Source organism: Dendrobium catenatum, unplaced genomic scaffold (genome assembly GCF_001605985.2).
Source record: "Dendrobium catenatum unplaced genomic scaffold, ASM160598v2 fragScaff_scaffold_853, whole genome shotgun sequence".
Classification (NCBI taxonomy): domain Eukaryota; kingdom Viridiplantae; phylum Streptophyta; class Magnoliopsida; order Asparagales; family Orchidaceae; genus Dendrobium; species Dendrobium catenatum.
Genome location: NW_021319315.1, coordinates 6,065,244 through 6,186,312, shown reverse-complemented (window position 1 = coordinate 6,186,312; position 121,069 = coordinate 6,065,244). Strand labels below are relative to the sequence as shown.

At 33.6% G+C, this 121,069-nt stretch overlaps 3 protein-coding genes across 4 annotated transcripts; all 3 read right to left on the bottom strand.

Annotated features, from left to right (window-relative positions):
- Positions 1 to 30,026: 30,026 nt before the first annotated feature.
- On the bottom strand, positions 30,027 to 67,676 carry LOC110107402 (PX domain-containing protein EREL1). Of its 2 annotated transcripts, XM_020837658.2 has the most exons (11): positions 67,253 to 67,673; positions 63,059 to 63,184; positions 54,547 to 54,645; positions 52,922 to 53,014; positions 46,401 to 46,509; positions 46,016 to 46,192; positions 45,400 to 45,935; positions 45,053 to 45,208; positions 44,695 to 44,937; positions 32,125 to 32,343; positions 30,027 to 30,641 (listed from the first exon to the last, which is right to left on the bottom strand). In XM_020837658.2, the coding sequence occupies exons 1-11, from the start codon at positions 67,340 to 67,342 to the stop codon at positions 30,408 to 30,410; spliced, it is 2,082 nt and encodes a 693-aa protein (XP_020693317.1). In that variant the 5' UTR covers positions 67,343 to 67,673; the 3' UTR covers positions 30,027 to 30,407. The 2 variants fall into 2 exon arrangements, with proteins under 2 accessions (XP_020693317.1, XP_020693318.1); XM_020837659.2 differs by lacking the exon at positions 32,125 to 32,343 and having other exon boundaries at positions 67,253 to 67,676.
- Positions 67,677 to 71,685: 4,009 nt separating this feature from the next.
- Positions 71,686 to 73,396, bottom strand: LOC114580213 (protein FAR1-RELATED SEQUENCE 5-like). Its single transcript, XM_028697031.1, has 2 exons — positions 73,274 to 73,396; positions 71,686 to 73,044 (listed from the first exon to the last, which is right to left on the bottom strand). Exons 1-2 carry the CDS (start codon positions 73,394 to 73,396, stop codon positions 71,686 to 71,688), a joined length of 1,482 nt encoding a protein of 493 aa, XP_028552864.1.
- Positions 73,397 to 87,476: 14,080 nt separating this feature from the next.
- On the bottom strand, positions 87,477 to 90,929 carry LOC110107394. The gene is made up of 3 exons (XM_028697030.1): positions 88,524 to 90,929; positions 88,090 to 88,220; positions 87,477 to 87,978 (listed from the first exon to the last, which is right to left on the bottom strand). The coding sequence occupies exons 1-3, from the start codon at positions 90,927 to 90,929 to the stop codon at positions 87,477 to 87,479; spliced, it is 3,039 nt and encodes a 1,012-aa protein (XP_028552863.1).
- Positions 90,930 to 121,069: the final 30,140 nt, after the last annotated feature.

The window sequence follows — 121,069 nt, the reverse complement described above, 5'->3', positions numbered from 1 at the left end:
AAATTAACGGGCAACTTCTAAGGAAGTAGTAAGCCCCAACTCAAATTAAATTCAAACTAAAATCCACATCTCCACTTCAGTCTACTCGGGAACCCTGAGAGGAGGCAACCCATGCTGCTAATCAAATTCCCTAGACACTGCAGTCAATGATTGTTAGTGTTGGTAGACTGAAATTTATGGTATACCCGGGACGACGGAACCATGGGATCTTGATCGGGTTTTCTTCCATCTTCCCACTATTTGAGACTAAAAATTACCTAAAATATATTCATCCTTAATTGAGAGTTCTCTCTTACGTAGTAAGAGAGGTAATTAACTATGAGTGCTTACGCTCATAGGAAGTAAGAACCCCAGATCTATAAACCCTGACACAACCCTCAGGGGAAATCTAGTTAATTTCAATCTGACTTAAGGGAAATGAAATTCTACGGCTGCAAAGCGGGATTCGCGCACTCGTGCCATTTTTCTTGAGCCAACATTTGGATTTAAAAATAATTTATAATAATTATTTAAAGATTGTGATTTAAAAAGCATTCAAAAACTAAAACAAATTAATTAAAAAAGGATTTGGTGGCTCGGTGGACCAAGTGATGGTCCCTGATTGGCTTCGCTGTCTGCGGGTAATCATTGCTTGGCGATGCGATGATTGCGCCACCGGCAGTGATTGCTGCATGATTACAACAATCAAAATTGTGGAATCTAGTTCCACTTAACCATGTCAGCATGGTCTTGCAGCCTCCGAATCATCTGCGGTTTGAAAATATGGAGTAGAGGATCTTATTTTCTATATGAAATCTCATATCTTTCAAATATTCTTATCTTGCTTAATTTTCTTTTTAATAAAAGCTTCCTTCCGCTTTGTTTTGAAAGGAATGCTATTAGCTTTTTTTCTTCTTTAGTTTGTAATAGTTTTTTTTTCATTTAATGCAATTTGCATCTCTAAAAATAATGATCATCTATGGATACTAAGGGTTTTGATCAAACCAGATGAAGGTTCGATCCTACGGATGCCTATCCTTATTTGGATCAACTCTTAGAATGAAAGAATACCGATAGTTGATTATGAGATCAACTGTCAATATTCCATACACCTGGGGCTAGGGTGATACCGAAACCCTAAAATAAAAACCACCTCATTCTTACAAACAACACGACCAAACTCAATGAAATTTTAAACAGCGATAGTAACCATGAAGAGTATTCATGGGGATGTGTTTTCACGATCTAGAAAGCACGGTATGAAAATTTAATTGGCTCTAAGTGTAGTGACCTAGGGTAAGGGTTTTATAGCATTTTTATAATTAGATATTCAGGGTCTTTATACAGTTAGGCTTGTAGATTCTCCTCGTAATATTCCCTAGTTGAAATCATGATCAAATGAGCTATGGATCATTGGGAATTCTCCTTGGAACATTTGTGGTCTTGGTTCTCTGGAGATGTCATCGCCGGCAAGGGTTTGGTGGTGGATTTTACTTAGGAAAGTTGGGGAGGAGTTAGAAGAATGCACACAAGAAAATGCTCGGGCTTGGGGGCTCTAAGAAAGAATCGAATGCAAGATTATCCCTAAGGAGCTTTAATTTATCTAATAATACTCCTAACCCTATCATGGATGGCTAGAATTGAATATCTAGTTAATTCGGAGGGAGAGGAGGTGAATTGGCTAGGATTTGAACCAAGGGAACATTAGTAAGGTGTTAAAATGCATTTAATGTGTTTAATTTGACCAAAATAGGTCAAATTTGACCAAGGGAGACTTGGGTTGACTAATTCAAAGCTTGACTTAGTCAACTTGGTTAATTAGACCCAAGGGATGGGGGGTTTGAGCCTAGGAGGGTTTGAATTGAGTTTGAATTTAAATTTATCTCTCTTAGGCTAATTTGATTAACCTAGGTTGACCTCAACCAGATTGACCCAAGGCAAGGGTTTGGGCCCAACAGGTCATATTTGACCTACAGAACCTAAGGGAGATATGAGATTGAACCAAGCAAGGTTGGAATGGATTTGAAATCAAATGGAGAGTATTTGGGTCAATTGAGTCAACCTTGGTTGACTTTATCAACCAAGTTGACCCAGCACTTAGTTCTGGGGTCAACAGACTTAGTTTGACCCACTAAATTAAATAAGAGGGGTATTGGGGTCTATTTTGGTCAATTTGACCAAGTCAAACTCTTTGACCCAAGGTTGGTGGAAATTAAGGTCAGCACTTACATTTGTTGCAATCCATGACCCCTAGTCTAAAATTTGGATGATGATAAATAATGTCGATTAAGTTATTATTCATTGAATATTTTTTATTTCTACTCTTGTCTGTGAGTACTAACATTTCAGGGAGATCACAAGTTACTCATGATGAAGAGAAGACTCAAGATTGGATAGAGTAAGAGTTGGAGTTTATAACATTATAATTTTTTATTTATTTTTATTTTTATTTTCTTGAGTCTGGCCATAAACTATATATAAGACTGAGCAACCATGCACACACACAGGGGGAGAGGGTTTTTTAAATGAAGAAATTTTTTTCTGTTGATCATACTATACGATCTTCTCTGGCTCAAATGGTTATCTGTAAATAAGTCATACTGTATGATGGATATCATATTGTATGATGTGTTTCAAATCAAAAACCCTAACTGCCAGATTAATTTAAGTAAGTTCTTTCGTAAAATTTGAATTGATTGTATTGTATAATGATATCGTAATGTATGATATCTTTCAAATTATTACATAAATTAATCTTTTTATTAGTACATAAATCAAGGATTAACTTCTAATTTTTTTCATACTATATGACCCAGGTCATATTGTACGATCAACCGAGGCTATTTTCGATCATCCCGGACATCATACTAGACGATCTCTTAATTTTGTTCTAATCATACTATACGATGTAGTTAGTACCATACAATGTACAAAGATGAGTTTTCATCATCCCAGCAATCGTCCTATACAAACAGAAGAATTTTACATATCGTACTGGACGATGTTAAATCGTACGATACAATATTATTAAAAAAAATTGCATGTTCATATTCCTTCATATCAGGATGAAGGCTATGTTGTACTAATCGTACTGTACGATGTTGGATCGTACTGTATGAACATAATGGCTAAATTGAAATTTTTTAGGGTTTCTTGGAGCTTAATTTAAATATCTAAATTTTTATCTTTTGAAAAAATAAGTGAGAGAGGAACGTGATTAGAGGGGGATTCCTTTAGAGAGAGCTCTTAAGAAGATTTTGGGGTTTGTGAAAGGTAGGAGAAGGTGAGCTTTGTGAGGGAGAAGGAGTGTGAGGGAGATCACACGGTAGCTCCAAACTTGCTGCACTTTGCTCCTCTTGTGGCCTGAGAAGATCTTATGAGAGGATCTCTAAGGGGGAGATTCATCTACATCTGTGTCCTCTAAGGTACTCTGCCTTCTCCAAGAGGGAGAAAAATGAGAAGGTACATTGCCATCACTAGGAGGGTGACAAAGCGCTTGGAACTCCGCCACGCTGGGTTGATGAAAGTGAGGTTTGTAAAAGCTTCTCCGCCTTGCTGTGGGGATAAAAGGAGATTTACTATTTAGTAGTGAAATTTCCAAAGTAGAGGACTTTAGGGAGTGGACGTAGGTCAAGTGACCAACCACTATAAATTCTCTGGTGTGATTTTTCCCTTACTGCATTTTATTTATGTTTTAGCATTTTGTTAAAATTGCTTGGTGAAAATCGTTATTATGCAAGTTAATTTTTCACCACCTATCATTGCAGATTGTGCTTTAAGTGTTCGCCTTTGTATTAATTAATTTTCTTATTTAAAATTTAAAAATATAAAAATTAGAACTCCTATTTAGGATTGTCTTTTTATTGTGACAATTTACCAATTCACCCCCCCTGGCACATCTTATAACTTCAATTGGTATCAGAGCGAGGTTTCAAAAATAGTGTTTTAGAAAACCTTAAAAAAATTGACCATATCCCATTTTCAAAATCGTAATACTGCGGAGGGTTATTCAATAACCCATCCACCCCTTTTTAATAACATCCCGTTCGATTTTTGAAAAATTAGAATGTATGTGGATGTTAGTTAAAAAAGGATACATTGCACCGCTTAAACTTGTGAATGGCATAAAAAACTCAAGTACCTTTTAATGAATGGAGCAATGAGGATAGGGATTTGGCGCAATTAAATGCGAAGTACTTAAAATTTTTTTTGTGCATTAAAATCTGAGGACTACATGAGAGTATCTACCTGTGCTACTGGTAAGGAGATTTGGGATAGAGAGTGCATCATGCACAAAGAAACTAGTGAGGTTAAACAGTCTAAACTTAAACTTCTATTGCATGATTACAAACTCTTTCATATAAAACCTAGCAAAATAATATCTGACATGTACACTAGGCTCACCCAAATAGTGGCATCCTTTCATGCTTTAGGTAGAAAATTTCTAATTTCAAAAAAGTTAATAAGATTCTTATATGCTTACCGAGTTCCTATAATGCTAAAATTACTAGAATTATTGAATCCAAAGACTTAAATATTTATTCTATTGAAAATTTGCTTGGATCGCTCATTAAGTATGAGCAAGGAGTGAGTCAAAGGCAAAATGATGCAGTAAAATAGTAGGAGCAGACGGTGGCATTAAAAGCAAATAACTCGAAAAGTGAAAGTTCTACAATAGAAAAATAAGATGACATAGCCTTGATGACCCAACAGTTCAAGAAATTTCTGAAAAAAAAATAAAGGCATCATCAGAATAACTGGAACAAAGGTAAAAGCTCAAGAACTAATAAAGTTTCATCTGACATGATTTGTTTTGAGTGTAGGAAACCAAGTCACCTCTGAGCTGATTGCCCCAACTTAAAGATTCAACCAACTAAGGAAAAAGGTGAGCAAAAAGCAAAGTTTAAGAAAGGGAAGATGAAGACACAAAAGGCATTTTGGGCTGACTTTGCCTCAAAATTGTCAGAAGAAGCAGAGGAGGAGGTAACAAATTTGTGTCTAATGGCTAACAATAATCTTGATCAATCGGATCAATATGAGGTATGTCAACTTTCATATGAATATTTTTTGCTTATTTCTGAGAAAATCCATGACTCATATAGGAAGTTAAAGAAAATGCATGCTAGTCTTAATAGTGAGTTTAGTACTTTACAAACCGAGCATGCTAACTTGGTTAAAGAAAATTCTTATTTAGATAGAGATCACATGTCACTGCTTGATGAGTATGATGTACTAAATAAGAAGCATATTGAATTAACAGATGCACATGAATCCTTGAAAACAATGCATATTGAACTAGAAAAGGACTTTGATAAACTATACAAACTTGCATTGGAGTTAGATCACATAGCCCGCACGTGCATGATTCGCCGGTGTTAGGTGCTTCTCATGTGGCATGCTAGGTCACATAGCCCGCACGTGCATGATTCACCGTAGGACACATATACTATGGAGACCTAAATTGCATTCATCACAGTATAGCATGCATACAGTTCATTCATGCATGCATAAGGAGGAACCCAAACTCACTTGGGTTTCCAAATCTAACCCTTGAATGACTTTATAGGGGTGCTCTCATAAAAGACCTAGTGAGAACATGTGGTACCTGGACATTGATTGCTCGTAGCATATGATTGGAGATATAAAGAAGTTCATCCTACTGGAGATCAGGACCGAAGGCAAAGTAACATTAGGAGACAACACCACAAGGAAAGTGGTGGTTTTAAGTATTGTTGGAAATGCAAAAAAAATTTATTGAGAATGTTTTATTAGTTAATGGTTTAAAACATAATTTATTAAGCATTAGTCAATTGTGTGATAAAGGTTTTGACATAAAATTTCTTTCTGACAAATGCCTGATTAGTTTAAATGATAAACTTATTTTAGAAGGAAAATGTATGAACAATGTTTACATGTTAGATCTTGATTGCATTGAAAATTCAAATTCACTTTGTTTAAAAACAATTATAGATGACTCATGGCTATGACATAGGAGACTATGCCATGCTATTATGAAAACACTTAGAAAAACCTAGTTAGAGGTGTACCTAAGTTAGACTTCATTAAGGACCATCTATGCAATGACTGCCAACTAGGAAATAAATAAAATCATCTTTTCATTCAATCAAAGATGTGAACACATCTAGGCCACTAGAAATCTTTCACATGGACTTATTTGGACCCGTTAGCACAGCTAGCCTAGGTGGGAAGAATTATGGTTTTGTAATTATAGACAACTTCACTAGATTCACTTGGGTAAGATTCTTAGCACATAAGAATGAATCATTTGAGGAATTTAGGATATTCTCCACTTAGATTTAATGAAAATTAGGATGTGAAATCTCAAAAATCCATAGTGATCATGGTGGAGAGTTTCAAAATAAAAGATTTGAATCATTCTATCAAGAGATAGGAATAGAGCATAATTTCCCAGCCTCTAGAACTCCTCAGCAAAATGGAACAGCATAAAGAAAGAATAGAACCTTGGTAGAAGCTGCAAGGGAAATGTTAGCTGAGTATACCTTTTCTAGATATTTTTGGGTAGAAGCAGTTAACACGGTGTGTTACATCTTAAATAGGGTGAACATTAGGTCAAAGATGAATAAAACTCCTTCTTAACTCCTTAAGGGTCGGACACCAAATCTTTCACACTTATATATTTCTTGGTACAAGTGCTTTATCTTAATTAATGGAAAACTTCCCTTAGGAAAATTTAATTCCAACTCAGATGAGGGTGTCTTCTTAGGTTATTCATTTGTAGGTAAGGCCTATAAAATCTTCAATAAGAGAACCCTAGTAGTAGAAGAGCCCACCCATGTAGTGTTTGATCAATCGAATAAGCCCTTTGAATCTAAAATTGAAAAAGATGAAATAGAGGCAATTTAGGGAGTAGAAATAATGATTATAGGAGAAAGTGTAACCTCAGGGAGACTTGCCTAGAAAATGAAAATATTCTTTTAGTCATCCTAAAGAATTAATTTTAGGAGACCCGTCGGAAGGTGTGAGAACTAGGCATAGACTTAGGAAGGAGGTTAGTCATTCTACATTCATCTCTATGATAGATCCCATAAATATAGATCAAGCTTTAGGAGATGAATTCTGGAACCTAGCAATACAAGAAGAATTGAATCAATTCACCAGAAATGATGTTTGGGAACTAGTCAAGAAACGAAAAGAGTATAGTGTAGTTGGAATAAAATGGGTATTTAAAAATAAGGTGAATTACTCAGGAACCATAGTAAGAAATAAGGCCAGACTAGTAACTAAGGGGTATAACCATATTGAAGGCATAGACTCTGAAGAAACCTTTGCCCCATAGCTAGATTAGAAGCCATAAGGGTGCTCTTAGCCTTTGCTTGCTTTAAAAGTTTTAACTATATCAATTGGACGTAAAGAGTGTCTTTCTGAACGGGGTAATCAAAGAGGATGTTTACGTTGAGCAATCCCCCTGATTTGAAAGTTCATAATTTCTAAACTATGTATTCAAATTAAAAAAAAAAAAGAACTGTATGGGTTAAAGCAAGCACCTAGAGCCTGGTACAAAAGACTTAGCTCATTTTTACTGGATAGAGGATTTGTCAAGGATAGTGTGGACACCACACTCTTTTTATAAAAGGCTAATGAGGAAATCCTCATTGTTTAGATTTATGCAGATGACATTTTGTTTGGATCTTTAGATAAAAATTTATGTGATGAATTCTCAAAAATAATGAGCAATGAGTTTGAAATGAGCATGATGGGAGAGCTTAATTACTTTCTTGGATTTAGTGTAAAACAAATGGAAAATGGAACATTTCTTAGCCAAATAAAATATATCAAGGATATTCTAAAGAAATATAAAATGGATAGTGATAAGCCCAGGAACATTCCAATGAGCTCTACGATTCAACTAGATAAAGACCCAAATAAAAAATCAGTAGACCAGAAAAAATATAGAGGAATAATCGGATCTATGCTCTACTTAAATACTAGTATACTAGACATAATGTTTAGTGTATGCCTCAGTGCTCATTTTCAAGCTGATCCTAAAGAGTATCACTTACTGTGGCGAAAAAAATCTTTAGATATCTACTAAGCACCCCGAACTTAAGAATTTGGTATCCTAGGCACAACACTTCTTTTGAATCTTAGGGTACTCAGATTTAGATTTTGCAGGATATAGGGTAGATAGAAAAAGTACCTCTGGCACCTGCCAATTCATAGGACAATCTTTAGTATCTTTGTCCAGTAGGAATCAAAATTCAGTATCCCTATCCATGGCCAAGGCAGAATATATTATAGTAGGAAGTTGCGTTGCACAAGTACTATGGTTAAAACAATAACTTCTTGATCTTGGATTACCCATAGGAACCATCCTAATCATGTGCGATAACACAAGTGCAATCTACATTTCTAAAAATCTAATTCAACACTCTAGAGCATAACATATAGACATTAGACATTATTTCATAAGAAATCATGTAGCTAATGGAGATATAGAATTACATCACATAGCTACAGGAGATCAATTGGTAAACATTTTTACGAAACCACTAGCCTACGACACCTTTAGCACTTTGAAGACAAGACTTTGTGTCATAGACATTAATGCATAAAAAAATTATTTTATCTATGTTATTTCCTGATCATCACACACTCACCACACAAAATCCAAAAATTGACAAATTTTTTTATCGTACTGTACGATACACGTTCATACTGTATGATACATCAAAACTACATAAAACCATAACCCAGACTCAATTTCATCTCTATATATCGTATTATATGAGTCACATCGTATTGTACGCTAAATGTGGCAGTACATTCAAACCATTTGGTATGATATAATTGCAAATTATACGGTATGATATCTCCTCTTGGTATTGTACGATCCATGTCAATAAAATGGATTGGGATGAATTAAAGTCATTTGGTATAATATTATTTCAGTTCATACTATACGATAGATCCTTTTCATAGTGTACGATCCACATCAGCAAAATGGATGAGAATGAATTTAAGTGGGTTGGTATGATATAATTATTGTTCATACTGTATGAACACTTATTCATACTATATAATGCTTTTCGTCAAAGGAAGTACCGATGACCCTCAGGATGATAGAAATTCCTTCATATCGTACTGTACGATATGTATCGTACTGTAAGATTTCACCACCTTTTCCCAATCGTTTGTTTAGACAACATTATTGCACATCGTACTATATGAATCACAATCGTACTATATGATGTTAGCATATTTCTATAAATCAGAGGGCACATATAATTATCTCTCTTACTCCTTAGCCCATTTTTTCACTCTCACCTATCTTTGCTAAATGGCTAGCTCCAGCAAGCGTGGTCGTCTCGTCCTTGGAAGCTCATCTTCATCTTGACGTTCTAATGAACATTTCTTAACAACCAAAGATGAAGAGGCATAACATAAATTTAAGGCATGCAAAATCACCTCGTCATGAATGTTGAATCAAGCGGCCTTAAATTTTGAGGTAATGAGCCTATTCGCTTCCACCACTCTGCAATTCCTCCTTACCCTAGCCTTCCCATATAACTCTGAACTTCTATATGAATTCTTGGCTAACCTAACTATCAATGTTGACAGCCTAACCCTCAGCTCTTTTGTCTGTTGATAACGTGTCAAAATCACTAAGGCAGATCTCGCCCAAAATATTGGGCTGTCTACTGAAGGCCCTAGAGCTCATTCCTTCCTTTCAAATGATTTTGACTGGAGTGTCACTAATTCAATCCTTAACCTGAAATGCCCAAATTATTTAACACATCCTTCGCACTTCGATCATACTCAAAGCTGGCGATTGAATCTACATGACCCCAATCCTATCCATCGTTACCTGCCTTATAAAGTCAAAAATCAAATTTGATGAGGCAAATTTGATCATTGATTATATCCAGAACATGTCCTTAGTTCGCTCCCTACCACCCGTAGAAAACAAAATCTAACCCTTGGCCACCTCATACATTACATTCTTCAAAACAAATATCAATTAACCTATCCCGATGAATCCAATAATCTACTAATCTTCTATACGGATGCCTCTTTTCATATTTTATTTCATCGAGGGCAAGAGCTTGAAGAACCAAACTTTGATGAAGAAGAAGGAGAAGCTGCTCTAGTAGGAGCCCCTATTCCACAAAGACGGCGTGCACCACCCCGAGGACCTGAACCATCCTACCCTCATGATCACTTGGTCAAATGATTCAACCAACTCTAGAGCCGTCTTGACACTCACGTTCAAGAACAACATCAATAACACGAGGACGGCATTTGGTGGTTTCGGGAAAGCTTTTGCTCAATTGATCAACAATTCACGTCCTTCCACCACTACTTCCAACCACCTCCACCTTCACTTGATCAGGATCCTACTTTCTAACATGTATCTATTTTGTGATGTTAGTGTTGTTTGTTCCTCCTCTTTTTGGTGATGTCAAAAAGGGGGAGAAATCATATTGTGTGTTTTAGTTAGTGTGTCTTATCTTCAATTCAAATGAATTGCATTTTCTTTCGGATTACTCTTTTTGTTATTATTTAATTTTAATAATAATAATAATAATAATAATAATAATTTTGTGCAAATTGATTTAACAACAACATTGTTTAACATCATCAAATAGGGGAGATTGTTGCAATCCATGACCCCTAGTCTAAGATTTGGATGATGATAAATAATGTCGACTGAGTTATTATTCATTAAATATTTTTTATTTCTGCTCTTGCATGTGAGTACTAACATTTTAGGAAGATCACAAGTTACTTAGGAAAACAAGAAGACTGAACAACCATGCACACATACTAGGAGAGAGTTTTTTTAAAATGAATAAATTTTTTTTCTGTTGATCGTACTGTACGAGTTTTAATCATACTGTATGAGTTTTAATCATACTGTACGATCTGATCTGGCTCAAATGGCTATCTGTAAATAAGTCATATTGTACAATGTGTTTCAAATAAAAAACCCTAGCCACCAGATTAATTTAAGTAAGTTCTTAATTCATAAAATTTGAACTAATCGTACTGTATGATCCTATCATATTGTACGATATCTTTTGAATTCTTACTAAAATTAACCCCGTGATTAATGCGTAAATCAAGGATTAACTTTTGATTGGTTTTTATATTGTATGACCCAGGTCGTACTGTATGATCAACCGAGGCTATTTTTGGTTGTCCTGGACATCATATCAGACAATCTCTTGCTTTTGCTCTAATCATATTATACAACATAGTTCGTACCATATGATGTACAGAGATGAGTTTTCATCGTCCCAACAATCATCCTATATGAATTGAAGGATTTTACATATCGTACTAGATGATATTAAATCGTATTATATGATATTATTCAAAAATATTACCTGTTTGTATTCCTTCGTACCAGGATGAAGGCTGTGTTGTACTAATCATATTATATGATGTTGGATCGTACTGTATGAACATAAAGGCTAAATTGAAATTTTTTTAGGGTTTATTGGAGCCTGATTTAAATATCTAAATTTTTGCCTTTTGAAAAAATAAGTGAGAGAGGAATGTGATTAGAGGGGGATTTCATGGGAGAGAGCTCTTAAGAAGATTTTAGGGTTTATGAGAGGTAGGAGAAAGTGGGCTTTTTGAGGGAGAAGGAGTGTGAGAGAGATCACATGGTTGCTCCAAACTTGCCGCACTTTGCTCCTCCTGTGGCCCGAGAAGATCTTGTGAGAGGCACTCTGAGGGGGAAATTCTTCTATGTTTGTGTCCTTTAAGGTACTCTGCCTTCTCCAAGAGAGAGAAAAAATGAGAAGGTACACTGTCGTCACTAGGAGGATGACAAAGCGCTTGGCACTCCGTCATGTCGGGTTCCCCCCCTCCGGGTGCTTCTTTTTATTTCAACATTCATTTTTAATATCAATATTAGATGTTTTCAATAAATTATATTTCTTATTTAAACCATCAAATTCATCCAATAATGCCATGTAGTTGATATCTATTGATGCATGATCTTTTCTAAAGAATTTCATGCCCTTTTTATAAATTTAAAAATTTTATATTTAGTTTAGCATGCAGTTTCTTTAGTTTCCTACATGCAGTATATATTTTCTCAGAAACTTCAAATAACTCATTATAGAATAAATCGCATACCTCCTATTGATCTAATTGATCAAGTTTGTCTGCCATTATCCATAAGTTTATGACATACTCTTCTGCTTTTATTTATATGAAGTCTAAAGCTGAGTCAGTCTAGAAAGCTCTCTACAGTCTTTTCTTGCCCTTCCTAACATTGGTTTTCTCCTCAATTTTCTCCTTGCTAGGATTAGCTTTGAGATTCGGGAAATCATATTTAATATGTTCAAGCTTCCTACATTCATAACAAATTATGTCATTAGAAACTTTTGCATTCTTGTGGAACTTACCCTTATTTCACTGCTGACGTCTCTATTAATTTCTTCTTAGGAAACTTTTGAATTGACTCATCATGAGCTCAATATCATCTTCATCCTAAGGTTGTGATTGATCACTTTCTAAGTCACCCACTTTTAATGTGATATTTTTCTCCTTCTGCTTGTCACCTACATCAATATGTCTTTGTTCTACTCCTTGCTCGTAAGCAATTAGTGATCCAAGCAGATTGTCAATAGAATAATAAATAGTTAGGTCTTTTGACTCAGTTATGGCAATTATCTTTACATCATAAATAATAGGTAAACAATGTAGAATTTTATTAACTTTTTTAGAATTTGTTAGTTCCCTACCTAAAGTATGTAATGAGGTGACTATTTATATAGAATGAGAACATATGTTAGTGATTGATTCATTCGATTTTATGTGAAAAGTTCATAGTCATGTAACAGAATGTTCAATCTGGATTATTTCACCTCATTAGTTCCTTTATACGTTAAGCAAAGTCTATCTTTTTTTTTTCTAATTTTACAGGTTGAAACACACACATAATCCTCAGATTTAAGGGCACAAAAAAATTGCTTAAACATTTTATGTTTAACTGAGCTAATTATTTTTCCTCTAATGTCCAATCAGTAAATGGTGTTTTAGTACTAATACCATTAACAAGTCCAGTGGGTCTAGTGTAACCTTCATGTACTAAAATCCACATGTGATATTCAAGTGATTGCAAAAAAGTAAAAGAACAGAAGAACATTAAATTTTTAATGGTCCGGTCCAACTAGACCTACGTCCACTCTCTGAAGACTCCTTCACGTATTGCACTAAATCAAAAGTTACTCTCCTTTTTCTCTCACAATAAGGTAGAGAAGCCCTTACAAAACCTCTCTTCCACCAACCGGTGCTGTAGAGTACTGATGTTCTTTCTCACCCTCCTAGTGATGGTAGAGTACCAACATCCTTTCTCACACTCTTGGTGATGATAGAGTACCAATGTCCTTTCTAACCATCCTAGTGAAAACAAAGTACCATGATCTTCTTTAAAAATCTTATCTCAAAAGCCTTCAAAGAAGTAGGGAGAAACTAGAAGAACAAACAAGAGGTTCTTACCGTTGAACAATCTTGTGAATCTCCTAAAAAATTCCTTTCAAAATAAACCTTCACTTCTAAAACACACTCCTTTTCCACTCTTGAAATAAATTCATAGAAAGATCTATTAAAGATTGTTTTTTAAGGACACTTAAATAAGAAAGACTAGAAAAATCACCCAGAAAATTGAAAAATTCAACTTAAATGTACTCAAATTGTACAGTACAATCATACTTCATCTGTACGAACATTTTAAAATTCTATGTACGATCTTATACAAACCTAATTTTGCACTTTATCAATCATCTGTATGAACTGACATCATAATGTATGAACAGTTATTAAAAATAAACAAGTTTGTCTGATGCGATTACGTAAAAACCCATTTTGTGCACTGTGAATCATCTATATGAACCCCACTTTGTATAGTATGAACTGTTTAAATAAATCATGCCTCTTTGGTATGAATATGGACGACCCCATTTCATACTCTATGAGTCATCTATATAAACCCAGCATCGTACAATACTATCATATTAAAAATTTATGTGATCATTTTGGATGAACTGGTATGCACCCATTTTATACTCTTTGAGTTGTCTGTACGAACTCAGCATCGCACAATATGAACAGTTCAAAAATTGATGCGTTTGTTTGGGATGAATAGGTATATTCTCATTTCATACTCTGTGAGTTGTCTATATGAAATATTATCGTACAGTATGAACAGTACCAAAAATAAATCCTGAACATGATTTGAATAATAGGTGAAAGAGACTCTAGATATTCCACGGTATTAATAGGTGAAAGAGACTCTGGATAGGTGGAATAACATTATCGTACAGTATGAACAATACCACACTGAATAGGTGAAAGAGACTCTAGATATTCCACGGTGTCAAGGAGGTGAAAGGAATTTTGGCTACTCCACCACACTGAGGAGGTGAAAGAAATTTTGGCTACTCTATCGCACCAAGGAATTGAAAGGGGTTTGAGTCATTATGGGCTTCTCTGCCTAGCCATAGGAATAAAGGAGAGTCATTATTAATTAGTTTAATGCTTGAAAAGGACTTCGAGAACTTGATGTAGGTTGAGTTAACCAAAACACTATAAAAATTTAGTTTGCATTCTTTTTTTCTTTTTAACATTTACCTTTTATAGATTTTACTTTTCTTTCATATTTACTTTTGCAATTTAGTTTAAGTTTAATTATTATTGTGATATGAAAATCATTGTGGTTGATTAGAATTCATATTTATTTAAAAAAGAAATAAAAATTTAGAAAAATAAAAAGAATAAAAATTTTATTATTTATTTTTCTACGAAATCAAAAACACAAAAAATATTATCTATTTTTAGGATTGTTATTATGAATTGTGATTTCACTTCCATTTTAAATTATGAATTTAATTTTTAATCAATAAGATTTTTAAAGGTTTTTGAAACATAAATGCACCCCTCCCTCATAGTATTTCATTTCAGCATTAAATTGGTTTCATAGCTAGCTATTGAAGTTTTCAATTGGTATCAAAGTGCGTATTCTTATTTATTGGTTTTAACACCTAGAGTATAATCAAATGGCACACTTTCAAAATTGTGATACTGGTGAAGGATAGTCTGTTACCCGTTCACCTTTGTTTGATAATATTCTATTTGATTTCTAAAAAATATGTATGTCTACATTCTTGCAATCTATAGCATATGATTTAAGTATGATATACGTTATCATATTATATTGTTAATGGCATTACTGAAACGAAATATATAATGTTAGTAGAGATAGCTAGGTTAATGTTGTGAGAATATAGCCTACCTAAATATTTTTGGACAAATAAAGTGAATACTGCCTGTTATATGCTGAATCGGGTGAATATTAGACCAAAGCTAAATAAGATACCCTATGAACTACTAAAGGTAGGACACTAAATTTATCAAATATGCATGCTTTTTGTTGCAAATATTTTGTGCATGTTAATGATAAATTTTTCATTCAGGGAAGTTTGATTTTAAAGCTGATGAAGCTATTTTCTTAAGTTATTCCTCAGTAAGTAAAGACAATAAGGTTTTCAACAAAAAATTCTTAGTTATAGAGGAATAATTTGATGAGTTACATCTGTTGAGACTAGGAAAGATGATGTTGATGAGGCAGATATTACCCATAGAGTAGAAAGTATTAATGTTGGAAATAGAGAAGAGTCTTAGGATTGTTTGCCTAGAGAATGGTGGTACTCTTCTAGTCATCCTAGGGAGCTCGTCTTAAGAGAACTATCTATAGGAGTAAAGAGTAGGCAAGTTCTTAGGAAAGAGGTTAGCCATACTACATTCATTTCTATGATTGAACCCACCAATATATATTAAGCCTTAAGTAATGAATTATGGATAGTGTCCAACAAGACAAGCTTAATCAGTTTATTAGAAATAATGTATGGGAATTGGTTAAAATGAGTGCAGTTGGCACCAAATGGGTTTTTAAGTATAAGTTGAATGACTCTAAGATAGTGGCAAGAAAGAAAATTAAGGTAAATAGCAAAGGGGTATAATCAAGTAGAGGGTATTATTTTGAAGAAAATTTTTCCTAATAACTAAGTTAGAAGCCATAAGAGTTTTATTAGCATTTATATAATTAAGAGGCTTTAACTTGTATCAAATGGCTTTCAAAAGTGTATTTCTGAATAGAGTTATTAAAGACGATGTGTATATAGAATAACCCCCATTCTTTGAGAATTATACATTTCCAAATCATGTTTACAAACTTAAGAAATTATTATATGGATTAAAATAAGCACCTAGAATATGGCACAACGTTTTATTAGAAAACTCATTTGTTCAAGGTAGTGTAGACAATGCTTTATTTCTTAAGAAAGATAAAGATGACATACTAATAGTCCAAATTTATATGTCTAATAAACTATTTTGATGCATGAATGAAAATTTATGTAATGAATTTTTTGCCACAATGATTAAGAAATTTGAAATGAGCATAATGGGAAGGCTAACTTATTTTCTTGGGTTTAGTGTAAAACAAAGTGAAGATGATACATTTCTTAGACAAACAAAATATATTAAAAAATTTTTAAAGAAATTCAATATGAAAGGTTTTAAGAGTACAAATACACCGATGAGCTTGACCATCTAGTTAGATAAGGATATATATATGATAAATTTATTAACCAAAAAAATTATAAAGGAATTATAAGATCTCTACACTACTTGACTGCTAGTAGACTGAACATCATGCTAAGTGTTTATTTATGTGCTACATTTCAAGTTAATCTTAAGGAATTTCACATGACTATTGTTAATACCACAATTAGAAACTCACCTTTACCTCAACAATATCCCTTGGAGAGTTAATTGGTTTTCAATGGCCATGTCATTTAACATGTTCTCTTAAACAGTGTTATTCCTATAATTGGTGACAGCATAAATATTACTCCTTTATTGTCTTTGGTCACTTTATTATTATATAAATGGCATGCAATTCAATTCATGTGATATAAACATTTGATAAATTAAAAAACTCATATCTACTAAAAATCCACAAGACCATCAAAAGAAAAATTTAACCTTAGGACATTTCATTAGCTATATTTTAGAATCCAAATAGAATTTGACCTTCCCTATATCACTAGACCACTTGTTTAATGTCTTAATAAATAATTCATTTCATATCATGTATAGTGAGCATCATAGGGCCACTACAGGAGCAGTTGTATCAAATTCTTAGGATGAAGAAGAAGTAAAGTGAGCACCAACATAGCCTCCTCCTTATATTGAATACCACTATCCTTAGGATATATAGATAGAGCGCTTTGCTTAATTAGATTTGAAAGTAGACAGCCTTCCTCTCAATAGTGGGAGTAACTGCAACAATAGTACATGCATATTGTTACTTCAAACCACCATGACCACCACCTGATCAGGGTCCCACTTATGAGTAGCTTATGATATTTTATATTGTTTAATGTGCCTTTAATTATTCTATCAAGTTTTAGTCATTTCTTTTATTTTGTATTGTAGTATGTTTGTAGTTTCTCTTTTTTTGTGATTTCAAAAGGGGGAGTAGGTACTCTTGGTTATATTGCTTTATTTTCATTAGTATAGTTTATATTATTTGGTTTCAGTGCTTGTTATAAATATGATTTTTAATTTGCTCATTAAAATAAAAAATATAAAATATAAAATAAAGTTTCTCCCTATTTTTAAAAGGTATCACTTAATAAGGGGGAGAACTTAATAAGAAGTTAAAATAACTTGCAATTCTAATCAACAATATTTGTCATCATTAAAAAGAGGAAGATTGTTGAAATATTGGAGTTCGATCTTATATTTTGAAGATTACAAATATTATTGGATGTTTATTAATTTCTCCTACTTTATATATTATATATTTCTCTAAGTACATCATTAATATTTCAGGTTTAATATATATAAAGTATTGTCAAAGAATTAGAGCTCAAGAAAGTGTTGCATAGGTTAGACTTATTTTGACTGTAATTTTTTAAGTTAATGTCAGTAATAACATGTATGTTAGCTTTGCAACTATCCACACACACATAAGAGGGAATAAAAAATAAATATTTTAATTTTTTATGAAGTATATTATGTGATCCATATCATAATATATGATCTATATCATATTGTGTGATCCATTCAAATAGAATTAATTGAAATATTTATTTTAAAAGAGAAATAAATTTGAGTTATAACTAATCGTATTATAAGACCAGCACATCATACTAGATGATTAGTTATTTTCAAATACCCTATCATCGAATCCAACATACTTAAAATAGAGAAATTTAAATTTTAAAAATTGAAATATTTATACTGTATAATATTATTCATATTGTATGATTTTTAATTAATGTTACCATATTTAAGTCTAGGGATTAAAAAATTAAATTAGATCCACATTAATTACATATCATACAGTCCAATCATATATTGGATTGTACGAACCACCATACCATACTCTAGATGAACTTTAGTTTGTCATGTACTATTTAATGTTTGATTTGAGCTAATCAATTTATAATCATATAGGATGATCTATGACGGTATTGAACTAGTTGTATTGTATGATCCTAAGATTATATTATACAAATTGAGTCCGCAAACTGAATTATTATGGTTTTTTTATTCCCTTTATATAAATTATTGTTATGACTTTGAAGAAGTCTTTATGCAATCATAGATGTGTTTCTTCTGTGAAGGTGTTGAAGACAGAGCATTGAGTAAAGGAGAGAAATGGTGAGGTTATGTGAGTGAGAGAAGAACCTTATATGATTTAATGGATTATTAGAGCAATTTTCACATGGTTGCCCCGTCCAACTTGCACCTAAATTCCTTGAGGTGTACTAGTAAATATCTTGAGGGAAGCTTTGTAAATAATCCTTCGGTGTCAAAGGTTGTCGACTACTATGCCAAACTGAGGACATGAAAGGAATTTTGACTACTCCGACACGCCGAGGAGGTAAAAGTAATTTTGTCTACTCCATTGCACGTAGGAAGTGAAAGGGATTTTAATCTACAAGGGCTTCTCCGCCTAACCTTAAGGCTGAAGGAGAGTCAATATTAATTAGTGAAATACTCTAAGAGCAGGACTTTGGGGAATGGACATAATACAAGTTAACTGAACCACTATAGAAATTTGGCTTGTATTTTTTTTTTCTTTTTATATTTACTTTTTATAGGATTTTACTTTCCCGCGTATATATTTTTTTGCAATCTAATTTTAGTTTGATTATCATTATGATACAAAGACCATCATGGTTGACTAGAATTGATATTTGTTTCAAAAAAATATATAAAATATAAAAATAAAAAGAACAAAAAATAGGTTATTTATTTTTCTATAAAATTAAAAACATAAAAAGATTAATATTTATATTTTACATTAAGCTCATATGAGGTCTTCTTTAATTTGGCTTTAAATTTACTTATACTCTTAAGTAGTTGTATTTAGTACTTCAGCCCAAAAATACTTAAGTGGTTTGTATTCATTTAGCATCTCCATAACAGCCTCAATTAATGTTATTTTTTTTCTTCTATGCCATTTTATTAGGGTGTTCTAGGGGTTGAAAAGTTATATTCTATGCTTATTTTTTAACAAAATATTTCAAACTTTTTATTCTCAAACTTACCACTATAATCACTATGACAGCGGAGATGGTGCATTCTATTTTTTGTTGAATCCAAATTGACAATATCCTAAACTCATCAAATGATTAACTTTTATCTGCTAAAAATTTGAGCCATTTTAATATGATGTAATCATCTACAATTACAATCATATGATTTACGACCTAGACGTATAATGCTAATGGGTCCAAACAAGTCCATATGTAATATCACTAATGGTCTACTGGTGGTACTTCCTTAAATAAGTGAAATAAACATTTTACTTGTTTTCTAAATTGACATAAATCACATAGGCATTCTTTTATGAACTCTAACTTAGGTATTCCCTTGATAAGTTTTAAGTGCCTCATTTTTAAGATTCCTCATACTAGCTTGACATAGTCTCCTATGCCACAACTAAGACGCATCTAAGGTTGTTTTCAAATAGCACACTTCACTAGTTTTATCAATAAGATCTAATTCATTATGTAAACATTATTTACTCTAATCACTTTTAAAATAGTTTTAACATTTCTTAATAACAAGCACTTATCTTAATAAAATTTAACATCGAATCTTTTATCATATAGTTGATAATATTAAGAAAATTACATTTTAGTCCTTCTACTAATAATACTTTTTCAATTGTGAAGCCATTTACTTTACCTACTATACATATACTAATGATATTTTTGGCAGTGTTGTCCCTAAGGGTCACTCCCTCTGCATCTAGATTCGAATGAGATGAATTTATTGATGTCTCCAATAATGTGTCATGAATATCCACTATCTAGGTACCACATACCTTCATCAGATCTCTTATGAAAGCACATCTACAAAATATACTAAGTTGTGAATTTTGGAACCCAAATAAGCATGGGCCCCATAGTGTGATGAGATGATGATATGTCATGTTGTGCTCCTAAAACCTTAGGCCTCCAAATAAGATTTGAGCTATGGTGCATCCCATGTGGGAAGATTCATGCAATGTATCCTACCATGTGACAATATTAACACTTTATTTCTAAAAATGAATTAGTTAATCTATGTAATAAATGAATCCTCCTTTAATGAGAGGAGGATGTATGGGATGCCCTAATGGGTTTCTTATGATCAAGTGTAGTACTAAATGCAAAGTTCTTTGATATCCTTTCTTAGAAATTTGTTAGCACTTTTTAGTACTCCAAGTTTCACATGTGCTTGATGCTCCCTATCTTGCAAATGTAATACTTCTGCCTCTAATGTCTTATATATAGCATCTAATTCAATATGCATATTATTTCTTCATTCAAATAATTTTTTAAAATTTTAGATTCCTCAACTAAGCTTGAATGCTCATCTACTAATGCGGTGTGTTCATTTTTTTCAAATATGTAAACTTGTTAACTAAATATGAGTTATCATCTATCAAAGTAGTATGCTCATTTTTTCAAATTGAAATTTTTTCTTTTAAGATTTTTGTAACTAATATAAAAATATTTAGAAAATTAAAGTAACATGTCATAAGAAAATTCAAATTCAATATTATCTTTAATATCACCTCGATTGGCTTTTTCCCTTAAGCATAGGTTGGTGATTTATTCTTCAACTTATATCTTTGCTGAATTAGAGTTTGAGTTTTCCCAAAAAGCTTTTTAAGATTTTCTTTTATTTCTTTCATGTTTAGCATTTTCCTAAATTTTCTCTTTAAATAGTTGACTCTTCAAATTGGGGCACTCTGATTTTAGTTTACCTAGCTTTTTACATTCAAAATAAATTAGGCCAGTGGTAACTTTATTAAACTTTTTACCTTCATTCATTTACTTTTCATGGTGGCTCCTCTACATTTTTCTCAGTAAACTTTTGAATTGCCTGGTCATTATACCTATGTCACCGTCTCCACTTCCTTCAAAACTACTATGATCATAATTATAGACTTTTAGAACAATAGTCTTTTCCTTTCTCTTGTCACCTACATCTACCGATCTTTGGCTAACCTTCTGCTCATATGTTATTAAATAATCAAGCATGTTATCAAAATAATAAGCAATTAAATCATTATATTCAAAATCATCATCACATTAGCATCCTAAGATTTAGGAAAACATCTCAAAATTTTGTTTACCTTTTTTCATGTCCTTTTTCTTTTCCTAAAGCATTAAAATAGATAATATTTTTTATGAAATGAGTATACTTGCTAATTATCAACTCATTAGGTTGCATGTGAAAAAGTACATAGTCACATGCAATCTATCCAATTTGGCAAAATACTTATGCATGATTACTTAGCTTTGTTAGTACCTTCATAAGTAATACACAATCTATCCAAAATTTCTTTGCCACTTGTACATATAGAAACACACATGTAATCTTTATACTTCAAGGCCAAATAAAGCATTTTAAATATTTTGCATTCGGTTGTGCGCGCCTAATCCAATCATCAAAACTCTAATGATTAAAGGGAAGTTCAAATTTTATGTCATTTTCTATTCTATGTGGGGTGTATACCCTACTTAGACCATAATTCCTCATTAAATAATTAATAGATAATAATTAAGCTACAAATTTTTTAAAAAAATAAAATGGAATATTGTCAAACAATGGTGGTGGGGTAATCGAATATAATTCCAAGGTATTCCTATTTACAAATTGTGTTAGGTTCTACCGTTGGTGTTTAAACCTACCTAGTAAGCACCCACTCTAATACCAATTAAAACTTATATGATGATAACCTAAACCAAATGGCACAACCAATAGAAAGTGGATGAATTGGTGTTTATTAAAAATTTTAAACTTATCAGAAGCGTTTAGAACAACTCCAATATAAAATTTTCCCTTTAGTATTTCTCAAACCAACTAAAGTGCAATAGCCATTTTCAAACCAACTAAAGTAGGAACAATAGTCAAAAAATTTTGAAGAAAAAACTAATGAAGAAAGGAAAATACAGTTTCTTTTAATTTTCTTTATCAATAAAAAAGCAAGACATGATTATTGCAATTTTTTAATTTCAAACTAGATCTTCAATAATTTTTTGCAACAGTGCATATACTAGTAGATTATAAGAAATAAATTGCAAGAGAATAAAATTAAAATAAAAAATATAAATTAGATTTATAATGGTTCGATCACTTGACCTACATCAACTTCTTGAGCCTCTACTCAGTAATTTCACTACCACACTCATTTTGCTCCCAACAAGATTGAGAAGTTACTCTATATCATGGATAATGGAGGAAACCCTACAACCACTTCTTTCCTTGGAATTTTCTCTCCTTCATCGATCATGGAGACACCTAAACCTCTTTTCTCCTAAGAAGCCACAAAGTCTTGTCCAAGTCTCAACAACAAGACTTTCTTAAGCCTTCTCCAAGAGCTTTCACAACCAAAACTAGAGGATTTAAGGATTATATTTAGACTAGACAACCATAGTGAATCTCTCACCTCACACTTTTTGACCCTCCAAAAAGATCTCACTAGTCTCTCCTATCTTTCTCTCTCTCTCTCAAAATCCTTGGAACACCAAAGCTTAAAAATCTCTCAAAGAAACTCAAAAGGACCAACAGAGAAAAACTCCTTAAAATTTTTGAAGATATAATATTTATAAGAATGCTCCCAAATAAATCACAAAATATAATGTTTAATAATTTTGATGGATTGATCATATAGAATAGTCCATATATTATACATTATGATTAATATAATTCTCGATGGAACCCTAATTTAAGCTCTTTTGATCATATATCATGATATGAATTATATAGTATGATTAGATCAAATTCATCCAATCAATATAGAGTTCATTCAGACATGCTCTATATTTTCTTATACTATATTAATGGGATCATACAATATGAAATCAACTCTGATTCGCCTCCTTAATCTCAAGTTTAAAATTGGTAAATATTTAGAGTGATGTTTTAACATTGTATAATAAGAACTGGTTCATATAAATATATGATTAGTATAATTTTAATTTTTCCTATTTTTGGAAAGAGTAAATATGAGCTGCTTAATTTTAAATACTAGATTGTACAGGACAATGTAAATCATACGGTATGATCACTTATTTCAAAAAATAATAATTTTATTTGTTTTATTATTTAATATCGCTTGATTTTCTAAATTTAAAAAAAAAAAAAAAACATAATCTATCATATGGTATGATTTGGTAGAAATCAACTGCCTTTTTATGCTTAACAGTTATCCACTCTAGTGTGTGTGTGTGTGTGTTTGGTTGCTTAGCCAATACAATCCTATACACAAAAGAGGACTCAATAAAATAAAATTTATATTTTGGCACACTCATTTTACTTTCTAAGTTCTTAATCTTTAATGGTCTTTACATTTGTAATTTTGGGCTCAATCAGCTCCTTTTTTTCATTCTATCTCTTATGCAACAAATGTTTCTTTTGACCTGAAGCATTAGTCCAAATAGTTGTAAACTCAACTAAAATTTATATTAACATAACTAATAATTATCTAAAATAACTTTAAGTTTTTGAGTTTATTTGGCAAGTTCAAAAAGCCAAACCACTAAGGAAAGTGTGTTTATATTTTGGTCCTAAAGATACATGTTGGGTCATTTCATTTAATTGACCCCCTTAACGGGTCAAACTTGGTTGAGTTCATATAGAATTTCTTTCATAGAAAAACCTAATACCACTCTCAACAATTTTTATTGATTTTTTAGATTAAATATGCTAAACCCCCTCATAATATGTAGATCCCTATTTAGGCAACCTTGACTTTTTGACCAAACAAGGTCAAATCATTGATCGAATGGCATTGATTATGTTGGGTCTTGCTTAAAAAATTCTTAAGAACATTCATGTCCATTAGATGATATTAATTTGATATTTAATAATAGTTTGGCTCGTTTGACCTAATTAAACCCATATGGGTCAAATGGGCTCAATGGTTCTATTTTATGGGTCAACTTGGTTTCCAAAAACTTTTAATAACCTAAAGATATTGCTAGGGCTAAGATCATTTTTCTAGGAGTTTAGGGAATTTCTAGTTCATTTGGATCAAAGTGGGAAGGCTTAACTTGGTTTTTTTTTTCATTACGAAAAGGATTATGACTTGTTCAAATTAAGTCCTTATGCTCAATTATATTTGAAATGCTTAGAAAATATAGTTTTTTAATTTAGTCCAATTATTTTATTTAAATTGATCTAAAGTTTAAAATATATAGCATCTCCTTAGATGAAGTTTTCACTATATGGTTGTTCATTGGAATAGATTCCCATAATTAAATAAGGATATGATAAGTACTTAATCATTAAGTGTGTATACTGAGACCAATTAAAGAAAAATATATGGACAACATGATAGGAAAACTCATTAATCAATAGGTTTAATTAATGTTGACACTTGTGGATGCCAACCCTTCCATCTTAACTAAGCACTCAAATCGCTCCATACTTGCTAATTTTAGTGGAATGTTATAATTGAGCTACCCAAAATATCATGAATAAAAAAGCAATTAAAATTTTCTATTCATAAGAAATAAAGCTAAAATAGTTAACATAAGTAGTTTGAATTATGAAAATTTCTACTAGTTTAAGCTAAGAGAATAAATTAAATTTTTTATGCTTATGGAAAAATTAGTTATTAGAACCATAATTGTTTTAGTGAAACTCACAAACTCATTGAGATTTGATGCCAATGCCACTCAAGTGAATTCTAAGGAAGGTTAAGTTAAATGGCAAGACAAGTTTACAAAGTCAACTATTGGAGGAATGATGAGAATTTTAGAAAATTTCAATAGAAAAATTATACCTAGTTTCTAGTATAAAAATAAATGAAAATAAAAAAATGACATAAGAAAAGGAAATTACCCAACCCACTCCCCCACTTTTGACAATATAAAAAGAGGATTAAGTAAAAAATGAAAAAAAATGTATACAATATAAAAAATACAAAAAAATAAATAATAATAAAAACTAGTATCCAATGAGCCCCTGATCAGGAGGTGGTGGATGTGGCTAAAAATAATTGTAGTGAAAATTGCTCCTGGAACCACTCCCAATCCTCCTGGTGTTGGTGGTGTAGATCCTCCCATTCCTTAGTGCTCCACTCAATGTGCTGGTCCATTTTAAGCTCAAGGCAAGAAAAGTGGTATGTTCGAGCATCTTGTGGATATTGGTACTGATACGTTGGTGGAGGAGGTGGTTGGGACGGTGGTGCTCCTTCTTCTTCATCTTCCTGCTTTCCCCTAAGCATACATACTTTTGCCTATCACTATAGATCAGGTTGAATAAGTTGTTGGAGAAATAGGAAGGTATGTGATTAGGTTATGCAGGGTAAGTAAGATTGTATTTACACTACGAAATATAAGTAATGATATGTCCTAGTATATAAGATTTTGCTTTTGTCATACTCTAGGACTCCTAATTATGTTAAGATTTCCTATATACCAAATAATAATATTAGTTACATTAAATTCAACTCTAGTCATACAAACTAGGTAATAATAGATAGAAGAGGGTAATATTGATTCGATCACCAGCTTTGAGGATGATACTGTGTCGAAGTATGTGTTAAAAAATATGTGCATTCAACACTATTGTGCTAACTAAATCTTAGTGTTGGGATAAGGTTGAGTTCCTAAGGGTCATATTTATAGCTGGCGAATTATAGTACGGGTCCACTAAAATGTCATGGGGTTTAGTTTCAATAATGGAAATTGTGGGTGATCGTGCATGTCTTAGTCTGTAATGGCTACTTGACGTTGACATGATATAGACCCCATGAATGACCTATCACTAGTTATGTGCAGGATTGCAAAGAATTCCAAAAGAAGTTTCGTGTTATAAGGGATGGAATAGGAAATAACATACTAAAGAGTGCTGGAAGCAAATAAGTCAAGTACCTGAAAGCTTAATTTTTCTTGATCTAAAACTTTTGAGTCAATGATAGACGCCTCTTGATAATGTCTATAAACTTTAGCATCTTCATTCGTCACTTATAAGCCTAGCATCCCTTTAGGGTCTCTAGAGCTAAAGACCATTCTTCCTCTCTTGCTAGCAATTTAAAGTCCATGAGTGGTTGTAGTACTAAGAGTTGGAGGTTTGGAGTGATTTGAAATTAAAATGGCCTTCCCTCTTATAGGCTCAAATAGATCGTACGGTACAATAGGGGTTCATATAGTATATTAGCATAAGACAAATCATCCCATCAGCTACTATACAAAGACTAGTGAAAGCATACGATCTTCAAAATTAGATCCTCCTTTTATACAGGTGGTCGAATCTTTAACTAAGTCAAATTGTCAAGTACAATGAGGTTTTTGTATTATGCGAGTTGTAATAATGGATCATACCATAATAGTTAATATTATAATTATGACTGTTAAAACATTTGATTCCATTAGGTATCGTGTTATTTGAAGGGGGATAGTATAGTATGATCAGCAATGAATACATATCATATTCTATTAAATTTTTTATTTATACTTTGGGAATTGTGCTTATCTGTATATATTGTAAAGTACAAAGTTATGTCATAGAATATAAACCTAAGCTCTCTCTCATTTTCTAATCATTAGGGCCTTTGGTTACATTAAAAAAAAAAGATATTAATAACACTAATACAAGTAGCACTCATAATGACTACTACTATATAATATACACACATGTAAACAACAACAACAACAACAAATGAAACATAATAAACATACACAAAATCAATTATTCAAAGAATTTTGCATAGATTAATATCCATCAAAACCATCTAAGCACATAAATTTATAATTCCTAATCTTTTCCTAAGTTCATTAAATCTCTCAAAATGTAAGAGTTTGATCAAGATGTCAACCAGTTGATTTTTTAGTGTCAATGAATTGAATATCCATGTCAACATTTGAAACATGGTCTCAATTAAAATGATGTCTAATGCCTTTTTGTTTAGTACGTGAGTGTTGTATTAATTTCTAATTATTCATATAACACTTGTATTATCACATATTATGAGTATTGTATCCACTTTTAGTCCAAAATCAATAAGTTGTTCCTTCAGTCATAAGACATACGCAACACAACTTCTTTCTACAATATAGTATGCTTTTATAATTGATAGGGGAACTGAGTTTTTCTTACTACTTGACCAAGAGACTAAGGATTATCATATAAATTAGTAAGTTTCTGAATTACTCTTTCTATCTACCTTACATCCTGTGAAACATGAATTTAAGTATCCAACTAATTCAAATGCTAAATTATTTTTAGGATACAAGATGCATAAATTAGGCATGCCTGTAAGATATCATAGGATTCTCTTAAATGCGATCATATGGGATTCCCTAGGGTCAATATAGAACCTAGCACATAGGCAAACACTAAAACATACTACCATGCCTACTTATAGTCAAATAAAGACACTTTAACATCTTTTATTATTCCATTTAAAAATTCACCCTTAATATCCATCTGATATAATTTAAATTGTTTAAACAAGCAAATGTTGATCGTACCCAGATAACCTGTATCCTAACTATTGATGCAAAAGGTTTCCACAAAATCTATCCCCTCCATTTAATTATAGCCCTTTGAAACTAGCCTAGCATTATTTCTTACAACTTCTTTCCCATGTTCATACCTAGTCCTAACTCCTATAGATGGGTCTCATATGATAAGCTCTCTAAGACGACTATAAGCATATCTCTAGTCTCTAGGTATAAGTTTCTGAGTCTATGTTCTCAATTCCAATAATGATGACATCTCTTCTTCTTTTATCTCTACGTCTAGTATCCCTATATGTCTAATCAAGTACTACATGGGTTAACTCTTCTCCTACAATTGTTCTTTTATTAAAGACCCTATAATCTTTTCATACAACTAAGTATCCCAAAAATATAGTCGTATTAGACTTTGCATCAAACTTTCTCAAATTAGATTTTCCATTATTTAATACATAACATTTGCATCCAAATACATACAAGTCATTCAAATACATACAAGTGGGAAAGGTTTAGTGTTCTACTCTTTAGAAGCTCATAAGGGGTTTTATTCAATTTGGATCTCATATTTATCCTATTCATAACATGTGATATTTACGACGTCTACCCATAAGCATTTGGACAATCTATATACTCATTTAACATGGCTCTAGCAACCTCAACTAAAGTCATATTTTTCCTCTCCGCTATGCCATTATGTTGGGTTGTTCTAGGTGTAGCAAAATTATGTTCTATTCTTACTTCTTGGCAAAAGAATTCAAGCTTATTATTCTCAAATTCTCCTTCATGGTCACTATGTGCATAGTGGAAATGGTGCATCCTAATTTCCTTTGATTCTAAATAGAAAATATCTCGTCAAATGAATCATTTTATTTGCTTAAAACTTAACCTAAGTGAAACATGTATAGTCACAACCATAACAAACTCGTATAATTTTCATCCTAAGCATATGATTTTGATGGGTCCATATAGGTCCATATGCAAAATCTCAAGTGATCCGCTGATGCTAATATATTTAATTGAGTGAAAGGACTTAACATGTTTGCCTAAAAGACATGCACCACATTGGTACTCCTTAGTGATATCTAATTTTGATGCTCCTCTAACTAAATCTAAGTGAGTGATTTTTTTAAATGTCCTCATTCTTGTATGACATAATCTCTTATGCCATAACCAAGTCTCATCTATAGTGATTTTTAGACAATGCACTTTGCTAGACTCATTAAGACTCTCTAAGTCAATCATGTACACATTGTTTATTCTTAAACCATATAAAACAACCTTACCACCAAGTAAACTCAAGCATTTTGTCAGAAAAGATTTTCACATCAAACCCCTTATCACATGACTGGCTAAGGCTAAGTAAAGTATACCTTAAGTTTTCAACTAACAATACATTTTCAATAGTAAAGCCATTTGATTTAACTATAGTTCATGTTCCAGTCACTCTTCTTGTAGTATTGCCTCCTAGAGTCACTTTTCCTCCATTCCTACTCCAGCATGATGAATTTATTTATATCTCCTATCATATGGCACGAACATCTGCTTTCCCAGAACCTCTAGTTGTGTTTTTGGATCCATAACTTCAACTTATGTTTTCTTCTATTTGCCTTTAGTAAAATGTGTTGCATTAAAACTTGTTAACCGCTGCTTCTTCCAATTTATTTACCAAATTAGCAGTGTTATAATTCATCTCTGTTGTCTGGTGCGTAAAATCCTCCATGATGGGTAACAGACAACAATTAACCTCATTGTACATATAAGAATAAATGTGGCTGTAAACCCTTTAATTTGTGTTTTGACCCATGTTCAAACATGATTTTCTGTAGTTTTCCATCTAAATTGGACATCTGTAAGTGATAAAAGCTAGACCAGTTAGCAAGTCATATTTCACCATTGTATTATTCATTAATGTGATATTTAGCTTTTTCTTAAATACGAATAAAGTCTAACGAATCAATATTTTTGGAATGGAAAGTTATAGCATCAATCATGAGCTCACTCACAATATAAATTCTGCTGTAAAAATTTTTTAAAGATGCGTAGCAATCGATGCCTGTCTCTGCTCATATACAAGAGAAACTTTGGCAGAAACCAGCAATTCCAAGACCCTTGTAGTTTGACTCGTGCTTATTGATTCATGACCTGTTTACACAATGTAGGCCAGTAGAAATAAGTATGGTGACGTAAAGAACTAGGAATTTACATCGTCCATTACCCATCAAAAATTTAGGAGTTTAAACGTACAGGTTTGCAATTGATTTACAAATTGTGATAAAAAAGGGCTAACCATTAATAAACTCTCTGCACCATCCAATGATTTGGTCACGATACTATTACCTCCGCAGTAACCTGTTCAGGATACTTTTTTGGGATGGAACGTCATCCCCATCATCCTTTTCTAGTTCCATGTTGGCTTTTGAGAGCGCATCGGAATACAGAATTCAACTGCTTCCTTAGCTTTGCATTTTCTAGTAGCGAGCTTATAACCATCCTCCTAATCCCTTCATCTCCTGTAGCTGGATCATCATCACTGATGGAAATTACATCTTCAGAAGATCCGAGTGTCTTCATTTCTGTCAGGTCAAAGTTGGCATCGTCATCTTCTTGAGCAAGTAATTGTGCCTGTATCAGGAATCGCACCCATCAGATTTTTTTAAAAAATTGTTTAAAAAACCAAAAAATAAAAGTCATTCAAAAGAGAAAACAAGTATAATGAATAGATTAAGCATGAAATAAGTTATGTTTAGAAGATAAAAAAATCTGACGCAGTTGACCTGGTGGCCAAGTTAGAGTAGCTTAATCATCATCATCATCAGATTTATTCCAAAAATATAGGGTTAGTTTAATGAATCTGCCATTCATTCCTATTATATGAGTTAACTTCATTTGGGAAAATCTTTTTACAATATTTTTGTTATCTTAGATCCGCCCCTTATTTCATAGTCATTCAACATTTATTTTATTAACCTCTTAATGGAGCATCTTCTAATGGGCAAACCAACAAGTCAATTTTCCACTACATTAGCTACACACTGTGCCTTAAATATATAATCATTTCTCAGCCTAATCTTCATAATTTTACCACAGCTATCTCAATATGCTTATTTTGTTACTCATTGGACAACAATGACTGTTGCATCGCGCAATACACATATCCATACAGAATTGAAGTTTAATTGCAATTTTGTAGAATTTAAATTTTAAGTCAACGTGTAATTTTTTTATTCCATAGTACTATAAAAACACTTCTCTAACTTAACTCACTCAACCATTATATACTTATTTAGATTCTCACTCTTCTTATAACCCTGTTAGAATAGTAGATGTATCAAATCCTGTTAATATTAAGAAAGGTAGAGATAGGCCCAAAATGACTTGGTTAGAAGGTATTAAAATTAATCTTTTTTTAATAGATTTTTTTAATAGATTGAGAAGAAAACATGACTCTTAATAGGACAGAGAATAAAAAGTACTCATTTACCCAACACCACGTAGTGGGATAAACGCCTATTATTGTTGTTTTTGTACTCTACTTTATGATAGACCAAATATGTTTAAACCTACATAGCTAAGTATCACTTAATCTCTCAGTAATATTGACTGATATATTCTTAATTTCAAATTCTCAAATTTATATACTCGATCTTTATTCTACTATAATACAAAACTCATTATCTTTTAGAAGCTTTTATCAGTTGATTAACATTTATTATTATTTTAATAAAAGTTCCACCAATGATGATCTTCTGTAAAAATATCATTCTTGATGCAAAAGCTTTCATGAAAGAGTGCACGCAAATAGCACCTTGGAAGGAAAGAGTTAGTAGAACCAAAAGCTATTACTCAGCTCTAAAAAGGAATGAACGTTACGATTCCCAACTAAACCCTAGTAATTGCAAAGGATTGTTTGATGGCAATAAGAATAATGCATTCCATTGTTCTTGCAGTAGATCTGAAAAATACAAATAATTAAGCAATGATTTCAATTATGGCATTTAATAAAATAAATAAATATAAAAATCAGGATTCAACAACAAGAACCAGAATGCATTAAGAAGATTATAATGATATAGATTAGATAATTATGGAATTTCCAGAATATCACCTCCGCAATGAGGAGGCCTATACGGTTATCAGAAGTTGCCAGGAGTTCTAAAGCATCAGACAATGATGCTGGGTTGATATTAAAATGATCCTCCTCTGTAGAAAGAAAATTAATGCTGCATTCTTGAAGTTGATGCCAAAGAATTTCACATTCACGAAGCAACTTCTTCCCTGTAGATTTTGCACGTTTCCACCTTTGTTCCTTATTTTGAAGAACTCTCTGGGAATTTTAATAAAAAAGCATTTATTACACAGATTGGATCAACTATTAAAAAAGTCGGGAATACAAACGATTTATATAGTGCCCACATTTTAACCAGGAAGTTCAAAGAAATATTTTGTGCAATACTTAATGATATGAATAACTTAAACGAAAAATAAACAATGGGCATCATTATCATCACAGCAAGTCCTACTCCAAATTTTCGGAACAGCTTCATGAATCCTTTGCCATTCAGTCATTTTAAGTGTTGCACACACTGCAAAAAAAAAGTGTTGCACACACTGCTATGTAGATATTTTAGCACAACTTTTACTGGAGTGATATTCTAGGTCAATCATTTTCTGTCATATTACAATCACATTGATTCTATCTCGATGCCTTGTGCATTTTGCATATTATGCTCCCCCATAAAATGCCCAAATCACCTTATAAGTTACTATCTTTAAAAATGAGCTACTCCTGCACTGTTTTTAATATTTAACTAATTCACATTTACTCATTCTTAGCTAGCACACATCTCAATTCACAAGCAAACTTGATTATTTCAGATTGTTTTTTCACCCAACACTTGACCTCCAAAAAAATAGCCAAACTCATTGATGCTTTTTAAAATTCTTCTTTTAAGGAGTTGGTGATATTATAAAAATGACAGTGGATCTCAACATAGCTTTTTGCAACGGACCATATATTTTTAGTTTTTTGCAATGGAGTTTTGATTATGAAGCTTTCATCTACTTCAAAAGTAAATCTCACATAACAAAATCATATCATACTAAATAACATGAATGAAAATAACCCCTAAGTTTAATACATGCTATATCCTTACCCCTTAGCATCATAAAGAATCATTTATTTATTCTATGACAATTATAATACAATTCTTTGCTCCTTGATACGTGTTTTTAGTAACTTAAGATACCATTTATATATGCATTTTCTCCAGCTTGTCCATCCATCTATTCTAGTGATACAATATCATATTCATTTTCTATGTTAAGACTATAAATTCCCTCAACTATCTTTGATAGGATTTGGCTTTGATTTTCAAGATTGGTGACTACCAAACTCAAGATCCATTCATATTTGATTTTTCAACATTGGTAGCTACAAATTCTATATCCATCCACACTCAATTTTTATAGAAGAAGGCTGATTAATTTAAACTCTATTTACACTTAATTCTTCACACCTAGTACCTCTCGATATAATGATAAATGGTGAAGAAATCAATGTATTCATCATCTAATAACAAAAGAAACAAAAAAAAAGGAGAGGAAGAAAAAAAAAGAGTACATCTGAAAAATAAAGGGAGTCATTCAAGTTCTTAAAAAAGAAACAATTATTGCTATTTTTGGTTTTAGCGGAAGAAGAATCTCTTGGTACTAATGTGTATAGCTCTCATTCAGAATTTTGAAATACAAGGGAGGGATTAACCACAATATCTCCTCATGTCCAGCCCACACCTTCAAAATAGGTGACAGTTTATCTCAGCTAGATAAGGTTGTATTTTTGTTAATATCTCCAACTTTATAAGAAATATAATGTCTTCTAGTATCCTCTTTGAAGTCTAGTAGATTATTCGATCCATATGCAGTCATGGACAAAGGCTTCTTTAAGCCGAATCAAGTAAATCAGGTCATCTTTTGTAGCTCTTTTGATCTCTTTTATAGTTTTTTGTTCATTGTACTTGCTACTAGGTTGATGCAAATTCTTCTCTTAACATTTTTGACAATAATGAAAATCCTATGATTTTTTTTTTTTTTTCGTTCCAACCTTTTCCACAGTTGCCTAACATAAATTAGTCTTCATTCTTAGAAATACAGTAGGAAGGCTCAAATATGCAAACTATAAACAATTGTTGTTAGTGATTTGCATGCTCCCACATAAATCACAGTTATACATGCGTTCTGTTTACATATATTTACAATTCATGATACCCTAGAAATCTATGTGCTTACTGCGTGTTGACCCTCATGTTATACCCAAAGGAAACAAAAGGAGATGAAAGCAAAGTAGAAATCCAGCGTACATACCTTATGCTCGGCGGATCCACGAATTCTGCCGCAAATCCAGCTGAAATCGGCGCCGATTCTATCAAATCCCATAAATCTTGCGACTGCATCGATCTCACTCCAACTCTCGTCGTTAAAACCCAACCAAATGAGCTCTTCCTGCGCTCGTTCTCCACGCTCGACTCTCGTTCTCCACGCTCGATCTCCACTGCCCGAACTCTCCAGCACCGACATTCCCGCTAGTCGTCGAACCCAAGATCTCTTCCCGTCGATCCCTTCAAGCCCGAGAGAGAGAGAGAGAGAGAGAGAGAGAGAGTGCCGAGCTCACCTTCCCTGTACAATCTGCTCTACCCGACCTCCTCTTGCCGAGAACAAACCGACGCTAGAGCCCCTTGCCCGACTGCTCCTCTCCAAACTGAAGCCAATCTCCTTGCAACGCCGAACTCCCTCATTTCTCCATCCCGTCGAGCCCACCTGAAGAAGCCGAACATCTCCTAGCCTCCTCTTGTGAATCAAAAAGCAAACCTCACGATTTCCCATTCCTGAAGGGAACCCGATGCGACACCTATGACGAGGTAGGCGAGTGATCCCTCGATCCACGTGCTAACACCAACAACCCCGCGAAGGTACGAATTTTTCTAAAACTTAGAATCTCGCTCTCAATGTTCGTGGCGGACCGGAAAACCGCCCATGCATGCCTTTATTGCGCGTGGTGGGATGGGACTCCGGTGCGGCACCTACGGCGAAGCGGGGTCACTCATAAGTACCCCCGAGCGGGGGGAAAGCAAACTGCTTTTTCAAAAAAATACTTTTTAAAACCCCATGCACGCCTTTGTTGGCGTGGTGGATGAAAAATAAAAAATCACCGCCGCGGTATCTCACAAACACCAACCGTGCACGTCTTTGTTGACGTGGCGGGTAGGCGGCCTCTGGGTTTTTCCCCTAAACGGGGGAGGACGCCGAGAGGCTGCCGAATTTTTGTCTAAAATAAAAACAAGGACTTGGAACAATTTGGAATCTGGACTTGGTCAAACTCATGGAACTGATATTTGAGCTTGAACGAACTCAAAAGACAACAAGGGACATGCATTTGAACTAGAACTTTGACCTTGAACTTGAACAGTGAAATGGACTTGTATTTGGACAAAACGCAAATGATTAACAAATAATTGAATCTAAATGAAATAAGTTCATACTTGAACTTGATTGGAATACCGAGTATGACTTGAATCTTTTGGGATCTAACCTAAATGAACAAGGGACTTTTAGCAGTGACTGATGTACTACATGAGCCAAACATCATAACAAAGTGCAAGAAGAATGCCGAAAAATGCAAATTCCCACGAGCTGATATAGGAAATCTATTATACACTTAATATGCCGTCTACAAAAATGATGCAAGGAAACTACAATAGATAGTAACATCTACTGGCAAAAAGCAGGAGATTCGTTAGTGCACTACAATCCATCTGTAGAAATAAGTAGTGCACGACAATCTACCTGTATAAAGCAGCAAACAACTCAATCCAGAAGCTTCTACAACACGCCACCAGATCCACAACATTCATATTAGCGGACAGATGGCGTTTCGTAAATATTCCAAAAATACACCCGCACATGCACCGTCATTTGTATACACATAGGTACACAAAAAGGGGTATACTATCTAGAACCCCCATGGGCCCCGGCGAGCGTGTTATTAGTACACACGTGACGTCTAGGGATGTTGCGCGGGTCAATAAGTGAATTCATGTTCGAACCCGATCCTTCTATACAGGTCAATAGGAGTCGACAGGGTTTGAACCTTCAAACAAATACATGGTTGTGGCGACCAGTGTATTTGTTTTAATACATTCATATTAGGCCTTCAAGCCCTATAATCAATGGAATTCACTAAGGCATAAAGCCTACGAAACCCGATCCTCTGTCGACAACTCGACAGAGTTGAAAAGGTTCAAAGCATAAATATTTTTAAATGACCCCAAACACCCCGATGATGGCCGTGTTGAATGTTTATCTCAACCGGAGGGGTTCACAAATACTTTCAAGCTCCACCCAAATACCCACAAAATCCAAAACTCCATAAAGCCCAAAATCCAAAAAAAATCTAAAAATCCCAAAATTTTAGATATTTAAAATTAAAATAATCCATCGAACACTTAAAGCAAAATCCATCCACCCTCCGCAACAGTTTGCCGGGGTGGACAAATTAAAACTACTTCAGCTCACATAGAGCTAATGCCTGGTCAAAAATATCACTATGATTCATTCTGAAACAATCTCCTGCCAGTAAGGATGTGGTACGTGTCCTCTAACCGGCGGTTTTACCACCAAATGGAACCGCAGGATAAACGGTTATGACCCGGGGCCCTCTGAACTGAGTGATTTTGCCGCTAAATGGCACCACGAAATACCGGTTATGGCCAGAACTAATACGCTCCTTATTGGCATAAAATCTTTGAGATATGAATCAATAGGATATAATCGATAGGGCACAAAGCCCTTTGTTAGCTAAGGTGGATTCAAATTTGTCCCCTTAGACAAACATTCACCTCAGGTCTACAAGGTCCCCTTGGACGAAGCAACCCATGGCTGCCGACAATGATCCTTCTGTCAGGTTGGGTCGACTACCTCCTCTGACTAAGTAGACCAAGGACCACAATGGCCCGGGACGATAAAACAATGAGATCTTGATCGGGTCTATCATCCATTCCCCCACCATCCGCTTTAAGTGCAAGATGGTGAAATTTTTATTTTAAATATCAAATCTTCCGAACCCTTCAAATTTCAAATACCTAAACCTATGCTGCTACTATATGTCAAATAACATGTATTATCTACGTATCTGATTGACGACTAGCCTTAATCGAAAGTTCTCTCTCGTGATCGGGAGGGGTAGTTAACTATAAGGGCTTGCGCCTATAGGAAACCAGAACTCAGATCATAAAGTCCTCACAAAATGAGGACGAAATCTCTGGGTTGTGTCTTATCTATAAACCCATCTGCCTTCCCAAAATTTAACCTGGAACTTATTCCGTTAAAACTCCCTCGTTGAAGAAAAAGCACAAACGTAGTTGCGGGCGGAGGCCGGGGTTGAATTTTCGAAGCCCACACTGCGTGAGGATGAGTTAACATTACTTCTGTTGGACATTCCATCCACGTAGGATGCGTGTTCATGGCATAATCCAAGTCAATTCTATACTTGAAAATGCGATGAGATCTTAAATTACATGCTAATTTATAATCACTATCATCATTAGCATTCACTCCATTACTTGGGGTTGGCTTTATACGTTCTCATTCTCCATTCATTCACATTAACTGCTACTTGTTTTAAATTCATTTAATCTTTTTGCACAACTTTTATTCATATTTTGTTCTAATTTTTTACTTATTAATCCTACTTATTGACATATTCTCTATCCTTGCATATGCCCAATACACTTAAGTCTATTTGCCATTCTCTTATTTTTAGTAGTTGTTACCCCCAAAAATTTCTCTCATATAAAACCATTCCTTCTAATTTTACCACATAACCATCTTAAAATTCCCTTTCCCACAACACTAAAAAGTTTCATATCAGAGCCTTTATCAACCAACACTCCAACACATATATGTAAAACCTAGCCAAAATTTCATAAAATTTAATTGCTAAAGTTGAAAGACAACAGTAGAAAGATGTTTTGAAAGTATATATGAGAAGAAAACAACATTTTTTTTTTAATTTCAATGAGCAGAAAGTGTTAAAAATTAATAGGAGATACAAAGCGTTCTAGAATGAAAAGATGATTAGGTAAAGAAAAATTGTCATATCGAGCCACATAAATGAAGGAAAAACAAAAAAAAAAGCCTAATCAATTATAATAAAGTATGAAATGAATGAAGGAATTAAATCCATTCCCCATTAGCAAAGAAGGGTTGGCAGAGAGAGCAGCAGGAGCAGTTTTCAAGCAAAGGATCAGCAAACAGCAACAGGAGCAGGTTTCTAGTAGAGAGAAGGCCGGCAGATGTGAAAGTTCCATAATTCCATATGCTCTGATTCATTTGCATCCAAGAGGATTTTTCCTAGGAAGATACGAAAGTTCCTATTTATCATTTCTTTCAAGAGCCTAGATTTCTTCAAATATTGCAATTCTACATTTACTTATCTATAAGGCTTATTGTTAGTATTTGGAGTTTTCATACTACAATGATTTGAACGACCTCTTCGAAGAAATAGCAAGGGTTGTTGTCTAGCCTAGAATCGCTTCCCACATATGACATCAAACTATTGCAGGCCAAGATATTCACAAAAATAGGGTGAAAGTGTTTAATATCTTAGCTTTACACAAGATCCAATACACAAATAAAAAAAGAAGCGTAAGAAATATCAAAGTTACTGTGGAAAATCTAAAAAAAAGCTACGATGACTAGCCCAGTTGAAATAATTCCACTAGCTGATTTTAATGGTTACAAATAATGCCCTTCCCTAAGCCAAGTCCAGTTGAAATGATTCCACTAGCATATTTTAATAGTTACAAGTGATACCCTTGCACATAATTGGGGAAAGCATTGATATAGTATAGTCAAGCAATGGTGCTTCGAAGATCATAGTTGGGCAATGATGATCAGAGGGTCGTAAGGAGAATATGGTAGGAAGTCTGTAGATAGGAGAATATAGTAAAGCAATAGAGGTCATGAAATCATAATCGAGAGGAGGTCGAAGGATAGTATTCGAGCAAAGATAGTCGGAGGACAGTAGTTGGATGACGGTGGTATAAGATCATAGTGGGGTGATGTTGGTTAAAGGACCATAGTAGGGCAACATTGGTTGGGAGAGCATAGTCAGGCTGATTGAAGGAGCATTATCAAGCCACAATGTTTGGATGGCTATAATAGGGTAACAGTGGTCGAAAATCATAATCAGGTGATGGAGGTTAGATGACCATAGGCAAACAACAAAAATAGGAGGATCATAGTCATGTGATAAAGGTTGGATGATCCTAGTTCGGCAATAATGGCCAGGAGACTGTAGATGGGCAATAGTGGTGAAGAGACTGTAAAAGAGTGATGGTGGTTGAAGTACCATAATCAGGCGATGGTGGTCAAATGACCATAATCAAGAAATAGTGATCGAAAGACTATAATCGAGTGATGTTGGTTCAAGAATTATTACCGAGTGATAGTGGTGGAAGAATTGTAGCCAGGATACCATGGTAGAATGATTATAGTCAAGCGATAGTGGCTGAAGTACTATAGATGGGTGATGGTGGGAGGATCATAATCGTAAAGCACATGACAATGTTTGAAAGAGCGTAGTCGAGAGATGATGGTTGGTAGGTCATGGTCAGGCAATGATAGTCCAATGGCGATGGTCTTTCAGTGTTAGTTGAATGGCGGTGGTTTGACAACAGTCAAAGGATACATCAACCATAAATACACTTGATTAAGCATGAATCTTGATGCATATTGAGATTGAAAATTTTTAAAATTAAATTTTTTTAGCTCAAGAAAAATAGCACGAATGCATGAATCCCGCTTTGCAGCTGTAGGATTCCATTTCCCTTAAGTCAAATTACAATTAACCAGATTTCTCCTGAAGGTAGTGTCAGGGTTTAATTAGATCTGGGATCCTTACTTTCCACGAGCACAAGCAATCATAGTTAATTACCCCTCTTAACACATAAGAGAAAACTCTCAATTAAGGATGAATAAATTTTAGATGTTTTAGTCTCAATTATGGGGAAAATGGAGGTAAACCCGATCAAGATCCCATAGTTCCGTCATCCCGATTATACCGTAGGTCTCAATCTACCAACACTAATAATCATTTGACCATAGTGTCTAGGGAATCTGGTTAGCAGTCATGGGTCTTCTCCTCTCAGGGATCCCGGGTAAACTGAAGTGGTTAGATGTGGGTTTTAATTTTTTTGGATATTTTGGAATTTACATCTATTAGAATACCCAAAAATTGATTTAGTTTTGGATTTATGACTTCATTTAGAAGTAACCTAGGATTTTGAATTGGAGCGGGTCTTATGACTTCTTTAGGAAGTAACTCAGTTATTTAGATTTAGATTGGGACTTACGGCATGCGTAGAAAGTTACACTGTGATTTGATTTGGAATGGGACTTACTGTTCTATTTATGAATTAACCAAAAGATTGGTCTTACAACCTGACTCTACAGCAAGGCTGCCTGAAGGTTTTAATTGTTTAGGTAGGTCTTATGACTTCCCTTAGGAAATAGCCTAAAAAATGGACCTTATAATTTAATCCTTTTAGAGTAAAATGCCCATGAATTTGTATGTTTTGTAGAAGATCTTATGATAGTAATTCCACATGCTTTCGACAAGGGATTAGTATCATAATTAATATATTTTAAAGCATTATTTAAAGATAGAATTCTCTCTTGAGGCTTTTTTCCTTGATTTTTCAACAAGAGATACCTGTATGATTAAATTTGGGTAGGGACTTATGGCTTTCATTAGAAAATAGCCTAGTTAGTAGGACTTACAACCTCTACTAAAGGTAGCCCGAAGATTTCAGTTGGGTGGTCTTATTGCTTCCTTAGAAGTTTCCTAATGATGGGTCTTACGACCTAGCCCTGCAAGCTAAGTGGCCCAAGTGATTGGTCATACAACAAAGCTTTATAGACTAGGATGCCCAAGTGAGAAGGTCTAAGGTTGTATTATCACCTAAACATTTCCCTCAAAGGTCGGACTTATGACTACTATTATAAGTGGTCGGTGTTTTAATTGGGGGATAGAGGTTAGGTCAATTTTACCTAAAACTTTTTCATAAGATCGGACTTATTGTTTTCCTTTAAAAGTTGTCGGGTAGTAGATCTTATAACCAAGTTTTTATAAACAAGGCTGCCTGGGGATTTGAATTTCATTGTGTTTGTTGGGGAGATGTCAATTGTTTAGGATTTGTTACATGGAAAGTTTAAAAGGTTTGTGAGTTGGTTTGAATTTGTGATTTTGACACTTCAAAGTTTTAACATTAGCGTCAGTGTTTTAGTTTTTTTGTACTTGTAGCTTTTTATTATCGCAGTAGTTCACTACTCGACTCATTTTCTGACACTGTTACTTTACTAGTTTTTCAATACTTGACTTTTCTTGCTTTCAAGTACTTTTGTCTTACTCGTAATAGATTTACCATTCTCCAGCATTTTGATTTTTTTTTATTTGTGACATACTAACATTTATTTGTTTTGTTTGCAGGTACGTGGTACTTGCAACGATTCAGGGAGCTCACAGATAGCTAAAGGAGTCACTGTAGAGTGTTGAAAGTTTCAATTTGTGTTGTGTGTGTTGATTGAGTTGATTGTTGAGTTTGTTGCTTAGAGAGTCTTGTTTGAGAGTTTCTTGTTTGTATTGTTATAGTTGTTTGTCAAGAGCTTGTATATGTCTGATTAGTGAAAAACAATATTTCTCTTTCTGTATTTTTTCTTTCATAATTTAACTAATTAATTAACCAAAACAAATTTTCTAATTAATTTTATTAATCTCAATTTTAAAACTTTTGAATTTTTTAAAATTCTCGGATTTAAAGTTTTCATTTAAAATGCTCTATTTAAAACTGTATGATTTGAAATACTATTATATTTAAAGACTCTTGGATTTAAAATGCTATTCAATTTGTTTAAAATTAAATCTACATTGAGTGATCAAAAATCAACTCTAAGTTAATGGAGGAGATAGATGATTTATTGCAAGTCTTACTATTTCATTAGCTATAGAAAGAGTGGTGATGCTTTGATAGTCAGAGACTTCTAACATTTCAAAGGGAATAACATTTGAAATGCCACGACAATTTAAAGTCTTCCACTTAATGTTACATATGTTGGAATCTTTTAAAGAGAAGTCTCATTTGGAGACATTTGAGGCACTTTAATATAGTCTTTGGAATGAAATGATAACATCCAAGAAGCTCTCATTTATGTTATATAACATTTGAGAGAATGATGAGTAGGATAAAAGTAAATGGAAGAACATGCTCACCCCTTTGTTCTTATAGAAATTTCTTTGGTAATACGCTTTTAGTAGCTACTTAAATAAACTCAATTGCAATAACGTTTTGCAAAAGTCATTAGAGGATCTAGAGGATAAGTGTTTGTAACCTCTCTAGAATTTGTCCATACTAGGAGATGTGCTCAATTCATTGAGTTTGTTCAATTCATTGAGAAATCGGAACGACATTTATCGTAATTTCTTCCTACCCGAACCTAAGGTCGATGGCGTAGGGTCTTCGAATTAAAATCATCCCGGCCGGATCTATAAGATACGACGGTCCGGGATCTTCAAATTTAAAAAAATCATCTTCCCTGATTAAAAATCAATGGCATAGGTCTTCAAATCTTAAAACCATCCGCCCAGATCTAAGATCAATGGCGTGTGTCTTCAATTTCAAAACCATTCGCTCAAATCTAAGATCGATGGCGCGGGTCTTCGACACCTACTTGAAAGTCTCCTCTTTTTTTTTAGATATATAATATTATATAAATAAAAATAATAATATATTATGATATATATATATATATATTATATATATATATATATATATATTATCATATATTGTAATATACATAAAAAAAGGGTTTGAGTGGAGTTGGCTCGGGAGCTTGGGTTCGATCGGAGAAGGAGCACAGTCAAACAGTATCAAAGGAGTCGAAGGAGCCACTCGTGTAATCTCTATACCTCCTGTGATAGAGCCGAACAGCAACTAAGGGGCGGAAGAAGCAACGCATACAATCTCTACTTCCTGCGAAGCAACGAAGTTGAACAGCAACGAGGAGTCGAAGGAGCGACCGTGCGATCTCTGCCCTCCTGCGAAGCAACGACATCGGACAGCAACGAGGAGTTGAAGGACAGATTTGTGCGATCCCTCCCCTCCTGCGAACCGAAGCTGACCAGCAACGAAGGATCAGAAGAGATGCGTTGCTTGCTTCGTTTTCTTTTTTTTTTTCAAATTTCATTCTTATTTACTATTTTTTTTATTAGTCAACAAATTCAAAACCATTCAAAGTCCGATTTGACAAAATGTATAATAAAACTAAACCTCTAGACTAGATGAACCTAACAACACCAAAAATAATCAAACCTGACTCAAAATGATCCCAAATCAAGCGCTTAAAATATAATTGAAAACTTTATAATAATAATTGGATGACCAAATTACCATCAAATTGTGCAAGCTTATTATTAAATCAAGTATCTCAACGACACAAATTCAATGAGCCTAGTATCACTTGATTACAACATCATTAAGGCACATACATGCTAAAAAATAGTTTATGATCAAAGAATCAATACGGATCATCCAATTGAATATTTTGGATTCTAGCTATATTTACAAATAATAGATTCTTCTTTTTTTTGCATGAAAATTTTAACTGAAGAAAATTAAAAGTGGGCGGGGATTATATCAAATGTCATCACTAGCTGACACAAACAATCAAGCTATTTAAGTTAAAACAATTGGCGGAAAGAACAATAAATTAAAAAAAAAAAAAAAAAGTCATAAACATTTGCTTGTTTTGAATGTATAACTAAAATTGAGTAAAATTACATTTTCAGAATAATCAAGAGCAGTTTCCAACAGTTTTACTCATACAAGGCCATGATGGCTAAATTATAAAATAATCACAATTATGTGCAATGGTATAATAATACTTTATGGCAACGTAGGGGCCATTTGGGATCACTTCTTTTTTATTTTATTTTATTTTAATATAAAATTAGAATATATTTGATATCCTCAATAAATGTTATTTTTATTTTTATTGAATATATCATGAGATGGTGATTGCATGTGGCGATGCATCCAGGGGCAGTAATAACCAGTGGTCAGTTACAACAGTCAATGGTTGAGATGGTTTTCAATGAAAATTTTGAAGACACAAAAAAGATTTTCTGAGTATTTTTAGAAAAAAAACTTGATTTATTTTCGAAAGCAACAAAAATTATTACAGCAACAAAATAGATACCAAACATGCTCTATGAAAACAATAAGAAAAAAAAAAGTAATCATAAACAGCCCCTTAACTAATGCTATAGCTAAATTAAGAAATTCCACTGGTTCCTAACCAGTTCAAAAAAGAGTTGACTGCTCACCACGTCGAGTTTCTTTTCCATGTTGTATTTTTCCTTCATAATTACAAATGAAACTAAGCATATGATTGTTGCATTTGCATTATGGTTGAGCTTCATCTGACAGGTGAATATTTAGGCCGCTGAATTATGTTCAAAACAAATATAGTACTATTAAAGGTTCTAGGTGAGGTGGATGCCAGGAGCTAATTAAGCAGATGGTAAGCTAATTAATCTTTATCATGAAAAAGCAAAATTCTTTACCTCCAAGTCGCCCTTTTCTTTAGTAGATTGGTTTAGCATTTCCTTCAGCTCTTCTTGAGACTTTCTAAGAAACTTAACTTCTTTCACGAGAACTTTAACATCGGCTTTTGATTTCATCTCAAGCTGCTCTATATGCCTTTCTAGAATAGCAATATGTTCTTGTTTCGTAGACAGCTCTTGGTTTAAAATGTCTTTCTCGCAGCTTGCAGTTGTGTTTTCCGGCTCTAAACAAGTATGTTTGCTCTGGAATAAACACATTAACAACAATATTAACTAAACAAGAATGATCTATTATTAAACTATAATGACAATGAAAGTAAAAATGGAGAATGGAAAAAGATAAGCAAACATGTTCAACCTTGAATTTTGATTCCAACTCCAGGTACTTCCTTTGAAGTTCATCCATATCCCATTGAGTTTGAGTGAACCTTTCTCTTTCAAGTAAGATGGCTTGCTGAAGATTTTCTTTATTTCTCTGTTTAGTGTCTTCAAGCTCCACTTCTAAATCCTTCACCTAAATTCAAACCTTTCAATATCAGTGCTGGTCTTCTTGCTAAGATAATAAATATAGAACTAAGGAAGATTGTCACAAACACAAGTAAGCCAACGGAAAGTACACATGGCAACACTAGTTAAAAAAAAAAAGAAACTATCTAGCTAGAAAAAATGAGCCAAGATAATAAGAAGATCATGGACAGTGACAACCTTCGTTGTAAGATACTCTTTTACTGTCATTTCTTGGTTTAATCGTGCTATAATATCATCCATATCTGTTCTGGCTGTTGATAATCTTCGTTGCATGGTAAGGAGAACTCGATTCAATTTGTGCTGCTGATCAACAGGAAGAAGAATCTGCACATCATTTGCCAACTGTGTTTCTGCATTACTCGGAGCTTCCATGGTGCTTGGGATAACAACGCCATCAGAAAGAACAATAGAACCATCCCAAACTAAGCTAGTAACTCCAGGCATTGATAGGTCGTTAGCCCAAATAGAACTTGCATCACTGCCAATACTATCACTGGAAAGCCTCCTAGAATGACAAGAAATCTTGTCGTGATCCTGGTTTGCATTGGAATCAACAATGTCTTTCTGAAGGAACATCTGCTTGGAAGAATTTCTATATGATGAATCACCTCCTGAACAATTGCTGAATTTTCTTTGAGGTAAATTAGCGTTAAAGAAGTCCCCCGGTTTATCAGGCATAGCAGGCACCACCATGATACCATTACTGATTTCTCCTATTGAGCGCAGTTAAATTGTAAACCAAAACTCAAGTAAAAAAAAAACAAATCCATCAGAATTAATTTCAGAAGAGTACCAGCATCAAATTTATTGAATGTATTGTCATTAGAAACATTTGAGGCTATCGATTGAGGCATTAAAGCTATTGCTGAACACTCGGCAGAAGCACTTGAACTGGATCTCCTCGAAAGATTAGACGGAGCATCTTCTAAGGTGCTTGCTTCTAAAGTGAGCTCATTGGCATACTCAAAAGCTGGAAAGAATAATAATTAAACAACGTATGTATGTTTATTCCCTGAAAGTGTAAAATAAACTTAGCCTAAAAGTAAATATTAATCCAAGAATTGCTTTAAATAGCCACATAAAATAAGCTAGATGACACCGGTAAAAAATAATTTATCAACCGGAATTCAAGATATAGATGAACAAAGTTGTATTCAAATTCTATAAGTAACACATACATGACCTTGCAGCAGCTTCTAGCTCAAGAAAAGTAGCAATAGGAGCACTTCTTGACAAATCAATGTCAGAGAGTAGCTTTCCTATCCATTCCTCTAAAGCTCGCCTTCTCTGTGAGAAACTAACAATTTTGAGATGATTAATTACAAAATGCCCACCAAAGATAACAGAGGCATAAAAATTAACAATAAAATATAACCCCTAAATTCATTATTAGTAGGGTCGTAAATGTAACGAGTAGAGCTCATTCATTTATTTCCTTGTTCAAACTTATTTACTAGTTTTGTAATCAAATTCAAATCATAATCAAACATTAATCAAGCCTAACTAATTACATGCTTGATGTAATAATTTACATAAAAATGCTGATTACTAGACATAAATGGCTTTATGAAGGGAAGTTCAAAGATTTATAAAAAAAAAATTAAAATACATAATCAGCTATTTATTTGATATTTACGTCATATTTCTATACAAATTTTTAAAATGCATTAATAGATCATCAAATAAGTAATTGTTGACTCAATTTATTGAAATGAGTCAATTCAGTTTAAATTGAGTCTAGTCGGGCCCAAATCAGATTTCATTGGACTCAAATCAAGCCTCTAATAGTTCACCCAATTCAGCCTAACCCAATTTAATCTTTCAAAATCAGAAAAACCCAATTTAACGGTTTAAATTACCTTAAATTTGCAAACGACTCTAGTTGTACCCGTCAATTCCTAGGATTTTTGAGATTTACAACGGCTTAAAATCTTTCTCTGAGATGTCTAGAGGGTATAGGAGCAGGCATTCTTCTTTGGGTGAGCAAATCAAATAGATGAGAGATCAGTGTTGGGATTTGTTTCTTGCGGGTGATAGGGAGAGACACCGAACCGAGTTCATCCTGCGTGCGACCAAGGCGGAATTGAAGAGGAATTTTGCGTTCGCTTCTTCAATGGAGCATGAGCTCTTACATGCGACCTGGCAAAACCGAACTGCTCACCGTATTTTGTTTGTTCCTTTTCGAAGAGATGAGCAGCCTAGGGAGTTCAACTAGAATAGCCTTCCCCTACGTGCGACCCCGTTAGACCAAGCGGCTATAAGTGACAGGGACTGGGGCTTGCGGCTTCTTCCAAGGAAACGAAGCAAGAGCAGTATAGGATCCAAAATTTTGAGCTTTGGAGGCCGCGGACTCTCCTCATATATTCAAGTAGTTTTAATGAATTATATTTCAGGAGAAATTTTTAGAATGCAAATTAGATAAAGATAAGACACTAACTAAATATTTCACCCTCATATGCGAGGATTTTAAGATATGAGTTTAGATTTCCTATAGGCACAAGTACCTATAGTTAATTATCCCTCAAGATAATGAGAGAGCACTTTCGATTAAGGCTAGCCATTAAATAGATATTCAGTATGTAGTGTATAATAGCAGCATAATTAGATATTTAAAATTGAAAATTTTATCACCTTAAACTTAAAGCGAATGTGGGAGAAATAATGAACCCGATCAAGATGTTATGGTTTTGTCATCCTAATGAGTCATTATAGTCCCTAGTCTACTAAGTCAGAGAAAGTAGTCGACCCAACCTGACCAAAGGATCCTTGTCAGTAGTCATAGTTGATTCATACAAAGATACTTTAAAGACTTGGGATGAGTGTTTGTCTAAGGGACAAATTCAAATCAATCTTAGCTAACAGACGACTTTGTGCCATATTGATTATATCATATGATTCATTACTCGATGGAATTAGCCATAAAGGAACATACACTTTAGACATGACCATAACATAATGGAGTCCTTCAACCAAGCCATCAGATCAGATGGTCGCGGTCATAATCACTCACAACATGGAGTTATTAGGCTAAGCCATATATTTTTTGTGAAGCCATTGGGCCAAGCCAACAATAAGAGGACCGATCATAACCATTTACCATAAAGAGCCGTCTGCAAAGAGCTATTACTTGTGTTCAAACACAAGGTGATTTGACCAAGTATTTTCCTATCTCAATTTGATTACATCAAAGATCAACTTTAAGCCCATTTTTAACTTTAGTCATGTATGTTTTTGGCTTATGGTTTTATTCTTGTTGATAAGACTAGATAAGAAAAAAAATAAAGAAAAACTTGAATTATGGAGGTCAACCTTCGAGTCTAAAGGTTTTTATTTGAGTAGATCTAAAACTAAAATACATGGAGTACAATTTGGGTGATCAAGTCATAAAACAAAATCCATGATTTATATATCTCAGTTCTATTGCTCAAACTTGACAGTAAACTAGATAGGGATATTATTAGTAGAAATCAAGGTGGATCGTTGGAGTAGAGGAATGCATCTAATCTATTGCATGATAAAAACGCGCCCCTAAAACACAAGGTAAAATTTTATAAGATGGTGGTGAGATCTGCAATGCTTTACGACACAGAATATTGGCCATTAAAAGAGAAGCATAAAACTAATTTAAGTGTTGTAGAGTGGAGGATGCTCGGGTGGATGAGCAGCTTTACACTTAGAGGCATAATGCAAAATAAATATATATGTGAAAAAGTTGGAGTAGCTCCAATGGCAGATAAGATTAGAGAGAGTCGCCTTAGATGGTTGGTAACATAAAGCATCAACCTTCTGATGACCCGATTAGGAGAGTAAATGTTGTAGATTCGGCCCATGTCAAGAAAGGTAGAGGTAGACATGAAAAGGACTTGATTATAAAGTATTAGAAATGACCATTGTTTATTAGAATTAAATAAGAATTTGACTCTTAAAAGGACATAATGGAAAAAAAGAATTCATGTAGCTGACCTTACATAGTGGGATAAAGGCTTAATGTTATTTACTATAATTATTGTAACAAAATTTACTTGCATTCAATACTTAAAATACCTAAAGATGCATGGATAATAGGATAGAAGCTAAATTGGTACTACGAGTGCCAAGCAAATATGTGTGATGATACTTCATGTATTATATGCTTCCTAATGCTTGAATTGCCGAATCAAGTCTTTTTGTTTTCAAATGTAATTAATAGATTTAAGAAGTCATACGAGCTTATGGGACACGGTTACAGGAACGATGAACTAGAAAGATAAATCCCAAAAATAAAGTCTTAGATGCATCAAAAGCCAAAGCTTGAAGGCTCACAAGCCGAGTCAATAATTATAAATAGGTTGCATAAAGCAAGTAATTCAGCTACCAAATTTTTCTTTCTTAGTTATAATAAAATGATTTATGGCATGCAATGTTTTATGGCGCAAAATGTTGGCCATTAAAAGAGAAGCAAGAAATTAAGTTAAGTTGCAGAGATAACTATGCTCAGGTAGATGAGTGTCTTTACACTTAGAGATAGAATGCACAATGATTATATGCATGAAAAAGTTGACTATCTCCAAAGGCAGATAAGATTAGAGAGAGTTACCTTAGATGGCTTGAACATATAAAGCGCTGACCTTCAAATGACCCGGTTATGAGATTAGTGTTTTAGTTCCAATATATGTTAAGAAAGATAGGAGCAAACCTAAAACAACTTGGTTAGAAAGTATTAGAAATGACATTTGTTTATTAGATCTAAATGAGAATTTGACTCTTATCATGACATAATGGAGAAAAATGATTCATATAGCCAACCCTATGCAGTGAGATAAAAGGTTTTGTTTTTGTTGTTGTTATAATAATTGGAGTTTATTGTACTCTTTTATAACTAACTTTGATACATTTGATTGATTATTTGCTAAGTTTGCATTAGAAATATATGTTTTTTTCAAAGGTTTCTTCTCTAACTTTGTTTGGGAGTGGCCTTGGCATATTTTATGCGATAGGCTCTTAGGATAAAACTAAATTTTCTATTAATTAAAATTTAAATAATCTAAAATTAATCATATGATAACATTCATTTTATTAATAAAATTGCATGGCTTATCACAAAAAATAAGTCAAGTTTTCAAAATAAAAATGTTGATCATATCATGGCCCAGTAATCAAATATAGATAAAAGTTCTCACATTAAGGTTTAGAAATTAAAAAATTATATTATGAGTCAGCATTTGCATGCTTATATGGTTAGGCATCTTGGCTTAAGTGACTGAGTTGTAACTTCTATCTTCTAAATAAAAATAACCTTACTTATCTTGCATAAACATTGAGACCAAACATGCATAGTTGTAAAGGCATTTAGGTGAGTTAACCAGTAATCCTTTCCAAGTAAGATTGTAAGTCTGGAATTATACTAACTCAGCTCCAGATGGGTTTCAAGTTTATAAGTCACTTGCATTTTGCTAGGTTTAGGTCAAATTTACTACCTATCGATGGTTCTCACCTTAAATCTAGGATCAGAGGTTAAAGTTATTTTTAGTTACATCATAAACCCTCTCATTTATGGGCATTTCTTATAACTTGTTTTATTGAAATATAAGCTTCACCCTTCTAAATTAAATTGATCAACTTTAACCAAAATTTAATTTTAAAATGTAAAGTCTAACATATGATAATTTGCAAGGTTGTAAAAACCAGACTGGACAACGAACCGGAAGGAGAGGTTCATGCTTCGACTGATCGAACCGAATGATTTAATAAATAATAATATTATTAAAAGTAAAAAAATTAACATAATAATAATGACAATTTAATCTTAAAAATTTCATAATTTTAAGAATTTTGAAACTAAAAAATAAATAAAATTCATACATATATAATATATTACATAATTTTAAAATTAAATATAAATAATTATTATATTTATGTTATATATTTAAATATAAATAATTATTAATTTTAAATTTAAATATAAACATCTTCAATCTTCGATTTTAATTTATATTTAATAAAAATTTAGTTTATATATAAATATATAAATTTGATATAAATAATTGCTTTATGTTATATATTTAAGCATAATTTACATATATAAATTTTACATTATAAAACTATATTTATAAAATCATACAATATTATTTTTTAAGATTTTTATTTTTATATCATTTAATTTAATTAATTATTTAAATATATTATTAGTTGAATCGACCGGTTCTTAAGAAGCGGGACCGGTTCAACGGTCGGCCAGTTGAACCAGCGGTTCAAACCAGTTTTGACCGTTTAGATACTAGACCGGTTCTTTAGGAGGACCAAACCGGCATAAGACCGGTTCACGATTGAACCGGTCAAATCGGCCAGTCCGGTCCGATTTTGAAAACAATAATAATTTGAGTACCTCTATGTTTCTCATAATCAAGTACTCTTATCTCTTTCTCCTTTGACTTCCACTCCAAAAATTAATTTCAAGTTGATGCAATCCCCTTTGAAATCTTTAAAGACCAAATCATTAATAAGAATTTCTAAAAAAATTCATATATAAAATGTTAGCTAATATTTTAATAAAACAACATAAACCACTATTTTAATAAAAAAATTTCTCACGAGATAAATTGTTAAGATTTAATTAACCATAGGAGTTTGCCCCTATAAGGAACATTTAACCTTATTCAATCAAATATATTGAGTAAGAACAAATTTCTGATGAAATATAAAAAAAATGTATATTTCATTATTGAGTCAATAACAAAATAATATTTTTATCTCCTGCAATAATATATTATTTTCTATGGTATACCCGATTACAAAATATCTCAATCTATTAATGATAGAAAAATTCCATCAATAGTAATTAGGTCATCACTAAATGAGCATTTTATCGAGCACTTAGCAAGCTACTTACTGAACAACAAACAAGCATGTTTACAAGCATCAATACCTAAGAAAAAATCATTCTATTTTTTTGAAAAAGAAGATTTGAACTAATAGGAATTACTAAATCATATGAAAACTCTTTTTTTATTTTCTAAGTGTCCATATTGCCAAAAATACCCAAAATGGCTTGCTACACAAGAGTTAAGAACAACATCATCATCATCGTTAGCTTCAATCAAGTTTATGACTCCATTCATTTTGGCCAAGTTTTGCCTTAGATCTTAAACGCATTCCTTCCCATTTTGAACAATTTATGCCAAAATTATTGAATGAAAACAACAGTTAACATCAAGACTTCAAAGCTCAACCTAAGGATGCTAACATCCATAGATGATGAAAATAAACAGTAATGTGACCTGGTGACAATTTGAAAAAATAGAAAGCTACAGAGAACCAAAAGTCCAAAATTCAAGTGCAAGTGCAAGCAAAAATATTAAGACCCATTTCACTTGTTTCTCTGAATAGTTTTGTTGCAAATAATGCATGCAAGAGCAAAGCCTTATTTGATAGCGAAGCATATGGCATTGGCAAAGAAAGACCGGCCGATCCAGTCAAAGAAGCTTAGGTAAGATTTGTTTGTTGTGGAGGTAGATGTCTAGAAATGTAAACAATATCAAAGAGTAAAATTGAAGCATATACATAGCACTCCAACACATGCCACTGAAAAACTGGTAAACAATTACAAAGAAACTCATAGAACTTATGGATTTCAACTTAAAAAAATAGATTAAAAATCAGTATATAAATCAATTTAATCGTTGCCTTCTAGAAAGTAGAATAGTTCAACTTGCATACCAACCTCTTCTAAGAGCAGCCGACTCGAATTAATTCGCAGCAAAGCATGCTTTGGTGGAGCTTGGGGTATGTCCTTTTTGGGAAACGCCCTTTTGAGCTACAATAAGAATTTCAAAGCATATATGAGTTTCTCATCCTTAACCACATATCATACAACATCGATTTTTTATGGATTCATGCATGTTTTTAGCCAACATGCGAGGCTGATCAGAGAAAAAAAAATTAAAAGAAAAAATTTTCCTTTCTTATAGGTTTATAACTTATATATGTGTTCGGCTAACACTAATTGCATAAATAAATTAAGGTTTCATTTTGTAATACCTTACTTTTTGAATAATAGTTTTTAATTATTATGAAGAACTTACATAGGAATTCTCACACTCTGGAACACACAAGTTCCCCAGGAGCATTCACAACTATGGATGATGTGCTTACAAAACAACTTATCCTTAATTTTGTTCGTACAACGCAACAAAATGTTTTTGTGTGAATGATGCTTGTCATGGCATAGTGATTTCAGATCTTCTCAAAAGAAGTAAAACCAACTTCAAACTATTATATACAATTTCTTCCTATTTTGGGACTGTCAAAGAATCTATCATTCTCTATTGCTATCATCATCATCATTAGAATGGAATGAAGTTGAGATCAAATAAATTTGGTTTGACTCGAAATCAAAGTTTAGTTATTACTTGGCACAAATTAGACTCAAAATCAAAATTGGTCCTAGTCAACAATTCAACACTTAAAACATTCAGTTTCAAGTCACTCAATGTTGCTTTTTATTTAATTATACAAGAAATGTTTATTTCGATGTCAGAGAATTAAAAAAAAAAAGAATCCTCTATTTTATTTCTTATTTCATTTTGAGTTATGTAGATAATGCATAAAGCAAAAAATCCTTTTGGTAGCATCCCGCTATACCATGTGTTTCAATTGCTGAAAGTATGAACAAAGGATTTCGATTGTTGAATAAAAAACCAAAATTTCTGTAAGAAAATGAGTAAATTGCATCTAATTTCGATAACATGCCCAAACTAAAGTGCAAAAGAAAAAACTTCAAGAATCATAGATTGAAAACTAAGGAATGATACACATTTCTCCAATAATTTGATTCAAACACATGAAGGGCTTTGCTAGCAATATAGAATAAAACCATGAACTAGGAATAACAAGCATAAGAAAGTTTTTAAAGGAAACAAATGGGATTTCAGCTGAAATGATTTTCCCTCAATATTTCAGCACATATAGGGGTTCAATAAAATTGAAAATATTGAAGACTGTCATGGTATCAATTAGAAGGAAAATAGAATAAGAGAGCCCTATTCCGCAACAACTGCATGCATGTTTCATTTCACATGGAACAATCCCTCTTATGTTTTATCATTTATTTTGGATTGGCTTGAAAGATCACATATAATGTGATTTTGCAAAAGAAAAGCTCATGCTTGTCACTACGAAGTCGCCTTAACATGAAACCTATTTTCCGTTCACATTCACCATACTTATTCTGAAGTAAGAAATTATCAGATCATTAAAAAGAAAACTAAAGTATGCTTAACAAAAAAAATTCTAATAGAATGAAACGCCAATGAATGCAAGTTCCATCTCCATGAAAGTTGCACTTACAGCCGAAAACAACTTCAAGAAGTCACTGAACCTATGAAGGATGTCATAGCTGCTGCTAGCCCCTTCTGGAGATTGTATACCAACTAGAATCCTGTAAAACTGTCCTTTAAGGATGTTAAATAAAAAAAATGAGAAAAAGCAAAAACAATATTTTTGTTAAAACAGTCATCAAGATGAAACTTTTTTATTACCTTACTGAAATTCAAGTTAAAAAAGAAAAGCATATAAGAAATCATATCAAGGAAAGAAATTTTCCTCTTAAGAATATTACAAAAAAAAAAAACAAATACCTTAGTGGGCTTATTAATTCATTTAAAAAAATGTTGAAATTTTTTTTCCAATAAGACATGGTTCTTGATTAAAAAGATTACTCTCGGCAATTCAAACTAATCATAAAAAGGTGCCAACCTTCATTATGACTGGAACTGATTAATATATGACACATAAAAGGCACAAATTCTGGAAGCACATTTAGATGAGGAAATCCCTACGGGATAAAAAAAACAACTCATCATCATCATTCCCACCCTCAATATTAACCTTATCGCAACTATTTGGTGTAGACTGTGATTCAGGATGAATTAGTATTTGGGTTTTCTAATGTCAATAAAATGATACAATGAATATAGATCACAAAAGGTAACCTAAGATTTGAATACCAAAGACCATTAAGTATATAAGAACTTGCTTTTCATGTGAGTAAATAAATAATATGAGAAATGAAACACAAAAAACATTTCAACGATCAAATAAATCCAATAAATTTACAAAAAAAAAAAAAAATTAACCACAAAAGATAAATGAACGGTTAAAATTTATTCTCTATAATTAGAAGCTTAGTCGAGCTAAATTTTAAAAAAAAAAAATCAAGAACACTAGCAAGCCAATAACAAAGTACGTAGAAGAAATTAGGTCAAGGAAATAAATTACCAAAGTAAGAAAATTCAAGCCTCACGTAAGAACAAGGAGATGACTACCCCCAGAATTAGATAGTCACACTTTTAACGCACTTGATGAATTACAATAAACTTGCACACATGAGATTGAAAATTAGAAGAAATAAATTTATTTAATCAAGGTTAACCAATTACATGTCTTAGACTATTTATGTATAGAATTTTCAGCCATACTAGATATGGGTTGCACAATAATAGCTCAGTTTAGTTACAAAAATTCAAAAATTCAAATCCTGATCTTAGCCCAAAGCATTCAAATCATCTAAGCTTTAAAATTCTTTGAAAACAGACTATCCAAAGTTTCATAAGTTTGTTGTGCCTTTAAAATTAGCATTTCCTTCGGTAAAAAGGCGCATTACACGAATTCTCACAAGACCCGCAGGTCAAAAACACTTTTAAGGTCTGCTAACAACAATCTCATACATGTGCAGCGCCACTATAGCAAGACAAACGCATAACCAGCAAGACTATTACCAAATAAATAACTCCAAATTCCACCTCCAGCTATCAGCCGCTAACTACAAACTCCAGTGCTAGCATATCAACCTCTGAATCAGGAACGGTAGAAAACTGCTGAAACCAAAAACCCTTGATTTTCAAAATACCTCAAAAGCTAGGAAACAATTACTCATCTCATTGCTTGATATGATGTTTCTAAAGAGAATAAACACAAATTTCCATCAACTATACAGTCTTCAATAAATCTAGCTCCAACAAACTTTGATACTCATCAAGCAATTCATGACATAAATTTTATGCCTCATGTATAGTAATTTATGACTCATCAGAGAAACATTAGTCTCTCCAATGAACAAGATATCTCTAGAATTCATCAGCAGTAGATATAATCTCATTTTCCAAATAGCCTTAGAAATAAGTTGAATAAAATAATCTAATAGAGGATTGGATGCAAATTCACAAGGGGGCATAAAGAGATATAACATGAGAAATCAACAATAAGTTTGACTAATTAATATGCTCTTAAAAGATATGTATGCAAACAAATACCAGTAATAATATCAAAATAAAAATTGCAAATGCACTTTAATGACAATGTATTCCGGCAAACAATTGAATCTCAATTATTTTCAATCATGCACATGCATCCTAGGATAAAAATCAATTAAGTTATAGTGTTTTACAAATTGTGCAAGCACATCCAAAGAAATGTCTTCTAAAAACATGTAAACTATTAAAAGCAAACTCTTGTGCATATATAAGCAAGCCAACGTCCAAAATCAAGACAAATTTCAAAGTGCTGTGTATTTAAAATAAGCTAAACTCAAGATACCCTAGTCTAAGAAGTATTCAATTACTTTGGAAACTTTGCTAATTCTCTTTTAAAATTTAAATTGATTGACATGTAGTACTCAGATTTTTCAATGAAGCACCCTACCTTATATAGTATGGTCGTAATACCTATTTTTCACGTTTGATCCTCCACTTTATTAATACTGAAGTTGGCAAAACTTGTTTCAAAGAATGACTTTAAATTCTTCTTTCATGTTCCTATCCAGCATACTTGCATCATCACGAAAGTGAAATCAAACATTCATTGCAAACTTGCTTAAATTTTTTGTTAAAGTTAGCATAAGGTGATGTAGAACATGAAACAGATCAAGAGAATGGGGTCCAATTATAATATCTAGGCTAGGAGGGCTTCCACAAGGGTAAGGGCTCAAAGATTAGAATTTTATTATTTTCTTTTAAGTGAATATATTGTTTCATATGTGGAAGTATATTTGTAAAATATTATTGTGTTTATGTATTGTGTTATCCATTTTAATTAACATTATTAACTGGCTAAATTGGAGTGGAGCAGCCGGCCTATGCATGAGAGTAATGGCCGGGAAAGTAATGCATTGGTGGGAAAAGTGGTGGTGGTTACATGAAGGTTACACTTAGTGGTCGGCCCTCCATTCCCTCTTTTTTTAACTTCAAATTTTTTCTCTTATGTTATGTTATACTAAATACTTCTAATCGGTGGAAAGAAAAAGTCATTCATATTTTGTGATTAAAATTGAAAAAAAAAACCCCTTGGTAACAGCTTCATGACTGGCCAAACTATAAAAGGTTTTGTGATCCTCTCTAGGACTACTATTTTGGCGATTAATAGAGTTTTATTTATATTTTAATTTCAGCATTTTTCAATTTTATTGTGTTCTATCCATCATCCACCACCCAAAAAAATTCAAATCGTAATTTTCATAACAATGTAACCCATCCATTTATGGCTTTTATGAAAATCAACCAAACTAGGATAGAACAAACCTAGTTGAAATTTGCATTCACTTGGATGACCTAAAGTCCTCCAAAAATCATCAAAAACTCTAAATCCATAGCAGACACCCCGACTTTGATTTTCATACAATTATTATTTCTCTTATTCACAAAAATCCAAAGTCCTAGAAGCCCTAAATTGAATTTAGCCTGCAACCAGAGAGGAAAATTCTCAGACCAGCCTTGGAAAAAATTCAGGGAAAAAATATCAAAACTCAACCAAAATTCACCAAATCCTAACTAGACATCTTTCCCTTCAATTTTATTTTTATTCCATGTCAATTGGACTTCTAGAGAGAAAATTATGATGGGTAGAACCTAGGGCTCAAGATCCTGGCTAGTTGTTTGAATTGGATTGGTCGCTAAAATTGGATTGGTCGACCACAAACACATTTCCAACCATGATTCCACTTAAAATTAAACTTCACTAAATATAGCCTGACTCACCTAACCCAAACAAAAGCCGCCATTATGCCTTCAAGGCCTTTCATAAAGAAAAATTATTTTAAAATATAAACTCTTGAGGTCAATTAACCTACAAGGACAAAGTTGTTATTATCAACTTACTTGACTTGATCCGTTGCAATTTGAGGGTCGACAAGGTTTCCAATACAAAGAATATCCAAATGATTTTAAACTATATGTAAAATCATGCACATGATTCTTTAGAAGCAACCAACCAAACTTGATAAGGTTTCAGGAAATCAAGTTCAAGCATCCAAATAGCCCAAACATGAGCAGAGTTATTGTGCATTACAACTACAGGTGTCTATTCCAAAATCAAGCTTTCAAATTAAAAAATAAATGCTTCAAATATCATTCCTTGATGATAGCCATGTTGCTAGAAATTCTCAACCGAATGAAAAACTACCATCAAAATGCTCTCAGATTCCAAAGTAATCATTTTAAGGTCATATCCAAGAAAAAATATTAAAATCCCAGAATGTTCAAGAAATGACTAACATTTTAAAGCTTAAAGCAAGTACCCATCTATCCTCCATACCAATTTGTCGATGATAACAAATCTAAGTTTGACCAAAGCTCAAAAAGAGCCATGGTCATAGTACGTGTACTTATATGGTCACTATCAAAAATTCACACCAGTGAAGTCATCGCACATGCTCTATGATCAAATGATTTATTTCCAAATGGCATCATCATACAACGATTACGACAAAAGTCCAAATGTTTCGTAATTCTTAGCTTATGAGTTGAAAACCATAAGGTGTGCTTGACAAGGTTAAAACCCTATATATTAGCTTAAGTCATCTTTAAAATAGTCCCTTCAACAAACATCTATCCTAGATCCACGAGGTCTTCCTTGGACAATGCAACTTATGATTTTTAATAAAGATTATTTAGTTTGAGTGGGTTAACTACCTTTACTACGTATACTATGGTTCATGACAACCTAGGATGACGAAACTATAAGATCTTGATCAAGTTCATCATCATCCCCTCTACCATTAACTCTAAAGATAATGACTTCATATTTTTTTCCTTAACCATAATGCTAAAATTATAAGCTAAATATTTAAAGCCTAACAACTAGGCTTGATCAAAAATTATCTCTCATAGCCGGGATGAGTAATGAATATAAGATCTTGTGCCTAAAAGAAACCTTGAATCATATCATAAAGTCCATTAAACGTGAGGCCAATTTTCTAGATAGTGTCTTAGCATATGTAAAATATGCCTTCTGAAAATTTAAACCATGACCACTTTTATAAAAGAGTCAATAGAAATCTTCTGAGCTTACAAATTTCTAACGACTCCACTAGAAAAGATTTCTCATTCCACCTTAAGGTAGTTGCATAGGTTCTAAATTTTAACATTCCATTTATGGTAATAGCTAAAATTAAAAATGAGAAGTCAAAATTCTTTCTTGCTTTTAACTTAAAACTTTTGAATCTCTTTTCTTAACGAGAAACCCCATAATCAAATTCCTTACAAGCTTTAAATATTATTTTAGTATGAGTCTAGATTGTTATAATCATTATACAAAGCTTGCTCATTTATCACCTCCTGTTTTATTTCTGCATTTTAAAAAAGCTGGGCGATCCATCAAGAGTGAATCAATGAGATTGGAGATATTGACACTAAATCTGATTTTTATTTAGGGGTATTAGAGAATTTTTCATTCAAAGCCAGAATATTATTGAGGTCAACATAAACTTCCATTTAGAAGACCATTTGGACCCAATGTTCCAAAGTTCATCCCAAAAGTGAGTTTTATCATTCTCTTTAAACAAATCATACATAGAAGTGAGAAAAAATCAAGATTTTCAGGTATCTTAAGGTGAATAGTAATACAAAATGTATTGATAATGGAGTGAAGAATAGCCAACAAGAAAACATTCCTTCCATAGATAATGCGACCAGAGTTGTCACGAGCTTTAAGAGAAAACCAATTATTAATATAGTTACAACCAATAGCATTAAGGATGTTGGGATAAAATTGATTGTGTTTTGATTCCAATATACACATAGTATCAAGATATTCCATAGATATCATATCAGGATTCACGAATATTTTAAGTTATAGCGTTCATAAAAAAGAATCAAAACTTGACTAAAAAATAACAGAGGGAGCCAAATTAAAGCTTCAAAGCATGCAATTATGCTATCCAATTTATAAACACCACAAGAACAAGATGAATAATGAAAAGAATCATCCAAAAAAGAGAGGGTGAAGTTCATATCCAAAATCTAAAGGTGAATCAATATATGTAGACACAATAAACTTTTTTTCTAAGATTATTGTGCATAGAAAGGATGATAATTGTATTTCTAGCATAATTCGAAAGTTTAAGGAGGTTGTGAGACCTCAAAGAATAAGCACGAGGCTAACCAAGAGAGGGTGAATTGGTAATTTAAAAAAAAATTTAATAAAAAAATATTCTTAAAACTTTTTTAATATTTGAAAACAGACAATTTAATCTCCTAATGCATAAGCAAATTAATTTCACAATAACAAAAAAATCAAAGTTTGTCAACCACATAGTAAATCATGGAAAAATAAAAGTGCAGAATAATAAGAACAAAATACACAAAAATTTATAGTGGTTCAGTCCAACCTGACCTACATCCACTCCCAAGAAACCTCCTTTTCGGGCATTGCACTAAAAGTAGGGTCTCTCCTTTTGCCCCCACAGCAAGGCAGAGAAACACTTAAAATATCTCTTCCACCAACCCGGTGCGCCAGAGGACCTTACTCTTTTTCACCCTCCTTGTGAAGGCAGAGAACCTGGAATCTTTTTTTCTCCCTCCTAGAGATGGCAGAGAACCAAGAATTTTTTTTCTCCCTCATGGAGAAGATAGAAAACCTGGAACTAGTGCTGTGGAAAGTCTTTCCGGAGCCACCAAAGGATCAAGGCAAAGCTTGAAGAAGAAAGGGAAGAACCTTGCTTTGAGTAACTTTGTGAATCCCTCATAGCTCTCTCTCTTCTCTCCCAAAGCACTCCTTAACTCCCTCTCTATGCTCCCTCTCAAGACACGTAGCAGAAAAAGTATTTTGAAACAAGACTATGTGAAAACTTAAATAGAGAGCCTCTCAAAAAACCCTAAATTTCAATCTGCCGACTCTGATCATCCAGTACGATCCAATATCGTATAGTACGATTGGTACAAAATACTCCTATTGGTACTGTACGAGGAGACAAACCCTGTACGATTAGTTCAAAGGGATGAATGGATTGTACAGGACGATTAAGAATATCGTTCAGTACAATTAGAACAAAACAACCTTTTTAGACAGTACGAAATGTATTTCCCTGTATGATCAGTTGAAGAGATGTACTGATCGTCTAGTATGATAAATGATGATGTAATTATCATCCCATGCAAAGCTCGGTTCGTACAGTATGAGATTGGGGGTTTGTCCTGTACGATTAGAAAACTATGGCATTTCGTCTTGGATGATAGTCGACAATGTAATTATCGTCCCATGCATCGCTCGGGTGGTACAATACGATCGTTACCAATCATCATGTACAATTTGATTGAATAAATTAATCATAATTATACAATACGATGAGTTAATCAATCTTACTTAGCATAGGTACTCTAATTAGGATTTACTGGTTAATTGATCGTTTAGTACGATATTAATCATACTATACGATTAGTTCAAAAAATTGAAAATTTTTTCAACTCATCAACTCACTCCCTTGAGCGTGTGTGCAAGGTTGCTTAGCTTTAAAATCTACCATAATACATATTTGACTCAAGAAAGATAAAAAGTATAAAAACTTAAAAATACAGACTTTATTCCTAGTCTATCCATTCTTGAGCTAGTCGAGGTTGCATGTGAGTTGTGATCCTAAATATTAATGAGCATGATATGCAATAGATTCAAATAGCATAGTGAAAAATTCAATAATGTTTATTATTATCAAAATCACAATATTTGGGTCCAGATTTACAACATAATTCGTCGCAGTTTTATGGTAGGAATTACATGAATTAATCTTAGAAGAGGGATAAGAAACTTTGACAAGAGAAGTAAATTCAAGCCGCATTACTTTGATGATATTCCACTCATATTTTTCCGGTAAAACTTGTGTCCAAGGATTTCAAAATCAATAAATTCAGGTTTCAGAGAAGAAATGGTAAGAGAGCAGAAAAAGGAGGTTGTCCCAAAGGAATTTGATTTTCTGATGCTCAACTAGATTTAATGTAACTGCTAATGTGCCTCCAATTCATATTCATATTCATATTCATATTCAAGTACTACGTAGCTTTAGTCAGAATAATAAAGATAATGCAGAACTATAGAATACAAGCGTGGTTTGAGCAATGCTATCTGCTGGATACCACAAATTAACTAGTACAGCAGGTTGATCATACTAAACAAATCATTGAAAAGCAAGAAAACAGTCAAGCAAAAAGTAGATTCTTTTCATAACACACTCAAAAATTATGTCCTTCTGAAATTCTCTTCTGCCGCCAAAGTCAGTTAAAATTAGGCCACGCATAAAGAAACTCAATATTAATATGGCATGCATGGAAAAAATGGCATGCTTATCACAAGTACGCCTAATAAAAAAATCATATCTAAGTATCCATATAACAGAATAAAGAATGTGAAGCCCATGACGTATGAGTTTTCATCTCATTTCTATTTCAACTCTACTTTTATGAGTTCTAAGCATTGACGTTCAACAAAATATTGCTAGATAAAAAATAATTTTCTTTAATAGGCTTCAAAAGAGTATGCAGCAACCCCTTTCAAATTAAAGTATTATCTGTATCATGAAAACAAAGTGAAATCTTACAATTATAGGATTCAATAAGGTATCACTTGATGCTCCATATGCAGTTTCAACCATCCATGAGGGAATCATGACGCAGTAACTCCAACCTGTTCTGGAATCATGCGGCCAAATAGTGTTTCTTCCCTCCTGCACAAATAAATGAGACATTTGAGACAAAGCAGGAAAAGTTATACATTGATATTAGAAAACATAAAAATGACTGGGACAAGTTTTACAATAGAATCTAAACAGCCATTCATATAAGAATAGAAAATATTTGGAAGTTAAATAGACTTATTTTACTGCAGTACAGTGACCGAGATAAGATACACCAGTTTAGTGCCAGGGTAAGAACAGAAACTAATGTAGAGCATCAAGTGGATTATCAAAAAAAAATCAAGCTAAAAGAATTACAAGAGACAAAGCCCAACTAGAAACCAAACAAGAGCCCTAATAACAAGAACCCAAAGAAAAGCTCATTTATAAAATATTTAAATACAATTTTTTTCTATTTTCACTTTGGAACATGTTGTGGCCAGCCCTTTAATAAGCCTTGGAATGGAAATTGAGTAACTTCATGTAGTTGGCTCCATTTTTCCAATGTGGCCTTCCACCTCCCTCTTTCCCTTCATCTTCTTTGAAATGAGAGTAGTACAAGAGTCTATATAATGCCTATATAAAAGGCTGGCATGTAATTAAAATTTTGACCCTTTGAATGTTAGAAAAGGAGAAAAAGTTCAAAATAATCGTCTTACTATTACCAAGAGCCTAATTTAGTTCCAAAACTTCACGTTGTCTTAATTTAATCCCTCGACTATTCAAAATTGATCTAAATTTATCCCAAGGATGAAAATAACAATTAAAGTTAGCACCAAAGTTAAATGTGATGGTATTTTAGATAATTCAAGCATATGTGTGTTATATTACTTACGGTGCTCTATTTTCTCATTTCATAAATTATCATAAATATTAAAAAAAAAATTAACCTACAAAATAATAAGGGTGAAAATTAGTAAAAGAATATTTTTTGGTAAGTAAAACCTAAAAGGAAAATCATATAAGCTCCAAAACCATTGTTATAAAAAATATTCTCATTGATTAAAAAAACTATAAAATCCTTATTTAAAAAATAGTTTCATTGGCTATACAACTCCAAATTCCTCTCACACCACTTACTTCATCATCGTTAGAGACAATGTTTTGTCTCTCATACGCCCAAAATCCCATGTGTTGCCCTTCGAGATGTTGATTCACTGCTCAGAATTTGCAGTCTCACACTGTTGATCCGAGATCGTCACAAGCTACTTGTCGATTTTCACTACACACTTCAATGATTCATCGACCTTTGTAGGAACTCCGTAATCCTTTGTTGATTGATCTCACACTCGCACAGGATGGTTACGGAATAAGATGAGATACAACATTATTAAAATAATGTAATTTAAATGTTTGTACTAAAATGTCACTTCTCACATTATGCAAAGTGGGAGAAATGCAAAATATTCTACTAAATTTGAATATTTTATAGTAGAGGGACAAAATTGGATTAATATTCAATAGTCGAAGAACTAAAGTGGGACAATACAAAACTTTGGGATTAAATTTGGCATAGATTGATAGCCGAGATACTATTTTAGGCTTTTTCTCATTAGAAAATGATTAGAGAAGTTCATTCTATTTGCTTAGTGCTTGGCGACCTAACTTGGCCCATTGTTGTTGAAATTGGTTTGTATCTCTTTTTAGCTTTTGTTATTACATGCAACTCCACCAAATCATCCTCACATCTTCCTCAACATCCTAATAACTTCCTAAGACTAGTTTTCACCATTCAAGCCTTCAAAACCACTTGTTGTCAAGGCCAAGTCTTAGTAATAATCTATTTAGCCTTCGTCTCCACAACCTCAAACTCTTAAACCTCACAAAATTCAATCACTACACTAAATCATTAGCTCACATTCTAACCTTATCTTCCATCATCATTTCCCTCCATGTAAATGACTTTAAACACATTCCCAAATGAGATAATTCAAATCAACCCAAATTAACTCAATTTGAGCTATTCGCAGCTTTCACTCTATCATACTCCTCTAAAGATCTCACCTTCAAAGCAAAACTTCAAATCTGCACACATTAAACTAAATATCAATTACCTTTTCTAGCTACCAATCCCACCAAAAGGCCTCCCACCACCATTAAAAATAAGTACATGAAGGTGTCCAGCTAATGATGGTGGGTCGATCAGTTCAATTACATCAGCACCACAACATTTAAATCGTTAGATGCTACTGCACGATGCAATGGAGTTGGCGGTTGACATATAATGTTACCATGACTTGACACTCGTAGAACTTCTTAGCAATATCGATACAATCTCTCACCATCGAAGGCCGGTAATAATCTTTTTTTCTTACCACCATTTTGGGGTCCTAATTAGTGCACACTACAAAGTCCTTCATACGCTTTGGCAACAATATTATCAACCTATTCAGTCCCCAAATATCATAGCCATACTTAATAAAAAGATATGTGATTTATAGCCATTATAGAGGTCATTATTCTTACCCATCTATGATTTATTTCAAAAATAAGGGTGTTCATAAATTATATATTTAGTGTTTATGCTTGGGTATTTGAATCTAGTTCACCATATTGGAAAGAAATAAGTTTAGAGTGAATCTTTAAAAAGAAAAATGAACATAAGATGTTGAGTAAAATTATATTCCAAATTAGAAAACAAACTCCTCCTATCAAAATTCTCCCTAATCAAAAAAGGTTAAGTGATAACTCTTCTAGGGCCAACAGAATTCATCAAGTTGGTGAAAATCATCCTTTAGTTTTAGGAAATTAGTGGTTGACTATAATACTATAAATTATAATCAATGAAATTGATGAGACATTTTTTTTGGCCTATAAACATGCATGTATGGATGTTTGTGATGGTGCATTGACCATCTTTTTCACATGATTGATTGTAAACTCCATTACACTAACTGTCATTTATAATAGCTCTTATCATAGAAGATTGATTTAATTTGATGCAATGATTGCAACTATCATGGGAATAACACCTGTTAATCATGGTATATTATCGAGTATATTGTATGCCTTATACTTAGATATTTGTTCTATAGACAGTTGCTTTACCGATGAGTTTATTTCTTACAAATTCATATTAGCTAATGTTATGATTTTAAGGTTATCAGTTGTGCATCATGGAGATAAGAGTTTCCAGATTCATGCTCTAGGCATCATGGGAAGATGAAGAAGAGTGTACTGTTAGTTAATTGATTTATTAGCACTTTATATTTATTCTTATAAAAAATATAGTATTAGTTAGGTTTCAATTAACTTTTGATGGATAAATTATTTGAATGTCATTGGGTTTAGATGTCCGGTCATGTTTTAGGTGGAAAATTATTATTTTGATGATCTTCCGTTAATTGAATTAACTTAAAAGTTTATGAACTCACCCCTCATGTCAACTTACTATTGAAATCTTCAAAGCCTGGTGAACTAGTTGTGATAATACCGAAAAACAAATGAGGATCTATTTAAGGAAATTATCTTCTGAGTCAGCATACATTATAAAGTATTTGCTTATGGAAACTATGGTAACTTTCTTTTGGCTTCAATTCAATCATTTATTCTCTGGCACTCGCTATTAGATATTTAGATATATGATCAAAGCTATATCAGCAAGGAAAAGAATATTTTTTAATTGAACTGCTTGAAACATTGAGATCTTGGAGTTGAACAGAGAGAATTCAGTTGATAGTGACTTCATCCGAGGGCGATTTTTACCGCAGAAGCAGCATAATAGCACAATCAAAACTCACAGCAAAACTAAAGAATGCATGGGCTGCTGCAAAAACAATTAGAAACATTGCAGCAACCAGCACGCCTAAGCCAGTAATCTTCAGATCTGGGTAGCTACAACCCATCGATGCAACAAATTCAATATCCCTATTCCATCAAAGAAGGATGCCTGCGATGGCAAAATCAAGCAATAACAGACAATCCTAAACCATAACCATCAAGTCTGTCTACTTTCATCTAGGCACCCAAAATCCAATAACTAAAGTCACAAGGAACAAATAGTAACAGTATATCAATTCGGATTAAATTGTCCACAATAAAAACAAGCTAAAGACCGGATTTCTAGAAGATCGCAAATCTAGAACTTACTACAGAAAAGGGTTAGGGAGCAGAATATACCCATTTCCTAGGGGGCGGGCTCCAGTCCATACCGAGGGGGAGCGGTGAGGTACCGTCATGGCGGTGCTTTGGTGGACTGGACCTCGGCATCTCCTCCCCTCCGATTTGCGAGATATACCCGGATGGCGACGTAGAGCGATCAAGACGGCGATATGTATGACGAACGCGTTGGTGGTGGTGGTCGTGGTGGCGATGGCGGAAGCGGTGGCGATGAACGTGCAGAGAAGTTCTCTAGCGAGGGGCAAGACGGTGAAGCGGATCGACTGGTATCGCCGAAGACTAGGATTCCTGTGCCTTCTCGTTCGCGATGGAGTCGTTTTCTTTCTCATGCTTGCGCCTCTCCGGAGTCCGGAGCCAGCCGCACTTGACATGGCAGCGGGTGCATGTCGCACGTGGCCTGATTGGGTTCTCCTACTTTCTTGTCCGTGTAACACGGGAAATTATGAAGGGTGGAATCACCTAAGCTCTAAATCCCGAGGTGTTATTGGGTGCGGAGTGCGGACGTAGCTCTGTGTGTGCAAATAAATTGTTTCGCGCCACGTGGAGCTCACCTTGACCCCACCGACTTGAAGAGAACGTCTGCTCTGTTTACCCGATAACCTGATAACACGAACCATCCGAACTACTTGAAATAATGCGCGGTATCCATATCTTCAAGAACATCCGAAACGACGCTTCCAGCTTTCTTTTTCGGGCGATTTGCTAGACTACAGTCCATCTTCCACAAGGAGAAGTTGCAGGCCATTATTCATCTTCCACACGAACGAAGCAACTTCATCTTCTACGCTAAGCCTCCTGAGCTTCATAGTGGCAATGGGCAAGGTTTGTTTTTCTTGAGTTATATGTATTTTTCGATAATTTTGAGCTTTTAGGGTTTGGTTTGAATGATGTTGAGAATGTCATTTGCCCGTTAAGTTGTGTGACAAAATGTACCGCTCGGTACCGTTGGGTACCGGTGGGTACCGCTGCGTTATCCGAATGTGTACCCAGCGGTTTCTACCAAGTTAAGCTGGGATATTTCTGTAAGCATTCTAAGTTCCATAAGTTATTGTAGATCCAGGTTTTGTTGTTAGAGTTTATTCTTTATTTTACCGCATTCCATAGACTCTCGGCGGTACCGAGTTGTTTTGTATTATTTTTCCTGAACTCGCTCGGTACCACTTGGTACCTCTAGGTACCACTCGGTACCGATAGGTACTGATCGGTTCATAGATGTATCGAAATGGAATTAAATTTATCCTAATCAATAAAGCAGGGATATGTGCCGAAGATTAGCTTCCGTTGCAGAACGTCAACCTTCAGAGAAGTATGTGATCATTTAGTGGAAATATTTGGAGAGAACCTGGTCGAGAGTTTGAAGCAATATAATCTGCATCATTTTCTTTTTATGCCACGTTTAGTACAGAATGTTCCGTTGGTTTACAAGTTGTTGTCCTGCTGGGACAGTAAGAAACAATGCTTTCTCATTAAGAATCAGAAGTTACTATTCACTGCCGATGAAGTAGTTATGATTTTAGGATTACCAAATAGAGGCAACAATTTTGAAATTGGTAGTGCTAGAATAACGGGAAAATCAGCCAATGATATTAGGAAAGTGGTGATTAGTTTAGATGAATCTACGCCAATGCCTGATGTTTTGAAGAAATTCATCATATTTTTGTTGTCAAACCTATTTTTTCCTCTGCACAACTATCGAACACCAGCCTCTATCATCAGTGTGGCTCGAAATGTTGACAAATTTTTATCTTACAATGGGCCGGATTCAATCAGAGAATTCCTTGTTGCTGACTTTAACGCCATTGCAAAAAAGATGAAGAAAGCACAGCCACTCGGTTACTTGAATGGATTTGTTCATATTCTAATTGTGAGTGCAGTGAATTTAAATTGTTTTGTATTAATTGATGATGTTGATTTTTGTTAGATATATTTTAAGTTGATATTCTTATGTATGAGTTCAGATATGGTTTCTAGAACAGTATACAGTCCACGAACCATTGAATTCGAAGTCAAGACCAAGGTTTCTCCGCTGGGGATCCGATGTAGTTTATAACGACGCAGATGCATCTAGTTTATTCGATGGTCTTGAAGCTGGTCATTTATTAACTTCTTTTGATGCTATTACAACTGATGAGAGGGCTTTATTAGCAAATCCTCCCCCACAGACCCCACAGACATCACCTGACAAAGTTCCTAACAAAGAGATCATCTTGCACAAACCTCCTGAACATCTTTCTACACCTCCAACATCACCTACACCCTATAGTCCTCTAAGACAAAACACCCCGCCCCCAAGCCCTGTTCAGCCGCCCCCAAGCCCAATCAGCCCTGGTGGACCAACCACTCAAACACCACCCATGTCACATGGCTAGCAGCAGCAGCAACCTACTTCCCCACCTGAAGGACAGCATGATTATAGAGTTGAATATATACATAAGGTTTTAGATCAAAATAGATTTCTGAGAAGTAGGTTAATTACCTTTGAAACAACAATGCCTCTGAATGAACGTAGAATGGAGGCTCTTAAACATCATATTTTTGATCAGAGGGAGATGAATAAGAGATTGGAAGCAATGGAGCAGTTCTTATCTGAGAACTTCCCTTCATTCAACTCCTCGACTGCAGCTGTGCATGTTCAATCTTCCTCCAGGACTATGACTGATGAAATGAAGAAAGCAGAGTGTGCAGAGGTTATTGCCGAATGTCTGTTTGAAGACACCCAGCCAATTATGGATGATGTTGCCAAACCTGAACCAAGCAGCTCAGGCATAGCCATACGTGTGAGACGTCGGGCTGACCGTAAAGCTAAAAAGGTTAAGACACCATACACCAAGGGTCAATATAAGAGGAAGGTGTTAAAAAAAGCTGCTGCTAGGCCCTTCCCAGCTAAGATTGATCTTACAAATGCTCTGATTGAAGTTGAAAATCAAAAATCACCCGGACTAAGGCCAGCTCCTACCAAAATAGATTATCCTGGGCGACCAATGATAAGTGACGATATGAGGATGTTTATCGACGCTTGCCTTGAGAAATATAGTAATATGTAAGTATGTAACATTGACAATTAGTTGTAAATAATGCTAGGTACCGGTAGGTACATGTTGGTACCGATCGGTACTGGTAAGTCTTGCCAATCTTTGATATCCAAAAACATCTTCCTTTTGCGACCATAAACACGTTCATTTAATAATTGCTTGTACAAATCAATTAAAAACCTATCTTCAGCTGGATCCCACGGGTGATAAAGAATTACATTATCAACATCAGAAGCTCGTCTGACCACATAATCAGAGCTTGTTAATTTTCCTTTACAAGTCAGCTCATGATAGCGCTGCTGCAGGAAATGAACACTGTAGAATTTAAGAACCGACCTGATCTGTTTTCCTCGATAGCAATCTCCTCCCTCCATGCCACTTGAAGCAAACGATCACAACGATCATGCCATGTATGAACACAGCATCTATATATTTCATTCCGTCTAGCTTGCTGTTCAAGTTCATATTCTGCAACAACATCCACGCAGTAATGCATTCTAATTATGCCAAGCTCGACAAATTCCGTGATCGGCATGCCGAGATGAAGTTTGGCATTCGGCCACCGAAGTTTATAAACCATGATAGAACTATAAAAAAAGCTGGTGTAGGCTGATGAGTTGAAGCGAAGCAATCTGGTATAATTGCAACAGAAACTTGACTACTATGTTCCACTGGTGTATGCTGATGAGCTGAAGGTGTCTGTTGTTCCTCAGCTTTCTTTCTCTTCGGCTTTCTTTTTTCCCAATGACTCTTCAACCTTGCATTTGAAACTCCTTTGGGTCTGCGCTTTATGGGGTCCTTTATTTTAGTTCGCATGCTTGAATTCGTAACTAAGTTTGAGTCCTTGCTGGCATTTAATATGAGATCCACATTCTCAGCTATTTCAGACATAGCATCAATCATGTACTGTTCTGCTTCAGTACTCCCTTCCCCTCTAGTGCTAATTTGATATGCAAATCTGGTAAAATAATTTCTGAAAATCATACTTCCTATGCCATCCGAGGGGATTCCGGTAGCTACCATAGATGACAACGGCCTATCAGAGTAAAGGTCCTTTCTTGCTCGACCTGACCATCTCTTGAGTAGATATTTCGGAGGTATATTAATTATATCAATCTGCCTTATCACTCTCAAGCAGTGAGAACATGATCTTAGCGTACGATCTGGGCTGTTTCCCTCTAGTATCCCCATCATGCCGAATTTTCCACAGCTGCATTCGATGCTACCTTCTACATCATCAAAATTAACTGTCTAGTGGCGAGGCTGATCAATGTTCTCAACAGTTTTGACAAAAAAAGTGGATAAGTCAGTTGAGGCATGAGCTATGCACATTCCACCCACACCTTGTAAAAACTCCTCCTCAAAGAAAGAATATAATTTACGCGAATAAAAATGTGCGGCCTACCTAAGAATTGGACTACTCTTCACTAAAGGTACAACATCGGACTGACTACATTTGAAGTCTTCATCCTTTTCATTCCGACGCCATGTCTTCATCACCTTCTCTAGTCCCAAAAAACACTCAGTTATGGTGCTAGTAGGCTTAGAAATTCCGTGACACACATTATTAGTGGATTCACTGCGCTGTGTTGAAAGAATACCAAGGTTAAAACAAGTCTTGTTGTATGCTGTGGACCACTTGTGCCTTATTTTGTAGAGCTCTTTCAACCACTCATGGCTATGAAGGTCCCCTTCATTCAGCATTTCAGTCCATGTACTTTCAAACTCTTCCTCTGAATCACACTTGCTGAAATATTTATAAATCAAACCTCTAACCTTGTTGTTGCTATTGTAACAATGCAACTTGGATGGAAGCTTCTTGGTGATGTGCCATTGGCAAAGCCTATGGCGTGTTTGAGGAAATGCAATTTCTATTGCCCGAGACATTGCCTGATCTTGGTCAGTAAAAATTGTAATGGGATGTTTACCACCCATTACTCTCAAGAATGTTCTAAACAACCATGTAAATGATTCTTCTGTTTCTTCAGACAGAAATGCTACCCCCAAAAGAATATTCTGCCAATGGTTATTAACTCCAACAAAAGGTGCACAAGCTAGCTTGTATTTGTTCAGTCTATATCTGGTATAAAAAATTATAACATCTCCAAAGCAGTCGTAGTCTATTCTTCCCACACCATCAGCCCAAAAAAAATTCATCAATCTATCCTCCTCATCATATTGGACTTCCCACACAAACATGGTATCACTGTTTGCTTGATTTTTAAAAATTTCAATTAGGGAATTGGTATCCCTAGTCTCAATCTTGCATCTTTTGTTTCTTTGAACAAAGTTATATGCATCTCTTCTTAAAAAACCTACATACTCCCTCCCACCAACTTCATCAGCTAAGTATGTGAATGCATCAATGGTTCTAATCCCAGCATCAGTCATAGATTTAAGAACGAATGCTCTCTCTTTGGTAATATTCCTGCATGATCTCAATAAATGTTGATCTTCAGGCCTTGCCAACTCATGGTTGTGGTTCTCAACACATTTATTAACCTTCCATTCCCCATCATGATCAACTAAAAATCTAATCATCACGGGACACCCAGTCCTAGTATTGGATTTCCTGTATTTCGATTTGGCATTCAGGTCAAGGCCCTTTTTAAAACCAGCTTTCGAACATACAAAATCTTTCATATGTATCTTCCTCGAATTAGGCCAGTAACAGTGATGATCTTTGCGAACACTAAAACCAACACTACGCGCGTATCGGCAGTAAATATCATATGCCTCTTTCTCACTATTACAAACAACCTACGAATAACAACCAAAAAGAGTTTAACATTGGAAACACACATAATTTCAAAATAACTTCTGTACCTATCGGTACCTATAAGTACCGACCGATACCTACTGATACCGAGCGGTATCGAACATTTAAAAAAGGTACTAAACGGTACCGCCTGCACACCAATACATATATTCTCACCAATACAAATTTTTTAAAACACTTAACAAGTCACGGCTTTCATATCATATTTACTGATAATATATCAAAATTTGGTTGGGTATTCTGTTGCAAACCATCTCCACCTCTAAGCTGTGACTCTTGCGTAAAATCTTCCATCTCCGACCAGTCGTTCATCTCTTCCGGCACAGTATCCATCTTCAGACCTTACGCCTCGAACCTCAGACCTTACGCTCTTCTCCTGCTTTCTGAGGTTTCAGGTGTTACGAGAAAAAATTTTTAACTGAGGTAAAAAAACCGCGCCAGCAAATATAACCCTAGCTTTAACCGCGCATTTTTTCAAGTAGTTCGGATGGTTCGTGTTATCAGGTTATCGGGTAAACAGAGCACACGTTCTCTTCAAGTCGGTGGGCTCAAGGTGGGCTCCACGTGGCGCGAACCAATTCGTTTGCACACACAGAGCTACGTCCGCACTCCGCACCCAATAAAAGTTCCTAAATCCCAATTTCAATTAAATGAAGACATGCAAATTTTTAATTTGTTTTTTTTTTACTGACCAGACGACCCGGCCCGGACCTGCTTCAGCGATTAAGTTTGGCGCTCATTTTTAAGAAAAAAACTCTAGACCATCTTGTTCAATTTTAAAATCAGCAGACCAAAAATTCATGAGTTTGTAGAGTCGCTTTTCATGGTCAAACAAGAATTACTCTCGTCTCCTTCAGATGCTCTTCATCTTCAAACAAGGATCGGTCTGTCATCAACTTTATGGATTGTTCATTTTCGAAGCATAATTGCTCTCTTTATCCTTTCTAGACGTCATCCAGTAGCCATATTCACAATGTCAGATTTAAGCTGAGAGTGAGCTTGATCAAGATAACATTTTATCAATATATTTTATAAAAGAAGAAATGAACTAGGAAGCTGCATTTTCCCTTTGTCAGGAATTTCTCTATTTAGGGTGTATGAAGGAGAAATTAAGTTTAGGATTTTTTTAACTAATATGTATATTATGTATATGTATAATTTATGTACGGTATGTATTTCTCCAATATTTACATATCATTAGTTTTGCACTTATAAATACTATGTGTGACATTTCTCTATAAATGGTGTATTATGAATGAGAAATAAGGTTTAGAATTTTTTAACGAATGTGTATTGTTGCGGGCTAGAATATACGCGGAGATTGAGTTATAATCTTATGTCTTAGAGTTGCACGGATATACAGCTCACACACAGAAAACACAATATTTTTCTTACATGAAAAACTCGGGAAAGGGAAAAACCACGGGGCCTAACCCAGTTGAAAATGATTCCCACTAGAATTTGAGTAAAGTATAATGGTCTGACTCATCCTTGAAGATGACCAGATTATAAATGTCAACCGAAAGTTTCGTAAAAGTCCAGCGTCACTCCAACGTCAGGTGGTGGTCTGGTAGTGGCACTTCAGAGTCAGGGGGTACTCCATCTTCTGGTGACACTTCGATGTCCTTTGATGGTCTGATAGTGGTTTGACACAACTCCGACATTCCTAGGTGGTCCGGTGGTGGTGCGGAAGAACCCCGGTGTCCCTTGGTGGTCCGGCGGTGGTGCAGCAAAACTCCGACGTTGGTGCGGCAGAACCCCGATGTCCGGAATTGGTGCGGCAGAACCCCGGTGTCCCTTGGTGGTCCGACGAAGGTCGAGGAGGAGCTAAGCGACTGGAGCTTTCTTCCTGCTCTTCCTTCTTCTCTCTTGGCTTCTTCCTCTTCTTCAAGAGGAAATGAGGTTCTATTTATAGAATTCTTGAGTGGCATGGCTTGTAAATAAGTGGAAGGATCAAGGGTAAATTGGGAGTGTTTCGAATGGACGGCCGATCTTGATTCCTACCATCATTTACCGTTTAATGGACCTTTGGTTATCTTAATGATATCAAAATTTGGTGATCTTAGGCTCGTTGGATTTGTCTCGTCGAGCCGCTCGATTCGACTAGAAGCATGTCATGATTAGAGATTGTTTGGTACACAAATTGTGGTTTGATCCTTCCAAAAGTGCTTCGTGTCTTTTATTTGGACTCTTTTGGGCTCGGATTGGGTCGATTTTGGTGTCGTTGGGTTCATGTTTCCAAGACGCTCAGTTTGATTATAAGTTTGCTAAAATCAAAATTCAGATGGTCTCCGATTTAATTTTTGAAGTTTCCAACTTAATTTTGCCTTGAGATTCGTGCTCGATCAAGGTATTTTTTTGATGATATATCAGTTGCCCCCCTATTTTCAAACGTCAAAGCTTGCAGAGTCCGAAAATATATATTTGCATCTTTCTAAGCTACTTATGACTGATAATTATTATTATGATGTCAATCCTAGAATAAATTGGGACTTTTTATATATCAAACATAAGATTTTGTTGGCACTTGTATACATGTTTGCACTTGTACATATGTTTGCAAATACTAAAAATTTATACACAGCTCTATATTTTGTTGGTTGTGTATTATATTCATACTATATTAGTTTTTTGTTCGCACTTGTACACATGTTTTCAAATATATACTCCAAAGACTACTCTCCATTGCAAACCCTCAACATTTGGAGCAAACTATGACTCATATGGGGTAGTCAACAAGGAAGTTGAGGAGGTATTAAAGAAACTAAACATATTTCAATTTCTAAAGTTCCCTACATTTCAGTAGGATGTTCCCCTGATATACATATTGTTATCATTGTGGGATGTGAGCAGGCAAGCCTTCATGATCAAAGGACAAGAGCTACGATTCAATGTTGATGATGTGGTTATACATACTGGATTATCAAATAAAGGTTCAGCTATATGCTGGAAAGCAGAACCACTAACAACATATTCTATAATATATATTAAAAATAAAAAGAAAAGCATCAACAAATCCAAGCAGTTTACCGCTATTGCAAATAAGTACATACTATTTTTGTTATCCAATTTATTCTTTCCCCTTCATAACTACAAAATCCTGAAGAAGCTTATTATTGTTGTCCAGAATATAGTTGAGTTCTTAAGATACAACTAGTAGGGTCATTAGAATTTTTTTAGTTTCTCAATTTGATATGATGGCCATTAGGTTTGCTACGGAGAACCCACTTGGTTATATAAATAGATTTGTACCTTTACTAATGGTGAGTGCTAATAGCATTTAAGTATATCTCTAATTATTACTTCATCTAATGTTACATCTTGATTTTATGAAAAAATATTTTCTACAGCACACATCCATTATTGTACCTAAAATAAATAACTCAATACCATGATTAATTTACTGGGGAAAAAATATTTTTTATACATCCATCCATGTGGTGTCTAAATTATTTAATGAACTAAAGAATATTCAGGTACACATGCTTCCCCATACATAATAGGATAGGTAATTTAATGTGCTCATCTTATACACATCTCTGCCTATATGTTGTACATCGGATATAAATAAACTTATATACAGTTAGTGTACAACTTATACACATGGCGTGTACAATATTTATACACAATGTGTGTCAACTTATACATGTGTATGTATAATGGTACATATAATTTTTTTGTATATACGGCCTATGTACAACTTATACACGAAATGTGTATGACTTATACACAGGACGTATACAAGCTTGTACATAGCATGTGTACAAGCTTGTACATAGTTAACCTGTCTGTAACTTATATACAAGCTGTGTATAAGGGTATTTATAAATTCATATCTCTTCTCATTCATTGATCATTCTTACACTAGTCTCTCTCATTCTCCCCAACAATTCTCATCTTTACTTATGCATTAAAAAATTATTGGAAGCCCAACCTCCACTTATGATGACGCTTGCATCTCAGTGCATACGGAAATGCAGATATTATTTAAATCTATTTTAAATTATATGGATAAACTTGATATGGTAGGGTTGGACGGCTTGAAATAAAGTAATTAGTATTGAAGAGATTTTGTTAGAACATGATGTGTATAAAACTGATAAAATACAACTTTTGGCAAAATCATCTATAAAGAACCATCGTTGTTATCGACAACAATCAAGGTGAAGTGCTAACTGAGGTACCGACTCAACAGGCACTGCTTGAACCTTATGACATATTTTTACTTACAACATATTGTACTTTCTTACATATCTATGAATCATTCCCTAGGTGACAACTGACATCACAAAGGCATAACCTTATGGATAATATCCTAAAATAAAAAAGTTATGATTTAGAAAACTTTACACTCAAGACTAGACAATATGAATATGATCGTGTAATGAAATGAAATGTAAAGAAGAATGTACAAAATAAAACTTTTATTTATTAATGAATTTTAGAGTACAACCCAAGGTTTGTAGGAAATTAAACATGGTTAGGCTCCACCATAATAAATCTAGATTTCTACATCTATGAAATATAGAGATTTAAATGTGATTATTTATTTCTCCTTAGGATCCTTTGACTATTGAATCTTCTATAGAATTCTAAAAGTAACAAGGAAGGAGAATCATTTCCTTCTAGAACATATATATGTATAAATAATCACATTTAAATATTTATAACTCTTGATGCTTTATAACTCGATATAATTATATACAAACTCTAGATTATTTACTTTTATATCTATCTTGATATTTACATAATTTCCTAACAACATTCTATTTTTGCAAGAATATAAAGAACAATATATAAAATATATAATGTATGATGTTGTGCAAGTGTGTATATGAAAGTAAAATGGCGTAAGAGCCTACTCTAAGTGTGCACCAATATAAAATAAACATGACATCTAGAGTATAAGAAAGTAAACACACCAAACATGAGTACCCTCTAAGCAAGGCACTCCACAAGCAAACTAAATCAAAGCACCGACCTAACCTAAAATAGAGTTCGTAGTCCTAACAAACCATCTGCACTATTTGAAGGTGGCCCTGTGGCTTTGATATGTCTAAAGGATTTATTATTTAAGTTTCTTTATTTTATGAGGTTTGTTTATTACAGGCTGAAGGGGTGTTTAATTTAAATTTAACTATTAATGATTTAGTATTTTATTATTTATATTTTAAAGAGTTAAATTTGATTATTTAATTTTAAAAAACCATATAAATTAGTAACTTTAAAGTGTTAAAACCACTAACCCACATTCTAAGGCTCATAGTTATAATGTTACCATTCCCTTGAAAAGGATAAGATTGGTTGCATAGACTCCTTGCATTTTATTAATAATTTATTTCAAGAAGAGAGAGAATCTTATGATTCCAATGCATAAATGCCTATTTTATTTAATTTTTAAGTATTTTTATGAATTATTTAATACCCTTTATTTACTTAAGAATTTGGGATGTTTATTTGTCCAACCAAATTAATTCAAATGACCATAAGATTAAGGCTATTGATTAGGACTAACCAATTCTACAATTCATGAAAATTTAAAATCAATTTGATTACTATTTACGTTATTTGTATTTTTATTTAAGTATTATTTAAATAAGTATTAATTTAGCATTAATTAAATTTAAATTAAAAATGAAGTAAGATTTTATTTTTTCCTATTTGTTTGCATGATTTAGAGTTATTTGAAGCTTAATTTTTATTTTTAAGAATTTTATATGATTTATTAGATTTTTTTACAAAAGTCTAATATAAAAGAAGGGTTGATTTTAGGTTTACTTAATTAAAGGGCCAAATAAATTGAAATTAAGGTGAAATTTAATCATAGATTGTCAAGTCACTAAGTTTACTCAGTTTGAGTTTAACCCCTAAAATATGCATGTGAAATTTTCTAAATTTCTTCTAATTTATCTAAACAAATTCCTTAATTATTTTTCCTCAGTGTGTCTATTATTCAAATAAGCTTGCAAATCACTATATATAACCCTTGTATATATTTAAACAAACCATAGCAACCACAAGGCCTAATTCTATGTGTATAAGTAATAAATTTTTTTTCTAAATTATGGGCCAAATTATGACCCATAATCTTGAAAATTTTGTTATTAAATATGCCTTACTTTTAAGACTTAAGAAAAATCAGGATATGTAAGGTACATATCCTAATTTGTACTATCCCAAATTAAGGTCAATTAGACCATTGCTTAGGGATTAATTAAAGAAAATCAATGGAGATATGAACTTTAATTAGTCACTACACAATGGCTATTAGCCCCCCTAAGAACATTTTTAATTTAAAATTATGCTCATTATGATTCCATAGAGCCGAAAAACTTAAAAATTGATTAAAAATGAATTTATAAGCATTTTTTAAAGTTATGTGGGTTTTTTTATTTAAATAATCCATTTTATAAGATAATTTGAGTGGTGGCCAATCATTAGCCAAGATTGTGCTGCAATGCATAATCATTGTGGCAGTGGTCAGCTGCACAGTAGCACACAGTTGCTTCACGTGATTTCACTAAACCACACATGCATTGATCATAATCATTGATCCTGCATGGTTTGGGATCAATGGGCATGATCAAGGTTGGAAAGTGATCTTTGTGAATGCCGCTCAAAAATGGATGAATAGGACAATTAATCTAGCATTATCTCAACCATTCATTTGAAACAGTTGTCCTAGACTGATCAAGTTCATGTAAATAGTATTTATAAAGTTATGGAAGATGCCTAATAACTCTTTAAATACTCAATGGAATGAGCTAAAATTTTAAATACAACTTTTCTAGGATTAGATTAGGATGGGGAAGCATTTGGATGGCTAAGAAAATGCATTATAAAAGCTATTTAATCCTAAATATTGCAAGTTAGGGTTAGCTCGTTACCTTTATAAGATAGGTCTTAAGATGTTCTTGAAGGTTCATTTTGTTGCTTGAGATGTATATATTAACTCCATAGAAGGAATCATGGCTAGAGGAGGTTTAGATCATGAGATATGAGGGTTGGATAGACTTTGAGGCAAGGTAGCCAAAATCTCACCACTGATTAACTTTAATAAGTTTATTCAAGCTTGGGGAACGTAGAGGAATGTGTCATAAAGAGACCTAGTTCCTCAAGCCCAATGTAAAAACACCATAAACTGTTTGATGATAAATTTAAATTAAGTTTATCCTTGAAATAAAAAACCAAATAATTTAATTAAAAGTTATTAATCTTTTAGTTTTCAACCAACTAAATTAGTTAGTTCACACCGGTTACTATTGGGTAACCCGGGCCAACGAGGTTATTGACTTAGCCCGAAAGAAGGTGAAATAAACTTTATGACCCTGGTGTAAATAAAATAATTTGAGTGGTGGTCAATCATTAGCCAAGATTGTGATGCAATACATAATCATTGTGGCAGTGGTCAGCTGCACAACAACACACAGTTGCTTCACGTGATTTCACTAAACCACACATGCATGGATCATATTCATTGATCCCGCATGGTTTGGGATCAATGGGCATGATCAAGGTTGGAAAGTGATCTTTGTGATTGCCTCTCAAAAATGGATGAACATGACAATTAATCTAGCATGATCTCAACCATTCATTTGAAACAGATGGCCTAGATCGATTAAGTTCATGTAAATAATATTTATAAAGTTATGGAAGATGCCTAATAACTCTTTAAATACTCAATGGAATGAGCTAAAATTTTAAATACGGATTTTGTAGGATTAGATGAGGAATGGGGAAGCATTTGGATGGCTAAAAAAGTGCATTATAAAAGCTATTGAATCCTAACTATAACAAGTTAGGGTTAGCTCGTTACCTTTATAGGATATGACTTAAGATGTTCTTGAGGGTTTATTTTGTTGCTTGAGATGTATATATTAACTCCATAGAAGGAATCATGGCTAGAGGAGGTTTAGATCATGAGATATGAGTGTTGGACAGACTTTGAGGCAAGGTAGCCAAAATCTCAACACCGATTAACTTTAATAAGTTGATTCAAGCTTGGGGAATGTAGAGGGATGTGTTATAAAGAGACCTAGTTCCTTGAACCCATTGTAAAAACACCATAAACTAGTTGATGATAAATTGAAATTAAGTTTATCCTTGAAATAAAAAAACCAATTAATTTAATTAAAGGTTATTAATCTTTTAGTTTTCAACCAACTATATTAATTAGTTCACACCAGTTAATATTGGGTAACCCGGGCCAATGATGTTATTAACTTAGCCCCAAGGAAGGTGAAATAAACTTCATGACCCTGGTGTAAATAAAATAATTTGAGTGATGTCCAATTTTAGTTAAGATTGTGCTACAATGCATAATCATTGTGGCAATGGTCAGCTGCACAACAGCACACAGTTGCTTCATGTGATTTCACTAAACGACACATGCATGGATCATAATCATTGATCCCGTATGGTTTGGGATCAATGGGCATGATCAAGGTTGGAAAGTGATCTTTGTGAATGCCGCTCAAAAATGGATGAATAGGACAATTAATCTAGCATGGTCTCAACCATTCATTTGAAACAGATGGCCTAGAACGATCAAGTTCATGTAAATAATATTTATAAAGTTATGGAAGATGCCTAATAACTCTTTAAATACTCAATGGAATGAGCTAAAATTTTAAATACAGATTTTCTAGGATTAGATGAGGAATGGGGAAGCATTTTGATGGCTAAAAAAGTGCATTATAAATGCTATTTAATCCTAATTATTGCAAGTTAGGGTTAGCTCGTTACCTTTATAGGATATGTCTTAAGATGTTCTTGAGGGTTCATTTTGTTGCTTGAGATGTATATATTAACTCCATAGAAGGAATCTTGGCTAAAGGAAGTGTAGATCATGAGATATGAGCATTGGATAAACTTTGAGGCAAGATAGCCAAAATCTCACCATCGATTAACTTTAATAAGTTGATTCTAGCTTGGAGAATGTAGAGGGATGTGTCATAAAGAGACATAGTTCCTCGAGCCCAATGTAAAAACACCCTAAATCAATTGATGATAAATTTAAATTAAGTTTATCCTTGAAATAAAAAAACTAAATAATTTAATTAAAATTTATTAATCTTTTAGTTTCAACCAACTAAATTAATTAGTTCACACCAGTTACTATTGGGTAACCCGAGCCAACAAGGTTATTGGCTTAGCCCCAAGGAAGGTGAAATAAACTTCATGACCCTAGTGTAAATTAAAGTAGTAATCCACTAATACTTAAAATATATTTTAAAATTAACCTTAATACACTAATACTTAAACTTAACTCAAAAATCCCTTAAGCCTTCAACAAATCAAAACACTAGATAATTTTAACTAATTATATGATATATGACATATCCTAGCCACACAACCTTCTATACACACTTTAGATGGTTTGTTAGAATAACTGACTCTTTAAACTTGAGTTATCACATCCAACATGGAATCCAAAGAGGAGAGAATATCCCTCATGAGAGATTTCTCTTCCATTTGGAGATATAAATTACGATGACTTTAATATCCAAAGAGAAAATAAAACACCCCTTCGGGGAGGAGTTTCTTTTCATTTGATCATCTGGACCCAATGAATCCAAGAAACTTGCAAAAAGATGAAGAAGTGAAGATAGGGGATTATACCACTCAAAGTCACTTGCGTCAATCTTAGGAGTGGAATATGGGTTGTTATTAGTGGCACCCGATCGCTTTTAACTTATGTAGACCCTGAATATTAAATAAATGGCATTTGTCAATGGACATTTAATTTATTGATTAATTTATATTGATTGTGCTTAAAACTTTCCTGTTTTTAGGCTTCTTTATTGCATTTTGTGTTTTGATTTAGCTTGGATACATTCAGAGGCTTATGAGGGTATGTGCAAATAAAACCTTTTTTACGTAAAATTAAAAAAAAAATCTCACATAGAAATTCTAATGACTTAATTAGTAAGCTTGGGACTTCCAAGAGTTTACATATGCATATTAATACCTTATCCTCTTCATTAGGTGCCTTCCTGCCTATGGGTTCTAACATACCACCTGACATATTAGGGTGTAATTGTGTCAAAAGGATGTTGTGCAATATTTAGGAAAAAATATATGTTAAAGCCTTTTTAAAAACTCTTTCATATTCATTTTATACATTTATCAAGTTAATTAACATGTATTACATCAAAAATAAATTTAAAATTGTTTAAAATTTTAATAACATTTCTCTTAAATAGAATTGATGGGGATATTATCAGAGTGATGGTGAAATTGATGGGGATATTATCAGCAGAATTCAAATTGGATGGTTAAAGTGGAGGAATGCATCGGGCTTATTGTTGTTGCTCTCTTAAAGCATGGATTTTAACCACCTAGGCGATTAGATGGTTCATGTAGCCGACCCCACGTAGTGGGACAAAGGCTTGATGTTGTTGTTGTTGTTGTTGCTCTCTTAAAGCATCAATTACCCTATATAAATGAAGGGGTTAATTACGATCTACTCTAGATGTTGGTCATGTTTCTTCAAACTTAATTAAATATTATCTCTACCTATATTTCATTAAAGAGACCGGACACATGGATTTTAACCACCTAGGCGATTAGATGGTTCTCCAATCCAGGCCAGGATAAGACCAGATTTGCACTGCATTAACTAGATTTGGACTATTCTTATTCAGTGCCCAATTTAGACGTAGGATCCTAGGCATCCCTAAAATTTTAAGCCCCCCCTTTTGGGAATATAACCCTACCATTCTAATAAATAAATAACTCAAATTAATTTTTTTTTCAATCCAAAATTTAAAGCCCAATACATAGGGTTTGACAGGGGCACTTCTGAACAGTTTTTTAATCCTAAAATGCCTCGTATTTCTCTTCATTTAACCTCCAAAAATAACTATTCAAACTTGATCCAATCTCGATTGGAATTCAAACTTCACTCCGTTGATATCACTCTTTAAAAAATCTCAAAATAAAACTTTTACCATTATTTTAATTAAGAGTTTTCATAGAAAACTTAGGTTTTCTAAGATATAATTAACTACAAGGGCTTGCGATTGTAGTAGATTTAAGAACCCAAATCTATTTTCAAAATCAATTTTTAAAACTCAATTAATTCTCTTTGGTAAAATCAACATCAAATTATAATCATTATTGTCATGTTCAAATGATTGATAGTAAATGATATTTTCTTTCCTAGGAAAGATGTATCGTTTATTAATATGACTTTGGATATGAAATTAATGATACACATTTAGGTTATGATAGTTAAACATTTTATAGAACATAATTTTTAACCTTTAGGATCATATATAGTTCTTTCTTGTATTTGACTATTATAATCGGGATGAATTTACAGTTTTATAATCTCAACCCATTAGCGAATGATAAGCTCACCTCCCGAGATGATACATCGTTCGTAATGATGTGCTCAATTTCAAAACTGAAATTCCAAAAAAATCAATTTTACCCAAAGAAATTAAATTTCAAATTGCTTTTTCAAATGTTAAACACATATAGGATTCTAAAGGTAGCCACTATAATTTCAAGTGGTGACACCTGCCACATAGCACTTTGTCTCATATAGGTTCAAGAGGTGGCTCCCATAGTATAACACTTTATTTTGTATGGAACTTAATTCCAATATTCTAGTTAGTATATTGTTATGATATTAATTGTAATAGCTCAAACTCTTAAATATTGTGATATTGTCTGTTTTGTCCAAAGAGTCTCACAGTTTTATCTTATTGGTGTAACTTCCTAAGAGGTCAACCATTCTATAATTTCTCCAATATGAGCATGCTTAACTGTAAAATTTCTTAATTAAATTTCAATCATTACACCAAAAGGCACATCGATGCTTAAGAGTTTATTTGCTTTTTACTTAAGGGGTTTCATACACCCCTTCATTTTCAAGTGAAGAGAAGAAGTTACAAAAATTAGTGCAATTACTTTATTCAAAAAAATTTTGTTCAAAGAATTCTATAAAATTTTTTTGTCATTATTAATGGAGGAAAACAAAATAACCTTTTGTAATAATATTACCTCTTCTATGCCTTTAACTTCCACTCACTTTTCAACTTTAAATATATAAGAGAATAAAAAGGAACTATGCTCAATAAGATTGAAAATGCAAGTGGAAAATTAAAAGAAAATAAAACTATACGTCATACATAAACTTACATTTTAAAATGATATATGATATATCTATAAAAAAATTGGCATAATCAACACAAATTTTAAAGAAAAAAATTAATTCATAAACTGTTGAGATTAAATTTAAAATCATATGCAATTTGATTTCAACAAACTTATATTTGAATCGAACATATCGACAAGATGAACCCAACGATACCAAACGTGGCCTAATCTAAGTTTAAATGGGATCAAATCAAATGCTTGAAGCATATTTGAAAACTTTAGATATTAATTAGATGACCAAATGATCTCCAAATTTAATATGCTATAGTTGAATTGATTAGCTTCATGATAAAAAACTAGCAAGTCTGTGATTTGCTTGAGTTTGACATCATTAAGGCTCTTAAATGTTAAATGAACCCTAAATATTTAAGAGAATAAATATGTACTAAACAATGGAGTGTTTTGAATTCTGGTTCGAATCATCAAAATGCTCATCCCTAAAAGCCTATAAATAAAGCCCTATTCTCCATGTGAAAGGAAGAGAGGAAGAGTATATAGAACTAAAGAGGTTTCTTGCATTTTCTAGCTATCCCATCTAAAGATCTGGTCTAGTTATCACCATTGACAATGACCAACATCTATAGCTATCCACGACCATCATTAGCAATCACCACCATCATCTCTAGACTCTTGACAAATCTACCATTTATAGTAGATCTTCCAACTTTGCGAGACCCCAAAGTTTTTCCCGTTTTTGTGGTTTCCATGTAAAATCTTATAGTTTCTAGCTAGAATTTTCTACATGTATGAATTTTTGTCCAAAACTAGGACATAAACTTCTACTCTATTGAAGCAAATTTTATGGTGAGTAACAATATGAAATAAACACTTGATAAACTATAATATATCAATATTTTACAACATAAAGTATCTAATGTTTATAAGACATGTCAAACATATATTCTTTAAATAAAATAATAAATAAATAAAAATATGCATGTTAAAGTAAAATGTTAAAGATAAAAATATTAGAATCACGAAGAACCAAAGACTAATAATTAAAATGCTTCTAATTTTTAATGAGATGATTGAATTATATCCTAAGAGTTAACCTATTAAAAATATCACTTTTTACAATATTATTTCTCTATTTCTTTTACAGAAGAATTAAGTTTATTATTGTATGCATAACATTTGTGACAAGACATCTGACGATGTGTGAGTGGAGGATGTGTGAGTTCCATGCCTATTACTATCCCGAGGAGAGGGTATTTCCATTATACGTATGTTTCCTTGAAGGTGGTAGTACCGAGCTCCAATGATCTTACTGTGTGTTGGTAGTTAATTATTATAGTATTAGTCATTTCATATAGCTATAGTATAACTACGTTTTATATGTATAAGATGGAGAGGAAAATCAATTACTTATTGCAAGTGAAGTTGTGATTTGACTGACATATGCCCTTCCACTTGCTTAGCGGCGGGCCAAAGCCGGCATCATTGAAGCTCTTTGACTCAGGCCAGATCCCTATGTCGGTCATGCCGACCATAACATCTGACTCAAAGGGTGCACGTGGAGCACTCAATGGAAAACCCAAGAAGTTCCATGATCTTGTGGTGTGAAGTTGTCTTTGCTTTCTTGGGAACAAAAAAATCAATTCTTCCTTGCCTGAGTTCATAAAGCATGCCAAATTTGGAAAAAAAAATAATATTTCACAAGCCTTATATTATGCAATAATAGCATTGCATTTATGGCTATTATTTTAGCAAGTTTTCAGTTGATTTATATACGTATTTATTTTACCAGATAACTTCTTTGCTTCTTCATTAGACAACATAGTGGCGAAGTGGTGTATGGAACACAGACCTGCAACAAATAATAAGAACAGGAAAATAGAAGAAGGATGGAGACGAAGAAGAAGGAGAAGAGAAACAGGGATTTCAGGGGAAGTAGGTAATACCCAGTATTGCATATATCGTCTACCTCCTTTCTACAGCCAAAATACCAGTATTATACTAAGTGTTTGTCTAGGGAAAGAACTAATACTTAAAATGAAGTAATTTGTAAAAAGAGAAAATCAGAGTAATGATAGCTAAATAACGGAAAAGGGAAAGTGGTGCCAGTAGTTCGTTATGGAGCAGGCGGTGTAGCGTCCACGGGTGCAGTATATCCCCTATCCTGTACCACATAAGGCTCCCCGGCTGTAGAAATTTCCTTGTCACAAGGAATGGATTGAACTTGACCTGAATCAGGTGGTGCGTAAGTGAAGATATCGGTCACGTTGAACGTGGACGGTGTTGCGAATTACGGCGGAAGATCAACAACATAAGCATTGTCGTTGATTCGTCGAAAAATTGGTATAGGACCAATTTTGCGCGGGCTCAATTTTGAAAAGGTACCCGGCGGTAATCTTTCCTTGCGGATGCGGACCATCACCAGATCTCCTGGATTGTATACTTTCAAGCGGCGTTTGGCGTCGGCAGTGTGTTTATAATCCTCTTTAGCGGCTTCCAATTTGAGTCTAATGTCAGCCAATAGCTTCGTATAATCTTCAGACGTCTTGACTGCTGATTTACTGCGGCATTGAGGTAGAAATGTAATGTCTACCACATGATTTAGTGTCTTTGTATATACAATACTGAAGGGGCACTGGCCGATAGAGCGATTGGCCATTGAGTTATATGCAAACTCCGCTTGGCCAAGATAGTCGTCCCACTGTTTGGGTGTTCGTGAGCTAAACACCGAAGCATACTGCCGAGTGTCCGATTGACCACTTCTGTTTGGCCATCGGATTGGGGATGATAAGCTGAACTCAGTTTAATTTCAGTTTGTAGCCGTTTCCACAATTCTTTCCAAAAATGACTAATAAATTTGACGTCGCGGTCGGACGTTATGCTCCGAGGTATCCCGTGTAAACGCATGATCTCTTTGAAGAAGAGAATAACGACATTTAAAGCATCGAATGTCTTCTTGCAGGGAAGGAAGTGAGCCATTATCCTCTTGAGAAAGCACTGCTCCAATTCCTACAGAGGAAGCATCAGTGTCCACCTGAAACGGTTTGGAGAAGTCAGGCACAGTCAGTACTGGTGCAGCGCTTAACGCTGCTTTGACGGCTTCAAAACTGCCCTGTTGTGCCGCTGTCCACTAGAAGGTTTTGCTCTTTAGATAGTCTGTGATTAGAGCTACAATGAGGCTGAACCCGCGTATGAATCGGCGATAAAAATTCGCTAGACCAATGAAGCTCCGCACCTCGGTTACTGAACGCGGAATAGGTCACTGAGTGATGGCCGATACTTTCTGTGCATCCATATGAATGCCCCTGCTGGATATGACAAATCCTAGGAAATGTACAGATCCTATTGCAAACTCACATTTAGGGAGATTAATGTAGAGCTTATGAGTTCTCAAAATTTCAAAAATAGAAGTGAGATGCTGTAAATGAGCTTGGAGTGTAGAACTGAATATGAGAATGTCGTCAAAGTAGACGACGCAATATTTTCCCAGAGCAGGCCAGAGGATCTCGTTCATTAATCTCATAAACGTAGCCGGTGCGTTGCAGAGACCGAAGGGCATGATGCGCCATTCAAATAAGCCATCCCGAGTCTTGAACGCTATCTTCCACTCGTCACCGGGCCTGATACGTATCTGGTGGTAGCCACTCCTAAGATCCAGCTTGGAGAAGATGGCGGCTCCCACCAATTTGTCCAGCATGTCTTCAAGACGAGGTACGGGAAACTGATACTTCACTGTAATTTTTTTGATAGCCCGGCTATCAATACATAGCCTCCAGCTACCATCTTTCTTTGGTAATAGTAAAGCCGGTACAGCACAAGGACTCATACTAGGTTGGATTAGCTTCTTATGCAGTAATTCATCAATGATTTTCCTTAAGGCCGTGTGCTCTTGTGGGCTCATTTTGTAATGTGGAAGATTAGGAAGTGTCGCTCCCGGTTGAAAATCAATCTGATGTTGCAGCTCTCTCAGAGGAGGAAGAGAATCAGGTAATTCGGTAGGCCAAACGTCAGTGAATCGCTGCAGGATGTCCTGGACCTCGGATGGAACACTAGTTGGTACTGGATCAGGTCTTGCTGCTCCGGCTATAAGTGCAAACATGGGTGAATTCTCTTGCCAAGAGTGTATAAGGCTGGTTCCCGACACAATATACATGGCTGCAGGATCAGTATGGTCCTTATCCGAAGAGTTAGGAGTTTGCGGCAGCAAGACAATCTTCCGATTCGTCCATTCGAATGAATAAGTATTATTCCGGCCATCATGGACAGCCCCCACATCAAACTGCCAAGGCCGTCCTAGGATAAGGTGGCAAATGTCCATCTCAAGGACGTCGCATAATACTTCACAGACATTATTCTTGCCTATGGAGAATGCGAGTCTACACATTTCGGACACAAGTATCTCAACACCCTTCTTGACCCAGCTTATTTTGTACGGATGAGGATTCTTCGTCGTCTTCAGTTGCAACTTTTGCACTACTAATCTGGACACAATATTTTCCGTGCAACCACTGTCAATCAACATATTGCAAACCTTTCCGCTGATGGTGCAACAAGTGCAGAAAATGGAATGGCGTTGAGAGGTATTGTTCTGTCTAGGTGCTAGCAATAGCTTCTCCAAAACGCAAGCTACCGTCTCGCCTTCATCTGTTTGGAGAAATTCATGTTCCTGATCATTTGCATTGTCGCCGGGTGGGAGTTCAGCATCATCCTCCAGCTCTCCTTCCATCAGCTGAAGTTGTTGGCGATTCGGACACTCGTTCGATTTGTGTCCGGGTTGAAAACAACGGTAGCATTTGAGCGTTGTTGGTTTGGTGTCTTTCACGGCGGTTTTCGGGCTAGGCAAAGATTTCGGTTCAGCCCCTAAGATTCCTGTACCACTTGGCGATGGGGCTAGAGATTTATTTGGGCCAGCAGCCAGTTGAGGCGTCACAGCTTCAGAATTATACCGGCGATGGTAATTGCTCTTGGGGTGTCGGTTGAGTTGTAATTCGACTTTCAGAGCGTAATTGACTGCTTGGGATAATGACCAAACCGCATTTAATTCAAGCTTATCTTGAATAATCTCTTTCAATCCTCCAATGTAGCATGCTACAAGTTGATTGTCCGTCTCGTTCAAGTTGTTTCGAGCACTCAGCCTGTAAAACTCTTCTGTGTATTCATTCACTGTTCGATTGCCCTGCACGCAATGTTGGTACTGGAGGTAAAGCATTTGTTCGAAATCAGTGGGCAAGAAATGTCCTCGCAGCAATCTCTTCATCTGATACCAGCTCGTAATCAGACCTTTACCTTCTCGCCGCCGTCTTTGTAACAATTGCATCCACCACGCTCCGGCCCCTGCTTTTAATCGGCAAGCGACGTACTTCACCTGTTTATCCGGAGCTATTTCCATGTAGTCCAGAAAAGATTCCACTGCTCGCTCCCAATCGAGGTAATTTTCGATGTGCAATCGACCATCGAAGAAGGGAATGTCTAACTTCACTCGGAATTCCCCATGTTGACGGTGCTGTGCTTGTGGTCGTCTGGGCCGATCATAATAAGCGGGTGGATCTTCTTCAGCTGAATCAGACACTTCAAATGGCTGAGGACGTTCCATTTCGAACTCCGAATCGGAGGCTATCGGTCGTGTAGGTGGCGTAAATCGTTGGCGATGGAATCGTGGTACCGGTATGGTTGCCGGCGCACCAGGGCGTCCCATAGCTGGAATGGATGGATTCGTCCGAAGGGATCGAATCTCATTACGCATTTCAGTGGAAAATCAGAAAAACTCAGCAGTGAGTGTTTCTAATTGTCATGAAATGCTCGTCTGTGTAGTCCACAAAGCGTCCAAACTCCGGTCGTCGACTGGAACTGTCTGCTTGCTGCCTTCCGCCATCGAAGCTCGTAGCTGAGCTCTGATACCAGTTGGTGTATGGAACACAGACCTGCAACAAATAATAAGAACAGGAAAATAGAAGAAGGATGGAGACGAAGAAGAAGGAGAAGAGAAATAGGGATTTCAGGGGAAGTAGGTAATACCCAGTATTGCATATATCGTCTACCTCCTTTCTACAGCCAAAATACCAGTATTATACTAAGTGTTTGTCTAGGGAAAGAACTAATACTTAAAATGCAGTAATTTGTAAAAAGAGAAAATCAGAGTAATGATAGCTAAATAACGGAAAAGGGAAAGTGGTGCCAATAGTTCGTTATGGAGCAGGCGGTGTAGCGTCCACGGGTGCAGTATATCCCCTATCCTGTACCACATCACGAAGCCATGAAAACTCTTTGCGAAACTATATATAAGTCGGTTTGACGCTTCCTAGTTGTTGTAGTAAGCATTATTTTTAATGAAAAATACATATTTATATATAAGCAAAAAAAAAGATATTAGATAGATCATCTTAATCCAATTGTTTTCTGGAGCCGTTCTGAGTGAGCTAATAGTGGCAGGCCAATGAATTCTCTTGGCTTTTCTCCCATATACACGATGTAAGGCTGTTGATTGTTCACAATAATAAATTGCATACAATTGTGGTAAATAAAAGAAATATATACTATGAAATGAATATTGCAGTCATACTCTTTGGTTGGGCTTTGTGGTCTCCGCATGGCCACTGAGAGCCTTCATTGCAAGCATTAGGACAAGAAACGAAGACAACAAAGGGAACAAGTGCCGGTCAAGGGTGATAGGTTTATATAGGTGTTTTGGTGTAAGGAATCATATTTATTAACAAAGATAAATGTTTTTTTTTCATGAAAACAAAAATATTATTGTATTTTCTCTGTTTAGATTATTGTAATGGAAAAGGTGGTGTTCATTATTATCCATATATTTTATAAATCCAAAGTTTTTAAAATAATAGTGGAGGCCTGTTATTAATAACTCTTTTTTGGAGTATTTAGATGAAAGGAATGTGGATAGAATGAGAAGAATTTTTAACTAATAGTGGAGGCCTGTTGCTGGTTTTTTTTTTTTTTTTAGTATTTAGACGAATGGAAGATGTATCTGCCGAGCCACGGCTTGATCCGCCTATTAATAATAACCCAAATGCAATCATTAGTGGTGTTGTCTTCTAAACTTGTCAGCTTTGTGTATTTAAAATTAATGATTTATTAAAGGAAGTATTTTATTGCGACGTATCTGCAAGGCATAGGTCATCAGGAAAGTTAAGCTTATGGTTTGAATTCTTCGTAAGTATTTAGTGGATAAAAATTCTATAAGGAATTCTCTAAAAAGTATGTATCTAATTCTTGATAAAATGATACCAAAATATTTTCTCTTTCGTAAAGTAATTCTGGCTTTTGAACAACTGAAGCAAAGAGTTTCCACTTAGATACATGCAATATATATTGTGTTCTTATTGCACAAATCTCTTGATATATTTGCAATTTTTATGTATATATAAAGATATTTGATGCATCAGAAAAATTATCTTGATACTGCACAAATCTCAAGATATATTTAAGTTGAAAACTTCCAAAATTAAATTGGGGACCATCTAAACTCCAATTTCAACAAACTTATTGTTAAATTGAATGTCTCAAAGAGATGAATCCAACAATACAAAAATCGATCCAATCTGAGCCCAAATGGGTCTAAATTGGGAGCCCGAAGCTTATTTGAAAGGTTCAAAGCCTAAATTTAACGACCAAATGATATCCATATATGGAAAGCTTATATTCAAAATCAAGCGGCTCGGTGAGGCGAGTCCAACGAGCCCAAGATTGCTAAATTCAGACATCGTTAAGGCACTTAAACACTTGAAAAATGCTCCATGATCGGGGGATTAATATGGTCCGTCCGATGGGGCACTCCAAATCTGCCCCAGATCGACCATTGCTTGACCACCGCCCCACCCACTAACCACTCCACCTGGCTGCTAATCGTCGTTGAACTACCACTCAGTCGCTAATCATTGCTGGACCTCTACCCGACCATCATCATACAACCTCCCGACCACCGACAGTTGCCGGACTACAATCCAGCCATTGATTGCACCGGACTTCCACCCGACCATCGATCGGCCACCGAAAACAGCCACACTTCCACAAGGCCACTGACTGCTACCAAACTCCTACTTAACCATCTTTGCACCATCGCCTGGCCCTGACAGCCATCAGACTTTAGCACGAACACTATTACACGTCAATTATAATCCCTCTGATCTCCATCTCCAACCGACTACAGTTCCTCTGACCATTGTCACTCACTAAATACTATCCTCCTGATGGTCCATTTGACCAATATTGCTCGTCGACTACTGTCCCTTCGACCACTATCGCCTGCCGACAATCGTCCCTTTGACATCCACCGCTTGCCAACTATAGTTACTTTGTCCACCATCGCCAACCATGTAAGGTCCATCTGACAAATGTCTCCAGTCGACTATAGTCCCTTTTACCTCCGTCTTCTGCTGACTATGATCACTTCGACCTCTAATGACAACCCACTACAGTACCTCCAACCTCCGTCGCCCACCAACTATGGTTAGTTCGAACTCCATCACCTGCTGATTACATTTCATCTAACCTCCGTTGCATGTCAACTACAATCCCTCTGACCTCCATAGCCCACCAACTAAGGTCCCTCCAACTAAATTTGCATGTAACTACAATCACTCTAGCCTCTATCATTCACCCATTACGGTCCCTCCGACTTCTATTGATCGTCGATGACGATCTCTCTGAATATCATGGCCCGCAAACTATGGTTCCTCTGACCTCCGTCTCTCACCAACTAGGTTCCCTCTGACTGTGGTCATCTATTAACTACGGTCTCTTTGACCTTCATCTCCTGCTGACTACAATCACTTTGACCTAAATTGCATGTTGACTACGGTCGCTCTGACCTCCATCGCTCACGAACTATAATACCTCGAACCATCATCACCCACCGACTACAGTCCCTCCGCCCTTGTGGCCCACCAACTATGATCCTTCCAAGCTCCATTGCAAGCCAACTATGATCTATTCGGCCATCATTGCTTGCCAATTGCTATTTGTTTAGCCATCATCGCCCATTGACTATGGTTTCTCTTACTTCTATCGTACACTGATTACGATCCCTAACCTCTATTGTCCTGCCAACCAAATAAACATGCCAACTTTTTCTTGAGAATGACTCCCTTATCATTGGATTCTTTCAATCCCAACTATGTATTGTGTTCTATGATATGAGCTAAGGCCTTTCCACCTAGGAAGGACACCACCTATAATCAACTAAAAACATAAGTGGAGTCATTCCAATTTAACCATGTCACATGGTTTTTTCTCTTTTATTAAATGAAATGAGTTGCTATCTTAATTTGAACCAGAGTTCCCTTAGAAATCTATAACACTTCTATTTAGGAGAGCTGATCAACTGCAGAACTTATTTGTTTAAAATAGTAAACTCTGTCTCACACTGGATGGAATTCCTAATCCCATGAACCAACCTCATAAAAGACTCCTCAATATACTGACATGGAGAATATGTTATAAGAAAACATCCAAAATATGTCAAAATACTTCCCATTTGATCAGGGAGCAACCTTCTCTAGAATTTCTCCTCATGCTAGCCCATCCACTAGCACTCTACCTCTCCATCTAACAAAAAAATTGGTAATGGAATCTTCCGCTTAGGAGGTCAATATATACAATCAAATATCTTCTCCAGTCTCTTCACCCAGTCCTCCACTTCTTTGGGCTCTATCATGTGACATCCCATAATCTAATTTAGAAGAATTCATTATTTTATCTTTTAATAATAATTCCATAGCCATATAACTTTATCTTTCAATAATAAATAGTGAAAATAAATTCTAAAAATTAATGCTTTAGTAGCAGAACCTATAAATAATAAAATAATATAGCATAAAAGATAGTAAAATTGTGCAGTGGAGGAAATAATAAAATTGTATGAGTGTCAAATAGATAATTTACTATTTTTTTACCTCATTTTTGTATGAGGTCATCAGCCACTAGATTAGGCTCCTGATTATACATTTGGGGGTTGACAATTTCCCTATTAATAATCATCCTTCTTCCAACTAGATTTCAATCATACTCAATTAAAATATAGTCACTAACTCGCAATCAGTTGATGCATAGTCAATTGATTTACAGACACCTAGCCTATGCCTAGGTGATTTACAGTCACCTTGCATACATAATTCAGTGTTTACATGTAGTTGTAGTCCTGCATTGCAAATAGTTGATTCAATCACTATCTTGTACAATACAATGGCCTTCATAACCTTTAATTATATATAAACTTGTAATCCATTAGTAAATGTATACATGTAGTTGTAGCCCTATATTGCAGTAAATTAACCTAGTGCATTAACTAGCTTAGTACAATGACATTATTGGCCTCAATCCAGCATACAATCATCAATTAATAAGGCACTCATTCAATAAATACATATATTAACCAATAATTACATATAGTTGCAACCTTACTCTATTGCCATATAGCTCAGTGCACAGGCCCTTTGACCTCAATCATAATTTAGACTACCTCACTAGGAGTTTTATATGTCAGCTCATGTAGCATTGGGTCCCTGAACGAGGGATTGACCAATTTGACCCAATTGGGCTAGCATATGCTAGCCAAATTGATCATATATACCATATACACTATCTATATTGAATCAAACTCTAAATGGAATTTGATCTTCACTAAACTCCACTAAGCATCCTTCCTTGTGAAATGGACTTGATATTGAGATTTTTGCAACTTAATTCTTTATTGTTGATATTCTTGCAATATATTTATTTTTTATGATTCTAAATATTATTATTTTTAATTATTATTTCTCCTAATATATTTCGGATGCATTGCTTTATTATTTATGTGTACTAACATTTCGGGGATATCATACTCCAGATTGTTGAAAGACTTCAAATCAGATTAGTTTAGAGATTATTATAAATGATATCTATAATTTTTCATTTTATTGAGTCTGGGAGAGTGTGATTGTAATTGAGTAACTGTGCACAAACACATGGGGGGAGAGATTAAAACTTAAAATATTTAAACTAATCTTACTATACGAATTAACTTCGTACGGGACAATTTATTCAGTTATTTTTCCCGACGAGTAGTCAAATGAACAGAAATGAAAAATTTTCTAAATAATAATCGTACTGTATGATCCCAATTTGTACGTACCTTCTAGAGTATGAAATGGACGAGTTCTTGGTAACATAATTTTTTTTTTCTAAGTGCAGGTCATACTTTACGAACACAATTTGTACATGCCTTCCAAAGTACAAAATGGATGGGTTCTTAGTCGCATAAAAAGAATTTTTCAAAGTATAGATTGTACTGTATGAACATAGTTCGTATATGCCTTCCAAAGTACGAAATTTTGAGATCCATTTTCATCATTACTTTTCATCCCTATGAACTTGATATTTGTTATAACTGATCGTACCAAACAATGTCGTCATCGTACATATACCGATCATAGTATGAAATGGACAGGTCTCTCTTCGTCCCAACGAAGGTGAAAATTTTTTAATTGTTCGTACTGGACAATGACATGTATGAAATGTTTTCGTGCTGATTCATAACAGGTTTATACACAATAGCTTTTGAACTATTCATAAGTATAAAATATGATAGTACTATACAATCGTGTACGCTCTAAATTAAAAATTTAAATTTTATGGTCAATTTTTTGTGTCTTTAGTATAAAAGGTCCATTAAAAATTGACATAAAAAGTCTTATCTTTATAATTTTTTAAGTGCAATTAAAAGAGAGAGTGTTTGAGAGAGATTTCTTGCAAGTAGAGTGTGAAGGATTCACAAGGTTACTCAAAAATAAGGATTTCTTTGTGATTTTGGTTGTCACTCTTATTATTATCTTTCTAGATTGCTCGTGAGAAGATCTTTGAAGATGATCCTGTTCTCTACTGACACTTGGAGAGTGTAAATAGACGACAGTTCTCTGCTGACAGCTGGAGAGTGTGAAAGATAACGGTTCTCTGCCGATACTTAGAGAGTGTGAACAAACGACGATTCTCTACCGACACTTGGAGATAATGAAAGGACGACGATTCTCTGCCACACCGATGATTAGTGGAAGAGAGGTTTTATAAATGCTTCTCCGCCTTACTATGGGGGCAAAAGGAGAGACACTTTTGGTAATAGTGCAATACCTGAAGAGGGAGTTTTCAGGGAATGGATGTAGGTCGTGTTTTACCGAACAACTATAATTCTTTGTGTCGTTTAAATTTCTATATTTTATTTTTTGCAAGTTAAACTTGTTGTGATTGAAAAGTTCTTTTAAAACTTTAATTAACTTGCTATGAAACTCAAAGGTTTTCAAATTTTAAAATTTAAGAGTAATTTTTAAAATTACAAATTCACCCCTCCTCTTTGATAGCATTGGGACAATAGCTTAGGTTTAACAACCTAATCAAGATTCAACAAGTAGTATCATAGCTTTGATTCAAAATCATAAGTTTAAACTACTTTTTAAAAAATGAGAATGACTACTTTTGGAAAACGAAACACACCAGAAGGTTATTTGATTACTATACCTCATTTATTTGATAATATCCCTTTTGAATTTTAAAAAACACGCATGCCTACTTTTTTTATAATCACTTGATTATCATATGTGAATCTTAGTTTAAGAAGGGTATACTAAACCAACTAGATTAGTTGATGGTGTTAGAGTTAAAACACCATTGACAGATTGGGCTATAGAAGAACGTGACTTAGCACAACTTATTGTAAAATATTTAAATAGTTTCTTTTGTACACTTAAGTTAGAAGATTGCATGTGGGTTTTCACTTGCAAAAGTGAAAATGATATCTGGGATAGACTTTGTATTACTTACAAAGGGAATAATGAAGTAAAGCAATCTAGACTAAACATCTTGTTACATGATTATTAATTATTTTGCATGAAACCAAATGAATCCATTTCTAAAATATATACAAGATTTACTCAAATTGTCACTTCTTTACATGTATTGGGTAGGAAACTAATAAATGCTGAAATGATTAATAAGATTCTTCGTTATTTACCTACTACTTATGATGCTAAAATAACTGCTATTATAGAGTCAAAAGATTTAAATGTTTACTCTATTGATAATCTTCTTGGTTCACTAATTGCCTACGAGTAAGGAGCGAGTCAAATGAAGATTGATGCAGGTGAACAACGAAAGGATAAGAACATTGCACTTAAAGTAGGGGAGTCGGAAAATAATCTTTCATAATATGAGAATGGGGATGACATTGCCTTAATGACTAAGCAATTCAGAAGTTTTCTAAAGAGGAAGCAAAAGAGACGCCAACAGTGGAACAGAGGTAAGTTCAAAAAAAATATTAAGATTTCTAATGACATGATTTGCAATGAATGCAAGAAATATGAACATATAAAATTAGATTGCTTAAACCTAAAAGACACTCTTAGCAATGAGAAGGTAGAGGAGAAACCAAATGTGAAGAAGGGAAAGAAGAGATTTCAAAGAGCTTTTTGGGCAGACTCAGCTTCAGATTTATCAAAAAAAGAAAAAGGAGGAGGAAGTCACCAACTCGTGCTTAATGACTGATAATTTTTATCAGTTAGAGTAAGAAGAGGTAGGTGAATTAACCTATAATGAACCATTAAAAGTTTCTAAGAGATTCATGATGCATATATAAAACTTAAGAAAATGCATGCTAGTCTGAACCTAGAAATGCAAGAATTGCATAAAGAATATGAAATTCTTAGGAAATATCATGCATTGATAGATAACAACCACTTGAGTTTACTTGATAAATTTGATGACTTGAATAAAAAGAATGATCTTTTAAAATCATCCTATGCTCAATTGAAAAAAGAATTTAAGAATTTTAAGGATGAATGAGAGAGTAAATAGCATTGTTTGAATTATAGTAAGAATGTGTTAGAAGATTTAAACACATTTCTTAAATTGAAAGTAAAAGCTCTTGAAAAAATAGAAAACCCCCAATACTTGAAGATTTTACAAATCATATTTTGAGATTAAAAATTTTAAAACCCAAGAAGAAATAAAATTATTATAAAAGATTGAAAAAAAATCTTTTTTTTGTGGAATAAAATGCTTTTCTTGTGAGATGATTGGATATATAGCACACACTTGCACCATACATAGAAAAACTTATTTAGTGTGGAGACCAAAGATGCATAAACCTAGTCATATCATATATGCATCTAGTTTTATTTTACCAATAGGAGAACACCAAACTTATTTGGGTTCCCAAGTCTAACATTTGATAGTTTTACAAAAATGCTCTCAAAGAAGGCCTTGTGAGAGCATTTGGTATCTGGACAGCGATTGCTTAAAGCATATGACTGGAGAAACAAAGTAATTTATATCTTTGGAAGTCAGAAGTGGAGGCAAGGTTACACTTGGAGATAACATCACTAGGAAAGTGTTTGGAACTAGTATGATGAAAAACTTGCAAAATTTTTTCATAGAAAATGTACTGCTTGTAGAAGGCTTAAAGCATAATTTCTTATTTATAAGCCAACTATGTGATAAAGGGTATTGTGTAAAGTTTTTTTCCACTAGCTGCATATTAAGCCTAAATGGATATGATATTTTGCATAAAATTAGGGTAAATAATGTGTATATGCTAGATTTGAATTGTATTAAAACTTTAAATGCTTTTTATTTGAAAACTATTTCTGATGATTCATGGTTATGACATAGGAGACTCTGTCACACTAGCATGAAAAATCTTAGGAAAATTACCCAAAAGGATTTGGTTAGAGGTATATCAAAACTACATTTTACTAAGGATCACCTTTGTGATGTATGTCAATTAAGAAAATAGGTGAAGTGCTCTTTTTAGTCCAATAAAAATCTTAAAACTAGTAAACCCTTAGAGATTATTCATATGGATCTTTTTTGATCGATTAATACTATTAGTCTGGGACGGAAGGTATACAGATTTGTGATTATATATGATTTCTTAAGATTCAATTGAGTTAAATTTTTATTTCATAAAAGTGAATCTTTTGAGAAATTTAGAGATTTTTTGACTTGGATTTAGAAGAAATTATGGTGTAAGATTTTAACCATTCAAACTGATCACGACGGTGAATTTAAAAATGAAAATTTTGAGAATATTTGAAAGAAAAAGGGATTGATCATAATTTTTTTGCACCTAGAACCCCTCAACAGAATGGGATAGTCGAAAGAAAGAACAAAATATTAATTTAAGCTACTCGAACCATATTTGTAGAATATTCACTTCCTAAATATTTTTGGACTGAAGTGGTCAGTATTGCATGTTATGTTCTGAATAGGATGAACATTAGGTCGAAATTAAACAAAACATCCTATGAGCTTCTTAAGAGGAGAACACCTAATTTGTCACATTTACATATTTTTGGATGTAAAGTGTTCATATATAATAATATATAATCTACCTTTTAAAAATTTGATCCAAAATCAGATGAAGGAATTTTTCTTAGAAACTATAGTATTGGAAAATCTTATAGAGTTTTTAACATAAAAACTTTGGTAGTTGAGAAGACCACATATATTATATTTGATGAATCTGGAAGAGCCAAATTTAGAAGAGGATGAAATAGAAAATAATTCCCAGAAAATTGAGAAGATTATTTTGATAGAAAATGTGGAGATAGAAAATCATATGCCTAGAGATTTAAATTTTTTTAAAAAAACTATCCTAAGGATATGATTTTAGGTGAACCTAATGAGGGTGTTAGGACTAGGCGTGGACCAAGCAAATAAATCAATCATTATGCCTTCATTTCAATAATAGAACTCGTAAATATAATTAATCACTTTTGGATGAATTTTGGATTTTGGCAATACAAGAAGAATTAAATTAATTTGTAAGAAATGAAGTTTAAGAATTAATTGCAAGGCTAAAGTATCAAAGTGTGGTTTGAACTAAGTGGATATTTAAACATAAAATGAATGACTTAGGAGTTATTGTTAGAAAAAGGCTAGATTAGTAGCTAAGGGGTATAATCAAACTAAAGGAATTGATTTTGAGAATACTTTTTGCCCCTATAGTAAGACTTGAAGTAATTAGGGTTTTATTAGCCTTTACATGTTTTAAAGGATTTAAATTATTTCAAATGGATATAAAAAGTGCCTTTTTGAATGGGGTGATTCAAGAGGATATTTATGTTGAACAACCTCCATATTTTGAAAATTCAAAATACCCAAATCATATTTTTAGATTGAAAAAGATATTATATGGATTGAAACAGGCACCTTGGGCGTGGTATGAGAGGTTGAGCACTTTTTTGCTTGAGAGATCTTTTGAAAATGGAAGTGTGGATACCACTCTCTTTTTGAAGAAATTAGGAGATGACATACTCATTGTATAAATTTATATTGATGATATCATCTTTGGTTCTATAAATAAAAATCTTTGTGATATTTTTTCTAAAATAATGAGTAGTGAATTTGAGATGAGCCTAATGGAAGATTTAAGTTAATTTCTAGGTTTTAGTATTAAGCAAATTGAGGAAGATATATTTCTTAGTTAGTCGAAGTATATTAAGGACATCATCTAGAAGTATGAAATGGATAATACTAAACCTATTAATGCACCTATGAGTTCCTCAGTTCAATTGGATAAGGACCCAAAGGAAAAATCTATTGATCAAAATAAATTTAGAGGAATTATTAGATCTTTACTTTTTTTGACTGCTAGTAGGTCTGATATAATATTTAATGTTTATTTGTGTACTAGATTTCAATCAGATCTAAAAGAATCATATTTGACATCCTAAGTACTACTCTTCATTTGAAATTATTAGATATTTAGATTTAAACTTTGCAGGTTATAGGATCGATCAAAAGAGTATATATGGAACTTGTCAATTTATAGGAAATTCTTTAGTTTCTTGATCTAGTAGAAAATAAAATTCTGTAGTCCTATCTTCTATTGAAGCTGAATACTTTGCCTTAAGAAGTTGTGTGGCACAAGTTCTTTGGTTGAAACAATAGTTGATTGATTTATGATTTACAATAGGCACAATTCTAATTTATTGTGATAACACTAGTGCCATTTGCATTTCAAAAAATTCTATTCAACATTCTAAAATCAAACATATAAACATAAGACATCATTTCATAAGAGATCATATATCCAAAGGAGAAATTGAATTGAATCATGTTTCAACTAAAAATCAACTTGTAGATATTTTTACATAATCACTATCTTTTGATACTTTTAGCACATTAAGAATAAGACTATGTGTGATCGATCTTAATGCTTAAATAAAATCCTCTACAAACTTGATATGTTTTTGTGTGTTATATCTATTTTTCTGGTTTCTTAATTTTGATTTATATTTTTGTGTGTTGGACATATTATTCACACATCAAAATTCCTATTTTTGAATGATCCTGATGATTTTATAAGTGTTATATTCATTATGTACAAAATTATTTTCATCCCGTAAGAATTCTATAGCGTATTGATCATTATTTTGGACTGATTGCGTAAAGTGTTTTTAATTTTCTAATACTTATCGTACTGTACGATATTAATATCATCCTAGACAATTTGTATTCGTTCGTATATATGCACCTAGACGGTTATCTGGCCAAAATCAGTTATTATAATTGATCGTACGTACAAACTTTCATTTCATATGTACGAACCACGTGTCATTCAATATGGGGGACGAACCTAACTGTCATTAAAATGATCTTAAATAATCGTTCATCCCGGACGAACACCTATTCGTCTCTATGATCATCTGGTCAAAAAACATTTATGAAAGGATGCTTCGTAACTTATGTGATTGCGAAAAGTCGTTTCGTTTTGAACGTATTCGATCTTATATATGAAATTATTTTTGTACATGATGAACCATTTATCGTACTGTACGAACCTCTTTTCATACATACGAATGTTCATTTTTATTTAAATAGAAGGGCTTTAGATTTCTTTTTTTCATTCACTTTATAGCCACCTTGAATCCTGCACTTCTTAGTGATGGCCAGTTCTAACAAGCGTGGTAGAGTTACTAAGGGATCATCTTCTAGGAGTGGAGATGAAAATTTTCTATCTAGAGCAAATGAGAATTCTTTCCTTAGGTTTTTCTCTGCTAAAATTACTTCTTCTAGAATTTTACTTCAAGATGAAAAAAAATTTAGACCCATTATAACACAAATGACACCTATGAAAAATAATTAAGGAGCATTTGGATTGACCACTTTTAAAGGAGTAATCCCAACAAATTTATATCAAGCACAAGAAGCTTGACTGCTACTTCAGTAAAGAGGGGATTATCAGTTTCCCTGGAGGAACTTCCTTGCAACATTCTAGAACGTTTGCCACTAGCCATTTTGGGATTTTGACTTAAAGAGAGATGGATTTGAAGGATTTTGGAGTGAAAAAGCCAATTAAAAACATCTTTTTATATAAGGTTAGCCACATCGTCCAAGACGGTCGCGATATCCTCCAGGATGATTATGAGCAAGAATTTGTCTAGAACAATTGGTAAACAAAATGGTTATATCATTTAGGACGATCATGTATCATCTTGGCTAATTAGGTACAAACGATTTTCCCAAGGAGTCATAATGTACGATTATTGACTGACTTGATTATCCAGGATGAAGAGATGGATCATCCAGTATGATGAGTCATTAAGTTTCGTACCAACTAAATTCAAATCTTCTAACTACATGTGCCATGTGAATCGTATTAGATGATTGTGGGATCGTCTAGTACGATCACTTATAATAAGTGCATATCAACCGTTGGATGGATGATGAGCAGTGAATTGATTGTATCATCCATGATGATATTATGTCGTCTAGGATAATGTGAACAAAAAATTGAAAATTTTAAGGATGGATAGAGTTGATCAAAAGATGTCCTAAAAATAGAAAAATATGTAAAAAATAATAAAGACAAGTAAAAGCACAATGAAAATATGATAAAAACAATAAAAAGAGCATAAAACAGGAGTTTTTTAATAATCATCATTTAATAAATGATAAATTTACCTTAATTTTAGATTTAAAAATAGTAAGAAATGAATTAACCATGATGAAATCAGAAAAAATGATAGAACAACCAATCTTATTAACCCCAGCTCAGACTCATTATAGGGTAAATTTTTTTTTAAAATAATAATCTAACTTAGAAAAGAAATCAAATAAGAAAAGTGATATGTTCAAAACTTCATTTCAAAAAAATATCTTATAGAATAATATAACAAAGTAATTAGTCACGATCATGAGTTTCAAACATTAAGTCTTTGAACATATCAAGTGACACATGAATTCTTCTAAGATTTAATGGTTTGAAAGAGAAGGAAGATTTTTTCTTTGTTGGCTCATTTTATACCTCTTATCAGTTCTTCGGTGCACTTTGTGCATCTTTTGATTTTTGATACAATTTGTGTATCTTTCAATTATTTGGGGGTCATTGCGCATCTTTTCAGTTTTTCTTTTGGGCTTATTTTATGCCCCTTGTCATTTTTGCGAGCTAGCTCCCTTTTGAAACCTTTAAAGACTCTCAATTGTGAGAATATTTCCATATATAAGAGAAGAAAAACTCACTCTCTAATATAAGGAAGAGTAAACCATAAAGCAGAGTCATATTCACTTGATAAATAAAATAACATGATCAAGAAAACTTAAAAGTGATTTAATGACTTTGAATATTATTAATATGAGATAGATTACTATAGTCACGATCATGAGTTTCAAACATTAAGTCTTTGAAGACATCTAGTGACACATGAATTCTTCTAAAATTTAATGGTTTGAAAGAGAAGGAAGTTTATTTCTTTGTTGGCTCATTTTATACCTCTTATCAGTTCTTCGGTGCACTTTGTGCATCTTTTGATTTTTGATACAGTTTGTGTATCTTTCAATTATTTAAGGATCATTGTGCAGCTTTTCAGTTTTTCTTTTGGGCTTATTTTATGCCCCATGTCATTTTTGCGAGCTAGCTCCCTTTTGAAACCTTTAAAGACTTTCAATTGTGAGAATATTTCCATATATAAGAGAAGAAAAACTCACTTTCTAATATAAGGAAGAGTAAACCACAAATCAGAGTCATATTCACTTGATAAATACAATAACATGATCAAGAAAACTTAAAAGTGATTTAATGACTTTGAACATTATTCATATGAGATAGATTACTATAGGAAGATGGAAAATATCTCAATTTCAAAGCCCAATTTTTAATTTGAAATATTTTTTTGCTTCAAAAAGAAAATTACATCACTAAGGGACTTTGAGGAAGAGAAATAATCAACAGTGGTTCTTCCTTCAACTGATTTATGGAGGTTAATCATTGTTTAGAAATTTTTAAACTCAAAAGCAAGGGAAACATATCATTTAAAAAATAAATAACAACAATGACCATTAATCTGATTAAAAAAATTTGAAGGGAAAAAATTACATAAATTAAAAAATGAAAAACAAGAAGTATATAAATAGAAATAAACATGCCAAAAAAATAAAATAAAGATCATAAAATAAAAAGAAATGATTTTAAGCATTAATATCTATGACCCCTAATCTGGTTCTCAAGATGCTAAACATTTCAAAGGCCATTGATTTTGTAAAGATATCAAAAAGTTGGTTTTGAGTGGCAACATGTATAGCTCTATGTCTCCTTTAATAACATGGTCTCTAATGAAGTAATACCTTATGTCAATGTGTTTGGTCCTAGAGTGTTGGATTGGGTTTTTAAAATATAGATTACACTAGTGTTATCACAAAGGATTAAAATTATACCTACAGGTAAACCTAAATTCAAAATTTGTTTCTTTAGTTAGAGAACTTGGGTCACATAACTTTCTAAGGTAATGCACTTAGCTTCAGTAGTGGATAGGGCAACTGAGTTCTATTTTTTACTAGACCAGGAGACTAAGGACTGTCCTATGAATTTATAACTTCCAAAAGTGATTTTCTATCAACTCGACATCCTATAAAATTTGAATCAGATTATTCTATGATTTCAAAAGAGGTGCTATACTTAAGATAATAGATTACTAAGTCAGGGGTTCCTAAAAGATACCTAAGAATTCTCTTAACAAAAAATCAAGTGAGACTCTTTTGGATCAGCCTAAAATCTAGCATAGAAACAAATACTAAATATTATATCAGATCTATTAGCAGTCAAGTAAAGTTATCCCTCTGTATTTCTTTTTATCAACAGATTTACCATTTGAATCCTTATCTAACTAAACCCTTGAACTTTGGAGTGATGATTGGCTTGGCTTTATCCATCTGATATATCTTAAGGATGTCCTTAATGTATTTTGATTGACTAAGAAAAGTCTCATCATCATTCTACCTTATGCTAAATCCCAAAAAATAAGTTAGTTCTTCCATCATACTCATTTCAAATTCCTTACTCATTATTCTTAAGAATTCATCACATGAATTTTTATTAGAAGATCTAAATAGAATATCATCAACATAAATTTGAATAATTAGTATGTTATCTCGTACCTTCTTTAGAAATAGAGTGGTATCTATGCTCCCCATAATAAAATATTTTCCTAATAGGAATGTGCTTAGCCCTTCATGTGATGCCCTGGTTGCTTGTTTTAAGTCAATATAGTGCCTTTTTTTTATTTGAACACATTATTGTAAAATTTTGAACTTTCAAAGCCCGGGCGTTGTTCAACGTACACATCTTCCTTTTTTACCTCATTCAAAAAAGTACTCTTAACATCCATTTGATATAATTTAAATCCTTTAAAATAAGCAAAGACTAGTAGTAGTCTAATAGCTTCCAATCGAGCTACAAGAGCAAAAGCCTCCTCAAAATCAATCCCTTCTATTTGATTATACCCCTTAACCACCAATATTGCCTTTTTCCTCACTACTACTAAAGAATCATTCATTTTATTTTTGAAAACCCATTTTGTTCCAACCACACTCTGGTCCTTAGGTCTTCCAACTAGCTCCCAAATATTATTCTTTACAAATTGATTCAGTTATTATTGCATGGATAATATCAAAAATTCATCAGATAAGGCTTGATTTAGGTTGGTGGGTTTAATCATTGAAATGAAGGCATAGTGGTTTACCTCTTTTCTAAGTCTATACCTAGTTTTAACACTTTTAGAGGGATATTCTAAGATCAGTTCTATAAGATGACTCGAATAATATCTCCGTTCTCTAGGAAATGTGTTTTTAGGTTCTACCCTTTCCTCCATATTTGTAGATTCTAATATTTGGGTGACTTCTACAACCTCCTATTCTTTTACCCGAGACCCTCCATAATTATTAGATTCATCAAACACAATATGATTGATCTCTTTAACTATCATCGTTCTTTTATTGAAGACTCTATAAGATTTCTCAACACTTAAGTAACCTAAAAGCACTCTTTCATCAAATTTTGGGTCAAACTTTTGCAGTTGAGACTTTCCATTATTTAGAACAAACACTTTACATACAAAGACAAGTAGGTGAGGGAGGTTGGGTGTCATATACTTCAAAATTTTATAGGGTGTCTCATTCAGTTTGGATCTAACATTTACCATATTCAGAACATAATAGGTTGTATTCGCCACTTCTAACCAAAAAGTATTTTGAAAGTGAGTATTCAGCTAACATGGCTCAAGTGGCTTCTACCAGGGTCTTATTCTTCCTTTCAGCTATCCCGTTCTGCTGAGGGGTCCTAGGAGCTAAAAGTTATGATCTATCCCTTGATCCTAGTAAAAAGATTCAAAATTTAAATTCTCAAATTCTCCACCATGATCACTATGAATGGTCACAATTTCATAACTTAGCTTCCCTTGAATCTAAGTGTAAAAAGACTAAAACTCCTTGAAAGATTCACATTTATGAGATAAGAATCTAACCCAAATAAATCTTGAATAATAATCAACAATCACATACCCAAAAACTTTTCCTTCTAGGCTTGTAGTGCTAATAGGTCCAAAGAGATTCATGTGAAGGACTTCTAAGGGTTTGCTAGTGGAAATGTGTTTGATTGAGTGAAAGGAAGATTTGACTTATTTTCTTAACTGGCAGGCATCACATAGGTGGTCCTTAGTGAACACTAGTTTGAGAATTCCTCTCATTAAGTCTTTTTTGGGTGAGTTTCCTAAAGTTTTTCATTCTTGAATGAAAAAGCCTTCTATGCCACAACTAAGATTCATCAACAATTATTTTTAAGCAAAATGAAGCATCACATTCAATATTATTTAAATTAAGCATGTAAATTTTGTTGATCGTTTTCCCTATAAAATAATAATATTATTTAAGCTTATTATGCAGCTATTTGATAATAAATTTATGCTAAAGCCTTTATCACAGAGCTGATTGATGCTGAGCAAGTTATATTTTAAGTTATCAACTAGTAAAACATTTTTAATGATAAAATTTTTAGAGTTACGAACTATACCTGACCCCATCACTCTCCTCGTGATATTATCTCCAAGTGTTACCTTGCCTCCTACCTTGGTCTCTAGCAAAATGAATTAATTTACATTTTAAGTCATGTATATTGAATATCCACTATCTAGGTACCACATGCTCTTATGGAGCCTTCTGTGAGAGCACCCCTACAAAATCATCAGATATTAGATTTGGGAATCCAAACAAGTTTGGGTCCCATCTTATAGAAAGAATAATGAAATGCATGCATGCTATGCTCTGAATTTTGAACTTTAGATCTCCACACTAAATGTTTTCTATGGTGAACGTTGCACGTGTGGGATATATCTGCTAACATGCCACAATAAAAATATCTAATACCAGGAAAATGGTTTACTACTCAGGTTGTAGTGCATCTTCTTAGATTTGAAGGATGCATGCTGTTGTGATGGATTTTAAAACTCTTCAAGTGAAGTTGGTTTCTTATTTTCATTGAAAGCATTTATTTTGATTTATAAAAATTGGTTTGCACTTTTAAGATTTGTATTTTCAACTTTCAAAGCATGCTCCACATTATTAATTTCAAATACAAGAGTTTCTAATCTTTTGTATTCATTTTCTAGTTCAACATGTAAACTTTTCAAAGAATTATGCTCATTTACTAAATCAAGATGCTTTATATTAAATGAGTCAAATTCATCCAATAAAGTCATATGTTTGCTATCTAGAGTAGAATGATCTTTTCTAAGAATTTCATGTTTTTTTTTTGCATATTTAAAATCTCACTTTTAAGACTAGCATGCAATTTCTTAAGCTTCCTATATGAAGAATGAATTTTTTAAGAAATTTGATATAATTGATTATACGTAAGCTCACATACCTCTTTTTGATCAGAGTGATCAAGATGTCCATCAGCCATTAAACACAACTTTGTCACCTCCTCTTTAACATCAGTTTCAAAGGAGTTTGATGCTGAGTCTACCTAAAAAGTCTTTTGGATCTTTTTCTTATCCTTCTTGAACATATATTTTCTTCACCCTTCTCATTTCTTTGGTGAACCTTCAGAGTTGGGCAATTAGACTTCAGATGTCCTGGCTTCCTACATTCAAAACAAATAACATCAGAAGAAACTTTAGAATTTTTATTATTCTTATCCTTGTTCCATTTCTGATGATGTTTTTGCTTTTTCCTCAAAAAGCTCTTGAGTTATCTTGTTATGAAAGTGATGTTATCATTATCAAAAGCAAAAGAGTCAATGTCCGAATCATTAGCATTTTAGGCTACAATTTTCTCCTTTTTCTTATCACCTACATCAAGTTACCTTAATTTACTCCTTGCTTGTTAGCAATTAGTGATCCAAGTAAGTTATCAATTGAATAAATATTCAAATCCTTTGATTCAATAATGTTAATAATATTTTCATCATAGGAAGAAGATAAACATCTCAAAATTTTGTTAACTTGTTTATAGTTTATGAGATCTCTTCCTTAGGCATGCATGGATGTAACAATATTTGTAAACCCAGTATACGATTTAGAAATCGATTCACTATGTTTCATGCAAAAAAGTTCATAATCATGCAAAAGAATGTTTAGCCTAGATTATTTAATTTCATTTATTCCTTCATAAGTTATGCATAATCTGTCCCAAATTTCTTTTTCAGTAGAACAAGTGGAAACATGCATATAGTCTACAGATTTTAAGAAATAGAATAAATAGTTCAAACCTTTAGCATTCAGTTGTGCTAGTTTTATATCATCAAAAGTCCATTCAATAAAAGGAAGTCCAGTTTTCATGTCATCAACAAGTCTAAATGATATAGAATATCCATCTTTAACCAGCATCCACATGTGATAATCAATTGACTGTAAAAAGTTGGACATGTGAGTTTTGAAAAAATCAAATTATTCGGGACGTCCAATATGTTTAGAAGAAAAATCATGTATCAGCCTAGACGATCGTCCTAGATGATATGATTATTCAATCTAACCATACATAGATCCCTAATCACATTATCAATTTAGGCATGATTGCTTTAAATCATCTAGGACGATCAAGATCATCCTTTATGACTACAAATTTTAATTATCAAATATTGCCTAAATCATCTATGGTGGCTTGATAGTTTGATTAATGCCTATCATCTTATACGATTAAAGGATCATCCAAGATGATTAGTATAATCAAGCTTATTTGACACATAAGCCTAAATTAGGTTTTGAGTTCAATAGATCGTCTAAGGTGATCCAGAATAATCATATATGATTTATTCAAAAATTGAAAACAACCCCTAACTTACTTACTCACTCTTTTGAGTGTGTGTGCAAGGTTACTTATCTTTAGGATCCATCATATTATATTTAACTCAAGAAAAGGTGAAAAATACATTAAAAAGACAGGCTCACTCAATCCTAGTCTAGTCAATCTTGAGCTGGCTTACAAGTGAGCTTGTGATCCTAAAACATTAGTCCATAGCAATGAAAAAGTAAGTATGCTATAAATTTAACCAATAGGAACTAGCGAGGTGGGCAAAACAATAATATTTGTTATCATCAAAATCACAGTGCCTAGCCCCAAATTTGTAACAAATATCTAGATGACTTTGAAAAATTATAGGAAATTCTATACACACCTAATAAGGGTTAAATTTTGGGAAATTAAACTTAATAACTAATTAACCTTAGAATTTAATTTCACTAAATTTTGAGGTTATTAGATTAAAAAATTAATTAGAACAAAAATCAGCCCTTTTAAGGGACCAAAAATTTTAAAAAATATAATAAATCCAAAAATTACAAATAAAATCTCAAATTTTCATAATGAAATTATCTACTTAAGAAAAATAAAAGCCCCTTCAGTGGACTATAAAAATTACCTTGATATAATAATTAGGAAAAAATTATAATGAATTAAAATAAATAAGTAAAAATTATTAAAAATGTCAAATAAACTCCAAACCCTTCAAAACACTTCTGCAGGTCATTATTGACCTTTAGGAATAATTTTGAGTTAGACTAAGTTTGGCGCAAAAATGAGAAAACCACCCTAATTAATAAATTAAATAATTGAATTAAATGACAAAACTTAAAAAATTCATAACTAATTTGAGAAAAAAAATAAATTGAGTAAACTCAAAAGAATTGGAGTCCTCTAAGGGCCTAATATTTATTATAACTATTAAATTGTCAAAAATTGCTAAAAATAAAAAGTCAACTCTTTGGTCAACCATATTTCAAAAACACACCCAAACTTTTAAAATCTTAACTAATTATATAAAAATCCAAATCTAGCAAACTTAGTATTATTTTACTTATCTTAGGGTCTAGTATTTATTTTAAAAAATAAGAAAATATATGAAAACTTCAATAACAACTCAGCCTAGGGCATATCCAAGACACACAACCTAATGCGCCCACTTTAGATGGTTTGTTAGGACAATCAATCCTATTTTTAGGGGAGGTTAGTGTTCTTTCTTTTTTACTATTTTTTAAATGAGATTTTTCACGAATTTTATTGCTTGCTGGTTATTATGACTTAGTTGTTGTGATTGCTATATGTAATTAAATTATAACTAAAAAAATTTTACGTAGGTGTTAAATATGCCTAGCCCTTTTAAGATTATAAGAGCATCACCAAGTGTGTTTTCTACTCAAAGAGAGCATTTTGTGTATATAAATGCTTGAGATATTAATGATTTTTTATATGTAAACTACCTATGATAATCATGCATATTATTTTAGAGTCATTTTTATTTCCTATATTTAATTTAAAATTCAAAGTGTGTTGTGAAATCTTAATTAAAATGGGATATTTAGATATCCTATTTGAATTCCAAAGAGAAGGAAAACATCCCTTTGGGGAGAGTTCCTTTCATTTGGAAATTTAAATTTGAATCACTTAAAAATCCAAACAGGAAACCACTTTTGGAAGGATTTCTTTTCATTTGGGTATCTAGATCCGACATATCTAAGGAGCTCAAAAAAGAAAAGAAGATGAAGAAATGAAGGCCACAAAGAAGAAAATTTCTTATTTTAGAAACTTGCATCCTAATTAGGATTAGAATTCGAGTTTATTCTTAGTGGCACCCGACCTACTTTTAATTTATGCAGACACTATGTTGTAATTAAGTGGCACTTGCCTCATATTCTTTCTTACATTTTTTGAAATATTTTGATGGTGTGTTATGATTGATTATTTATTCATGCTTTAGGAGTTTTATAAATCTTTATGGGTTTCCCTCACATTGTATTCCGATTATTTTTTAGCTTAGATGTGATTAGGTTCTCTAATGATAAATTTTCTTTTTACTCTCCACTAAATAAAACAATTCAGCTAATATTGAAAGATAAGTAGATCTATGAAGTATGCTCGGGCATGCTAAGGGTCCCATGTATAAATATTTATCTTCTTTTCCTTGTTAGGCTCCTCCCCTCCTACGGGTTATGACAGACAACCAATAGGGTGCAGCTTTGTATAGGGGATGGTGTGCAATATCTAAGAAAAAAAATCTATTTTCTAAGCCAAACTTTTGAACTACTTTATATCATTTATACATAGAAGACCAATCAATAAGTATTGTATTAGAAGAAAATTAAATTATTAAAATTTAATTGCGTTTGAGCATAATTACCCCATGTAAGTAAAAGGGCCAATTAGGATCTTCTCTAAACTTCAACCCTAATTTCTCAAAAATATAAACAACAGCCTACCCATCTTTTATAAAGACCAGATACATAGATTCAAAGTGCTTAGGTGTTTTAACTAGCACTCTAAACCAAGATGAGGTAAGCCTCGATTTTCATATCATTAGTTAGGTTTGGATCACTATCATTTAGTGCCCAACTTAGTCTTAGGATTCAGGGCAGTCCCAAAATCATAAGACCCTAATATTAGGAATCTAATCCCAACATTCTAATAAAATAATGCTCAACACATGATAGATTGAGGTGTTTCTGAATTATTTCAAAATCCCAAAATGCCCCTACTCCTTCTTCATTGGCCTCCAAAATAACTATTCAAATTTGCTCCAATCTCTATTGAAATTCCAACCTCACTACTTTCGTATTTGTCCTTGAATATTCTAAATGAAATTTCTACTATTATTTAATCAAGAGTGTTTGTACGTATTCCAAACTTTTTTATGATGTAATTAACTATGAATGATTGCTTTGTGTAAGATTTAAGGCCCTAGATAAATCATAAAACATTCTTTTAGGAAAATCAAAATTAAGAATGATCATTATTGTCAACTTTAGGATATAAAATAATAAATGGTGCCTTTCTACTTGCAAAAAAAAACACCATTTCTTATTGTAGCATCAAAATACGAGTTGAATGGAAAATGAACATATCTAGATTATTATAGTTAGATGCATTTTCAAATGACATTTTGAACCCCTCAGGGTTACATATAGTTCAATATGATGATCTGACTATAATAATTAATGATAGAGCATTCTAACTATCATATCTAAACATAGGATTGAACATCATATTAGATTTTGGAGTTATATATAATTCTCTCCTAAATTTGATTGTGATAGTTAAGATGAGGTTTGAAGTTTTGTAATTTGAACCTATCATAGAACAACATCTTCACCATCTAAGGTGACATATCATTCATGATGGTGAGTTTAATTATAAAACTAAAATAAATCTAAAAGCCTATACTCAAAATTTCCCCAAAGATGCTACAAGACATCGAGCAGCAGGTCATGGTTGAAGTCAAGAAATTAATCAACACTGGCTTTATTAGGGAAGAGAAACATCCAACCTGCTTAGAAAGCATCATTCTAGTCAAGAAGAAGAATGATAAAAATGCATCTTCATCAATTTTAGAGATTTAAATAAGGCCAGTCCTAAAGATGAGTTTGCACTTCCTATACCTAAACTCATGGTATATATCACTTCTTCTCATGTGATATTCTCCTTTATGTATAGCTCATCCGGACACAATCAAATCAAGATGGATCCTAATGATGAGAAGTATATATCATTCAAAATGCTGATAGAGATCTACTACTTCAAAGTTATGTCTTTCAGATTAAAGAATGCTAGTGTAACTTGCTAGTGAATAATGACGAGGAATTTTGATAAACTCATCCACCACACATTAGAGTGTTATTTTTGATGATCTAGTCATTAAAAGTCTCGAAGGAGATCATCATTTATGTTACTTGATAATTATTTTCCAAAGATTACATCAATATAACTTAAAAAAGAATCCTTTAAACTATGCCTTCAACATCACTTCAGCAAATTTTTTGAGTTTCATGGTTTGACACCATGGAATCATAATTGATCCTAATAAAATTAAAGTAATAATAAAAATTCCACCACCTAAAAGAATTACCCAACTAAGATCTTTCCATGGTAAATAAGCATATGTTAGAATATTATATCGAACCTTTCAAGTAGCTATCAACTAATTGCATGGGCGACAAGTTCTGTCTCTCTTAGACTTTGAGTATATAAATAGAAAATGCCAAACTAAGGTGAAAATTATTTTAGTAGTAGAAGATAAAGAGGTATAGTAGAGAAACCCTTCATCGAATACTTATGATAAAATAAGCTCCCTCACAATAAATCAGTGGCATATTAGATTAAAAGATGGTCATTATCTTTTGCTCTTATTAATGATACCTTATATAGAAGATCCTTTAATCAGATGTGGTTAGGGTATTTGATTAAATCAGAAGCATAGAATATCTTAGAAGAAGCATATGCTGGATTATGTGGTGCACACCAATCTAAAAAAAAAAGATGAAAATGAAAATCAAACCAAAGGGATGTTACTGGTCATCGATGATAGATGATTGCATGAATGTTATACGTAATTATCATCAGTGTCTGGAGAATTTTGTAGTTCTGCAACATCTACCAAATGTCCTATATCCAACCATTACCTCATTGCCATTTGAAAGTTGGGACATGGACATCATAGGTCTGATAGGCCCTCCATCCTCCAAAGGTCACATATTTGAATTAGTATCTACAAATTACTTCTTAAAGCAGGCAGAAGTGGTTCATTTGAGAGAAGTCAAAGCACATCACATTCTAAAGTTTTTCAAAGAAAATGTAATGTTCTGGTTTGGTGTTCATCATTACATTAACTTAGATAACAGTCCTTCTTTTAGTAGCACTAAAATCAATAATTTTACTATTTATCACAACATCAATTGGAGATACTTTACCATATATTACCCTTGAGCAAATGGATTAGTACAGGCCTTCAACAAAACTCTTTTTTTAAGATATTAAAGAAGACCTTAGATAATAATAAGCACCAATGACAAGAAAAGTTGGTTGAAGCATTAGGAGGATACAAAACCACATATAGAGCTCCAACTCAATTTATTTCATATATTTTAGTCTTCGATGTAGAGGTTGTTATCCCTTTAGAAGTATAGTTTCCATCACTTAGAGTTACAATAAATTATAAAATAGCTTCACTTCAGAATGTTAAACTCTATTAGAAGAACTCAAAGTTTTGGAAGAGCAGCATCTACAAGCTCAATAGAACCTCAAGTTATATAAAGAAAAATGTTCTAGGCTCATAATAAAATTTTATCTTAGAATTTCCCAAGTAGGAGACTTGGTGCTAGGTCTATGAAGCCCTGTCTTATCTCATCAAAAGATAGGTGGTAAATTCAAGCTGACGTAGGAAGATCCATTTATGGTGGAGAAAGTCTACCAAAGAGGATCTTATCAGGTGATAAACTTAAAAGGATATCCTTTTATGCTGCCTATTAATAGATGATACATCAAGAAGTACTATAATGGTAAATGTACTGCAAGAATTTTATAATAATATAAATCTTGAAGTTTAAATTTCCACTATTGCTGATATTATATAAAGTAAACTGGATCCAAATGGCAGAACCAAGAAACTTACCCCTAGTAGAGTTCAGAGGTCTTAGTTTTAAATCTGCTCTTTCGGGAATCAACCTCTTGTAGGAGTATTTAGCTTTGTTTGGAAATCATTCTTCAATCAAAGTTAAAATTCACCTTTCCAGTAATCGATATATCAATTAGGTTCAAAATCCACTCATTTTATTATCAATCTCTTGTCTGAGTATTCAACTTTATCTAGAAATCAATCTTTTAGTCAAAGTTTAAATACATTTTTTTATAATTAATATATCAATCAGGTTCTAAATTTTCTAATTTGGGAATTGATCACCCATATGAGTATCCATCTTTTTCCGGGAATTGATCTCCCAGTCAAAGTCTAAATTCACCTCTATGGGGATCAATAACTCGTTTAGGTTTCAAATTCACCTCTCCGAGGATCAACAATGAAGTTAGGTTTCAAATTCACCTCTCTAAGGGTTAATAGTTTGGCTAAGTTTCAAATTCACCTTCAAATAATAAATAGCTTGGTCATATTCTAAATTTTCTTATATGGGAATTGATCTCCCCTTTGGTTCAATCTTCTAGTCAACAGTTAAGTTTAACTTATTGATAATTGATCTATTAGCCAGGTTCTAAATTCTCTATTATGGGAATCTATCTCCCATTCGAGTATTTAGCTTTGTTTAGAAATCAATCTTTCAGTCAAAGTTTAAATTCACCTTCTAAATAATCGATCTATTAGTCAGGTTCTAAATCTACTCTCCTAGGAAATAATCTCCCATTCATGTAGTCAGCTTTTCTTGAAATCGTTCCTTTAGTGAAAGTTACAATTCACCTTTCAGATAATTGATTTATCGATTAGGTTCTACACTCGCCCATATGGGAATTGATTTCCCATTCAAGTATTCAATTTTGTTTTAGAATTGATCTCTCAGTAAAAATCTAAATTCACCTTTTTTATAATCGATCAATTTATTAGGTTTTAAATCCACTCTTTAAGGCATCAATCTCATGTCTCAGCATTAATCCTTATCTAGAAATCAATCTTCTAGTCAATGTCTAGATTTCACCTCTCTAATAATTTATCTATTTATTATATTCTAAATTCACTCAATCATGAATCAAACCCTCATCTAACTATCCACCTTTACATAGGAATTGATCTCCCAATTAAGGTTTAGATTTCCCTCTCTAAGAATCAACTTCTTAGTTAGGTATTACAGGAGCTCGATTGAAAGTCAATCTTTCAATCAAACTTCCAGTTTCTAAATTTTGGTGATTATCTTAATCAATGCCAACACGTGTGATTTATCCTTCAAATTCATCATACTTGTTTGGGGTCCATTTATAGAGTTCATGTTTATATGAGGACATTAGCCACTACCCTAAACCCCTGATTATACATCTGGTGGTTGAAAATTACCCATATGTTAATCATCCATATTCCAACTAGATTTCAATCATAGCAAATTAAAATATAGTAAGTAAATTGCAATCAGTTGATGCATAATGAATTGATCTGTACGCACCCAACCTATACTCATGTGATTTACAAGTTCTCAACATACATCAATCAGTGTCTACATATAGATGCAGTCTTGAACTATAATCAGTTGATCCAGAACATTATTCTACAGAGTGTATAAAGCTTCATAACCTTCAATCACATAAAAACCTTCAATCCTTCAGTCAATGTCTACATGTTGTTGCATCTCTACATAATAGAAAATTGACCCAGTGCATTGCTTATCTCAGTGCACTGACATCATTGGCCTCAATCCAGCTTATAATCATCAATTAATCAATCACTCAATCAATCAATATATACATCATCTTATAATCACCTATAATTATAGCCTTACTATGTAGCCATATAGCTCAATGTAATTCCTAACACAATGTATTTCCAAGCTCAGTGCACTAACCCTTTGAACTTAGTCAAAATTTTGACCACCTTACTAGGAGTTCCACACATTAGTTCATGCATCACTAGGTTCATGATCGAGTGATTCACAATTTGAACCAACTGGGCTAGTGTAGGCTAACCCAATTGATCATATATACCATACACACTGCCTACATTCAATCAAATTCCAAACGACATTTGATCTTCACCAAACTCAATCTTCAACAAACTCCTCTGAATATCCTTCCTTGCAAAATAGACTTGACTTATTACCTTGATATAAATATCTTTTGACCTAGTCAACTAGACCTATGTCTAGTTAAACCAGGTTAACACACCAGTCAATTCATATCATGTAATCTATCTGATGCGGACATCCAACCATGCATTCTTATCCAAGAAAGAGTTGAAGATCGACATCCGTGATTATCCTACATTATCTTAAATTTTTATTTGTAATTTTTATTTTCATTATGTATTTTCCATTTTTACTCATACTTAAGGTTCTAATCTTATATAAGCCATAGGGGAATTATCGTCTTATTTTAGTTTCTTTTATTTCTGAGGCCTATATATAAAGGCCCTTACTAGTGTAATGGAATGATGGATTATTAATAATTAAAAAAAAGGTTTGCACTTGTGTTCTTTGAAGAGAACTTAGGCGAGATTTCTATAGGAGGGAATCGAAGCTTCCACCAGCCGTAGGATGGGTTCGAGCTCATGGCTTAAGTCCCTTGGAGAAGGGAAACATATTACCCGTTAGCTATAGGATTTATCCTGGCTCATGATTGTATATTTCCTTCCCTAAATCCTTTTCTCCTCAGCCCTTGAATGTCGGCCAAAATCCACCAGTTGCCCCCGGCCGATTCTCCCATTAACCCCATAATTGAAAACTTGATTAATTTCCTTTTCCTTTCCTCCCATAATTGCTCCCTTCTCTCTCTACTCATCGCCCCTTCTCCTTTTGCTCTTGATTGGAGTCAATATTTCTTAATAACCTTCTTTCCTATTGTGAAGATGTATTTAAATTTCAAATCCTTTCCCTAATTTAATTATCTTATTTTATGAAAGTATTCAAATCAAATCGATTTCAAATTCAAATAAGATTTGATTTAAATACTCCTCCCTAATTTAAGGTTCCCCATATGGCAAGTATTTAAATCTCTCTCCATAAACTCCCAAGTCCCTTTTAATGCTACTGACCCCTCCCCCCTTAGTTATTTAATTCCTTAATTGGATATCCAATTATGGGACTTAACTAACCACCGCCTTTTTCTCATTTAATTTTAATTTCAATTTTTAAATTCCCCCCACCCAACCACCTCTGTTCTACATTAGTTGGTATCAGAGCATGGTGGCTCACCCGGGATGCAAACTCGACGGAGTTGAGCTTTTTTCCACTCCGGGAGAATGATGCAGACATCTAACCGTCCATGCCTATCCGAGGGAGAGCTAAAGATCGACGATCGTGATCATCCTATATTATGTTAAATTTTTATTTTAATTATGCATTTTCATTTTTACCATTACTTAAGGGTCTAATCTTATATAAGCCCTAAGGGAAAGATCATCTTATTTTAGTTTCTTTTGTTTCTGTGGTCTATATATAGAGGCCCTTGCTAGTGTAGTGGAATGATGAATTATTAATAAAAAAAAAAGGTTTGCACTTGTGTTCTTTAGAGAGAACTTGGGTGAGAAAATGATGTGAACATCCAACCATCCATGCTTATCCAAGGAAGAGCTGAAGATCGACGACCATGATCATCCTATGTTATCTTAAATTTTTATTTATAATTTTTATTTTAATTATGCATTTTCCATGTTTACCTTTACCTAATAGTCTAAACTTATATAATCCCTAAGGGCATGATTGTATTATTTTAGTTTCTTTTATTTTTGAGGCCTATATATAGAAGCCCTTGCTAGTGTAATAGAATGATGGATTATTAATAATAAAAAGAAAAGGTTTGCACTTGTGTTCTTTGGAGATAACTTGGGTGAGATTTCTATGAGATATAATCATAGCTTCCACCAACCATAGGATGGGTTTGGGCTCATGGCTTGAGTCCCTTGAAGAAGGGAAACATATTACCTATCAGTTACAGGATGTGTCGGGGCTCACAATTTTGTCTTTCTTTGCCTAAATCCTTTTCTCCTCCTCCCTTGACCGCAGGCCAAAATCCCCCACTTGCCACGGACCGATTCTCCCACAAACTCCTCTAAAGCCACAAGCCTCCTCCACTCTATCCATATCAACCGCCAGCCATAAACCCCTCCACCTCCATAACCGTCTGACCACCTCACCCCTAGCCTCCTCCCTCCTTCATTCCCCTTTGTTTTCCTAAATTAGGTTGAAGATAATTTGAAAATAATTTTGAATTCAAATCAAATTAGTTTGAAAGTCAAAACTTTTCCAAAATTACTAGATCTATTTTTGGAAAGTTCTTCAAATCAAATTCAAATCAATTTAGAATTGTATTTGATTAAATCCTTTCTCCTTTAATTGAAGACTTGATTAATTTCCTTTTCCTTTCCTCCCATAACCGGTCCCTTCTCTCTCTACTCGCCACCCCTTCCCCTTTTGCTCTTGAGTGGAGTCAATCCTGCTTGATAGCCTTCTTTCCTATTGTGGATGTGTTTTAATATGGAAAGCATTTAAATTTAAATTCAAATGTACTTAAATTTCAAATCCTTTCCCTAATTTAGTTATCTTATTTTAGGAACGTATTTCAATTAAATTAATTTTAAATTCAAACCAAATTTGATTTAAATATTCCTCACTAATTTAAGGTTCCCCACATGGAAAATATTTAAATCTC

Coding starts and splice junctions, on each gene's coding strand:
- LOC110107402 (XM_020837658.2), bottom strand. CDS start 67,342: ATGCCGAGGTCCAGTCCACCAAAGCACCGCCATGACGGTACCTCACCG. Junction 53,015..54,546: donor TCTTGAAGTTGTTTTCGGCT/GTAAGTGCAACT, acceptor TTCTTATTGTAG/CTCAAAAGGGCGTTTCCCAA. Junction 45,936..46,015: donor ATTCAATAAATTTGATGCTG/GTACTCTTCTGA, acceptor TGCGCTCAATAG/GAGAAATCAGTAATGGTATC.
- LOC114580213 (XM_028697031.1), bottom strand. CDS start 73,396: ATGGATACTGTGCCGGAAGAGATGAACGACTGGTCGGAGATGGAAGAT. Junction 73,045..73,273: donor CAAATTTTGATATATTATCA/GTAAATATGATA, acceptor TGTTATTCGTAG/GTTGTTTGTAATAGTGAGAA.
- LOC110107394 (XM_028697030.1), bottom strand. CDS start 90,929: ATGCGTAATGAGATTCGATCCCTTCGGACGAATCCATCCATTCCAGCT. Junction 88,221..88,523: donor GTGAGTTTGCAATAGGATCT/GTACATTTCCTA, acceptor AAACCGTTTCAG/GTGGACACTGATGCTTCCTC. Junction 87,979..88,089: donor CTTCTTCAAAGAGATCATGC/GTTTACACGGGA, acceptor AACTGAGTTCAG/CTTATCATCCCCAATCCGAT.